The 144,179-nt window shown below is 45.6% G+C and overlaps 6 protein-coding genes, 1 long non-coding RNA gene and 1 pseudogene across 8 annotated transcripts; 4 read left to right on the top strand and 4 right to left on the bottom strand.

Annotated features, from left to right (window-relative positions):
• Positions 1–34,906: 34,906 nt before the first annotated feature.
• Positions 34,907–35,476, bottom strand: LOC147967091 (uncharacterized). The gene is made up of 2 exons (XR_015609134.1): positions 35,368–35,476; positions 34,907–35,233 (listed from the first exon to the last, which is right to left on the bottom strand). It is a non-coding gene; the product is annotated as an uncharacterized LOC147967091 (long non-coding RNA).
• A 16,382-nt stretch (positions 35,477–51,858) lies between these two features.
• LOC147967090 (uncharacterized) lies at positions 51,859–52,698 on the bottom strand. Its single transcript, XM_087531042.1, has one exon. The coding sequence runs from the start codon at positions 52,696–52,698 to the stop codon at positions 51,859–51,861; it is 840 nt and encodes a 279-aa protein (XP_087387168.1).
• Positions 52,699–55,994: 3,296 nt separating this feature from the next.
• On the bottom strand, positions 55,995–56,942 carry LOC147967089 (F-box protein At5g65850-like). Its single transcript, XM_087531041.1, has one exon. The coding sequence runs from the start codon at positions 56,940–56,942 to the stop codon at positions 55,995–55,997; it is 948 nt and encodes a 315-aa protein (XP_087387167.1).
• A 596-nt stretch (positions 56,943–57,538) lies between these two features.
• Positions 57,539–59,990, bottom strand: LOC147967088 (F-box protein At3g56470-like). Its single transcript, XM_087531040.1, has 2 exons — positions 59,808–59,990; positions 57,539–58,732 (listed from the first exon to the last, which is right to left on the bottom strand). Exons 1-2 carry the CDS (start codon positions 59,988–59,990, stop codon positions 57,539–57,541), a joined length of 1,377 nt encoding a protein of 458 aa, XP_087387166.1.
• A 3,229-nt stretch (positions 59,991–63,219) lies between these two features.
• Positions 63,220–67,535, top strand: LOC147967087 (wall-associated receptor kinase 1-like). The gene is made up of 4 exons (XM_087529251.1): positions 63,220–63,615; positions 64,201–64,945; positions 65,019–65,204; positions 66,458–67,535. The coding sequence occupies exons 1-4, from the start codon at positions 63,307–63,309 to the stop codon at positions 67,435–67,437; spliced, it is 2,220 nt and encodes a 739-aa protein (XP_087385377.1). The 5' UTR covers positions 63,220–63,306; the 3' UTR covers positions 67,438–67,535.
• Positions 67,536–83,246: 15,711 nt separating this feature from the next.
• Positions 83,247–87,194, top strand: LOC147967086 (wall-associated receptor kinase 2-like). 2 transcript variants are annotated; one of them, XM_087529253.1, is made up of 4 exons: positions 83,247–83,740; positions 83,860–84,610; positions 84,725–84,889; positions 86,031–87,194. In XM_087529253.1, the coding sequence occupies exons 1-4, from the start codon at positions 83,429–83,431 to the stop codon at positions 86,984–86,986; spliced, it is 2,184 nt and encodes a 727-aa protein (XP_087385379.1). In that variant the 5' UTR covers positions 83,247–83,428; the 3' UTR covers positions 86,987–87,194. The 2 variants fall into 2 exon arrangements, with proteins under 2 accessions (XP_087385379.1, XP_087385378.1); XM_087529252.1 differs by having other exon boundaries at positions 86,001–87,194.
• Positions 87,195–88,438: 1,244 nt separating this feature from the next.
• Positions 88,439–89,551, top strand: LOC147967085 (uncharacterized). Its single transcript, XM_087531039.1, has 2 exons — positions 88,439–88,786; positions 88,961–89,551. The coding sequence occupies exons 1-2, from the start codon at positions 88,439–88,441 to the stop codon at positions 89,549–89,551; spliced, it is 939 nt and encodes a 312-aa protein (XP_087387165.1).
• Positions 89,552–91,206: 1,655 nt separating this feature from the next.
• LOC147967084 (wall-associated receptor kinase 1-like) lies at positions 91,207–123,217 on the top strand (annotated as a pseudogene).
• Positions 123,218–144,179: the final 20,962 nt, after the last annotated feature.

The following is a 144,179-nucleotide window of genomic DNA, read 5'->3' as shown; positions in this document are numbered from 1 at the left end:
GCCGCATAGAGAAACTCATGCACGCCCTTAATGTACTCGCGGGTGTGTCTGTCACCGGACATCCATTGTCGGTTCATGTGCGTGCATTATATATAATTAAGTGTCCAAATTAATAGAAGTTCATCATCACATTAAAACCAAAGTGCATACATAGTTCTCATCTAACAACATATAGCTCTCCAGAGCATCTAATTAATTAAACCATACATTGAAACTATGTAAAACATTTCAATGCGAAAACAAATGCGATCATAATCGCAACCAAGGTAACAATTGATCCAACGGCATAATGATAACAAGCCTCGGTATGAATGACATATTTTATAATCTTCAAGCGCATTGCATCCATCTTGATCTTGTGATCATCGACGACATCTGCAACATGCAACTCCAATATCATCTTCTCCTCCTCAATTATTTTATTTTTTCCTTCAACAAATTGTTTTCTTCTTCAACTAAATTTAACCTTTCGATAATAGGGTCGGTTGGCATTTCCGATTCACATACATCCTACATAAATAAAATCTATGTCACGTTGGTCGGCATAATTTTCATAAACAATAAATGAACCAATAGTTATAAAGATAATATATATACCACATCCGAATCATAGACAGGACGAGGGCTGACGGGGGCGGATACCAAAACCATCACACTATATAAGATGCAATTATAAAAGTAAGAAAATAATACAAGTATCTATTGAAGGAAATATGCCCTAGAGGCAATAATAAAGTTATTATTTATTTCCTTATATCATGATAAATGTTTAGTATTCATGCTATAATTGTATTAACAAGAAACATAATACATGTGTGAATACATAGACAAACAGAGTGTCACTAGTATGCCTCTACTTGACTAGCTCGTTAATCAAAGATGGTTATGTTTCCTAACCATGAACAAAGAGTTGTTATTTTATTAACGAGGTCACATCATTAGTTGAATGATCTGATTGACATGACCCACTCCATTAGCTTAGCACCCAATCGTTTAGTATGTTGCTATTGCTTTCTTCATGACTTATACATGTTCCTATAACTATGAGATTATGCAACTCCCGTTTACCGGAGGAACACTTTGGGTACTACCAAACGTCACAATGTAACTGGGTGATTATAAAGGAGTACTACAGGTGTCTCCAAAGGTACATGTTGGGTTGGCGTATTTCGAGATTAGGTTTTGTCACTCCGATTGTCGGAGAGGTATCGCTGGGGCCTCTCGGTAATGCACATCACTTAAGCCTTGCAAGCATTGCAACTAAATGAGTTAGTTATGGGACGATGTATTACGGAACGAGTAAAAGAGACTTGCCGGTAACGAGATTGAACTAGGTATTGGATACGGACGATCGAATCTCGGGCAAGTAACATACCGATGACAAAGGGAACAACATATGTTGTTATGCGGTCTGACCGATAAAGATCTTCATAGAATATGTAGGAGACAATATGGGCATCCAGGACCCGCTATTGGTTATTGGCCGGAGACGTGTCTCGGTCATGTCTACATTATTCTTGAACCCGTAGGGTCCGCACGCTTAAGGTTACGATGACAATTATATTTTGAGTTTACGGACATGACGAGGAGTCTCGAAATGGTTATCGTTATTTTCTCACCTTCACAGATGACTTAAGCAGATATGGATATATCTACTTAATGGAACATAAGTCTGAAAGATTTGAAAAGTTCAAAGAGTTTCAGAGTGAAGTTGAAAATCATCGTAACAAGAAAATAAAGTATCTACGATCTGATCGTGGAGGAGAATATTTGAGTTACGAGTTTGGTGTACATTTGAAAATTTGTGGAATAGTTTCGCAACTCACGCCACCCGGAACACCACAGCGTAATGGTGTGTCCGAACGTCGTAATCGTACTTTACTAGATATGGTGCGATCTATGATGTCTCTTACTGATTTACCGCTATCGTTTTGGGGTTATGCTTTAGAGACGGCCGCATTCACATTAAATAGGGCACCATCAAAATCCGTTGAGACGACGCCTTATGAATTATGGTTTGGCAAGAAACCAAAGTTGTCGTTTCTTAAAGTTTGGGGCTGCGATGCTTATGTGAAAAAGCTTCAACCTGATAAGCTCGATCCCAAATCGGAGAAATGTGTCTTCATAGGATACCCAAAGGAGACTGTTGGGTACACCTTCTATCACAGATCCGAAGGCAAGACATTCGTTGCTAAGAATGGATCCTTTCTAGAGAAGGAGTTTCTCTCGAAAGAAGTGAGTGGGAGGAAAGTAGAACTTGACGAGGTAACTGTACCTGCTCCCTTATTGGAAAATAGTACATCACAGAAAACTGTTTCTGCGACATCTATGCCAATTAGTGAGGAAGCTAATGATGTTGATCATGAAACTTCAGGTCAAGATACTACTGAACCTCGTAGATCGACCAGAGCGAGATCCGCACCAGAGTGGTACGGTAATCCTGTTCTGGAAGTCATGCTACTAGATCATGATGAACCTACGAACTATGAAGAAGCGATGGTGAGCCCAGATTCCGCAAAGTGGCTTGAAGCCATGAAATCTGAGATGAGATCCATGTATGAGAACAAAGTATGGACTTTGGTTGACTTGCCCGATGATCGGCAAGCAATTGAGAATAAATGGATCTTCAAGAAGAAGACTGACGCTCATGGTAATGTTACTGTCTACAAAGCTCGACTTGTCGCAAAAGGTTTTCGACAAGTTCAAGGGGTTGACTACGATGAGACCTTCTCACCCGTAGCGATGCTTAAGTCTGTCCGAATCATGTTAGCAATTGCCGCATTTTATGATTATGAAATTTGGCAGATGGATGTCAAAACTGCATTCCTGAATGGATTTCTGGAAGAAGAGTTGTATATGATGCAACCGGAAGGTTTTGTCGATCCAAAGGAAGCTAACAAAGTCTGCAAGCTCTAGCGATCCATTTATGGACTGGTGCAAGCCTCTCGGAGTTGGAATAAACATTTTGATAGTGTGATCAAAGCATTTGGTTTTATACAGACTTTCGGAGAAGCCTGTATTTACAAGAAAGTGAGTGGGAGCTCTGTAGCATTTCTGATATTATATGTGGATGACATATTGCTGATTGGAAATGATATAGAATTTCTGGATAGCATAAAGGGATACTTGAATAAGAGTTTTTCAATGAAAGACCTCGGTGAAGCTGCTTACATATTAGGCATTAAGATCTATAGAGATAGATCAAGACGCTTAATTGGACTTTCACAAAGCACATACCTTGACAAGATTTTGAAGAAGTTCAAAATGGATCAAGCAAGAAAGGGTTCTTGCCTGTGTTACAAGGTGTAAAGTTGAGTCAGACTCAATGCCCGACCACTGCAGAAGATAGAGAGAAAATGAAACATGTTCCCTATGCTTCAGCCATAGGCTCTATCATGTATGCAATGCTGTGTACCATACCTGATGTGTGCCTTGCTATAAGTTTAGCAGGGAGGTACCAAAGTAATCCAGGAGTGGATCACTGGACAGCGGTCAAGAACATCCTGAAATACCTGAAAAGGACTAAGGATATGTTTCTCGTATATGGAGGTGACAAAGAGCTCACCGTAAAAGGTTACGTTGATGCAAGATTTGACACTGATCCGGACGATTCTAAATCGCAAACCGGATACGTGTTTACATTAAATGGTGGAGCTGTCAGTTGGTGCAGTTCTAAACAAACCGTCGTAGCGGGATCTACATGTGAAGCGGAGTACATAGCTGCTTCGGAAGGAGCAAACGAAGGAGTCTGGATGAAGGAGTTCATATCCGATCTAGGTGTCATACCTAGTGCATCGGGTCCAATGAAAATCTTTTGTGACAATACTGGTGCAATTGCCTTGGCAAAGGAATCCAGATTTCACAAAAGGACCAAGCACATCAAGAGACGCTTCAATTCCATCCGGGATCTAGTCCAGGTGGGAGACATAGAGATTTGCAAGATACATACGGATCTGAATGTTGCAGACCCGTTGACTAAGCCTCTTCCACGAGCAAAACATGATCAGCACCAAAGCTCCATGGGTGTTAGAATCATTACAGTGTAATCTAGATTATTGACTCTAGTGCAAGTGGGAGACTGAAGGAAATATGCCCTAGAGGCAATAATAAAGTTATTATTTATTTCCTTATATCATGATAAATGTTTAGTATTCATGCTATAATTGTATTAACAGGAAACATAATACATGTGTGAATACATAGACAAACAGAGTGTCACTAGTATGCCTCTACTTGACTAGCTCGTTAATCAAAGATGGTTATGTTTCCTAACCATGAACAAAGAGTTGTTATTTGATTAACGAGGTCACATCATTAGTTGAATGATCTGATTGACATGACCCATTCCATTAGCTTAGCACCCGATCGTTTAGTATGTTGCTATTTCTTTCTTCATGACTTATACATGTTCCTATAACTATGAGATTATGCAACTCCCGTTTACCGGAGGAACACTTTGGGTACTACCAAACGTCACAACGTAACTGGGTGATTATAAAGGAGTACTACAGGTGTCTCCAAAGGTACATGTTGGGTTGGCGTATTTCGAGATTAGGTTTTGTCACTCCGATTGTCGGAGAGGTATCTCTGGGCCCTCTCGGTAATGCACATCACTTAAGCCTTGCAAGCATTGAAACTAAATGAGTTAGTTGCGGGATGATGTATTACGGAACGAGTAAAAGAGACTTGTCGGTAACGAGATTGAACTAGGTATTGGATACCGACGATCGAATCTCGGGCAAGTAACATACCGATGACAAAGGGAACAACATATGTTGTTATGCGGTCTGACCGATAAAGATCTTCGTAGAATATGTAGGAGCCAATATGGGCATCCAGGTTCCGCTATTGGTTATTGACCGGAGACGTGTCTCGGTCATGTCTACATTATTCTCGAACCCGTAGGGTCCGCACGCTTAAGGTTACGATGACAGTTATATTTTGAGTTTATGCATTTTGATGTACCGAAGGTTGTTCGGAGTCCCGGATGTGATCACGGACATGACGAGGAGTCTCGAAATGGTCGAGACGTAAAGATTGATATATTGGAAGCCTATGTTTGGATATCGGAAGTGTTCCGGGTGAAATCGGGATTTTACCGGAGTACCGGGAGGTTACCGGAACCCCCCGGGAGCCATATGGGCCTTAATAGGCTTTAGTGGAAAGGAGAAAGGGGCAGCCCAAGGTGGCTGCGCACCTCCCCCCTCCCCTAGTCCTATTAGGACTAGGAGAAGGTGGCCGGCCCCCCTCTCCCTCTTTCCCCCTCGGGGAATCCTAGTCCAACTAGGATTGGGGGGGGGAGTCCTACTCCCGGAAGGAGTAGGACTCCTCCTGCGCCCTCCTCCTGGCCGGCGCCCCCCTCCCCCTTGGCTCCTTTATATACTGAGGCAGAGGCACCCCAGAAACACACAAGTTGATCCACGTGATCTATTCCTTAGCCGTGTGCGGTGCCCCCAGCCACCATAGTCCTCGATAATATTGTAGCGGAGTTTAGGCGAAGCCCTGCTGCTGTAGTACATCTAGATCGTCACCACGCCATCGTGCTGACGGAACTCTTCCCCGACACTTTGCTGGATCGGAGTCCGGGGATCGTCATCGAGCTGAACGTGTGCTCGAACTCGGAGGTGCCGTAGTTTCGGTGCTTGATCGGTTGGATCGTGAAGACGTACGACTACTTCCTCTACGTTGCGTCAACGCTTCCGCAGTCGGTCTGCGTGGGTACGTAGACAACACTCTCCCCTCTCGTTGCTATGCATCACATGATCTTGCGTGTGCGAAGGCATTTTTTTGAAATTACTACAAAACCCATCAGTGGCATCCGAGCCTAGGTTATTTATGTTGATGTTATATGCACGAGTAGAACACAAGTGAGTTGTGGGCGATATAAGTCATACTGCCTACCAGCATGTCATACTTTGGTTCGGCGGTATTGTTGGACGAGACGACCCGGACCAACCTTACGCGTACGCTTACGCGAGACCGGTTCCCCCGACGTGCTTTGCACACAGGTGGCTTGCGGGCGACTGTCTCTCCAACTTTAGTTGAACCAAGTATGGCTACGCCCGGTCCTTGCGAAGGTTAAAACGGATTCTATTTGACAAACTATCGTTGTGGTTTTGATGCGTAGGTGAGATTGGTTCTTACTTAAGCCCGTAGCAGCCACGTAAAACTTGCAACAACAAAGTACAGGACGTCTAACTTGTTTTTGCAGGGCATGTTGTGATGTGATATGGTCAAGGCATGATGCTGAATTTTATTGTACGAGATGATCATGTTTTGTAACCGAGTTATCGGCAACTGGCAGGAGCCATATGGTTGTTGCTTTATTGTATGGAATGAAATCGCGATGTAATGCTTTACTTTATTACTAAGCGGTAGTGATAGTCGTGGAAGCATAAGATTGGCGAGACGACAACGATGCTACGATGGAGATCAAGGTGTCGCGCCGGTGACGATGGTGATCATAACGGTGCTTCGGAGATGGAGATCACAAGCACAAGATGATGATGGCCATATCATATCACTTATATTGATTGCATGTGATGTTTATCCTTTTATGCATCTTATCTTGCTTTGATTGACGGTAGCATTATAAGATGATCTCTCACAAAATAATCAAGATGTGTTCTCCCTGAGTACGCACCGTTGCCAAAGTTCGTCGTGCCCAGACACCACGTGATGATCGGGTGTGATAAGCTCTACGTCCATCTACAACGGGTGCAAGCCAGTTTTGCACACGCAGAATACTCAGGTTAAACTTGACGAGCCTAGGATATGCAGATATGGCCTCGGAACACGGAGACCGAAAGGTCGAGCGTGAATCATATAGTAGATATGATCAACATAACGATGTTCACCATTGAAAACTACTCCATCTCACGTGATGATCGGTTATGGTTTAGTTGATTTGGATCACGTAATCACTTAGAAGATTAGAGGGATGTCTATCTAAGTGGGAGTTCTTAAGTAATTTGATTAATTGAACTTAAACTTATCATGAACTTAGTACCTGATAGTATCTTGCTTGTTTATGTTGCTTGTAGATAGATGGCTCGTGCTGTTGTTCCATTGAATTTTAATGCGTTCCTTGAGAAAGCAAAGTTGAAAGATGATGGTAGCAATTACACGGACTGGGTCCGTAACTTGAGGATTATCCTCATTGCTGCACAGAAGAATTACGTCCTGGAAGCACCGCTGGGTGCCAGGCCTGCTGCTGGAGCAACACCAGATGTTATGAACGTCTGGCAGAGCAAAGCTGATGACTACTCGATAGTTCAGTGTGCCATGCTTTACGGCTTAGAATCGGGACTTCAACGACGTTTTGAACGTCATGGAGCATATGAGATGTTCCAGGAGTTGAAGTTAATATTTCAAGCAAATGCCCGGATTGAGAGATATGAAGTCTCGAATAAGTTCTATAGCTGCAAGATGGAGGAGAACAGTTCTGTCAGTGAGCATATACTCAAAATGTCTGGGTATAATAATCACTTGATTCAGATGGGAGTTAATCTTCCAGATGATTGCGTCATTGACAGAATTCTCCAATCACTGCCACCAAGCTACAAGAGCTTCGTGATGAACTATAATATGCAAGGGATGAACAAGACTATTCCCGAGCTCTTCGCGATGCTGAAAGCTGCGGAGGTAGAAATCAAGAAGGAGCATCAAGTGTTGATGGTTAACAAGACCACTAGTTTCAAGAAAAAGGGCAAAGGGAAGAAGAAGGGGAACTTCAAGAAGAACGGCAAACAAGTTGCTGCTCAGGAGAAGAAACCAAAGTCTGGACCTAAGCCTGAAACTGAGTGCTTCTACTGCAAGCAGACTGGTCACTGGAAGCGGAACTGCCCCAAGTATTTGGCGGATAAGAAGGATGGCAAGGTGAACAAAGGTATATATGATATACATGTTATTGATGTGTACCTTACTAGAGCTCGCAGTAGCACCTGGGTATTTGATACTGGTTCTGTTGCTAATATCTGCAACTCGAAACAGGGACTACGGAATAAGCGGGCACTGGCAAAGGACGAGGTGACGATGCGCGTGGGAAACGGTTCCAACGTCGATGTGATCGCGGTCGGCACGCTACCTCTACATCTACCTTCGGGATTAATATTAGACCTAAATAATTGTTATTTGGTGCCAGCGTTGAGCATGAACATTATATCTAGATCTTGTTTAATGCGAGACGGTTATTCATTTAAATCAGAGAATAATGGTTGTTCTATTTATATGAGTAATATCTTTTATGGTCATGCACCTTTGAAGAGTGGTCTATTTTTTGATGAATCTCGATAGTAGTGATACACATATTCATAATGTTGAAGCCAAAAGATGCAGAGTTGATAATAAAAGTGCAACTTATTTGTGGCACTGTCGTTTAGGTCATATCGGTGTAAAGCGCATGAAGAAACTCCATATTGATGGACTTTTGGAACCACTTGATTATGAATCACTTGGTACTTGCGAACCGTGCCTCATGGGCAAGATGACTAAAACACCGTTCTCCGGTACTATGGAGAGAGCAACAGATTTGTTGGAAATCATACATACCGATGTATCTGGTCCGATGAATATTGAGGCTCGTGGTGGATATTGTTATTTTCTCACCTTCACAGATGACTTAAGCAGATATGGATATATCTACTTAACGAAACATAAGTCTGAAAGATTTGAAAAGTTCAAAGAGTTTCAGAGTGAAGTTGAAAATCATCGTAACAAGAAAATAAAGTATCTACGATCTGATCGTGGAGGAGAATATTTGAGTTACGAGTTTGGTGTACATTTGAAAATTTGTGGAATAGTTTCGCAACTCACGCCACCCGGAACACCACAACGTAATGGTGTGTCCGAACGTCGTAATCGTACTTTACTAGATATGGTGCGATCTATGATGTCTCTTACTGATTTACCGCTATCGTTTTGGGGTTATGCTTTAGAGACGGCCGCATTCACATTAAATAGGGCACCATCAAAATCCGTTGAGACGACGCCTTATGAACTATGGTTTGGCAAGAAACCAAAGTTGTCGTTTCTTAAAGTTTGGGGCTGCGATGCTTATGTGAAAAAGCTTCAACCTGATAAGCTCGAACCCAAATCGGAGAAATGTGTCTTCATAGGATACCCAAAGGAGACTGTTGGGTACACCTTCTATCACAGATCCGAAGGCAAGACATTCGTTGCTAAGAATGGATCCTTTCTAGAGAAGGAGTTTCTCTCGAAAGAAGTGAGTGGGAGGAAAGTAGAACTTGACGAGGTAACTGTACCTGCTCCCTTATTGGAAAATAGTACATCACAGAAAACTGTTTCTGCGACATCTATGCCAATTAGTGAGGAAGCTAATGATGTTGATCATGAAACTTCAGGTCAAGATACTACTGAACCTCGTAGATCGACCAGAGCGAGATCCGCACCAGAGTGGTACGGTAATCCTGTTCTGGAAGTCATGCTACTAGATCATGATGAACCTACGAACTATGAAGAAGCGATGGTGAGCCCAGATTCCGCAAAGTGGCTTGAAGCCATGAAATCTGAGATGAGATCCATGTATGAGAACAAAGTATGGACTTTGGTTGACTTGCCCGATGATCGGCAAGCAATTGAGAATAAATGGATCTTCAAGAAGAAGACTGACGCTCATGGTAATGTTACTGTCTACAAAGCTCGACTTGTCGCAAAAGGTTTTCGACAAGTTCAAGGGGTTGACTACGATGAGACCTTCTCACCCGTAGCGATGCTTAAGTCTGTCCGAATCATGTTAGCAATTGCCGCATTTTATGATTATGAAATTTGGCAGATGGATGTCAAAACTGCATTCCTGAATGGATTTCTGGAAGAAGAGTTGTATATGATGCAACCGGAAGGTTTTGTCGATCCAAAGGAAGCTAACAAAGTCTGCAAGCTCTAGCGATCCATTTATGGACTGGTGCAAGCCTCTCGGAGTTGGAATAAACGTTTTGATAGTGTGATCAAAGCATTTGGTTTTATACAGACTTTCGGAGAAGCCTGTATTTACAAGAAAGTGAGTGGGAGCTCTGTAGCATTTCTGATATTATATGTGGATGACATATTGCTGATTGGAAATGATATAGAATTTCTGGATAGCATAAAGGGATACTTGAATAAGAGTTTTTCAATGAAAGACCTCGGTGAAGCTGCTTACATATTAGGCATTAAGATCTATAGAGATAGATCAAGACGCTTAATTGGACTTTCACAAAGCACATACCTTGACAAGATTTTGAAGAAGTTCAAAATGGATCAAGCAAGAAAGGGTTCTTGCCTGTGTTACAAGGTGTAAAGTTGAGTCAGACTCAATGCCCGACCACTGCAGAAGATAGAGAGAAAATGAACCATGTTCCCTATGCTTCAGCCATAGGCTCTATCATGTATGCAATGCTGTGTACCATACCTGATGTGTGCCTTGCTATAAGTTTAGCAGGGAGGTACCAAAGTAATCCAGGAGTGGATCACTGGACAGCGGTCATGAACATCCTGAAATACCTGAAAAGGACTAAGGATATGTTTCTCGTATATGGAGGTGACAAAGAGCTCACCGTAAAAGGTTACGTTGATGCAAGATTTGACACTGATCCGGACGATTCTAAATCGCAAACCGGATACGTGTTTACATTAAACGGTGGAGCTGTCAGTTGGTGCAGTTCTAAACAAACCGTCGTAGCGGGATCTACATGTGAAGCGGAGTACATAGCTGCTTCGGAAGGAGCAAACGAAGGAGTCTGGATGAAGGAGTTCATATCCGATCTAGGTGTCATACCTAGTGCATCGGGTCCAATGAAAATCTTTTGTGACAATACTGGTGCAATTACCTTGGCAAAGGAATCCAGATTTCACAAAAGGACCAAGCACATCAAGAGACGCTTCAATTCCATCCGGGATCTAGTCCAGGTGGGAGACATAGAGATTTGCAAGATACATACGGATCTGAATGTTGCAGATCCGTTGACTAAGCCTCTTCCACGAGCAAAACATGATCAGCACCAAAGCTCCATGGGTGTTAGAATCATTACAGTGTAATCTAGATTATTGACTCTAGTGCAAGTGGGAGACTGAAGGAAATATGCCCTAGAGGAAATAATAAAGTTATTATTTATTTCCTTATATCATGATAAATGTTTAGTATTCATGCTATAATTGTATTAACAGGAAACATAATACATGTGTGAATACATAGACAAACAGAGTGTCACTAGTATGCCTCTACTTGACTAGCTCGTTAATCAAAGATGGTTATGTTTCCTAACCATGAACAAAGAGTTGTTATTTGATTAACGACGTCACATCATTAGTTAAATGATCTGATTGACATGACCCATTCCATTAGCTTAGCACCCGATCGTTTAGTATGTTGCTATTGCTTTCTTCATGACTTATACATGTTCCTATAACTATGAGATTATGCAACTCCCGTTTACCGGAGGAACACTTTGGGTACTACCAAACGTCACAACGTAACTGGGTGATTATAAAGGAGTACTACAGGTGTCTCCAAAGGTACATGTTGGGTTGGCGTATTTCGAGATTAGGTTTTGTCACTCCGATTGTCGGAGAGGTATCTCTGGGCCCTCTCGGTAATGCACATCACTTAAGCCTTGCAAGCATTGAAACTAAATGAGTTAGTTGCGGGATGATGTATTACGGAACGAGTAAAAGAGACTTGTCGGTAACGAGATTGAACTAGGTATTGGATACCGACGATCGAATCTCGGGCAAGTAACATACCGATGACAAAGGGAACAACATATGTTGTTATGCGGTCTGACCGATAAAGATCTTCGTAGAATATGTAGGAGCCAATATGGGCATCCAGGTCCCGCTATTGGTTATTGACCAGAGACGTGTCTCGGTCATGTCTACATTATTCTCGAACCCGTAGGGTCCGCACGCTTAAGGTTACGATGACAGTTATATTTTGAGTTTATGCATTTTGATGTACCGAAGGTTGTTCGGAGTCCCGGATGTGATCACGGACATGACGAGGAGTCTCGAAATGGTCGAGACGTAAAGATTGATATATTGGAAGCCTATGTTTGGATATCAGAAGTGTTCCGGGTGAAATCGGGATTTTACCGGAGTACCGGGAGGTTACCGGAACCCCCCGGGAGCCATATGGGCCTTAATGGGCTTTAGTGGAAAGGAGAAAGGGGCAGCCCAAGGTGGCTGCGCACCTCCCCCCTCCCCTAGTCCTATTAGGACTAGGAGAAGGTGGCCGGCCCCCCTCTCCCTCTTTCCCCCTCGGGGAATCCTAGTCCAACTAGGATTGGGGGGGGGGAGTCCTTCTCCCGGAAGGAGTAGGACTCCTCCTGCGCCCTCCTCCTGGCCGGCGCCCCCCTCCCCCTTGGCTCCTTTATATACTGAGGCAGAGGCACCCGAGAAACACACAAGTTGATCCACGTGATCTATTCCTTAGCCGTGTGCGGTGCCCCCAGCCACCATAGTCCTCGATAATACTGTAGCGGAGTTTAGGCGAAGCCCTGCTGCTGTAGTACATCTAGATCGTCACCACGCCGTCGTGCTGACGGAACTCTTCCCCGACACTTTGCTGGATCGGAGTCCGGGGATCGTCATCGAGCTGAACGTGTGCTCGAACTCGGAGGTACCGTAGTTTCGGTGCTTGATCGGTTGGATTGTGAAGACGTACGACTACTTCCTCTACGTTGCGTCAACGCTTCCGCAGTCGGTCTGCGTGGGTACGTAGACAACACTCTCCCCTCTCGTTGCTATGCATCACATGATCTTGCGTGTGCGAAGGAAATTTTTTGAAATTACTACAAAACCCATCAGTGGCATCCGAGCCTAGGTTATTTATGTTGATGTTATATACACGAGTAGAACACAAGTGAGTTGTGGGCGATATAAGTCATACTGCCTACCAGCATGTCATACTTTGGTTCGGCGGTATTGTTGGACGAGACGACCCGGACCAACCTTACGCGTACGCTTACGCGAGACCGGTTCCCCCGACGTGCTTTGCACACAGGTGGCTTGCGGGCGACTTTCTCTCCAACTTTAGTTGAACCAAGTATGGCTACGCCCGGTCCTTGCGAAGGTTAAAACGGAGTCTATTTGACAATCTATCGTTGTGGTTTTGATGCGTAGGTGAGATTGGTTCTTACTTAAGCCCGTAGCAGCCACGTAAAACTTGCAACAACAAAGTAGAGGACGTCTAACTTGTTTTTGCAGGGCATGTTGTGATGTGATATGGTCAAGGCATGATGCTGAATTTTATTGTATGAGATGATCATGTTTTGTAACCGAGTTATCGGCAACTGGCAGGAGCCATATGGTTGTCGCTTTATTGTATGGAATGAAATCGCGATGTAATGCTTTACTTTATTACTAAGCGGTAGTGATAGTCGTGGAAGCATAAGATTGGCGAGACGACAACGATGCTACGATGGAGATCAAGGTGTCGCGCCGGTGACGATGGTGATCATAACGGTGCTTCGGAGATGGAGATCACAAGCACAAGATGATGATGGCCATATCATATCACTTATATTGATTGCATGTGATGTTTATCCTTTTATGCATCTTATCTTGCTTTGATTGACGGTAGCATTATAAGATGATCTCTCACAAAATAATCTAGATGTGTTCTCCCTGAGTATGTACCGTTGCCAAAGTTCGTCGTGCCCAGACACCACGTGATGATCGGGTGTGATAAGCTCTACGTCCATCTACAACGGGTGCAAGCCAGTTTTGCACACGCAGAATACTCAGGTTAAACTTGACGAGCCTAGGATATGCAGATATGGCCTCGGAACACGGAGACCGAAAGGTCGAGCGTGAATCATATAGTAGATATGATCAACATAACGATGTTCTCCATTGAAAACTACTCCATCTCACATGATGATCGGTTATGGTTTAGTTGATTTGGATCACGTAATCACTTAGAAGATTAGAGGGATGTCTATCTAAGTGGGAGTTCTTAAGTAATTTGATTAATTGAACTTAAACTTATCATGAACTTAGTACCTGATAGTATATTGCTTGTTTATGTTGCTTGTAGATAGATGGCTCGTGTTGTTGTTCCGTTGAATTTTAATGCGTTCCTTGAGAAAGCAAAGTTGAAAGATGATGGTAGCAATTACACTGACTGGGTCCGTAACTTGAGGATTATCCTCATTGCTGCACAGAATAATTACGTCCTGGAAGCACCGCTGGGTGCCAGGCCTGCTGCTAGAGCAACACCAGATGTTATGAACGTCTGGCAGAGCAAAGCTGATGACTACTCGATAGTTCAGTGTGCCATGCTTTACGGCTTAGAATCGGGACTTCAACGACGTTTTGAACGTCATGGAGCATATGAGATGTTCCAGGAGTTGAAGTTAATATTTCAAGCAAATGCCCGGATTGAGAGATATGAAGTCTCCAATAAGTTCTATAGCTGCAAGATGGAGGAGAACAGTTCTGTCAGTGAGCATATACTCAAAATTTCTGGGTATAATAATCACTTGATTCAGATGGGAGTTAATCTTCCAGATGATTGCGTCATTGACAGAATTCTCCAATCACTGCCACCAAGCTACAAGAGCTTCGTGATGAACTATAATATGCAAGGGATGAACAAGACTATTCCCGAGCTCTTCGCGATGCTGAAAGCTGCGGAGGTAGAAATCAAGAAGGAGCATCAAGTGTTGATGGTTAACAAGACCACTAGTTTCAAGAAAAAGGGCAAAGGGAAGAAGAAGGGGAACTTCAAGAAGAACGGCAAACAAGTTGCTGCTCAGGAGAAGAAACCCAAGTCTGGACCTAAGCCTGAAACTGAGTGCTTCTACTGCAAGCAGTCTGGTCACTGGAAGCGGAACTGCCCCAAGTATTTGGCGGATAAGAAGGATGGCAAGGTGAACAAAGGTATATATGATATACATGTTATTGATGTGTACCTTACTAGAGCTCGCAGTAGCACCTGGGTATTTGATACTGGTTCTGTTGCTAATATCTGCAACTCGAAACAGGGACTACGGAATAACCGGGCACTGGCAAAGGACGAGGTGACGATGCGCGTGGGAAACTGTTCCAAAGTCGATGTGATCGTGGTCGGCACGCTACCTCTACATCTACCTTCGGGATTAATATTAGACCTAAATAATTGTTATTTGGTGCCAGCGTTGAGCATGAACATTATATCTGGATCTTGTTTAATGCGAGACGGTTATTCATTTAAATCAGAGAATAATGGTTGTTCTATTTATATGAGTAATATCTTTTATGGTCATGCACCTTTGAAGAGTGGTCTATTTTTTGATGAATCTCGATAGTAGTGATACACATATTCATAATGTTGAAGCCAAAAGATGCAGAGTTGATAATAAAAGTGCAACTTATTTGTGGGACTGTCGTTTAGGTCATATCGATGTAAAGGGCATGAAGAAACTCCATATTGATGGACTTTTGGAACCACTTGATTATGAATCACTTGGTACTTGCGAACCGTGCCTCGTGGGCAAGATGACTGAAACACCGTTCTCCGGTACTATGGAGAGAGCAACAGATTTGTTGGAAATCATACATACCGATGTATCTGGTCCGATGAATATTGAGGCTCGTGGTGGATATCGTTATTTTCTCACCTTCACAGATGACTTAAGCAGATATGGATATATCTACTTAATGGAACATAAGTCTGAAAGATTTGAAAAGTTCAAAGAGTTTCAGAGTGAAGTTGAAAATCATCGTAACAAGAAAATAAAGTATCTACGATCTGATAGTGGAGGAGAATATTTGAGTTACGAGTTTGGTGTACATTTGAAAATTTGTGGAATAGTTTCGCAACTCACGCCACCCGGAACACCACAGCGTAATGGTGTGTCCGAACGTCGTAATCGTACTTTACTAGATATGGTGCGATCTATGATGTCTCTTACTGATTTACCGCTATCGTTTTGGGGTTATGCTTTAGAGACGGCCGCATTCACATTAAATAGGGCACCATCAAAATCCGTTGAGACGACGCCTTATGAACTATGGTTTGGCAAGAAACCAAAGTTGTCGTTTCTTAAAGTTTGGGGCTGCGATGCTTATGTGAAAAAGCTTCAACCTGATAAGCTCGAACCCAAATCGGAGAAATGTGTCTTCATAGGATACCCAAAGGAGACTGTTGGGTACACCTTCTATCACAGATCCGAAGGCAAGACATTCGTTGCTAAGAATGGATCCTTTCTAGAGAAGGAGTTTCTCTCGAAAGAAGTGAGTGGGAGGAAAGTAGAACTTGACGAGGTAACTGTACCTGCTCCCTTATTGGAAAATAGTACATCACAGAAAACTGTTTCTGCGACATCTATGCCAATTAGTGAGGAAGGTAATGATGTTGATCATGAAACTTCAGGTCAAGATACTACTGAACCTCGTAGATCGACCAGAGCGAGATCCGCACCAGAGTGGTACGGTAATCCTGTTCTGGAAGTCATGCTACTAGATCATGATGAACCTACGAACTATGAAGAAGCGATGGTGAGCCCAGATTCCGCAAAGTGGCTTGAAGCCATGAAATCTGAGATGAGATCCATGTATGAGAACAAAGTATGGACTTTGGTTGACTTGCCCGATGATCGGCAAGCAATTGAGAATAAATGGATCTTCAAGAAGAAGACTGACGCTCATGGTAATGTTACTGTCTACAAAGCTCGACTTGTCGCAAAAGGTTTTCGACAAGTTCAAGGGGTTGACTACGATGAGACCTTCTCACCCGTAGCGATGCTTAAGTCTGTCCGAATCATGTTAGCAATTGCCGCATTTTATGATTATGAAATTTGGCAGATGGATGTCAAAACTGCATTCCTGAATGGATTTCTGGAAGAAAAGTTGTATATGATGCAACCGGAAGGTTTTGTCGATCCAAAGGAAGCTAACAAAGTGTGCAAGCTCCAGCGATCCATTTATGGACTGGTGCAAGCCTCTCGGAGTTGGAATAAACGTTTTGATAGTGTGATCAAAGCATTTGGTTTTATACAGACTTTCGGAGAAGCCTGTATTTACAAGAAAGTGAGTGGGAGCTCTGTAGCATTTCTGATATTATATGTGGATGACATATTGCTGATTGGAAATGATATAGAATTTCTGGATAGCATAAAGGGATACTTGAATAAGAGTTTTTCAATGAAAGACCTCGGTGAAGCTGCTTACATATTAGGCATTAAGATCTATAGAGATAGATCAAGACGCTTAATTGGACTTCCACAAAGCACATACCTTGACAAGATTTTGAAGAAGTTCAAAATGGATCAAGCAAGAAAGGGTTCTTGCCTGTGTTACAAGGTGTAAAGTTGAGTCAGACTCAATGCCCGACCACTGCAGAAGATAGAGAGAAAATGAAACATGTTCCCTATGCTTCAGCCATAGGCTCTATCATGTATGCAATGCTGTGTACCATACCTGATGTGTGCCTTGCTATAAGTTTAGCAGGGAGGTACCAAAGTAATCCAGGAGTGGATCACTGGACAGCGGTCAAGAACATCCTGAAATACCTGAAAAGGACTAAGGATATGTTTCTCGTATATGGAGGTGACAAAGAGCTCACCGTAAAAGGTTACGTTGATGCAAGATTTGACACTGATCCGGACGATTCTAAATCGCAAACCGGATACGTGTTTACATTAAACGGTGGAGCTGTCAGTTGGTGCAGTTCTAAACAAACCGTCGTAGCGGGATCTACATGTGAAGCGGAGTACATAGCTGCTTCGGAAGGAGCAAACGAAGGAGTCTGGATGAAGGAGTTCATATCCGATCTAGGTGTCATACCTAGTGCATCGGGTCCAATGAAAATCTTTTGTGACAATACTGGTGCAATTGCCTTGGCAAAGGAATCCAGATTTCACAAAAGGACCAAGCACATCAAGAGACGCTTCAATTCCATCCGGGATCTAGTCCAGGTGGGAGACATAGAGATTTGCAAGATACATACGGATCTGAATGTTGCAGACCCGTTGACTAAGCCTCTTCCACGAGCAAAACATGATCAGCACCAAAGCTCCATGGGTGTTAGAATCATTACAGTGTAATCTAGATTATTGACTCTAGTGCAAGTGGGAGACTGAAGGAAATATGCCCTAGAGGCAATAATAAAGTTATTATTTATTTCCTTATATCATGATAAATGTTTAGTATTCATGCTATAATTGTATTAACAGGAAACATAATACATGTGTGAATACATAGACAAACAGAGTGTCACTAGTATGCCTCTACTTGACTAGCTCGTTAATCAAAGATGGTTATGTTTCCTAACCATGAACAAAGAGTTGTCACATCATTAGTTGAATGATCTGATTGACATGACCCATTCCATTAGCTTAGCACCCGATCGTTTAGTATGTTGCTATTGCTTTCTTCATGACTTATACATGTTCCTATAACTATGAGATTATGCAACTCCCGTTTACCGGAGGAACACTTTGGGTACTACCAAACGTCACAACGTAACTGGGTGATTATAAAGGAGTACTACAGGTGTCTCCAAAGGTACATGTTGGGTTGGCGTATTTCGAGATTAGGTTTTGTCACTCCGATTGTCGGAGAGGTATCTCTGGGCCCTCTCGGTAATGCACATCACTTAAGCCTTGCAAGCATTGAAACTAAATGAGTTAGTTGCGGGATGATGTATTACGGAACGAGTAAAAGAGACTTGCCGGTAACGAGATTGAACTAGGTATTGGATACCGACGATCGAATCTCGGGCAAGTAACATACCGATGACAAAGGGAACAACATATGTTGTTATGCGGTCTGACCGATAAAGATCTTCGTAGAATATGTAGGAGCCAATATGGGCATCCAGGTCCCGCTATTGGTTATTGACCGGAGACGTGTCTCGGTCATGTCTACATTATTCTCGAACCCGTAGGGTCCGCACGCTTAAGGTTACGATGACAGTTATATTTTGAGTTTATGCATTTTGATGTACCGAAGGTTGTTCGGAGTCTCGGATGTGATCACGGACATGACGAGGAGTCTCGAAATGGTCGAGACGTAAAGATTGATATATTGGAAGCCTATGTTTGGATATCGGAAGTGTTCCGGGTGAAATCGGGATTTTACCGGAGTACCGGGAGGTTACCGGAACCCCCCGGGAGCCATATGGGCCTTAATGGGCTTTAGTGGAAAGGAGAAAGGGGCAGCCCAAGGTGGCTGCGCACCTCCCCCCTCCCCTAGTCCTATTAGGACTAGGAGAAGGTGGTCGGCCCCCCTCTCCCTCTTTCCCCCTCGGGGAATCCTAGTCCAACTAGGATTGGGGGGGGAGTCCTACTCCCGGAAGGAGTAGGACTCCTCCTGCGCCCTCCTCCTGGCCGGCGCCCCCCTCCCCCTTGGCTCCTTTATATACTGAGGCAGAGGCACCCCAGAAACACACAAGTTGATCCACGTGATCTGTTCCTTAGCCGTGTGCGGTGCCCCCAGCCACCATAGTCCTCGATAATACTGTAGCGGAGTTTAGGCGAAGCCCTGCTGCTGTAGTACATCTAGATCGTCACCACGCCGTCGTGCTGACGGAACTCTTCCCCGACACTTTGCTGGATCGGAGTCCGGGGATCGTCATCGAGCTGAACGTGTGCTCGAACTCGGAGGTGCCGTAGTTTCGGTGCTTGATCGGTTGGATCGTGAAGACGTACGACTACTTCCTCTACGTTGCGTCAACGCTTCCGCAGTCGGTCTGCGTGGGTACGTAGACAACACTCTCCCCTCTCGTTGCTATGCATCACATGATCTTGCGTGTGCGAAGGAAATTTTTTGAAATTACTACAAAACCCATCAGTGGCATCCGAGCCTAGGTTATTTATGTTGATGTTATATGCACGAGTAGAACACAAGTGAGTTGTGGGCGATATAAGTCATACTGCCTACCAGCATGTCATACTTTGGTTCGGCGGTATTGTTGGACGAGACGACCCGGACCAACCTTACGCGTACGCTTACGCGAGACCGGTTCCCCCGACGTGCTTTGCACACAGGTGGCTTGCGGGCGACTGTCTCTCCAACTTTAGTTGAACCAAGTATGGCTACGCCGGGTCCTTGCGAAGGTTAAAACAGAGTCTATTTGAAAAACTATCGTTGTGGTTTTGATGCATAGGTGAGATTGGTTCTTACTTAAGCCCATAGCAGCCACGTAAAACTTGCAACAACAAAGTAGAGGACGTCTAACTTGTTTTTGCAGGGCATGTTGTGATGTGATATGGTCAAGGAATGATGCTGAATTTTATTGTATGAGATGATCATGTTTTGTAACCGAGTTAAAGGCAACTGGCAGGAGCCATATGGTTGTCGCTTTATTGTATGGAATGAAATCGCGATGTAATGCTTTACTTTATTACTAAGCGGTAGTGATAGTCATGGAAGCATAAGATTGGCGAGACGACAACGATGCTACGATGGAGATCAAGGTGTCGCGCCGGTGACGATGGTGATCATAACGGTGCTTCGGAGATGGAGATCACAAGCACAAGATGATGATGGCCATATCATATCACTTATATTGATTGCATGTGATGTTTATCCTTTTATGCATCTTATCTTGCTTTGATTGACGGTAGCATTATAAGATGATCTCTCACAAAATAATCTAGATGTGTTCTCCCTGAGTACGCACCGTTGCCAAAGTTCGTCGTGCCCAGACACCACGTGATGATCGGGTGTGATAAGCTCTACGTCCATCTACAACGGGTGCAAGCCAGTTTTGCACACGCAGAATACTCAGGTTAAACTTGACGAGCCTAGGATTTGCAGATATGGCCTCGGAACACGGAGACCGAAAGGTCGAGCGTGAATCATGTAGTAGATATGATCAACATAACGATGTTCACCATTGAAAACTACTCCATCTCACATGATGATCGGTTATGGTTTAGTTGATTTGGATCACGTAATCACTTAGAAGATTAGAGGGATGTCTATCTAAGTGGGAGTTCTTAAGTAATTTGATTAATTGAACTTAAACTTATCATGAACTTAGTACGACTACTTCCTCTACGTTGCGTCAACGCTTCCGCAGTCGGTCTGCGTGGGTACGTAGACAACACTCTCCCCTCTCGTTGCTATGCATCACATGATCTTGCGTGTGCGTAGGAAATTTTTTGAAATTACTACGAAACCCATCATCTATGTAAACATACCAGTAAGAATATTTTTCCTTTCAGAAAGAAGATAAGAACAAGAGGCTCACCACGGTGGTGCCGGCGATGAGCTCGGCGCGGGTGATCGACGGCGGTGAAGACGGGGATGGGGCGTGACGGACCGCTAAACCTAGACAAATATTATGGAAAATGGAGCTTGGAGGTCGAGCTTGGAGAGGAGAAAGCTTAAGTAGTGTGGCTCGGGCATTCCATCGAACACCTTGTGTGCATAGGAGGTGAGCTAGAGCACACCAAGCCCTCTCCCCCTCGGCCAGAGAAAAACAGAGCACTGGGGTGCTCTGCTCGCGAGCGAGGGTATATATAGGCACCTCATTGGTCCCAGTTGGTGACATGAGTCGGGACTAAAGGGGAGCCTTTGGTCCCGGTTCAAGCCACCAACCGGGACCAATGGTGGTGGGCCAGGAGCTCAGCCCATTGGTCCCGGTTCATCCCACCAATCGGGACCAAAAGGTCCAGATGAACCGGGACCAATGGCCCACGTGGCCTGGCCGGCCCCCTGGGCTCACGAGCCGGGACCAATGCCCACATTGGTCCCGGTTCTGGACTGAACCGGGACTAATGGGCTGACCCGGCCTGGACCAAAGCCCTATTTTCTACTAGTGACTACTACTACTACCACCACCACCACGACCACTACTACTACTACCACCACCACGACCACTACTACTATTACTACCACTACCACTACCACTACCACTACCACCACCACCACGACTGCTTGACTCACTCGGTCTCTCCTGCTCACTCTCGTGGGCGAAGTGGCGTGGGAGTGTGGGCTATTTTCTTTGGCACACACACACACACATAGAGAGAGAGAGAGAGAGGGAGAGAGCTACTAGAGGGAGAGCTACGAGGGGGGCAAGTGTGTGCTTTATTTCTTTCCCAATTAGCAAATGGTCTTTGTCCATCTTCAAGCCAGATTTGGTGGTGTGAGATGCACTGAATTTCTAGTGACGTGTGCTGACTGTACACGCCACCAGTAACTAGTCTAGATTTTTTTTTCCTTTTGAATAATTTGATATTGTTACTAGTGGCGTGGTAAAAAGTCCAACCCCACCACTAGGGCCAATATAGGTGGCATGACAAAAAGTTGGACGCCATCACTAACTTGCGACCGGGTTGGCTGCTGGATCCCAAATAATAGTGGCGTGGATTTTAGGCGACACGCCACGAGTAATGACATAGTGGTGGCATATGAAATATGCCAACGCCACCACTATTTTTTAAAAAAAGTGATGGCATGGATGGAAAATGAGGCGCCATCAATTAAAATTGTGGCTAGCATTTTCTGCACTAGTGAGGCCACATCCTTCTACTTCTGGATCGAAAGGGCGTCGCACCGTTGACAGCTAAAGGGGTCCCCCCAAGAACCTGTATGAACACGTGGGAACTAGGTGGCAACCAAGAGTAACAAGAGAGGGACACCATCATTGGACAAAGCACATTGAACTATCCAAGAGACCCGCCCATGTCATGGCATGACAACGCAGATGACGTGCATTACACCAAAGGAACATGAACCAAATCAACACGGCGAGAAAGGTCAACACTGCCACATCGTCGAAACTCAAGAAAAATCTGCCACGACAACCACCAACACATCCCAACACGACAAACAATCTCCCAGTCCAAGACATCTTCATGGAAGGGAAGGACGTCGTACCTCTATCCCAAGGAAGGACCAAGATTGTCACATAGATTTCTTTACTCATTGCAAAAAAATAGCTCGACAAATATTTCTTTACCCAGTGTAATTTTTTTGGCAAAGGTGATGTTTACCCAGGTCCCCAATAAAAAGATCTCGGCAAACATTTGGAACTGGGCGAAATCTCAAATTCCAGTAGTACATATCAGTTTTTGGAATCTGCATGGTCCAATATATGATAAAGGTTGACATTCATACCTTATACACTCGAAGTAAACTCAGAAGTGCCACGGTAGATTATTCTTAGTAGTCTAGAAATCAGGAGGGGGAACCCACATGCCACATGGTGGGTAACCAACTACATAAGACCCCGCTGATTTGATCTTCTGCGCTACATTGTCACCGTTTTCGTCTTCTATAGAACATACACGGTTGCCATGGCCGTCTAAGCTCATCAAGTAGATCACATCATCTACGTAGATGAAATTTCTCTGCACCCCACCACAACCAAACGCGGGCACGTAGATACACCTCCTTGGACCACATTTTCCCAAAAAACAAGGCGCAATCACCCAAACTCATTGCCTCCTCCCACTTGTGATTATAGTTTGTGTTTGATTCTTCAGCAAGCTCAAACACCTTGAAGAAAGGCTCACAGTTGTGCGATGGAAAGGTCCTCATCACCGCCACCAGCTTGTCATGTAGCTCAACAATGCAGTCCGGGAATGCGACAGAGCCTCTAGGCATCCGGATCAGCAGCTCGTCGGGCTTGCCGATGACCCTTGGCCCGCCATCTTTGCTCACCCCTATTTCAAACTTGACAAGGTCACCCAGTTGGGTGATGCCATAGAGATATCCATGGTGGAATAAAATGTCTGAAAGCCTCATCCCATCCTATTGTTTCAAGGTCCACCCACCATTTGGACAAACAATCCTACAAAGGGCGAGACCATACTGCATGGTGATGGCAGCGAGGATGCAACTACTTGTCGTGGGGGATTCTGATAAGACAACCTTGCGGATTATGTCTATCCAGTCATAGTGGACTGCCGTCATGTCCTAGAACATTGAATTCGTTGAGGGGAGTGGCACCATGACGCGCTTCTAACTTTAAAGCTCACAATCTAGCCTAGTTTTCCCACCCTCATGTGATATGTGCATTCCAGTTATTATTTCTTATGATATAGAATTCACAAATTCATGATTCTCAAAAAACAAATGGTAAAGAAATTCAAAAGGGCTCGATTCCCACATGATTTTTCAGCTAGTAGGTGGATAAATGGTTACTTACTGGTTCTTCTAGTTTTTGAAAGGTAAAACTCTGCGGCAGGTCCATGGATGGTGGGCGGTGACTTCAGCATGATCACCTCAGCTGCTGACAAGAACAATAATAGACTGAACCACCGGGTCATGAGCTGTTTTCGCCGTTTTATTGCAGACATGGAGCTCCACGACATCTACCTTGCAGGGAACAACCGTGTGCTTTGTACCCCTTCCTGGAAACGTCCCAGCAGTCCTACATGCTTTGCTGCCTCGCCTCGGCAACGTACGACCATTGCCCACTGCTCATTGATTGTGCTCCAAGATCGGAGAGGAAACGCTTCCACTTCGAGCGGTTTCGGGCAATGATGGAAGGCTACCTCGATGTGATTTGCCTGGCTTGGCATTCCGTTGTCCCAGACCCAACCCCTTCCGTAGGATCTATGAATGTTTCAAGGCCACCACAAGCTTCGCCGCTGGGGTGACATCTCTCTCGAGCTTCTGCTTGCATGCGAGATCAATGCCCGCCTGGATGAGGCGCAGGATTTCAGGTTGCTGTCCGACGATCAGGCTTGGTTGTGGCACAAACTTAAGTGGGCCTACCTGGGGCTAGCCTCCCTCGAGTGCTTTCTCATTCGGCAGCGGACGCGGTTCTCATGGCTGCGCGCTGGCAAGAGTAACTCCGCCTTCCGATAGGTCCATGTTGCACATAGGATCCAGAAAAATAAAATCCTAGAGCTGCATGTGGATTAGGCGTGATGATCTGATCTCCTGTCGTCGTCATGTCGCCAGGCACTACGAAATAGACGCGCTATGCTTCCAAAATTTCTTGCGAAATTTCGTACGATTTGTTGGAATTTTAAATTTTGTCCTTGTTTCACTAGTAGAAAAAGGGCCTTTGTCCCGGTTCTAGAAGGCCATTGGTCCCGGTTCTGGAACCGGGACTAAAGGGTCGGTACTAAAGGCCCTCCACGTGGCTACTGTCTGGAGCTTCACCTTTAGTCCCGGTTCATGTCTCAAACAGGGACTAAAGATGGGTGCGATGCCCTTTTGTCCCGGTTCGTGTCTCAAACTGGGACTAAAGGGCCCATTTAAACCGGAATTAATGCCTTTAGCCGTTCGAACCGGAACTAATGCTCACATTAGTCCCGGTTCGTAATGCAATCGGGACTAATGTGTATATTGCGCTGTGACCAAAGCCATGTTTTCTACTAGTGTTTCTAAGAAAACAAAAGCTTTCGGGTGTGGGTTGCAAAATGTCCGGGTCTTGACTGCAAGATTATATTATTTGTGGGGTTGGAAAAAGAAAAGGCTGGTTGAGCATAGATAACCACGTTCATGCAATAGATACTAGCATGTGGATCGAAAGCTCCTTGTTTTTCTTTCAATTCGATGCAAAAAAAGAGAGAGATATATATATATACACGGAGGGAAACGAATTAAAAATGAAGGAGCTCTCCACTTCATACAAGCACCAGGCAAAGAGCATGCGTGTATCAAACTAATCCACGTCGTGGTACATAATGGCATCTACTCCTTCCGTTCCGAATTACTTGTCGCAGGTATGGATGTATCTAAATGTATTTTAGTTCTAGATATATCCATTTCTATGACGAGTAATTTGGAGCGGAGGAAGTACGTATGTCAATATAAATCTGTAGCTACTAACCTATTCCCTACTAATGAAGGGAGAACATGCGGCCTGGGAAAAAAGGAAAAAATATAGGCCATGCAACTGCTCGGCGCCGGTGATGCACACGCTCCCTCGACGAGGCACTCGCCACGGCCCGGCTCTTCATGCACAAAGAACGAGGCCACCCTCCCGTTTCTCGATCGCCTTCTACATTCCACTGGGCTGGCGTGCAATGGCACTTACTCCATCGATGCCAACCACATCATCTTCTCTTGATGCACCCACATGCTAGCTGCCTGCCTCTGCTACTCTAGGAAACACCGACACTTTTTCTATCGAGATGAACCGGCGACACATATTCTACCACTGAAGGTGGTATCTGCCGACAGAAATTACATCGGTGTTTGTTGAGGTATTACCGACGGATAATGTGTCAAAAAGATGTATAACACTGATAATTCGGTATAATTTGGAATAAAAAGAGTGTCGGCGTTGTACACTTTTACCAACAGATGCATATCGCTATTGTGGTGTCGTGATGTAGTGTCTGCCGGCTCCCTAGAGCTCCTACTTTGACCTTGCTATCTTCGACTCCGTGAAAGCCTGTTGGGCCCTCGTCGCCGGTGTAATTTGGGTCTGGCCGACAGCGCCCCGCTTGTCCACCAGCAGGGAGCAACTCATCACCATCAGCCTGCAGCTCTTTTTTTTTTTGCCACTGACATGAATAAACGTCTATTAGACAGACATGAATATAGTTTTAAATAGCTGGCTATAACCCCACTATAGCTCTGATTTAGCTGTTTGAGGATGTTGCCGCTAAATAATTTTATGTACAATTTGCCATTATAGCTCCGCTATAGCCAGCTATAATTCAATTATAACTGTTTTTAAGGGTTGCCGTTAAATGCCATAGCCCGCTATTTAAAACATTGGTATTGATGTATACAACAGAAGACACCAAGTAGTATGGTCTTGTTGTGCATATTGATTCAGATGCATCCGATTAATGAATACCATTTATACGTCATCGATGCCAAATAGGAGCTCGGACAGTTCTCGTAGCATGCACTAAATTAACTAAATATTCTTTAGATCACCATAGTTCCTCTCTTTTTTGACAAAGGGAATATAATAATATTCTGAAGATACCAATTACACCCAGTCTCTGCAACAACACAATACCCTAATGGCAGTGCAGATGCACATAGCCAAAAGAAGAAGAAGCTAAAAAAGAAAAGTTTTGCTACAGTGATCTAGTCCGTGAAGCAGCAGTACAAACACCACCGAGACAATACTTGAAGTCCAAATTCTCCAAAAGCGATGCCTCCAAGAAGGAACCAGTGCACAAGCGCTTCGTCGACCGATCATAGATCATAGGTTTTCACCCTGAAGAAAGTCCACACGCTCAATACAATGCCTTCGAAAAGGCCATTGCGTGGCACAAGCAACTAAGGCCAGACCTTGGATTTTCACCCTGAAAGGTAAGACCTTGAACTTCTCCAGTGCCGTCGCCCCCACTTGCATGCCTCTGCTATGAGTCCTGAAACACCAAGCAAATTCCTCATCACCGCAAAGACCCGAACCACCATTACTAGTCATCAGATCACAGCTTCCATGACATTCTCTGCCTCTGACTTCACAATGGAACGAAAAAGACATGTCCCATGACGGCAACAAATAGCAGAGCTCCGCGCTGCTCCCTCCATAAACGGAAAAAACATGGGTGCACGACCGAATCCCATCAGATCCAGCTTTCTCCAGGCATGAGGCGTCCAAGGGAGTTCGACGGCGGAGCCTCCTGGAACTTGACACTCCGGACAGATCAAGGAGGACATGTATCAAGCAGATCTTCGTCTTGGCGCGAGAGAAACCTTAGGACCGCCGCCTTTATTAGGCAGAACAACGGCCCCATGTCGTCACCCGCCAGCTGCCAATAGCAGGCTAGAGATCTGAGTGGACACCGCTGTCACCACCCATACCACATAGAGATGAGGGGCTTAGCCGCACCAAGTCCCCTCAACCAGGCACCCATGCAGCCCTTGTGGCCACAACGGTCGCCAAGGTCACTGAAGAAGACCGGTGCCGCCGCCCCGGCGTCCGTCTCTGCCGCGTGCACCTCAACGCCTAGGGCCGCCGATCTGCAGCAGCCGAAGATCCCGCCGCGTGGAGATGAAAGGCCTACGTGGCTACCAGTCGTGCGATGAGATGAAGGCCCGCCGTCGCCGTCAGCCGCGCAGGCTTACCCAGGTGACTTCCTCCGGTGGTGGCGGGGTATGGAGGTGGAGGGGGTGGGGGCGGCGGCAGCTGAGATCTGGATGTGAAAGAGCTCAGTTCCTCTCTGAAAACTTGAAACACCACAATACACATTCCTTGAAATATGGTTGGTCAGAATAGCAAAACAATATGTTGTATGTGGCGGAACAACTGATGATTTCTTTTTTGAAAAACAATCAGGTTGAAATTGCAATCGATTAGCGGTTGACTGCAAATTCAACTACCTTAATCGGTGCATATTAAGTACTATGCCAATTCCAAGTTAATTAATTAAGAGTTGTAGGATAAGGAAGTACTGGCAGCACGGCTCTCAGCCGCTCATGTTTGATTAATAATTCTTAATCACAAATAATTAATATAATTTATACTAATTAACTTTCGGTATATCAGCATATAAATGGGGATGTAGCTCAAATGGTAGAGGATACCTCCCATCTCCAGTTCAATATTGTTCTTTTTCATCATTATATGCATTGTTTTTTTATGGTGCAAAAAATGATCAGAAAGGTCACGGTAATTCACAATGCTAACTCTGCAGGGCTGGGAAGGTGGAATCTCTGCTCGGGCCATACTGAAAAATAAACGGATTTGCTATTTTACAGTCGAGTGAATTACAATTCGCTGTCATTCAAATCGCTGGCCGCTCGATCTTGCGTGCGATTCGCGCTGAGAGCTGGGTTTTGTTGGGCGGTTTCTACTTGTCAGGCGCGGTTTTCATTTTGGGTCGGCCCGTTACCGCCCGGCCGGATTGAATTGACGCGTAGAGTGAGCGCTACACCAGCGGAGAGGAAGAGGCGATTTTGATCGTATTCCATTGCGATTCCAAGCTCCACCTCTCCTCGAGCTTGAGTCCCGCTCCGGTGCTTCACCTCCCCACCCCCCCCCCCCCCCCCCCCCCGCGTTCAATTTCATGTTTCTGTGCCCCTTCGAGATTTCCCCCGGATGTAATGCAGGCGGTCAATTCGTTGGTTCCCACTGATTGCTTCAAATGTAGCTGTGGATCCCCGTGCCCCTTTTGATATTTTACTGCTGTTCGATTTTGATATCATCCCACTACAGTGGTTGTTGATTGATCCCCATGGGCATCTAATAGTGCGCTAGATCCCCCATGCTCGTTTAATTTTTGGCTGGCCCATTTCATGTTAGATGTATGTGAAGTTTGCTCAATCTCCCGATTGATTTAGATGTCTCATGATCTCTTTTGTGGATGTAGGTGTTAGATCCTACTTGCTCTGAATTTTCTGTTTTAGTTTTGTACGGAGTTACTTTAAGGTTCCAATGTATGTGATTTGTGGTACTTTAGTTGCTTACAGTGTATTGGTTCTGTATTTTCAGTTTGGTGCTGTGTAACTAGTGTTGTTCACTGTATTTGCGGTATGACTTCATTTTTGCATCAATATTTGCTAGCTATCTTGTGCAGGGTAGGTAGGTTGTATTTTCACTGTATTTGTAGTATTTTTTGTTTAGTGCATTTGCAATATATGTCGGGTACAGTTATGTTTTGTGCAGTTCCATCCTCGTAGAAATGATGGTCAAGTCTTTTTGACCATTAGCTTAGTACCATGTTTATTTCTGTCATTCTCCTTGTGGCAAGTTCAGAAATTTGCAGTATCTTTTAAAATTGTATTACCCCAATGAGTTCCATAATTTTTCATCTGTGCAATTTCCATAGTCAAGCAGCTTAAGTTCCATAATATTCAGTTGTTTCTCTTATTTCTTTTTATGCCTAATTTTGCTTTTCCTTTTGTTTTCTAGCTCATCCAGTAAGTGTTGTTAACCTTTGTGTATCATGTTTATGTAATCTGTTTGAAACCTCAGATTCTTTAGATCAATATTTTTTGTGCCCAATGACTCTGCGGAAGATGATTCGTATCATATGTTGCCGGTAGTTTTTCTGTCTACCTTTTCTTTTCTTTTTCAGTTCTCTCTTTCAGTTTATTTAAAATTACAGTAGGATTTTTAGTGTAATTACGGTGCACATTGCAGAGTAATCCTAGTGTTGTTACAGTGTAATTTTCATGGTAATTACAGTTCAATATTCAGTGTAATTAAAGACAGATTCTGAGTGTACATTACAATGAAATTATAGTGTATTTTCATTGTAACTGAAGTTTCTTTTCCACACTGTAGCTCTTAGTGGTTTTTATTCTGGTTTGTCTATGTTAACCTTTTGTTAGGGGTTTGTCAATGGTTGGCCTGCAAGCATTGTAGAACCTTTTCTTTGGGGTTTGTCTTCTTTGTTGGGGTTGGTCTTTGTTGGGTATTATTTCATCCATTTTTAGCACCATTTTAGAACTTTATCTTATTTTTTAGTGTGTTGGCAATAAAAATACTGAAATTTCAGTGGTTGTTAATGTTTGACCTTTTGTGGAAGAAATCTGACCATGCACAGGTTTTTCTACTTGGTCAGTGTCATTAGTCAGTGCACTAGTTTTTTTAGTGTAATTACAGTTTAGTATGCCAGTGAAATCTTCATTGTAATTTACTAAGCAGTGTAATTACAGAAAATGCATCTGTAGTTACACTGAATTTCAGTGTTCTTTTGGATAGTAGTTACACTGAATTTACTGTGCTTTTTTACTGTAATTACGCTGAATTTTATAGTGTTATTACAGCGTAATTTACATGCTAGTTTACACTGGATTTTACAGTATAATTTCAGTGTAATTCACTGTAATTGCACTGAATTTTTTAGTGTTGTTACAGTGTAATTTACATGGTAATCACAGTAGATCACACTGTAATTTCAGTGCAATTTCAATTTAATTGGTGTTTTTAGCTACTGTAATTTTTTCACTGAAACAATGGAAACTGAATTTCACAAGATCACACTGTAAACTGAATATTCTAGTGTAATTTGTAATTTTAGCTAATGTAATTTCAATATTATAGGCGAGGTGTTTTTTGGTCCAAGAACCAGCTCTAGTGAAACCAATGCATTATGGGTTTTGGTTTATTTTCTATCAAGGTTTTAGACTTCACACCAGTTGTAGATTTGATTTAAAGATGTGTGTAAATTTAATCTCCTTTGCAATATATGTTCTCTTATTCTAACTTTCTCTTATAATACTCATGTTTGTTTCCTTTGCATGCGGATGATACTAACTGAAGAAGACATGTTTCCAGTAGTAGCTCATCTGCGTTGCCGTGATCCGAGTAGTTGCTTCCGGTCAAGTTTAACAGTGACGTGTTCTTCAATTAGTGGGTGTTTATGTTGTTAGGAAGATGGAGGTGCATGTCAGTTGAAATTCCTAGTGACATTTACAGTAGAATTACTTGTGAAATTAAACTGTAAGTTAATGTAATTCAACTGCAATACTACGGTATTTACACCATAAAAATGTCACTGGAACTCAACTGTAGTATTTATGGTGTAATTGTACTGTAAATCTACTGCAATCATACCGTAAAAATCTGTATTTTACATTGAAGTTCTACTGTAAAATACACTTTGATTATACTACATTTACACTGTAAAACTCTGTATTTTGCACTGAAGTTCTATCGTAAAATACAATTGTATTTAGACTGTAGTTTCACTGACATTTACAGTACAATTACTTGTAATTACACTGTAATTCAACTGCAACACTACTTTACTTACACTGTAAATCTACTGTAAAATGTCACTGGAACATGTAGAATTTACAGTGTAATTCTACTATAAATTACACTGTAAATCTACTGCAATTACACTGTAAAGCTGACTGTCATTTGCACTGTTATTCTACTGTATTTTTACAAGAAATAGCTTAAAAATAGATGCTTGTACTGTGATTTGTTCATTGTTGAATTACTGTTGTTTGTAAGCAATGCCTGAACTTTGTATTTTAAAACTACTGTTGCTGCTGTCAAACTACTGGTGTTTGACATTATACTGAAATTTCCTCTGATCAAGTGTTGAATTCCTGAATTTCTGTTTTATGTTCTGTCTACTTTCTTTCAGATGATTTCATCCACTGTTGATGTTCGTGTGTACTGTGTTTTCCAGACTCAGCCCATATGAGAAGAAGTACCGGAACAGTAATGCACGACAGTTTTTTTTTTGGTGAATGCAAAAGAGGTTAGTGAGGAGGAATTTTCGAACATGTGTCCCCTGAGGTTCATCTAGCAATTTTTCTTCCATGTGAGTGTCTCTGAACTTGGTGATTTTGACCTCCTGCTTGCTTCTCCCTTGGTGATTAGATCGATTGACATGAGATCCCTCCATCCCGCATGTTTCTGTTTTATTTAGCTTATAATCCCCTCGCAAGTTCAGGTGCTACGAGATCCCTCTAGTGTAATCGGGCCGGCTTTGGCAGATGGACAAACCCGTTATTATTTTAGTGGGGCTGGTAGGCTGGTAGCAAATTTTGCCATGGACGTACAGGTGACAGGTACAAACAGGGGCAGACAACTGTTAGGTTCCTATTGGCCTAAAAATCTGACTGAAAACCAATCGTTTTTTAGTCGACTGTCAATTAGACAGTCCCAAAATAAAACAAGTACTTCCTCCATTTCTTTATGTAAGGTGTATTATTTTCGGCAGGATGACCAAGGCATAAAATTATAGACATGTTAAGACCAAATTACCCTTGGCAAATTTGTTGGTTAGTGGCAAGTAAATTATTTAGTCTAGGAAAGTAAGAGATACATGCAATCGGCAGAGAGATATAGACAATCAGGAAATAGATACTTTCCCTTTTTCTGGAGGGCTAGCAAGGAAATTATAAGGAATTACAAGTATGCACCTTACATTGTGAAATTTTATCAAAACATAAATACACCTTATATAAAGGAACGGAGGGAGTATTTGCAAACATGTGGTCCATTCATGCAGTTTATGTTTTGCATGTTTTTTCCAGCACTGGTGATCTACCGGGAAAAAATATATTCAATGAGAAATCTAGCGAGCGAACTTTCGTTGCCCATTACGGAGCGAAGTGCTCCACTCTCACAATCAGCCCACCGCACATTAGTAATCCTTGCATGCGCTGCTGCCATGTGTATGGGGTGAACAGCGTTGCGTTCTTCGCTCTATATCCCATCCACGATGTAGGGAAGATCATATTAGAATGTTTGACTTTTTTTATAGTTGTAAAGGTTGACCTTCATACCTTATACAGTAGGAACAAAATCAAAATTTTGATTAGCAGAAGTTTAGATGCTCGTGTGTTTTTGTTGTAAATATGCCCTAAAGGTAATAATAAATTGGTTACAATCATACTTCACATTCATGATAAATATTTATTATTCATGCTGGAATTGTATTGACCGGAAACTTAAATATATGTGTGAATACATAAATTATACCGCGTCCCTAGTAAGCCTCTACTAGACTAGCTCATTGATCAAAGATGGTTATGGTTTCATAACCATAGACATGAGTGGTCATTTGATAATTAGGAGAATGAGGTGATGGACAAGACCCAACCGTAAGCTTAGCATAAGATCGTACACTTAATATATTTGCTATAGCTTTCTTCATGTCACGTATCTGTTTCTATGACCATGAGATCATGCTACTCCTGGATACCGGAGGGATGGCTTGTGTGCTATCAAATGTCACTTCGTAAATGGGTGATCATAAAGGTGCTCTACAGGTATCTCCGATGGTCTCTGTTGGGTTGCATGGATCAAGACTAGGATTTGTCACTCCGTATGACGGAGAGATATCTTTTGGCCCACTCGGTAATACAACACCACAAGAAGTTTCAGGTGACTAATGAGTTTAGTCACATCTTGTATTACGGGAATGATTAAAGAAACTTGCAAGTGACGAGATGAAATTAGGTATGGAGATACCGACAATCGAATCTCGGGCAAGTAACATATCACCGGACAAAGGGAATTGCATACAGAATTACCTGAATCCTCGACATCGTGGTTCGGCCAAGAAAGATCTTTGTTGAATATGTGGGAGCCAATATGGACATACAGGTCCCGCTATTGGTTATTGACCAGAGAGGAGTCTCAGTCAGTCTGCATGATTCTCGAACCCGTAGGGTTGCATGCTTAACGTTTGTTGAAGCAAGATAGTATTGGGATATGTACAATGGTGACCGAAGGTTGTTCGGAGTCCCAGATGAGATCCCAGACGTAGAGGAGTTCCGAAATGGTTCGGAGGTAAAGATTGATATATAGGAAGTCATTTTCAAGGCACCGAAAAAGTTTGAGGGAATACCGACATCGTACCGGGGGCCACCGAAGGGTTCCGCGGGACCACCAGTGGATCCCACCACCCCTCGAGGCCACCATGGGCTGAGGGAGGCCGCCCTGGCCTATATGGCCAAGGTGCACCAGGCCCGGAAAGTCCATGTGGCTTGGGGGAAGAGTCCCTGAAGGGAAAGGGAGGAATCTCATCTATCGCACGGGAGAGGGACTCCCTCCCTCCCTGGCCGCACCCCTCCTTGGAGGAGGGGCTAGGGCTGCAGCCCTCCCTGCCCTTACCCTTCCATATAGTGGAGGGAGAGGAGGGGAGCCGCACCCTAAACCCTGGTGCAGCCCCTCCACCTTCCTACAACCATATCTCCTCCCGGTACGGCTCAACGAAGCCTTGCCAGAGCACCACAACCACCATCTCCACCATGCCGTCGTGCTAGTTGAGATCACATCTACTTTTCCTCCTTCTCTTGCTGGATCAAGGAGGAGGAGACGTCACCGAGCCGCACATGTGCTAAACTCGGCGGTTTGGATCGTGATTGGATTGCGAAGAGTGCGACAACATCATCTGCGTTATATATGTTTCGCTTTCGGTCTACAAGGGTATGTAGACACTCCCCTCTTGTTGCTTTACATCTCCTAGATTGGATCTTGGGTGTTTCACAGGATTTTTTTGATTTTCATGCTTCGTTCCCCATAGTTCCACGTTAGCTACTTTGTATGTGGGCTGTTGCAAGCCATATCAAAAATCGACTGAAACAAAATAAAATCTAAGTTAACAGAAGAATGTTAAAAGCAAAGAACTCATAGCCCGAATAGTCCCTTCATAAATAGTATAATTCAACTATATAGCTTTGAATTTATTAAATCTTCCTCATCTATTATATCAGCGGTGACACAGATGATTAATATTCACCCTTGCAAAGCAAGAGGACATGGCTAACAACAATATATCATACTACTACTATCAATTTGGTGTCATTGCCTCCGCGTAGTGACAACAATGGCCAACATCGGTACAAATGCATCTTTGGGGATTCCAACCATGAGAGGCACATTGCCACAAGCACCCATTAACTGAGCAAGCTTTTTTCATCTTTACACACCCAAGAATAGGTCCAAGGTCCATTGTACCTACAAATCAGACACAACATCAGGACGCAGTTAGAACTGATGTACTGTTTGATTTAAACAAAATAGAAGAGGCGGACCAACAAAATAAACTAATGAATACGTAGGAGAAAATATTTATGTATGCTCCTACATACCTTCTGCATGGCAAGACAAGAAAGTGGTGGAAATGACAATAAGAGCAAGCAAGCACAATGCCCTTGTGTTCTTCATAAGATCAATCACTAGTAGTTGGCTATTATTTTGCTCCGGCTATTTCTGCAGCTATGTCTCGGTTGCTAATGTTTATAGACACGAGAAATTAATTGGGTGCATGATTAATTGGGAACTGATAAGTACATACAAAAGTATATCGTTTGGATAACTTGTTATTAATTGGTTATTAATGTTTGATATATCAGAAGTAACGAGTTTGCCAAAGTAAGACACATACCAGAGCTAAATCAAGCTACATGTTTCATGTTTCGTAAACTGCCATCCATCTTTTTTCCTAAATTGACGCCCACTTTTTTTCTACTATGACTGATTACACGTAGCCTCCAAAATATATAAAATGTATATATTACCTGATATGTTTTTACTGTGACACGCAACAAAGCTGTCTATGTCAAACTAAAAGAGCCAAACTTGATAGCATGATGATCGAAAAAAATGTATAAGATATGCAATACCCAATATGGGGAAATATTAACCTCTGCCAACTTGGCATTTAGCTCAATGCTAATTTTCGGGTATAGGCATTGTGGTTATTACACAAACAAATTAGACGATGACGACATGTTTGTGTTCCAATCACGACCAGTGTTACTACACAGATTCCACTTATATGCATGCATGTTTGAATTACACACCGATGCAATGTGAATCTTTAGGGTATATGTGTTAGTGCGCGATATATGTTTAAATGGAATCCCAAACCTAAATAACTCCTTTCTTTTTACAAAAATAGCTAGCTTAAATGGAAAAACGCGATGTCCAAACTACTAGCTAGGTTCATGAAACAATAGAAGTACATCAATAATGGATAATTGTAATTTTAGTGTGTTACGACACAACATCCCAATCATTATAGATTTAAATCATTTATTTTATTGAGGCACATACTTACCTCATAATAAACTATGACTTTATATAATGTATGTATTTCAACAATCTATACGATCCAATTTATAGGGCTGCTGCTACAAATCAACCAGATGATTGGTCTGATCTGCACGCTAGTGGCCGTTCGATCTCAGCAACGCCACAGGATTGAACATAGCACCGTTGGCATTTGGTGAAGCTCCATTTGCAGCCCTGCGGATCGCCATTGCATCGCCATCCAGGGCCGGCCCTGTGTTTCAGGAGGCCCTAGGCGAACTCAGTGACATGGGTCCCTATGTCCTAAGGAAATATATATGCATGTGTGTGTTTGATACATAAGCATTATATATATATATATATATATATATATATATATATATATAACTTATTAAGAGTAATTTTCAACCACACACCTTTAGTTTAAAATTTGACTATAATAATTCGACTGACTCCATCTACAATAATAATAACCAAATTCAAACTAACTCCATCGAAAACAATAATACTAAATAGATAGCAAAAAACTAACATGACATGATTACCTTAAGTAAGAACCAAAATTTCCGACTGACTTCATCGACAACAATAATACTTCAGTGTTTCAGAAAATGTTTCTTCAGGCGTTTCTTGATGCAAAGTCATTAATGGCACAATTAAGATCAACATTGCACAAGATATCCTTCTCAATGCAGTACATAACCACTTTCTGTCAACAAACACACCATACTTTTTGGAGTAAAAAGCATATGAAAAGTGTCTACCAATGGCGTCCTTCTCGAACTCCAGATCTGGTAGTCTAATAGGTCCCTTCTCAATTAAAATATCAGACGATTGGAATCCTAGACGCACATGGATGAGTAGTTGAATGATACTCGAATATGCACATACCAAATAATGAATAAAATATACAAATGAAATTGTTAAATTGGGGTTGGGAGCATGGATCAGGTCATCAGGAACATGGATGGATCATGGATACATACTGATTCTGTGGTGTGCTCGCGGCGTTGCAGACTTGCAGTCGGCCAAGTAGCGTACTTGCTGCCTTCCCGGATGCCGGATGGCCAGGCTGCCGGACTGCCATGCGGCCGCGGCGCGCGCAGCGACGATAGCCAGCGGCGGCAGACGAGAGGGGGAAGACGATTAGACAGATGAACCGACGAGAAGAACTGACGAAGGAAAACGAGAAGGCAGCCGTGCACTGATGGCGAGCGTGACGCTTCGCTAATCGACGATCGCTAGTTATCTCATGGAGTCATGGGGCAAGCCCATCTGGCCATCTCGTTTGGTTTCTTTTGTAAAAACAATTACCTATTTTTTGCTGGGCTATAGTATACATAAATACTACATCATGGGCCCCCCTCCGCCTGGGCCCTGGGCCGTCGCCCCATCGGCCATACCCCAGGGCCGGCCCTGTCACCATCACACCTTCCACAATCCCAATTGTGCTCATTTGCAGCACCGACGAAGCTCCATTGAATTGTCAGCGGTGCGGCAAAAGCTCCAAGGCAGCCCGACGGAGCTCCATTGCAGCGCCGACGAAGCTCCATTGTAACGCTGGAGTTGCAGCGCCATGGATATCCCGTCGCGGTCGTTGTTGTAGCATCGATGAAGCTCCATAGCAGTGACGGCGGTGCGGTAATAGCTTCGAGGCAGCCTGGCGAAGCTTCATTGCAGCACTAGAGTTGAAATGCCATGGCCGACCTGTCGCGGTCGTTGTCGCAGCACCGGCGAAGCTCCATTGCAGCGCCAGAGTTGCAAACGCCATAGCCGTCACGGTCGTCGCCGCAGTGCTAGCAATGTTGCAACACAGCACCGGCGGCGCATGTGATGCTCTATTGCAGCGCCGGCGGCCATGCTCGGATGCCCCACTGCAGCACACAGCGCTCGCCTAGCTGTCTGATCTCCATGGATGTTGCTTTCACAGAAAAATTTCGCCGTCCCCGCAAGAGCAGCATGGTTAATTTTGGGGTGGGCTGTGTGGCAACGGCGGTGGTGGTCAGCTACAGGGAGCTTGCAGTGCGATTGTTGGGAGAGGTAGCAGTCTAGTAGCAGTTGTCAGCTGTGTAACGCAGCGGTGGTCAGAAGAGGTAGCAGTAGCTGAGGAAGAGGAAGGCTTTGAGGAGAAAACATGTGGATGAGAGCCTTCGCATGAAGATAACGCTAGGTGAAGAAAGCGGTGGTTGAGCTCGTAGGGGACGTGTGTCGCTGGCTCGACGGGGCTTACAATTGCATGGGATCATCCACTTGTTTATAAACCTTTTTCCATTTATAGTAAAAGATGACCTTAATGCCTTATACACTATGAATAAAATAAAATATGCTCAACTAAAAAACAGAAAAATAAAGATGCTATGCTCTACTCTTGATAGACTAGAAATCTGGAGGAAGAACCCATATGCCACCTGGAGCGACTATATAAGATCATGTTGATTCGATTAACCACATAAAATCACAATTGCTTTCGTTTTGCACATGATAGACGTGGTCACCATGGTCACTCAAACTCGTTAAGTAGACCGGATCATCGGTGTAGATATAGCTTCTGTGCATCGTGCCACGCCTAGCTATCGGCACATACAACATCTTGGCCCATGTTTTCCCTAATAACAAGGCATAGTCACCCAAGTTTGTTACTCCCTCCTTCCATCTATATATATATATAGGGTCTAATGCTTTTTTCAAGGCCACCTTTGACTATTGACAAGATTAATAATACATGACATGCATAATATGAAAATTATATCATTGAAATCTCCTTTCACATACTAATTTGATGGCATGTTTTGTGTAAGTTGCATGCCATATATTATTACTCTAAAATTTGGTCAAAATTAACCTCGAAAAATGTATTAGGTCCTATATAGATGGAAGGAGGGAGTACCTCCTTCCAATTATGAGCGTACTCTACCATCAGTTCGCCAGGAAGCTCAATGATATTGTTCTGGTATATGGTATAGTGGATACACATTCGTATCAACAGACGGTGCGGTTTGCCATTGTTCACACCTATCTCCAATTAGATCATGTCCTCAAAGAGGGTGATGCCATACAACTGTCCATTGCAGAATACAAAGTCAACAAGGCCGGGTCACTCCATCAACTTGTGTTACCATCCATCCATTGTCTGACCAACCAATCTTGCAAAGGGCGGCTCCATATTTGGGAATGACAGCGGCAAAGATGCGGCCACTTGAGTTGGGAGGACAACCTTCAGAATTATGTAGTGCCAGCTGCCTAAGCAGAGAGTCCTCGTGTTCATTTGCAATGAGCGGCACCTCAACACTGAAGAAGAGGTTCACCATCGCAAGCTGAAAGTTATTCTCAGGTGTGATGACACGGCCGCTGTCGTGTGCTCCCACGAACTGCTTGCTGATGGCAGCCTCACTCCGCAGCTGGAGGCACAAGAACTAGCAAGCTTATCACAAAAACAACACTTCTTACATCCATTCAACATCTTTTTATTTCCTGCCCTTTCACGATTTTGATTTGGCGCACGGTTCATGTTGCATATAATTTGCCACCACCAACAAGTATCCCAAATTTGTTTAGAAACTGGTTGCTTGGTATCAACAAAATACTTAAGGGTCATATCCGTGTAGGGGTTTGTGCCTTACTTTGGGCAATTTGGAATTGCCGGAATGACTGTGTTTTTAACAGGTCTCACTCTATTAACTTTTTGCAGGTTATCTTCAGAGCCACTGCATCGATCCGTATGTGGTCATCACTTCAGCATGGGGACGCTGGGGGCCTCATGGCCTTTGGGTGCAACTGTCTGAAGATGGTTTCACAGGCGTTATTCAACCGGTTTGGTTGACATGTCACTAATAGATTATGTGGTTAAGTCGTGTAATCTTTCGTTTGTACCCACTATTTGTGGTGTTTTCTTTTATTTTTGCCGTTTTAGTTGATACTATGTACGTTTCAGACCTATTTATTTCCTTTTAATAAAAATGGCTGTGTGCATCATGATGATGCAGAGCCCGAGGTATTTCCCCTTTTTGAGAAAAACAAGAACTAGCAAGAGTTAGGAGACTACAGGATCTTTTTCTTGTCATCGTTGTTGACGCCGTGCGTAATGGGTGGAAGGTGATCTATGGTAGAGCGGGTGGTGCCGCGATTGCCGTGGCTTGCCACCAATTCCATGCTGCGGCGAGGCGGACGCTGTGGAGCAAGCCAGCAACCTTGAGTATATGGTTTCCAAAAATTTCTGCGATTTATGATTTTTAACGGATTGCCTGATAATATGCATGGGATATCTTTATACCGAAATGAGTATATGGTTTTTTATATGAAATGATGGCTCACATGTCACGGGGGATACCAATAACGATACTTCCGCACAAACAACATATCACTCAAATAGTCACTTCATAAATATAATCATACTGCATACTTTAGAAGTTTATTAAATCTATGATCGGTAGTGGCATAGATGATTGACATTCACCCTTGTAAAAGAAGAGCTCATGACAATACATTATACTATCAATTTAATGGCCTTCCATCCGCATAGTGGCAGCAACTGCCAGCATCGGCACAATAGCATCTGTGGGTATTCCAGCCAAGGTCGGAACATATCTTCGTGCACCCAACAACCGAACATTTTGTTTCCGTCTTTACACATGCAAGAATAGGTCCAAAGTCCATTGTATCTGCAAGATCAGTCACAACATCCACAAGCAATCAGCATATGGTACACGTTAAATTGCTTGGTCGATCTAGAAGAACAAATCATGCATTGTAAGACTAAATGAAATAAAAGAGATACATATCAATATAAAAATATTAATGAATAAAGAGGGGAAAATGTTTACGTGTGCTCATCGCAGCAGCATGGCAGGACAAGGAAGTGATGGACATGAGAATAATAGCTATCCAACACAGCACCCTGGTGTCATTCATAAGCCCCATCATTTGTAGCTGGCTATTATTCTGCTCCTGCTTTCTTGCTGCTTCGTCCTTTTTGCTAGTGTTTATATAGTGAGATGAGTCTGTAACAAATTAAAAGGATAGTTGTTAATGCATACAAAAGTCTATCATTCGGATATCTTTCTAATAATTGGTTCTTATTATTTGGTATGTTGGAAGTTTTTTTTTTTGAGGCGACGGTATATTGGAAGTAATTGGTTTATACTAAATTAGGGCTTATATCATAGCTAAATTTAGTTATATGTTATTTATAGCAGGTTATTGACGATTCATAAGTAAAAAATAACTGCGTTACTTTCGGCCCAACTAATGTGACTATGCTTTTCTTTAGGGGTAACCCATATGAGTATGTGAGGCTGGTCCGGCGTGCCCACCCCAGGGCGGCCTTCAACTTGCCGGCCCAGTAGGGATATTTTGTGTTATGTCCCTTTTTTATGAGCCTTGTGTTTTTTTTCTATTTTTCCATTTATATTTCAAAATATTCTAAATACATATACTTTGAAATTTAATATATTAATATTTCAAAAAGTGCAGTGCTACACGTCTGTCGGGTGATAAAACGATTAGATCATCCGCCTGGGCAACCGTCAGATGCCACCCGAAATAGTCGTCTGATCTACCGTCCCAGCCAACTGAGGACCTTTGCAACAGCTAGTTTGTTGTGATCCGGGGCTTTGCAACAAGGACCTTGCTGGAAAGGTCCACCGAGACAGCACCGCTGCCCCGCCATGGCCTGAGTGAGGCCATGGAGTGCTGCCGCCTGCCGGAGTTGCCGCGCCTCCTCCAACCCAGCACGCTGAGCAGCTGTGTCTACTCCAGCACGACGACAACGAGCTCTCAAACCGGGCATGCACTTCCTGGCGATTTTATGCAACTGGAGCCATGTTTATGAAACATGTGTTGTGTTGCAATGCTTGGCCTCATATACTCTAACACCGGGCGGACCTACGACGCTTTCTGCAACCGGGTATATGCTTGTGAAACAAGAGCCCTGTTGCAGAAGAAAAAATCTTCATCGTCGAACCATTTTTTTCTTTCTAAAACAAAGCCTCTACAACAAAAGCTTTCTGAAACTACAACCTGTTGCTAAAAGAAACTTCATCATCGAATCATCGAACCAGTTTTTTTTCTGAAATAATAGGCTTGTCATAGAAAAAATGTTTGCACGGGGCTGGTGGCCAGCGTGACTGCTCGATCAAAATCAATTTGACGGCTACACAGACGGCAGACACTACGCGTGCATCAGCCGGCTTAAGGATAGCGTTTTCCTTTTAAAAATGTGCACTGTGCATTTAAGAAGTGTTAATGCAATTTAACATTGTTTTTGTGCTACTTTTCTAGAGATGTTCGTATCATTTAAAAAATGTTTGTGGCATTTAAAAAAAAATCACATGTTTAAAAAATGTTCATGATATTCTTAAAAACTGTATATACAATGTAAAAGAGATGTTTTCGTCATTTGCGAAAAATTTCGAGGCATTGAAAATAATTGTTGTATGTAAGGAAATGTTTATGTATTTAATAAATATGTTCATGACATTTCAAAATATGTAAAAAATGGTCACGTAATTACAATTTTGTTTCATACCATTCAGAAATAATTTTCTTGATATTTATAAAAACGTTCACATATTTCAAAAATATGTTAGTGAGCTTTTTAGAAATATTAATACGACGTAAAAAGATGTGCACAAATTTTTTAAAAATCATACCACTAAAATATTGAAACACGTATTTGAAAAATGTGTAACGTCCATTCAATTTTGAGACATGTACTTGAAAATGTTTTCATCACCTGGTCGATAAATGTTGAACATGTTTCGACGAAATGTTCCACGTGTATACGACAAATTTACAAAGTGTATTATAAAAGGTTGACATGTATTTGGAAAAAATAAAATAGAAGTAAAATTTAAATTTTAAGACTAAAAAAGAAAAATGCAAAAATCGAAGGAAACTGATAAAAAATACGTACAAACAAAGAAGAAGAAAACATGCATGAAAGCTTCTAAAACCAGTCCGAACTGATCCACAGAAGCTTCCGAAAACAGCTCTAAGTTGCTATGGTATGGGCCGGCCTAGTTGCCTCGTGCCAGAGGTGACACGGAGCATTGTCTTCAGTGGGCGAGTTATAACCCCCGCCGTGCGATGCTCCCCTATTCCTCGCCTACTCATTTGTCCATACATCTAGATGCAATATCCGGCTTTCACTTGTCAAATATTTTTTCCCCGTGTCCAGGTAAGATAGTGCCTAAACTGCTCTTGCTTAGCTAGAAATATGGAGGGGAGTATCCACCTGCTACATCGAGGACAATATGCTATGCAGAGAACTGCCAAATTTGGTTCCATCGCCCACACTTTCTAACGACATAGGTAGAAGCATTAAGCCACGAATCCAAGATAAGAATGAATGATTTATCAATTTTACTTTATGAAAAAATATTCCAACCATTCTACATAATGGCAGTGACTTTTTTTTACAAGGCATATATACTTTACAATAGATATTTCTACAATCTAAGTGGTCCCACTTATGGTAAAGATTGACCTTAGTATTTACAATAATAGACAAAAGAATTAAGGTGGCATGTTAGAGTATTCTTGATTGGCTAGAAATCCGGAGGGAGAACAAGCACGTGCCACTTGTAGCATAAGTTGCCATGTAAATTCTTGCTGATTTGATCATCAAAATGTCTGGCCATGGCTTTCCTATTGCATAGGATAGATACGTTAACCATGGTTGTCCAAACTCATCAAGTAAGTCGCATTGTCGGCATAGATTTAGCATTTTTGCACCCCACCATGCCCATACGTCCGCATGTACACTGCCTTGGACCACCTTTTCATAAAATAGGGCAAGTTCACTTGCATACCTCATTCCACTTGTGAGCGTACTCTGTCTCTTTTACAACGGGAGGCTCAAAGACATCCTGGATGAAGGCTCGCAGCCGATGTCGTGCCAGTTACTTCCACCATCAGTCCATCACCAACTTCCTGTGCAGCTCCACGATGTAGGGCAGGTATACGTGTTGATTGCGTTGAGTTCAGATCTGCAACTGGCAGGGTGCAACGGTGAGCACATGCTTGCCGTCTTTGTTCACGAATAGTTCGAACTTGACCAAGTGATCCAAGATGGTAATGTCATAGAGTTGTCCATTGTAGAATATAATGTCTAAGAGGAATTATGGAATAGTATTTCCTTAACGCCGGGTTGAGTTTGCTTGAAGGGCGAGCGGTGGTGGTTGTTGTTGGCTTGGCCTGACCATTACCCAAGGTTCGGTATGACCGCTCTTGACGAAAGCTTTGTGGTCATCGAGGGTCTATGTTAGGACGACCGGCGCACACGAGATCGTCTCCCTTATTCAAGGCATTTTCAAAAACCTCCCCTCAATTTATCTCGATAGTGTTTGAGTTAGGTTGTGGTTGGCTGTTTGGTTCAGTGTCTATGTTGAGTTACCCAAGGTTTTCGGCCAAGTTTCCCTTATAAACCTTGCCATTTTTTATTTTTATTTTACTTTCTTTCCATCTATATGAGTGTGCATTAATACTCTACCCTTTCACAAGGTTTGTGTCGAAAAAGAATATAGTGTCCAGAGCATCGGTTCATTAAAAAGTTTTACCATACACCTGTTGTCCGTGCAGCCAATCCCACAAAGTGAATGCCGTGTAGATCGATCATGGAGGCAAGGATGCAACCGCTTGAGGTGGGGGATTGTGTGAAGAAAACCTTCCACGTTACGAAGCAACTACAAACGCTGCAACTGGGTATCACATCAATGCGTCGCCCATACGTCCGCATGTACACTGCCTTGGACCATCTTTTTCATAAAACAGGGCAAGTTCACTTGCATACCTCATTCCACTTGTGAGCGTACTCTGTCTCTTTTACAATGGGGGGCTCAAAGACACCCTGGATGAAGGCTCGCAGCCGATGTCGTGCCAGTTACGTCCATCATCACGAACTTCCCATGCAGCTCCATGATGTAGGGTAGGTACACTTGTTGATCGCGTTGCATTCAGATCTGCAACTGGCAGGGTGCAATCGTGAGCACATGCTTGCCGCCTTTGTTCACGAATATTTCGAACTTGACCAAGTGCTCCAAGATGGTAATGTCATAGAGTTATCCATTGTAGAATATAATGTCTAAGAGGAATTACCGAATAGTATTTCCTTAACACCGCGTTGTGTCTGCTTGAAGGGCAAGCGGTGGTGGTTGTTGTTGGCTTGGCCTGACCATTACTCAAGGTTTGGTATGACCGGTCTTGACGAAAGCTTTGTGGTCATCGAGGGTCTATGTTAGGACGACCGGCGCACACGAGATCGTCTCTTATTCAAGGCGTTTTCAAAAACCTTCCCTCAATTTATCTCGATGGTGTTTGAGTTAGGTTGTGGTTGGCTGTTTGGCTCAGTGTCTATGTTGAGTTACCCAAGGTTTTCGGCCAAGTTTCCCTTATGTCCTAGCCATTTTTTTATTTTTATTTTACTTTCTTTCCATCTATATGAGTGTGCATTAACACTCTACCCTTTCACGAGGTTTGTGTCGAAAAAGAATACAGTGTCCGGAGCATCGGTTCATGAAAAAGTTTTACCATACACCTGTTGTCCGTGCAACCAATCCCACAGAGCGAACGTCGTGTAGATCGATCATGGAGGCAAGGATGCAACCGCTTGAGGTGGGGGATTGTGTGGAGACAACCTTCCACGTTACGAAGCAACTACAAACGCTGCAAGTGGGTATCACATCCATGCGTCGCCGGACTATTATGAACTGAATGCCAAGGCTATTTGTGGCCGCCTTCCAAAAAAAATAACTTTCTAAGAAACCTTAGAGTGCCAAATTAAAATGCAGGTTTCTCAGTAACTATCTGGCGCCCCACAGGATTGTTCACTATCACCGAAAGGGCAGACGATCTTATTCTAGTCCCCCGCAAGGTAGGTGCAGGTAAAGTTTCTGATAGGACAAGCAGGAGCAGTAAGACGGATGTAAGATCGATCTGATCACAACAGATGGGGATGAGCTTGCTTGTAGTGTTGATGTTGGTGAAGATGTTCAGTCGGCTCATCGTGACCTGGACGTCGTCAAAGTGCTGGCCTGTTCATGAATTAGTTGCTTCGGGATTATACAAATCTGTGTAATGTGATATACTGAACCCATGCCACCAGCTCACCCGACTTCGCCACTTGCCTATCAATTATCAAACATTCTTTTGGCTGAACACTCGAATGGAACGCCGAGGTTACACTAGCAAATACACTTGAGATGCTTCATCCGTTCATGCGATGAACAGTTATATACTACTATAGCGATCATGTTAATTTTGATACTAACTGACTTTGTGAATACAATATTTGTCGGTCTGAATATACAATGAATGCCCAAACAGACTAGCACAAGAAGGAAAACATAATGTTGAAACACATAGCTATAAACACAGAATCAAGTAATCAGGAATGAATAAGTAGTAATTCTAGTATGTTACCACACATATCCCAAAACCAACCAGTACAGTTTTGCAGTGACTATTTTAAGAAGGCATCAACATCTCATAGATAAATGCAACATTGTATCCTTAGCAGCTTCTACAATCTAGTACTCCCTCCGTTCCAAAATAGACAACTCAACTTTGTACTTATATGTTACTCCCTCCATTTCAAAGTTGGGTCATCTATTTTGGAACGGAGCGAGTATAAGGTAAAATTTAACTGTAACGGTGACCTTAATACCAGTACACTAGACATAAAGTTAAACTCCCACGCTAGGCTACTCTTGGTTGGCTAGATATCAGGAGGGAGTACCCACATGCCAGTTGGAGAACCGGCAGCTACATAAGATCCTGCTGATTTGATCCGTCGTAGGACGTTGTAAATACTTTCGTCTTGCATAGGGTCTACACGGCTACCATGGCCATCCAAGCTCGTCAAGTACGTCATATCATCTGCGTAAATGTGGCCTCTCTCCACCCCGCCGCGTCCAACCGTTGGCACGTCAACCGCCTTGGACATTTTCCCCCAAAACAAGGCGCAGTCATCCAAGCTCGTTACCTCCTCCCACTTATAAGTGTATGATGTTGTAATTGCATGATGTATTGCTCTTCGTGCTTAGGCACGTATATATGATGTACAGAGATGGGTCACGGACCTCAACTATACAAGAAACTAGGAGGTGGGCCCAATACACAATATGCACATAACACATATACTCAACAACCCCCCCCCCCCCCCCCCCCCCCCCCCCCGCAGTCGAAGCGGCACCGCGACTGACGCAAAGACTGGACCGGAACTCCTCAAATGACGCCGTAGGCAAACCCTTGGTCATGATATCGGCAAATTGTTGGGAAGTAGGGACGTGTAAAACACGAATATGACCAAGGGCCACCTGTTCCCGAACAAAATGAATATCCAACTCAATATGCTTGGTCTGTCGATGATGCACCGGGTGAGCGGAGAGGTAGACCGCCGAGACGTTGTCGCAGTAGACCACAGTGGCACGGTCAACAGGACAAGAGAGCTCCTGAAGCAGCTGGCGAAGCCACGAACACTCGGCGACTGCGTTGGCCACCGCATGATACTCAGCCTCAGCACTGGAACGAGAGACCGTCGGCTGCCGCTTGGACGACTACGAGATGAGTGAGGGTCCAAGATAGACACAATAGCCCGAAGTGGAGCGACGAGTGTCAGGGCAGCCCGCCCAGTCTGCATCGGAGTAGGCGGTGAGGGCGGTGTCGGCGGAGGCGTGAAGCGTGATGCCAAGATCCATAGTGCCACAGATATAGCGGAGAATCCGCTTGACGGCAGCCCAGTGAACGTCTTGAGGAGCATACATATGAAGACACACCTGCTGCACGACATACTGGATCTCCGGTCGAGTCAGAGTGAGGTACTGGAGAGCACCAACGATAGACCGATAGAAAGCAGCATCCGAAGCAGGAGAACCATCCGTGGCAGAAAGCTTGGCCTTCGTATCAACAGGCGTAGCAGCGGGCTTGCAGTTAAGCATGCCGGCGCGCTCGAGGAGCTCGTGAGCGTACTTCCGTTGATGAAGGAAGAAGCCATCCGAACGACGCAGCACCTCGACACCGAGGAAGTAGTGCAAAGGACCCAAGTCCTTGATGGCGAACTCAGCGCGAAGACGAGCCGTGAGCTGACCAAGGAGACCAGTCGTACATGCCGTCATGATGATGTCGTCGACATAGAGCAGCAAGTAGGCCGTGTCAGAGCCCTGATGATAGACGAAGAGCGAGGCGTCCGAGCGGGTGGAGCGGAACCCAAGCTGGTGGAGAAACGCAGCGATGCGCTGGTACCAAGCGCGCGGAGCTTACTTGAGTCCGTACAAGGACCGCGAAAGTAAGCACACGTGGTCGGGAAGCGCCGGGTCAACAAACCTGGTGGGCTGCTGGCAGAAGACCTGCTCCTCGAGGTGACCATGAAGGAAGGCGTTGGAGACGTCCATCTGCTGCACCGGCCAAGCACGGGAGACCGCAAGGTGGAGAACCGTGCGTATCGTGCCGGGCTTGACAACCGGAGCGAAGGTGTCGGTGAAGTCGATGCCAGCACGCTGTAGGAAGTCACGAACGACCCAGCGCGCTTTGTAGCGATCAAGGGTACCATCAGGACGGAGCTTGTGTTTAAAGACCCACTTCCCGGTAATCACGTTGCCGTGCCGGGGACGAGGAACAAGCTGCCACGTCCGGTTGCGCAACAGGGCGTCAAACTCCTCTTGCATTGCGGCCATCCAGAGCGGGTCACGAAGAGCGGCTCGAACGGAGGACGGCAACGGCGACGGCTCAGAGGTGGATGCCGCATGGACGTAGTCATCCGAGGCGTAGCGCGAGCTCGGGCGAAAAACGCCCGTACGGGCGCGGGTGACCGGACCGGCCACAAGCGCCAAGGGGGCCGGGGGCACCGTGGGCGCCGGGGGCCCCGCGGGGGCCGCCGGCACCGTGGGCGCTGAGGGGGCCACGGGGGCCGTCGGCACCAGGGGCGCCGGGGGGGCCGCGAGCGCCGAGGAGGGCGCGGGCGCCAACGTCGGGGGCGCCGGGGGGGACGCGGGCGCCAGAGGAGCCGCGGGGGCCGCGGGCGCCAACGTCGTGGGAGCCGGGGGCGCCAGCGCCGCGGGTGTAGGAGGCGCCGCATGCGGGGGGCGCGCCTCAAAGCCAGGGGAGGGCCAAGAGGGGCGCGCGAGCGCCCTGGGAGAGGCGTCGAGGAGCCCGCGTTACCAGTGGCGGGAGGAACATCTGGGGGTACCTGGTGAAACGGAAACACATGCTCATCAAAGTAAACATGCCGGGAAGTGAACACACGATGGGAGACGGGATCGTAGCACCGATATCCCTTGGAGTTGGAGGGGTAGCCGATGAAGATGCAAGCAAGAGATCGAGGTGCAAGCTTGTGAGGAGCAGTGTCAGCAATGCTGGGATAGCAAAGGCACCCAAAAATACGCAAGTCGTCATAAGACGGGGGCGTACCAAAGAGAAGATGGTGAGGTGCGTAGTTTCACCGTGGGCGGCAGGGTCTAATGTTAAGAAGAAGTGATGCAGTGGCGAGTGCGTCCGGCCAGAAACAAGGCGGCACGTTGGCATGAAACAGGAGCGTGCGAACGCACTCATTCAGAGTGCGAAGGACGCGTTCGGCTCGACCGTTCTGCTGTGAAGTGTACGGGCATGTGAGCCGGAAAACTGTGTCGTGATGCGACAAAAAGGTGCGGAAAGCGAGGTTGTCGAACTCTTTTCCATTGTCCGTCTGAAGCGCAAGGATGGGACGCCCAAACTGCGTGTGGACATAGGAGTAAAAGGCCGTCAAGTTAGAGAATGCATCTGACTTTCTGCGCAAAGGAAAAGTCCACACATAATGAAAATAATCATCAAGAATGACCAGATAATATAAATAGCCCGAGTTACTGGGAACCAGAGAAGTCCACACATCGCTATGAATCAACTAAAAAGGAAAAGAAGCAATGGTAGTGGAGTTATTAAACGGGAGGCGAACATGTTTGCCGACACGACAGGCATAACAGGTGTGGTCCTCGATCTTATTGCAATTGAAACTGAAACTTCTAAGAATATGACGAAGTGTGGCGGGGTTGGGATGACCCAAGCGAGCGTGCCAGAGATCGACGCCAGCGGAGAGAGCAACCGGTGCGGCGGTGGTGGTGGATGAAGGCGAGTGCACCGGATAGAGCTCGTCGAGGCTATCACAGCGGTGAAGTACCATCCTGATTCGAGCGTCTTTGACACAAAAACCAAGTTCGTCAAATTCAACGGTAACAGAATTTTCACGAGTTAAACGACGAACAGAAATGAGGTTCTTAATAAGATGAGGTGACACATGTATGTTAGACAAAGTAATAGGCATGGAATTAGAAGGAAAAGAAGTGTGTCCAACATGTGTGATAGGGAGTGTGGAACCGTCGCCGACAATGATGCGCCAGTCGGTGATGACGGGAGTGAAGGAGGCAAGATTATCAGGATGAGGAAACATGTGAGCCGTAGCCCCGGTATCCATGTACCAATCATCACCTCCGGTGTAGTTGTTCGGCGTAGGAGTGACATGCAGTGCGGGAAGGAGCACCGGGTCCCAGGGCCGGCGACAGGGCCGACGAGGGGGGCAGAGACGCCACAGGGAGTCCGTAGCCACCACTCGGCAGCGGCGGTGGGTATTCTCCGGACGGTATGGGAAGCAGCCCCGGCTGCGACTGTGGTGTCGGATAGGCCGGATGGCGCGCCGGAAAAACCTGCTGGCCTGCTGACGACCCTCACCAATGCGCGGGAGCTCCGTACACGGCGCATCGAACGCCCCGCGTAACAGCAAGGGGTCGACGGGCAGAGTCGGCGCCGGCGACGCGGCGACGACGGACTGGCCGGAGAGCGCCGGCGATGGGGCGGCGATGTACGCCAGCGGGGGCAGCGGAGCCGAGCCGTGCAGCAAGTCGGGATGGGCTGGCGGGACCGCGCCGTAGGGCGCCGGCGGCGGGACGGCAGAGGCGGCGGCAAATAGGCCGGAGGACGCCATCGTTGATCCGACGGCGGCGGTCGGCGGCACAGAAGATGTGCGCGGCGACGGCTGCTGGAGATGACGCGATGCAGCAGTGGGTATAAGAATCGAAGGAAAACAAATCTGATCAAACTAGTACGCAACAGTAATAGAAGATGACGTGAAGTAGTATTTGATGATGGAATTTGTCTTCGCGTGAAGTAGAACACGGGACTTGCAGCAGCCCGGCACAAGAGAAAGAGCGGAGCGGCGGGCGGCTAGCAAGTTGGGCAGCTAGCGGGAAAGCGACGTGCGGCAGCGGGAAAGCAAGCGCGCGGCTAGCAGCTTGGCGCGATGCGGGGGCTAGCGAGCTGGCGAGGAAGAGAGGAGCGGCGGCTGGCGCGAGACACGCACGGTCAGCGGCGGCGGCGGCGCGTGAGGAAGCGCGCGGCGGTGGCGGCGGTAGCGCAAGACGAGGATTAAAACCTAAAAACTAATACCATGTATGATGTTGTAATTGCATGATGTATTGCTCTTCGTGCATAGGCACGTATATATGATGTACAGAGATGGGTCACAGGCCTCAACTATACAAGAAATTAGAAGGTGGGCCTAATACACAATATACACATAACACATATACTTAACAATGAGTGTACTTTGTCATTGATTCATCAGGCACGAAAACCTTGAAGAAAGGCTCACACTTGGTGCCATATGATGGATTTATCCTCAAAACCAACGCCAGCCTACCATGCAGCTCAACAATGCTTTTATGGCATAAGAAAGAAGGTTGGGAACCAATCCGGATATGCAGCTCGACATCAATGATGGCCACCGGTCTGCCGTGTTTGTTCAAGCCTATGTTGAATTTGATCAGGTTGTAGGAGCGGGTGAGGCCATAGAGTTTTCCATTGTAGAATATAATGTCCGCAAGCATGGGCCCGCTAAATATTTTTGCCGTCCATTTGTCGGCTCGACAACCAATCTTGCATAGGGCGACGCTTCTTCGGGGGGTGATGGTGGCGAGGATGCACTCACTTGACTTGGGGGATTCCGAGAAGACAATCTTCGCGCCCGTGTAGACCTTCCTCATGTTCTTTGCGTGAAGTGGCACCTCAACACCGGAGAAGAGGTTCACAACCACAAGTTGCATGTCATCCCCAAGCGCGGCGACCCAGCCGCTGTCGTGTGCTCCGACTAGCCGCTTGCCGATGAGCGCCTCGTTTTTGGGCCGGATGTGCAGGACCCCTCCGTCCTCGGGGCAGTATAGGCGCATTGTCTTGCCATCGTCACCGTGTAAGGAGGAGAAGAGCAGCCATGGCAGGGTGGGCGGCACGGCGTGCTTCGATGCGATCGCAGCGGGTCGCCATGACCTAGATACCGCAGCAAAGCGTAGGCGGTGGAGCAAGCCGCCGACCTTGAGGTAGACGACGTGGAGGAGATCATCAGGAAGATCGGTCCACTGCACCAATGTCGCCATCGACGTCATGCTCCGTGTGATGCTAGGTACTGCGCCGCCGCCGCTGGTCATCGATCCACCAAATCGTTGTGGGACAGTTATTTAAGTTCGCCCTAACGCACCCAAAACGTATATGCTTTAGTTTCCTGGCTGGTGTATTTTTCTTTTCCGGATGATTGTCTGGCTGGAGTCCTACTCGTATAACTACTGAAAGTCTGAAACCGACTTATTTAATATAGGCGTAGCTCTCTTCCATACATATCAAGACTAATTGTATTGTACGTTGACGATCGATCAATTTAAAAGGTCCCTACAGTCATTTTTTCGATATAAAAGGGTGGATTTTATTGACTTAAAATGAAGCATTAAGAAGATACAAATACAAAGAGCACACACCAGGCCTCTGCATAGTTAGGATGCAGACACCTAATACCAACGCACTCGCACCAAAAATACGCCGGTAAGAAGCAAAGTCATACAAGACCAAAGCTATGTCTAAGTGAGTAAAAAAAATCTATGATCAAAACAGCGACCGACAAACTACATCGACGGCCATATCCGCCCCAATCATCTCTTGACACCACAAGGACAACGGAAAAGTTCTTCAACAACAACGCCTTCAACAACGGAACGATGCTCAAACACCGCCGTCACCGGATCCAACCACAAATGATCAGAATCTAGGTTTTCACCCCGAAGAAGCAAGTCCGAGCATATCCATGCAGTGCCTTCAACAAGGTAACGATGCGAAAACATCGCCATTGCCAGGTAAAACCAACTTGGGTTAGACCTAGGATTTTTATCCCGGAGCTCGAGACCAGGTACTAGAAACACCACCAAATCGTAGTCAATCATGTGTTATCGCCGCCACTTTCCATGATCCCAGCAGCTACATGCACCGGACTAGAGTACACCATGCCACTGCGCAACCATACCCTCTGCGTCAAATCGCCGTCTGTAGCTGCCCGACCATCCACCAATGGTGGCATGCCTTCCGCAGGCCGTCGAGCGGATCAGAGCTGCACTCAGCCAACCACCACCATATCGACAACCACCGAAAGTCCGAAGAACTGTCATCTAGCATCAGATCAGTCCTGATCCATGCCGGCATCATGCGTGTCTGCAGCGGTATCAAACAGGCCAGATCAGATTGCCCGTGCACACCACAGCCGCCGCAACAATCCATACGCTGAGAGTCTCCTGCCAGGCCGTCAACCGAGCCGCTTGGAGCAGGCCCGCGTCAGGCTGTGGTAGATCCGGGTCGACACACACAGGACGCCATATGCGCGCCGTCGGGCGGGACGGGACGTACACAGCCACCGAACACGAGCACATAGCTAACCTCCATAGTGACAAACCGCCCTACAGCAGCTCCCATACGTGTGCGGCATCTCCGGGAAGGACGAGCGTGTGGCTGCAGCGCAGCGCCGCCGGGCTCCAAGATCGAGGGTCATGGGAAGAAGGGACTGGGCATGGGTGGAGACGGAAGAGGCCTAGCAGCCCGCCGCCGCCGACCAGCAAGCCGGCCGCTGGTGGCGGCGGTGGGGAGGGAATGGTGGAGAGGTCCCTACAGTCATGGCTCATGGCTATATATCAACACAAACGACAGATAACCTCACGGGTGTGCCAAAAAAAATATCATTTCCCTTTTTCTTTTGGGTTGGACAAACTGTGTATGTAGAGAAAAAGCTCTGAATGCAAAGAGTTAAGAAGCTACAAGGTGCAAAAAAAAAAAAGCTAAATGCTCCCAATTAAGCAGCCGAGAAGGTTTGTCACGTAACTGGTGCTTGAAGTTTCAGGCTTTAGGTTATCAGTTTCTTATCATGAATGGAGAAATCCAACAGCAGACAAATAACCAAGGCCCTTTGCTAGCTTTCCTATAGTCTATACGTCTCTGTACCACCGCTCAGGTTCGCATCGCATGGGTGGAGGAGGCACCATGCTGTCCTCCCACAGCGCCACCGCAACGAACTTGCCGGCGGGCTCACCATGCCGCCACTTGAGTGAGTACACCGTGTGCATCGTTTGCTCCCTCGAATCATACAGCCCCACCTCCCTCCCCGTGTCCAGCAAGATCTGCCCATCCCCCACGGCATCGATCTCTACCGGAACAATCAGCCCTGCCGCTGTCTTCGGGGAAAACTCCGGCCAACGCCAGAGCTCTATCACATGCTCCCTTGTCCATCCTTCCTCCCATCCCTCGTCACTGCATTTGTTGTCGACTAGCTCCCGTTTGTTGTTCTTGCTCCATATGATCATGCTCTCTGTGTGGGCACATGGGTGCGCCACGCAGAGCCGCCCGGCAAGCTCCACCACAAGCATCCTGCAGCTGTCATCAACGTGTGGCACCGACAACACCTCGAAAGACTCGGTGTGGATGTCAAGGGCCATGATCATGCCATGCCAACTGTCGGTTCTCTGGTTGTCCTGATCCGATGGCTCGCCCATCCAGTACATCTTGCCATTGACGTAGATCGGCGGCAATTCAAGCCGCACACGGATCGACAATGGTGATGGCACTATTCTCCTCACGTCTTCCTTGAGCCGCCACAGGTGGCATTCCATTGCCGCGTTGGATCCATGGCTAGCATTGACCATAGTGACCAGGACATGCTCCTCCGTCACCTCGTCATACCCCATGCCGGTCCTACTGCCGGAAGGGAAGTCCAAGATTATCTCTTCGTCAATCACCGGGTTAAGCACGCGAACATGTTTGGGATTTTTGGATGATGTGACGAGGAGTAGGCCATGGCAGGGCTTGCAGCTCACTACCCTCCGCTCTAGCAGCTTCGGTGACGCGTGCAACAAAGACTCCGTCCTCCTGTCCTCTGTGCTAGCGTCTGGGAAGAAGACGCGTAGGGGAGAGCTCCTTCTCATCCTGGCGTAGTGGTTGTGCAGCTTGACAAAAGCGGCCAGACTCGATCATGGCGCGCCATGTCCGACAGACTAGCTTGAGCTGCCCGAGGATGGCCGCTGGCAAACGTTGCAGGGCTACACACAGGGCGCGTGTTGACGCCGACGAGAAGAGGATGTCCTCGTGTGGCCGCCCCGTGGACACCAGGCTCTCCTCGTACACCAGTGCCCTCGTTGTTGCATGGCCATTCTCGCTGGGCCGGGCGACCAAGCACCCGTCGGCGAGGAGCTCCTCAATGGCGCCGGTGGCAGGGGTGTATGTGCAGAGCTGGTGGACGGGCTTGGAGTCCTTCGTGGATTGGACCCCCGGCCTGAACATGATGCGGCGGCCACCATCGATGAATGCGAGCGGCCTGACCCGGCAAGCCATGAACCGCCTCACCGCCGGTGTCGCCGAGGCCAGGTCAATGCGGCAGCGCCAGGTCCCATGCCTCGTTGTCGCGTAGCAGCCAGATGTCGTAGTATTTCTGCTCCACGTCGGAGATGGAGGAGAAGAGGCATGCACGCCCCTCAAGCTCCGTGAGGCTGTAATCTCTGTAGCGGGGCGCAAAGATCACCTCGAATTTCTCATCGGAGAGGGAGAAGGAGATGACATGCTTCTCCTTGAACATGCCCTCTGCCTCAGACATCCAATAAAGGTGACCCTGAGCGGACACGCTCGCCTCGTACGAACTTATGTACCCAGCCTCCTCCGGTAGCTCGGCATCGCCCGCCGCTGGTCGCCAACAGAACGCATCGTCGACCACGTAGACGTCGCAATCCGCATTGAGATACTCGTTGTAGCGGCAGACGCGAACCACCTTGAACCTGCCGCTCACCTCGTCGTAGCCAATCCCGAGGTTGTCGTAGCACTTGGGATCCCTGGCCGCATACCCGCCGGGCTGCAGCGGCAACGGCCGGCCCTCCGGGAGCACCGTCATATGGCCAGTGGACGGGTTGCAGACGTAGTAAACGGCGCCGTCACCCGCCCTGGCTGGTGGATACTTCTCTTCCATGACCACAAGGCCCCGACAGGGACGGGTGCCGGCGTTGCGCATGGGGCGGCGCGGGAAGGCCATGAGCGTTGCGCCGTGCGGCTGGTCGGGCGACCAGGCATGCACAGAGGTGACGGCCGCGGAGGGGACTGGGAGGACGAAGAAGCTGGGGCGGCGGTTGGCGGCGCGGAAGTGGCGGTCGGTGAAGTCGTCCGAGGGGGCGAGCGCGGCGGCCCAGGCGCGGGAAAGGCAGCGGCACCGGCCGATGGACCTCGCCGGCAAGCGCACGAAGATGTCCAGCAGGATGTCGTCGGGGATCGCTTCACCTACTGCGCATGGCATTGGACTCACGGCTGCTTGCTCGCATGGATAAGCCATGGCCGCCGGAGGAAAAAGGGTTACGAAGAGGAGCAGGAGGATGAGGAGGAACAAGGCGCTCCTATAGGTCAACGTGATTGATGTAGTTTGCAGATGAATTCGATCTGAATCCGTATATGACTCCGTGTCCGTTTATATAACTATACAATCTGAATTTGCACTACTTGGAGGTATTGGCGTGTCTAACCAGATCAAGAAATCCGCGCTCTCGCAGACGTACGTCTGTCGTCTTGTGTATGTATATGCACGAAACGCTAGCTAGTTCTTTTTCCACATGAATAAGTTTATTTATTATAGGTTTCCATCCAAACAATAAAAAAATAACATGGCGTCACAAGCACATATAGAGGTTCCGTCAAAGTACAAGGCGTATGAGTAGGATTCATTCCAGCCAAGCTACCAAAACCATAAAGGAAAACCTTGATTTGTTTTATTTGCTAACGACGGTTCATCCTGTTCACAAATCTTTTTTTTGGAAAAAAACTTTCAATCTATTTCTATTCAATCATACTAGTATGACGAACACTACAAATGATAAAAATTACATACAGATCCGTAAAGACGACTATATGATACCCTAGACCACTCTTGGTCAGCTAGAAATCAGGAGGGAGAACCCACATGCCACATGGAACGTAACCACTATAAGGTCCTACAAATTTGATCCTCTGTGTGGCGTTGTCACTGCTTTCGTCTTCCATAGGAAATACACAATCACCATGGCCGTCGAAACTCGTCAAGTACGTCACATCGTCGGCGTAGATGGAACCTCTCTGCACCCCACCGCACCCAGCCGCCGGCACACACAACGCCTTGGTCCACATTCTCCCAAAAAACAAGGCGCAATCACCCAAGGTTGTTACCTCCTCCCACTCGAGAGTGTTCTCTTTCGTCGACTTGTCAACAAGCACAGAAACATGGAAAAAGAAGCGCTTGCGGTAGGTGTTGTCGAAATAACATTGTTTCCCCACCATAGCCAGTTTGCCATGCAGCTCAACAATGTTAGTTGCCCACGTTGAAGGTCGGCTACCAATTTGCATATGCAGCTCGAAAGTTACCACCGGCCGACCATCTTTGTTTACACCTATTTTGAATTTGATCAGGTCCTCCAAGTCGGTGAGGGCATAGAGTTTTCCATTGTGGAATACAATGTCGACAAGCCTCGGCCCATTAAATATTTTTGCCGTCCATCTTTTGGCCGGACACCCAATCCTGCAGAGGGCGACACTAGCTCGGGTGGTGATGGTGGCGAGGATGCAGCCACTTGAGGTGGGGGACTCTGAGAATATAACCTTCTTGTACGCGTAGAATGTCGTCATGTCCTTTGCATGGAGAGGCACCTCGGCGCCGGAGAAGAGGTTCACGATCGCAAGATGTTTGTCATCGCCAAGCGCAGCGACCCAGCCGCCGTCGTGCGCTCCCGCAAAGCTCTTGCCGATGAGCGCCTTGGGCAGCGGGAAGTGTAGGAATACGTCGTCCTCGGGGCAGTATACCCTCCTCATGTTGCAGTACTTGTCGTCCCGGCCATAGTTGAAGATGAGCCACGGCAGGGTGGGCAGCCCGGCGTGCCTCGCGGCGATCGCGGCGGCCCGCCATGGCTTGCAAACCGCGGCAAAGCGGACGCGGTGGAGCAAGCCTCCGACCCTAAGAAAGAGCACGTGGAGGAGATCGTTAGGGAGATCTGTCCACTGCACCGACGTCGCCACTGTCCACTGCACCGACGTGCTCCGTGTGAAGGTACGGCGCCGCCGCTGGCCATCCGCGTAGGGTTCCGTGGGTTTAGCTATCAACTGCAGCCGTACGTGCTTGGGCTAGCTACAATATATAGTCTTTCGTTGCATCGGTGGAGTCGGACACACGAAACTGATTTTCTGTACGTATGACCGAGGCCGTTACGTTAAAAAAACGATCTTTTCTCCTCCTCAAGAAAAGTCTAGGTTCCCTCATCTCCGGTGGTCTTAACCATTGCGGCGCGGTGGATCTCAGCCCTTGTCGCCCTTGTCAGCAGGATGGCTTTGTTTTTAGTTGTTTCATCATTTTTATTAAGGCTTATATCATGCTCAAGAAGACAAGACGACGACGACTTCCAGAAGATGAAACAAGGTTCTCCCTGCCTACCCCCTATTCAGATGGTGTGTCTAGCTTTATCAGTGGGCGTGTAGAGGTGTGTCTCTGACGGGTCTATCCTTGATGGATTTTCTCGGATCTAGTCATAATTAATCTACGTCCATGTGTTTTCAGGTTGGATCCTTATGATCTACGCTACTCTTCATCGACGGCGGTTGCTATTCTATTATGCTTGTCCTATGGGGGCTTAGCACGATAACTTCCCAACTGTGTAATACAACAAGTTTTTGCCTGACTCCAGTAATGAAGAGGCAACGACGGCGGCGTCCCTTCGACTCGCTTCAGTGTTCGTAGTTGTCACTATGTGGTTTACGGATTTGGATTAAATTTTTATTATTTCTCATGTTTGTTGTACCATGATTGAAAATGAATAAATCGAAATTCTCTTGAAAAAATTATAGTATATAGTTGGTCGTTGAGGGGTGATCCGTCGTACATACCTAGGCCTACCTAGCCAGGCGTACGCGTGTGGAATCCACATGAGTCGTGTCAACATCTTGCTGGCGACAGAAACGAAAAACCAGTCTGTATTATTGGATTGTCTAACGTAGAAAATTGAGAATGAAGGCAACAACTGAGAATGACAAGGTTGAGATACAAACTGAGAATGACAAGACAAAAAGACTGAAGAAAGGGAGCAAGAAATGAAGGAAGAAAGTGAACAAAGAGAGACTGAAGAAAGAGGGAAACAGGGAAGAAATGGAGAAAGAAAGAGCAAAGATCCAAGAAGATCGCAACTGCCCCCGCGTCGCTCGCTTGGGCGACACGGGCGGCCGCCCAACCTCGCCACCTCAGGCTCCTCCTCTCGTTCCTCCCCTCCTCACCGTCGCCGGTCGGCTGCGCCAGTGGCGGCGGGACATCTTCTCGCTCTTCCATTCCTCTCGGCGGCAGATCCATCCTGTGATGGTTGGAGGCATCCATGCGGGATGCAGCCGGTTCTCTGGCTACCTTCTCCATAGGATCCTCTCGCTCAGATCCGGCAATGGAGGGCTGTCAGCGTGAGGCCCTGAGGTGGTTGTCGTCTGCTTCTCCTCACCTTCCAACGCCATGGTGGTGTCAGCAGGCTAAGGGTCTTGCGTAGTCAGGGTCCGGCAAACATGTCCAGCAACGCTTCCTGGAAACGATGGCGTCGCCTACCTAGCGGTAGATGCAGTGACCAGTGCATATTCCATGTTGGCCCCTTGTCCTTGTTGACCACTCCGGTCTGTGTTGTCGACCTCACTACAGGATTGCGGTGGCCACCGAAAGATCTTAGTGGAGTTCCTCCCTTTAGATCCGGTGGTGACATCATGGCAAGATGCAAACTACGTATGACGGCTTGACGGGGAGGGATGGTGGTGCAGTGGCTGCGGTCATACGTCGCATGCAATAGCTGATCGCGGAAAAGTGGTGGTCACAACGCATGACTGACTTCTGTCTCGAGCTCCGGGGTGAAAACATAGGTTAGACACTAGTTGGTTATATATACCTGCCAATGCGATGCTTTTACATCGTTACCTTGTTGAAGGCATTGCTCCGATATGCTCGGACTGGTTCTTCAGGGTGAAAACCTAGAAACTAGCCTTGAGTGGATGGATCCGATGACAGAGGCGCTTGAGTGCCGCTCCCTTCGTGAAGGTGTTGTTGTTGAAGAACATCATCGTTCGTGTGATGTCATGAGATGATTGGTGCGGATATGGTCATTGTTATAGTTTGCCGATCGCGGATCTAATCAATTCGAGTTTTTTTCTCACCTACACATACCTTTGGTCTTATGTGACTTTCCTATTTTGCTGGCGTATCTCTCTGTGTGAGTGTGTGTGTGTGTGTTCGTGTTGGCTTTGTGTATCCTAACTATGCAAAGGTCGGATGTGTGCTCATTGTGTTATGTATCCTCTAGATGCTTCATTTTGAGTAAATAAAATCCACCCTCTTTCGAAAAAGAGATCCATTTTGAGCAAATAAAATCCACCCTCTTTCGAAAAAGAGATCAAAGAATGAGATAACTGATTGAAGAAAAAGACACTGATAATAAAAAATGACGACTGATAAAAGAAAAGGTTGAAGAGCTGATTAGTGAATGCCGAGACTCACAAACTGAAGGAAATTAGGGATGAGCTAACAAAAAATGATAATAGACCGAAGGAAAATTCAATGACTAAACTACATATATGAATATCATCTGATGTCTCAAATCTAAAAAATGATTTCAAATCAAAGTAAGTTACAGTAAGAAATGTTACACGTTATAAAGGTGGTTGTCCTGCAAGCTAACTGAAAATTGCCTGAAGGAGAGAAATAGGGAAGAACTATGACTGAAGATCACGAGAACACTAGCAGTCTGAGCAAAGCAGAGGTCCAACTGTGCAGCGCTGAAATCAAGCATATGTGCCTACAAAACTGCTAGATAGACAAAGTAACTGAAAGATTTGACAGGTAACTGAAAGAAACTGAAAGATTTGAAAGATTTGACAAAGTAACTGAAAGAAACTGAAAGATTTGACAAAGTAACTGAAAGAAACTGACAGGTAACTGAAAGATTTGAAAACTCTCTAAAACAAGTAACTGAAAGAAAAAAAAAACTGAGTTGAAATGCAACAGAGAAAACACAGCTAGATGGACAAAGTAAAAAGGACAGACTATTCATGGTAGCTCTCATCGCTTAAGAAGTACATGGACATAGAGCCTAAGATTTGACAGGATATTGCTCGCACTGGTTTCATCACATAATTGCTAACACAGTCATTGTAGGATCCATCTACATTATTTGATTTGTTTTCTAAGATGTACAGTGTTTAGAGATAGCTGGGTTGTAGTTTACTCAGAAGTTTTGGTTATTGTTTTTCAAAATGCTTTTTGCATACAACATGGTGGTGGGGGTCGATTTTTTTGCGTCGGTTAGGTAGCGCTGTGGTTCCGATTTCTACTAGGACAAAGCGACTTTTTGTGCGCTCATTGATGAGACTGAAGCCAGAAGTTTACAAGTTTTGTTGAGGAATAGCTTCAACTTGTTATGTCGCATATGGTGGGAAAACAAAAACATGCAGAAATTGTGATATTAGTGTGGCATGCCCCCCCAAAAAAAGTTTCCCCCCACCGAAACAATGTCAAGCATAGCAGAGTAGAATAGAAAGCCATGGGCCACTCGAACTAACGTATCATTCTGGGCAGTCTCTGGGGTCGCCTTGTTTTCATTCCTTGGCTGCAATTTTTTTGTGGGTCATATGTGTTATCACCCCAAGAGCTCAACCCTCTTCTTTTTTTATATAGTCGTCTTCATTGGCATTCTCGTCCTTTCATGTGTTTTTGGTCCTCCTTTCTTTTCAGCAACCTCTTTGTCTCGGAACTATGTAATAAACGATGTAAATAAGTTAGGTTGTATTCATCATATGATGTAGAGACTGTGACTAGCAAAAGCTTACATTATGTATATACATAATAAACGTCAGTAACTTATGTTGACTCCATATTGTATGAATACCAAATTATGGAGGACAGACCTAACATTGTATGAACACCATATCACGGAGGACAGACCCAAGATTTTCTTTCCACATTCACTCTTTGGGGCCTAGAGCAAATACCGTCGTGCTTAGCTCCTGCATAACCTATATGCCACCATCGTCACCACATGGTAGCTTGATATCAAAATCCAAAAGGGCGGAGAGGCCTCTATTATGATCATGGCCCACCTCTTAGAAAACAAAAAGAAGGCCATGCAACCTTTCTTATCTTATTGGAGCGAGCCATGATCTAATCATTGCTGCTTGACTAGTTAGCACTTAGCAGAAATGTGTGGAGCAAGCTAGCAGATAAAAAACAGTTCTCCTCAATCGATCACATGTGTTCCTCGATCAGATGGTGGCGGACAGAACCAAATCATACGAAGATGCATTTCTGAAGCAGAGAATCAGAGCCCTTTTAGAAAGAGAAGGCGGCAATTTCATTGCAATGGTACGTGTTCGAGCTTTTCTTTTAGCAAAGGTGTCACATTTCTTTCTCGACCAGTTAAGTGCATTCTTTTGTTGCTTGTGGAACGGCCACTTCAAATAAACAAGCGTCTTATAGTAAAAAGAGAGGAGAAGATGAAGATTAGTACTAGTACTAGCAGAGAATGACGCAGAGGGTATAGTAGAACCGCCGGCGCTACCAATATATAAGTCTAGACGACTCACTAAGCCTGGACGGAGCTTAATTAGCTTTGCGTCCGTATCATAGACCAAGTTAGCTTACAAGAGAGCGCAAAACATACACCAGCATGACCACGCCCTCGCAATTCCATTCCCAGCCACTCCCAGTAATCCTACTCCTCCTCCTTTCAGCGGCGACTCACTTGATCCTGGAGGCTGCTGCTGCTGAACAAGATGAGCAGCAGCGGATCACACGTGCGGGTTGCGCCGACAGGTGCGGCAACATAAGCATCCCGTACCCATTTGGCATGGAGCCAGGCTGCTTCCGTGAGGGCTTCCAGGTCACCTGCAATGACTCCTCGAATCCCCATCGCGCCTACCTTGCCAACAACGGAGTATACCAGCGGATCATTGAGTATTATGACAGAATTGTCGAGGTAGGCTTTTTCTCTTCTTGAAGATAAAGAAAAATTGAGGTAGATGATAGATACAGCATGCCAGTGCCTGCCTGTATAGTTTGTTGGCTCTAAGGCTGAAGCTACACACACACGCGATCACCTCGAACACCACACGGAAAATAACTTATTAGATTTTTGTGTCGAGTAACAGCTTACGGCTTTTCTTTCTCTCCTCTCTTATCAATCCTTGGGAGCCAAGCTCACAGTTACATGCATAACTAACCCACCTACCGAAGCTCGGTCTGATCGTGCAATCCCACGATCTGAGTCTGGCAAGTGACCAAAACAACGAGCAAGAAAAGATGGCTCGACCATGAACTGGCACGTCTCATGCTACATGCAAACAGACCTCAAAGATAAACATGCATGCATGACTCTACTGAAGTACTATGACCCAACAAACACAACACCATGTGCATGACAAGACTAAACAAACCATGGACTATACCTGCAACAAGATTAGAAGTACTCTAACATGGTGTATGTGGTAATTAATTAATTAATGAGCTTTATGTAATTACTTAATGCTGTATTTAGTATTGGACCCTGAATTAATTAGTGCAGGAAGGGTGGTACCATCAAGATTGGCATAAAGAAGGCAATAACACGCCCTTGGAGCTCATCGATATATCAGTTGCAAAGGCTGAGGCGCGCGCATACGGCGCGGTCTCATCTGTGTGCAACCCAAATGAAAGCGACTACTACTCCAAGTGTCAACAGGTGTGGTTGGGCCCGTTTCTCCTGTCGGTGACGCGCAACGTCCTCATGGGCGTCGGCTGGAGAATCGAGCCTATGGTCACCAGCAACCTGTGGTCACCCTTGAGAGGAGGCGTCTCGTCGAATGAATTCACTCTCACCTGCATTTCCGACATGATGGGCCTGCCGCAATTCCTCAAGTTCGCAGCCAACGGGTCGTGCACGGGGCGGGGCTGTTGCGAGGCCGAATTGCCGGAAGCATTTCCCGTCCCCGAGTTTGGCCTATGGTTCCGTTCTGGAAGAAACAACACCATGTTTGAGACCACTCCCTGCTCCTACGCTATGGTGGTGGAGAAGTCACGGTACAACTTTACCACGCCGGACCTGTACGGCTATGTTGTGCTGCCCAAGAGATTTCCAAGGGGCGTCCCATTTGTCCTTGATTTCTTCATAACGAACGGATCATGTCCGCTGGAAGGCCAGCAGCCACCTCCAGACTACGCCTGCGTCAGCGGCAACAGCTACTGTGAGAATGCGACTAGTGGCAAGGGCTATGTCTGCAAGTGTTTGAAGTTTTACGATGGCAATCCTTACATCCCTGATGGATGCCAAGGTGGAGTAGTGTTAACTAAAGTTTTCTTTTAACTCCGACAGACAAACTGTCTTTTAATTTTACCCTTTTACAGACATCGACGAGTGCAAGCTCCGAGAGCTAAATCCTGAGCTCCGTGACTCGTATCCATGCTCTAGTGACGGGATATGCAAAAACACGTTGGAAGGCTATGACTGTCCATGCAAGCCAGGAATGAAAGGCGACGGCATGAAAGGAACCTGCATGGATAAATTCCCACTACCAGCAAAGGTGATTGTGGGTAACCACAATTTAAGCTACTGCACCACCCAATTACTTAGTTTTATTTACTTAATCTACTACAGCCATGCATCTACGTACTAGTATTACATGATCCCAATCTACCTGAAAAAAATATTATTTTTGTTTTGTTTTATCTTTTTATTACGTACATAATTCATCATACACAAGTAATGTAACATAATCAACACGTGTTTTTCATAATGGGTAGTAATACTAATGTCATGCGTACAACACTAGTCTAAGTTACTACCTTTGTAGTGCAAAGTGTCATAGACTAGTCACAGTGGGAGTAACTTCAGCAGTAACATCGAGCCCAACTCAACAAATTTGCTTATATGGCGATGAATTAATGAAGAGAGAGGTAGTTTGAGTAACTTAGCTAGTTACTGTAACATCACATGTCCCTGACACCACACTTATGTTACTACCCATTATGAACGTAGTAACATAATCTGGGGATGATCCTAAAAAAAACATAGTCTAGGGATATGTGTATGTCTAGTGTATGTTACTCTCTGTAGCTAGTCATAGTAGACTTTATTTATTAGCTTGTAGGCTCATTTTCTTTTGGGAAGCGCAATGTGATGGTAACATAATATGTTTCCACACCATTTATTTCCTTATTTAATAGTATTTCATGTCACTAATATGCTTAGTTGACATTACATGAGTATGCATGTTACTACCTATGTTACTCCTATGTGACTAGTGTTAGATATATTCTCCAGTATAACAAACATATCTGGGTAGGTACTATCTGGTGGTAGTAGTGGTGTTTGGGGTTTGAGGTGGACGTGCAGGAGACTATTAAAAATGCTAATGATAGATGTTTACTGCTTTTGCTTTTATCAGTAGAAAACAAATATTTATGGTTACCAATAGTTGGACCCCATGTTACCAATCGTTACTTCTTTGTAGAGAATATTCCAGTCAAAATATTAAGTGTGTGTTACATGTAGGCAAGCATTGTTCAAGTCAGCCTAGTTTCCCATGCTGGCGACTCTAAAGAAGACACATATGTTCATATGTGGCAGTAATGAGGAATTGATATTAATCACCAACTCAAAAATGAATTGATATTAATCAGCATATAGGCTGATTTTGCACGCGGGTGTTCTGTATAGATCACTATAGTGAAAAAAATCAGAATAAATTATTAAAATAACTGCTTTCTTTATGTATTTTGTTTTGTAGAAAGATTAGTTATTGGAAAGTTAGTGATTGAAATCATTTTTTCTTGTGTCCCTCTAGGTGGAATAGGGGATATTTCTTTAATGGCAATCCTATCATTCCTTATTCTTCTTCGCAAAGAGAAAAGGAAAACGAGAGAATTTTATAAGAAGAATGGTGGGCATGTACTAGAGAAGGCAAAATTCATAAAACTTTTTGAAAAGGAGAAGCTCAAGCCAATTTTGAAGAGTAGCAATTTTATTGGAAAAGGTGGATTTGGAAAAGTTTATATGGGCCTTCTTAATAATGAACAAGTCGCACTGAAGGAGCCAATTAGTGGAACTATCCTAGAGAATGAACAATTTGCAAATGAAGTCATCATTCAGTCTCAAGTCATTCACAAGAATATCGTTAGGCTCATAGGTTGTTGCCTAGAAGTCGATGCCCCGATTCTCGTGTATGAGTTTCTCCCCAATGGTAGCCTGGACGACATCCTTCATGGTGATGGCAAGGAACCTCTCAACTTAGGCCTGCGCTTAAGTATTGCTGCAGAATCAGCAGATGGCTTGGTTTATCTGCACACAAAAACCAATACCAAGATCCTACATGGTGACGTGAAACCAGCAAATATACTTTTGGATGATAAGTCCATGCCAAAGATCTCAGATTTTGGCATATCAAGATTGATTGCGAGAGACAAACAACACACGGGATCTATCATTGGTGACATGAGTTATATGGATCCGGTGTATCTACAAACAGGCCTACTAACCGAAAAAAGTGATGTCTACAGTTTTGGAGTTGTTATCTTGGAGCTTATTAGTTGGATGAAAGCTACACATTCTGACGGTGGTAGCTTAGTGACCAATTTCCTTGAAGCATACAAAAAGGAGAAGAAAGCAACTCAGTTATTTGACAAGAATATTGCAGTAGCCGAAGATTTGGAGGTTCTTGATAGTTTGGCAGGGATCGCTGTTGAATGTCTTAGCCTTGATGTGGATCAAAGACCATCGATGACAAACATAGCAAAGCGCCTTCTCAATTTGACTGAATACCGTTAGTCGCAACCTGTTTGTGTATTCTTGTTTAAACAACCTGTATGTATATATGTTCCGTCAAATAAGATATGTAACTATGGATGGGCCAAAACTTATGTTTATATTGCCGTTGTTAACAAAATCTTCCACATAGAAGCTCGGGAGGTCTCCCTTGGTTCCAAGAAATTATGTTATTTAACTCATTTAGTAACCTTCTATTTTAAGTCGCAAATGTCTGTATTACTTCATTAAATCCCCTTGTCACTAATACGAGGTTCTACCCTTATTCCTGAATCCTGAAGAACGACCATTTTTATTATAAAGCACATGCATCTACATTATGGCTAGTAATAATATTAACATTATACCAAAAAAGGCTTTCACCCCGCTTTATAAGCAACGATCCAGTTACAACAAACCTCATACAACTCCACACCAACACACACATGGCAAGATTCAAGAATGTTGAGAACAACTACACCACCCCACACAACTCCAAGCTATCTATAGTACGGAAGAGAGAGCCCCGCTTGAAGTTGCCGGAGGCTTAATCCGTGAACAAATCACAGCGTAGAGTCGGAGCTGTGCATGACGAACTGTGAATAAAATTTCCTTTCGCGGCAAAACCCAAAATTTCTCTATAATGCAAGGGTAAACCAACATAAAAATTGCGAATTATAATTTTCAAAACTCCCTTTACGGAGCAAATATGATAGGATTCCATTAGCCTATACCAAGCATCTTTAAGATTTTCCCCTTGTTTTTATTTGAAGTAGAGTACTTCAAAATCTAGTGACAAAGGGGGAGTAATGGCGTTCACCATAATGTCAAGAAGGCAATGAGAAAACAATGAAAAGAGAGAGGCAAATAAAAAAGGCAAATGGTTGTGAAGTGGGGGAGTGAAAAACGAGAGGCAAATGGCAAATAAAGTAAATGCAAAGATAAAGGTTGATAGTGTAGGTACTTGGTAATGTTGATGATGTCTCCCCGGAACGGTGCCAAAAATTCTTCCTGCTACTTGTAGACTGCATTGGATTTTTATCCCCGAAGATGAGAGGATGATGCAGCACAGTAGAGTAAGTATTTCCCTCATTTAAGAAACCAAAGTTATCAGTCCAGTAGGAGAACAAAGCAACGCCGCGTAAACAGCACCTGCACACACAATGCAAACCTTCGCACCCAACGCAAACAAGAGGTTATCAATCTCTCGGCGGTGAAGTAACGAGATTAAAAGGTATATCATAGATTGATAGACTGATAAATAAATAAAAGATAAAATAATGCAGTGGCGCCAGAGATTGGCAAGTTGATGGGAGATGATAGATCTTACACTAAAAGTAGATCCGGAGACCGCAGGATTCACTAGTGGCATCTCTCTCAAGAAAATAGCATGCGGTGGGTAAACAAATTACTGTTGAGCAATTGATAGAAAAGCAAATAATTATGACGCTATCCAAGGCAATGATCATGATATATATAGGCATCATATCCAAATCAAGTAGACCGACTTCTGCCTGCATATATGTACTACTATTACTTCACACATCAACTGCTATCTAGCATGCATCTAGTGTATTAAGTTCATAAGAACGAAGTAATGCATTAAGAACGATGACATGATGTAGTCAAGACAAAAGCATATAGGAATTCATCCGAACTTGTTATCCTTGATGGCAACAATACACGCGTATCAATTCCCCTTCGTCACTAGGACTGAACACCGCAAGATCAAACCCATTACCAAGCACCTCTTCCCATTGCAAGAAGATCTAATCTTGTTGGCCAAACCATATCAAAACTTCGGAGAAGAAATACAGGGCTATACTAAATCATGCATAAAAGAGATAAGCAAAGAACTCAAATAAAACAAGGATAGATCTGATCATGAACTCATAATTCATCGGATCTCAACAAACACACCTCACAAAGTCATTACATTGGATGGATCTCCATAAAGATCATGGAGACCATTGTATTGAGAGAGAGAGAGAGAGAGCTATCTAGCTACTACCTACGAACCCTTAGGTCTGTGAAAAACTACTCACGCATCTTCGAAGAGGTGGCAAGGATGATGTAGAGCCCCTCCATGATGAGTTCCCCCTCCGGCGGAGTACCAGAGAAGGCCTCCAGATGGGATATAGCGAGAACAGAGACTTGCGGCGGCGAAAAAAGTATTTCGTGGACTCCCTATAGGGTTTTGAAATATTTGAGAATTTATAGAGATGAAAGTATTTCGTGATTCAAAGCTGATGCGAGACAAGAGCGCGGGAGGCGAGAGCTGGAGCTCCTCCTTCACGCGAGGTCTACAGTCTAGCTACACACAAAGACCAGCTAGGTCTGCTCACGATAGGAAGTCGTCGTCGTCGTCCTTTTCTACCGCGTGGTGTGACGAATGTGTAATGTGCTGGCCGGTCTGCCGCGATGCACTGCAACGCATGTGGAGTACGTACTTGAGCCAAGCATTCATGATCGATGCATGCAACCAACGGCAACCCAGCTACGCCTGCAGCCTGCACGGTTCGCTTCACTCGTGCATTGGTTCTGTCCAAGCAGCGAGCTATGGTGGGAGTGGGAGGGAGTGCTGTAATAAATCAGTCGAGTCCCCTGGCTGCACCAACATCTTCCATTCAATTCAAACGTGTGGGCTGGCCGGTGCCAGTCACCTCCTCCCCAGTACCCACTCACACTTTCGATCGCCTCCCTCTGCTCTAGACCGCCCCGACGTCTTGCTCGCCTCCTTTCTCCACACACATAGCTACTACCTGCTGATCCATCCGTTCCCCTCTCTAATTCCACTCACCAGATCTGCACCCCCTTCGTCTACATTGGTGATCGATGGCGTCGAGCACCGGGGAGGCAGCTCCCAGTCCTAGCTCTCCCGCTGTAGCAAATGCTGCTCCTCCGCCGGCGACCACCATGGAGGTCAGGATGGGTGCCCGGCTGCTGGCAACGACCCTTCTTGACAGGCAAGCAGCCGCCCAGGGCAACGGCACCGTCGTAGACATGGCAATGCTGCCAGCTTCTCCTCCCGGCGACGAAGAAGCATTTCTTCGAGAGTCGCTCATGTATGCGGTCACCGCCGGACCAAATGGACAAAATGCACTGCATGCTGCTGTTCTCCGAGGCAAAGGTACATGCTCACTTCATTTTCAACCATAAATGTCGTTTCAACTGTCGACACATTTTTGTGAGATATTTACAATTTTTTTTTGGAAAAGGGGTGAGTCCCCGGCCTCTGCATCAGAAGAAGATGCATACGGCCATCTTATTAACCAAATAAAGTAGTGCCAATATGGTTTCAAAGGTCTCCAAGAATAATAAAAAAACACAGAAAGCTCACACAGAGCTAAAAAGGGCTAGAAACACCAATTAGCCAAAAAGAGACGCCACAACCGGCCGGCTAAAACTAGATAGGGATACTAAATGCCTATCCTATTACATGACGCCATCCAAACCGGTTGAAGATATCCTGAGCTACCATCTCCCATCGGAAAGACCCAATAACCAAATGTTACCTGGCCTCCGTCTGGGTGAGTAGCGACCACGAACGGATCAATGCCGTAGTTCGGAATAAGACCTGCAAAAATTTTATACATGATATTCTGTTAAAAACCAGATCATTTCTGCAAGTCCAGATAGTCCACAACAAAGCACAAACTCCAACCCGAATATGTCTCGCTAAATCAGGCTCAATCCCATTAAGCCATGTCCCAAATAACGCATTAACAGAATTCGGTGGATTGATATTAAAAGCAATGTGGACCGTCTGCAGAAGCTACACCTAGTAAGTCCTGTCCAATTACGCTTTATCAAGTTGTCCTTAGTTAAAATAATTTGTTTATGGACAAACCACATAAACACTTTTATTTTCAAAGGAACTTTGACATCCCAAACATGCTTGGACGTAGGAATGGAGGTCGAATTAATAACATCAATATACATTGATTTAACCGTGAATACTCCAGACTTAGTCAATTTCCAGCGTAATTCATCGGGTTGTTGTGAAAGCTGGACATCCATCAGTCTCCTAACTAGACGGAGCCAATCTTCCCAATGATTGCCCGCTAGCTTTCGTCGGACCTGAATATTAAGGGGGGTAGATTGAAAGACCGTTGCGACGAAAACCTCACGTCGTTGAACAATGCGGTAGAAAGACGGGTATTGGATGGCCAAGGGTGTCTCGCCAAGCCAAGTATCCTCCCAGAAACGTGTACTCGTGCCGTTTCCAGCAACAAACTTCGTCCTATTAAACAAGGCTTGTTTGACTTTCATCAGGCCTTTCCAGAAGGGCGAATCGGTCGGCCTGACTGTAACCTGGGACAAAGTTTTTGTCTGGAGGTACTTGCTGCGAAGGATTTGAGCCCACATAGCATCATTCTTCGATGAGAGCTTCCACAACCACTTGCTAAGAAGACATTTATTCTTCACTTCTAGATTCTCAATACCTAGACCCCCTTGGTCTTTTGGTCTACAGATAATATCCCATTTAGCAAGCCGATATTTCCTTTTAAGCTCATCTCCCTGCCAAAAGAAACGCGATCGATAGAAGTCCAGTCTGTTCCTAACACCAACTGGGACTTCAAAGAACGATAGGAGAAACATTGGCATACTCGTGAGCACCGAATTAATCAGGATTAATCGGCCTCCGTATGACATGAGCTTACCCTTCCAGCAACTCATTTTCTTCTCAAATCGGTCCTCGATGCACTTCCATTCTCTGTTTGTCAGCCTACGATGGTGGATGGGAATCCCCAAGTAAGAGAATGGTAACTCTCCCAACTCACACCCAAACAATTGCCTATAAGCATCCTGTTCATCTTTGGCCCTACCAAAACAAAACAGCTCGCTCTTATGAAAGTTAATCTTTAACCCGGTCAATTGTTCAAATAGGCATAACACAAGCTTCATATTTCTCGCCTTGGCCAAGTCATGCTCCATAAAGATGATTGTATCATCAGCGTACTGAAGGATGGATATACCTCCATCAATAAGATGAGGTACCAACACTAATAGAAAAAGGGTCAAACGTGAAGCACATTAGTGCCGGTTTGAATTAGAGCCGGCACTAATGTGTACATTAGTGCCGGTTCGTGGCGGCGATCAATAGTACCGGTTCGTGGCGAACCTTTAGTACCGGTTCATGCCACGAACCGGTACTAACGAGGCTGCATCAGCCTGCGGTCAGGCTATGGCCCCACCGTCACCATTTAGTGCCGGTTCTTACCACGAATCGGTACTAATGAGGTTATGGCAAACTGTTTTTAGTCCCACCTCTCCAAGAGAGAGGCAGTATGAGCGGTTTATAAGCCGTGAGTGCACAAACAATGATGAAGAGTTGCAATGCTCACCTACATGTTGATTAGCTTCAAGCCTTGCGGAATAGCATAGATTGCACTGAGCTATGTGCAGTGCAGTCTACACTATTCCGAATGGCTTGAAGCAAATTAACCAGCATTGCACATCTTTTTTATTTTTAATAACTTATTTAAACTCCGGACTTCTTTTGTGTTCAGTATGCAGCATTTAAAGCGACGTCATCAATTTCCAACATGTTCTGACATCATTTGTTGTTTTTCGGTCATTTACCTAATTGTTTAGAGAGCTAAATGACCGTGAAATTGAAAATCACTACAAAATGAATCCTGAAAATGTTGAAACTTGGTATGGTATCATCATATCACTCGCATAGCATGCGCGAAAGAGTAGAGAGGGTCACGGCAAAAACTGGACGCACTTCGTGTACAAACTGGACAAACTCTTTCCGAGTATCAGGGTTTCGGAGTCCGGAGTGGGTACTAATGTGCATCCCACCAATCAGGAAGAATCACACGGATCGTGTGTTTCTTTCTAGCTCTTGCGAGTCGTTGGATCAAGGGTGTGTTTCTTCCTAGCTCATGTGAGTCGTTGGATCGGAACTACCACAATCACTTTGTGAGCCAGACGACCCTATATATAGCTAGCCCACCTCTCGCCTTCCCTGCATAAGTCTTTCAGTTCATCGACTACATACATCTACCAGTTCATCGACTGCATACATCTACCAGTTCATCGACTGAATACAAATCATTCGGATTCGCCATCATACGTCCAACCGTGCATTTGATATGCATATATATGCATCACGAGCCACGGTTGGGCTGTATGATGGCGATACCGATTGGTTTGTTCTAGATCCGACATAAAAGGTTTGATACAATTTCTTTTTTGTGACATAAAAGCTATCTCTCCTCCTACCTATTTTAGTTACACAACTACCTATTTGTGCCAAATTTTCACTTTTTCTATTGCTCTTGCATCATAAGCATCCATGTTAACTGGACTTACAAGTAATGCAATTTAACCAAACTATCTTGTGATCTTCGCCAAGAGAGAGGCAGTATGAGCAGTTTATAAGCCGTGAGTGCACAGACAATGACGAAGAGTTGCAATGCTCACCTACATGTTGATTAGCTTCAAGCCTTGCGGAATAGCATAGATTGCACTGAGCTATGTGCAGTGCAGTCTACACTATTCCGAATGGCTTGAAGCAAATTAACCAGCATTGCACCTTTTTTTTATTTTTAATAACTTATTTAAACTCCGGACTTCTTTTGTGTTCAGTATGCAGCATTTAAAGCGGGGTCATCAATTTCGAACATGTTCTGACATCATTTGTTGTTTTTCGGTCATTTACCTAATTGTTTAGAGAGCTAAATGACCGTGAAATTGAAAATCACTACAAAATGAATCCTGAAAATGTTGAAACTTGGCATGGTATCATCATATCACCCGCATAGCATGCGAAAGAGTAGAGAGGGTCACGGCAAAAACTGGACGCACTTCGTGTACAAATTGGACAAACTCTTTCCGAGTATTAGGGTTTCGGACTATACAAAATAAATAATGCAGAAAATAAAAAAACCATACAAAAAAATTACTCAAAAATAAATAGAAGAAAATAAATAATGCAGAAAATAAAAAACTATATAAAAACTACTCAAGAATAAATAAAAGAAAATAAGTAATGCAGAAAAGAAAAAACTATATAGCAAATTTGTTGGCACACTGCCCTGTGGGTCTACCAGACCTAGAGTGTGCAAATGCAGGCCCAGAAGGGCCAGCAGACCCACAGGGCAGCGTGCCCTAATTAATTAGGCCCAGAAGCCTGCTAAATAGAGGAGTTCAAGAAGGTAGCCGCGGTTGGGTTTATAAACCAGTGCGGCTGCCCTTCGCCGGGTGAGGTGGGACTAAACTTTGGGATGGCAGCGCAAGGCCTTTACTACCTGTTGGTGGCTCCAACCGGTACTAAAGGCCCCCCCTTTAGTACCTGTTGGTGGCTCCAACCGGTACTAAAGGCCCCCCCTTTAGTACCGGTTGGAACCACCAACCGATACTAAAGGCCTACTCTTCCCGCCTCTTTGCCTGGCCAAAGTAGGCCTTTAGTACCGGTTGGTGGCTCCAACCGGTACTAAAGGCTCACCCTATATATACAGCACTTACGAAATTTCAGTTACATCTCCCTACTTCTTTCGTCAACCTCTCGCGCGCCGCTCCCGTCGTCGCCGCCCGTCGCCCGTCGTTGTCGTTGTCGTCCCCGCCGCCGCCCCGAACGCCGCGCGCCGCCGTCCGTTGTCGTCCCGTGCCGCCGTCCGTACGTATCTCGCTCTCTCCTCGCGCGTACCCGGCCGCCGCGCCGCGCGCCGTCCGCCCCGAACGCCGCGCGCCGCCGCCCGTCCCCGCCGCCGCCCCGTACGCCGCCGCCCCCGCCCCGTACGCCGCCGCCCCCGCCCCGTACGCCGCCGCCCCTGCCCCGTACGCCGGCGCCCCCGCTCGTACGTACGGGGCGGCGCGCATGCACACACACACATGCATATATCACACACGCATACACACACATACACACATACGTACACACATATACGTATACACACACATACACACACATTTTTTTTCTTATTTTCTGTTTTTCAGAAAAGTTAATTAGATGATTGAATGTTAGATTAATGTCGAATGTTAGATGAATTAGCTAGATAGAAAAATTGTCGAACTAGAGATTAGAACTAGTTGAATAATTAATATAACTAGTTTATTTTTAGTAAGAAAATTTAGGTATATGAGATTTGAACTAGTCAATAATTAATATAACTAGTTTATTTTTAGTAAGAAAATTTTGGTATACGAGATTTGAACTAGTTCAATAATTAATATAACTAGTTTATTTTTAGTAAGAAAATTTAGGTATATGAGATTTGAACTAGTTCAATAATTAATATAACTAGTTTATTTTTAGTAAGAAAAATTTAGGTATATGAGATTTGAACTAGTTCAATAATTAATATAACTAGTTTATTTTTAGTAAGAAAAATTTAGGTATATGAGATTTGAACTAGTTCAATAATTAATATAACTAGTTTATTTTTAGTAAGAAAAATTTAGGTATCTGAGATTTGATGATCTAATTAAAATATTATTTGTTAATGAGTTTTTCTGTATATTTAATTTTTTATATATTTTGAGTTTATATAAATGTTAGATTAATGTCGAATGTTAGATGAATTAGATAGAAAAGTTAAATATATAGTAATGTCAATTGAATATATAGTTAGATATATTAATGTCAAATGTTAGATGAATATATATTTGGCTAGATATAGGTGTTTAATGTTTCATCTATATGAACATAGGAAATGTCATCTGACGACGAAAAAGATTTTATTTTGTGCGAACACTGTGAAGACCAGCGCGGCCTGTGCGACCAAAATTTCCTTGTTGATGGTAGGCGCTTCAGCATCAAGCTGGATGAGACATTCGAAGTTGATACAGTAAGTCACTTTGTCAATTATTATTTGAATGCAAAACTTATGCTTCATTTGCTTCAACTTATAATTTTAAATTTTCACTATTCTACTATAGCGCATCCCCTGCCATGCAAGAATTTTTGTCTTGGATAAGATAGGTTTTAGTGCTATAGATGATATGGAGGTAAAGAGAGTTTACTTGAAGACGGAGCATGGGTATACTTTCAACATCAAATTATATAATGGAGACACATACACCCATTTTGAATGCAAAACTTGGCAAGCACTATGCAAGGCTTATGCATTTGAGCCTGATATGGTTATCACCTTGATATTCGTCCGGAAGATGATATTGAAGGTAATATAGACATCTGGGTCGATGTGCAAACGCCTCCAGTTCTACCATTTGGTGAGTTTTTCTCAACCATGCATGCATATGTTTATGTCTTTCATACAGTTTATTCAAAAATAGTTGATAACTAATTTGTATTGTCAGCTTATTTCGGTTCAAGCAAACATGTCCGGCGCTTGGTAGACAGGACCTACTACTGCCCCGGGGCTCAACTAAACTGCGAGGAGATAAGTCATTATGTTTCATGGCTTGAGGATCTTAATACTGTCAAGACAATTTTTTTTCCTACACTTAGAAATGTTAGTACTCAAAACGTGCGACCAATGGTGATCGTATTGAACTACGGTCACATCTATAATCAAAAGATGGTAAAATTTTAAATATTTGTCCTTAATTAGTGCATCTTTTGCATACATTATTTTTGAAGCTAAACTTTCATTGCTTAGTATATTAACTATACGATGTTGTTCAACAGGGACTTCCGATGACAGTTGTGCCTCAGTGGATCGAGACAAAAGGTCGCATGTCAATGGTTAGCTTACGACCAAGATTTCCTACATTGCACATGAGTGCATTCAGGATTTCTGAAAGCGAAGAATGCTTAATAGTGAAAGATTGGAGCAAAATTGTTAACGATCGCAGAGAAGTACTAGGGGGCAGTAAGGTGAAGCGCAACCCAAGATTAGGAGACAGATTCATCTGCATGCTCCAGTATGATGAATCAGGAGAGCTATACATGTTCTATGCTATTCTACCTGAGAGGGAGCAGCAGGATCAGTAGCTACTAGTTCATGCTCTTAATTAGTACTTGTCTCATGTCCGTGTCCTGAACTTCGATCTTGGTGACGATTATGTTGAACTTGATGATATCTTTGCTTCTGTTACAAAGTGAATGTTTCCTCTTTAAGCTAGCCAGCGTTGATGATGATTAGATAGCTAGCGCGGTAATGACTATGATGATTAAATAGTGGTAATTAGACGACTACGATGATTTTTAGCTAGCTAGAGTTTATTTATTTATTAATATGCGATGATGATGATGATGACGACGACTACAATTCATTATAACGTAAAACAATCCTAAATTAAATTGATAACACAAATTTAATTGAAAAATACAAAATAAAACAAAAACCCACAACCATTTAGTACCGGTTGGTGTTACCAACCGGTACTAAAGGGCTCCCGGCCCCCGGAGCTGGCTCGTGCCACGTGGTTCCCCTTTAGCACCGGTTCGTGCTGAACCGGTACTAAAAGGGGGGGCCTTTAGTGCCGAAAGGTTAGTGCCGGTTCCATAACCGCACTAAAGGGACTTACGAACCGGTGCTAATGGCCCGTTTTCTACTAGTGCAATCCACCTACTTGACCATTTTCCTTAGCCCTTCCTATCAAAATTGCTAACATATCCACCACAATGTTAAACAAAATAGGGGACATCGGATCTCCTTGTCTTAGGCCTTTATGTGTCTGGAAGTAATGACCTATGTCATCATTAACCTTAATTCCCACACTACCTTTTTGCGTAAATGATTCAACCTGACGGCGCCAGGCTTCATCAAAACCTTTCATACGCAATGACTGCTGGAGGAATGGCCATTTGACCTTATCATACGCTTTCTCGAAATCCACCTTAAAAATTACTCCATCTAATTTTTTGGAATGAATTTCATGGAGTGTTTCATGCAGGACGACCACCCCTTCAAGGATATCTCTGTCCGGCATGAAAGCAGTTTGGGACTGTTGCACCACAGAATGCGCAATCTGTGTAAGTTTGTTAGTCCCGACCTTGGTGAAAATTTTGAAATATTTACAATTTAGCATAAATTTGGATTAGAATAGTTAGTGTTTTGTTCTATTCAAAATATTTTATTAGTGGGACTTGCATGAAGAATAACAACCAAGGTCGGAACATATCTTGGTGCACCCAACAACCGAACAGGCCTTTACCATCTTTACGCACCCAAGAATAGGTCCAAAGTCCGTAGTATCTGTGCAAGATCAGTCACAACATCCACAACCAATCAGCATGGTACACGTTAAAGTACTTGGTCGATCGAGAAGAACGGATTATATATTGTTAGACTAGATAAAACATAAGAGATAAATACCAATACCAAAATATTAATGAATGAACAGGGGAAAAAGTTTACCTTTGCTCCTCCCAGCAGCATGGCAGGACAAGAAAGTGATGGACATGAGAATAATAGCTATCCAGCACAACACCCCAGTGTTCTTCATAAGCGCCATCATTTGTAGCTGGCTATTGTTCTGCTCCTGCTTTCTTGCAGCTTCATCCCTTTTACTATTGTTTATATAGTGGGACGAGTGTGTAACAAATTAAAATGAAAGTTGTTAATGCATACAAAAGTATATCATTTGGATATCTTTTTAATAATTGGTTCTTAATATTTGGTATATTGGAAGTAATTGGTTTACTAAATTATCATAGCTAAGTTTATTTATATGTTATTTATAGCATGTTATAGACGATTCATAGGTAAAAAAACTGCACTATTTTTGGCCGAGCTGATGTGACTATGCTGTTCTTTAGGGGTAGCCCGTGTGAGTATATGAGGCTGGTTACGTCTTTGTGGCACTATGCTATTCTTTAGGTATATCTTTTTAGTTATATGTTTTTGCGCTACTTTTCAAGAAAATGTCCGTACCATTAGAAAAATGTTCTGGCATTTAAAAAAAATTACTTGTTTCAAAAAAATTCGTAATATTTTTATGAAGTGTACATACAAACTAAAAATGATGTTGGCGTAATTTAAGAAAACATTTGGGGGCATTTAAAATAACTTTGGTATTTAATAAAACGTGCATGCATTTTAAAAATATGTTCATTACATTTAAAAAATTGTAAAATATAAAAATGTGCATGTAATTAGAGAAATTTTTCTAAACATTTAATACTAATTTTATTGACATTAATAAATATTTTCACACATTTCAAAAATACGTTCATGAGATTTTCAGAAAATATTTAGACAATGTAAAAAGATGTTCATGCAATCAAGAAATGTTCCGTAGGAGTAAAAAAATTAAACATGTATTAATGTTTAACATCTATTCAATTTTCTAAGACATGTATTTGAAAATATGTACATCATCTGGTCCGTAAATGTTCAACGTGTTTCAGAAATATGTTCCGTGTGTATACAGCAATCTACAATGTGTATTATAAAAAGTTGACATGTATTTGAAAAATAATAAATAAATAAAATTAAAATTAAAATTGTAAAACCAAAAAAAGGGAACGACAAGAAAAGCTGAAGGAAACCGATGAAAAAACATATAGAAGCAAAAAGAAGAAAACATGCAAGAAATCTTCTAAAAACGATCCGAACTGATCCATAGAAGCTTCCTAAAACCGCCGCAAGTTTCTACATTATTAGGCTGGCCCGGTTGCCTCGTGCCACAGCCGAGACGGAGTATCGTCTTGCCGCAGGCGAGATATAGCCCCCGCAGTGCGACACTCCCCTATTCCTCGCCTACTCAATTGTCCATCCATCTGCATGCAATATCAGACGTTCGGCTGTCAATTTTGTTTCTGACGTCCAGGCAAGATATAAAAGATATTGCTTATGGTACTCTTGGTTGGCTACAAATCTGGAGGGGAGTATCCACCTGCTACCTCGAGGGCAACATGCTACATAGAGAACTGCCGAATTTGGTTCCATCGTCCACGCTTTCGAACCACATAGCTTGAAACATTAAGCCACGAATCCAATGCAAGAATGAATGAATTATCAATTTTACTTTAAGACAAAATATTCCAACGATTCTACATATTGGCAGTGTCTATTCTAGGTTTCATCATATGCTTGCTCGCACATTCATTGTAGGATCCATGCATATTGTTTATTTCTTTTCTGAGGAGTTCAATGTTTAGAGATAGCTGGGTTGTAGCTTACTCAGAAGCTCCATTTATTGTTTTTCAAAATGCTTTCGATTGAGCCTCGAAGCTGGCACTTCTCATTTCCCCTCCTCCCTCCCTCGCTTCCGCGGGGGACGAGGGGAACCCTACCCGCCAGTCGCGCCCCCATCTCCCCTTCTGTACCCTCCCCCTCCCCCCCCCCCCCCCCCGCCCCCCCGCCGGCGGCGGTGTCTCCCCGTGCATGGAGCTTGGTGAGGGCCAAGATCGGTGGCCGAGACTCCACTCTTGGGTGTGGCGCGACGGATCTCCACCCGGCGACGGCGACCTGCGGGTTCTGTGGCGTGGTGAGCTGCTTTGGAGGGGCGCACCTCCTGGAGCTATGATGTGGTGCTAGAGACTAAGATCTGGCAGTTTGGTTCAAGGTGGCGCCGCGGGCCGGCTGCCGACGTAGCTCCTGTGGCAATGGTGGCCGATGGAGGTAGGCCAGCGACCTTGGGTGTGGCTGCGAGGTGCTGGCATCCGACGGTGGAGTAGGCATTGCGGCTCTCTGCGAGTGCGTGGATGAGGTTAGCAGGCTTGATGGCGGCCCATGGTTGGTTATGGTGGGGGCTAGCATGGGCATGGAGACGTGGAGATGGCTGTGGCTGGTGCATCCTAGGTTGCCCGATGTTCGGAGCTGCCAGTGCCGGGCGGCTCCCTGTCGTGATCTGGAAGATCGGACAGGGCACTAGCTGCTGCCGCTCTCTCAAGGTGTTGCTGGCAGGTGGCAGAAGATGTGGCCCCGGATGCGGGGTGCGATCCCCTGCCTAGTCCGGGCTCTCCACAGTACTGCGGCCTAGTGCGTAGTCGCTGGGCAGCTGCGGCGGCGGTGCTGCCCGGCTATGGCCCCGCGCCGGGCGGCTGCGTGGTGGGACCTTGTCGGTTGGTGGGGAGGTGGTTGCCTCCCGGCCTATTGGTGGTGTTTGCGTGTTGTGTTATCAGGGAGTTGTTCGGAGAGGGATGCCGAGGCGGCGGCCCCGGGTGGTGGGCTACTTGATGGGCTCTCCGGCGGGTCACCGGGTAGCAGTGGTGGTTGCGTTTCTCGGTCACGCGGACGGCGAGGAATGCGGCATAGGGAGGGTCTGGCGTTTTCTCCGTCGTGGCTGAGGAGGTTCCCAGTTCTGGTTCTGGAGATCCTGGCTACACCACGATGACCGGCTTGACGCATGTTTGGCTTGTGGATGCAACTGCGCGAAAGCTCTGTACTTCGGCCTAACGACACCCGTGTGTGCCGCTCTCCTCTTGAGGACGCCGTCGCAGTTGCATCCCCTGTCAGTGTTCCAGGTGAAAACGTTGTTCCGTTTCGTTGGACGCGGTGATTGCGACGCGTTGCCGAGGGGACCCATGAGTTGGTGGTCGTCGCCGTGTCCCAACCGATGTTTGTTGTCCGTTATTTTCTAAGTTCTGCGTTCTTTGAGGGCTTCCTCTTCATCATTGTATCGTTCGGCTGTGTACTCGTGGTTGGTGCTTTATATATAAAGCGGGGCGTAAAGCCTTTTTTTGCAAAACGGGGCATAAAGCCTTTTTTGGTAATGCTTTCGGTTGCTGCATACTATAGCATGGTGGTGGGGGTCGATTTTTTTTGTGTCAATTAGCTAGCGCTGTGGTTATGATTTCTACAAGGACAAAGCGACTTTTAGTGCGCCCTACTAAGTTCATTGATGAGAGTCAAGCAGGGTGTAGATTTGTTCAGTCAAGTGTTTACTAGTTCCAGCAGTTTAGAAGTTTTGTTGAGGATTAACTTCAACTTGTTATATATATCACACATGGGGGGAACACAAACAAAACACGCTGAAATTGCGATATTAATGTGGCATAACCCTGACTGAAAAATGTCAAGCGTAGCAGAGTAGAATACAGAGCAATGGGCCACTCAAACTAACATATCGTTCTAGGCAGTCAGGGGCGTTGCCTCGTATTCATTCCTTGGCAGCACGTTTTGGTGTGTGTGTGTTATCACCCCAAGAGCTCAATCTTCTCTTCCTTTTTTTATACTCGTCTTGGTTGTCATGCTCGTTCTAGTACTTTAATTTCATGTGTTTTTTATTCTTCTTTCCTTTGGGCAACATCTTTGTTTGGCAACTATGTAATACATGATGTAAATAAGTTAGGTTGTATGCATCTTATGATGCAGAGACTGTGGGTAGTAAAAGCTTCCAGTATATATAAAAAACGAAACATCAGTAACTTATGTTGACTGCATTGTACGAACACCAAATCATGGAGGACAGACCCAACATTGTATGAACACCGTATCATGGAGGACAGACCCCATACGTTTTTTCCCATTCATCTTTGGGGCCTAGGAGCAAACGACATCATGCTCGCCTCCTAAATAACCTATATGCATGCCACCATCATTACCACATGGTTTCTTAATATCACATTCCAAAAGGGTGAAGAGGCCTCTATTATGATCATGGCTCACCTCTTAGAAAAGAGAACGATCTTATCTTATTGGAGCGAGTCACGGTGCAATCATCGTTGCTTGACTAGTTAGCACTTAGCAGAACTGTGTGTAGCAAGTTGGCAGTAAAAAAAAATTATCCTCAATCTCGATCGCGTGTGTTCCTCGATCAAATGGTGCCGGACAGAATGAAATCGTACGAAGATGCATTCCTAAAGCAGAGAATCTGAGCCCTTTTAGAAAAGCCAACAATGTCCTTGCAATGGTACGTGTTCCAACATTTTCTTTTAGGAAAGGTGTCACCATTCTCGAGTAGTTAAGTGCATTCTTTTGAATGGGAACTGCCACTTCAAATAAACAAGCGTGTTATAGTAAAAAGAGAGAGAAGATGAAGATTAGTACTATTACTAGGAAACCATGACGATGAGGGTGTAGTAGAACCATCGACGCTACCAATATATAAGTTTAGATGACTGAGTATGCCCGACCGGAGCTTAATTAGCTTGCGTCCATATCATCCACCAAGTTAGCTTGCAAGAGAGCGCAAAACATACACCAGCATGACCACGCCCTCGCAATCCCTGTCCCAGCCGCTGCCAATAATCCTACTCCTCTTCCTCCTCCTTCCAGCAGCGACTCATTTGATCCTGGAGGCTGCTGCTGCTGAGCAAGATGAGCAGCAGCCAATCACACTTCCAGGTTGCCCCAATAGGTGTGGCAACATAAGCATCCCCTACCCATTCGGCATGAAGCCCAGCTGCTTCCGCGAGGGCTTCCAGGTCACCTGCAATGACTCCTTCAATCCCCATCGCGCCTACCTTGCCATCAGCGGAGTAAACCAGCATATAAACGAGGTGTACTTCAGGGTGGAGGTATGCTGTTTTAGTAGCTAAAACTATGGTATATAAGAGTACTAGTAGTATAGTATTTATGGTTTATTATGTGGTAATTAATTAATGTTGTGTTTCGTATTGGATTGTAAATTATGCAGACAGAGTGGAGTAAAGTTTGGAATAGGTCAGTGGATAAAACGGCCTTCGAGCTCATCGATATATCCGTTGCAAAGGGTGAGGCACGCGCATACACCGCGGTTTCATCTATTTGCAGCCAAAATCAAACCGATTACCTATCCAAGAATCAACATATGGAGTTGGGCAAGAAGATGAGTCCATTCCTCCTGTCGGTGGTGCGCAATATTCTCATCGGCGTAGGCTGGAATGTTCAGACTATTGTCTATACCTACCCGTGGTCGCCGCCGGTGGATGGCAACTCACGGGAGAAATTCATTCTCTCCTGCCTTTCAGACCTCGGGGCCCGGCAGTTCCTCAAGTATACAACCAACGGGTCGTGCAAGGGGCGGGCCTGCTGTGAAGCTGCCCTGCCGGAAGCATTTCCCATCACTGAGCTTGCACTGACGTTCAATTTGGGCCCAACAAACACCTTGTTTGAGACCAATCCGTGCTCCTATGCCATGGTGGTGGAGAGGTCATGGTACAACTTCTCCACACCGGACATGTACGGCAACGAGGTGCTGCCCAAGAGATTCCCAAGCGGTGTCCCCTTTGTTATCGATTTTTCCATCCCGAATGGTTCATGTCCCACGAAAGGCCAGCAGCCACCACGGGACTATGCCTGTGTCAGCGGCAACAGCTCATGTGTCAATGCGATTAGTGGTCATGGCTATGTCTGCAAGTGTTGGGAACATTACGATGGCAACCCTTATATCGCCAATGGATGCCAAGGTTGAATTAAAGTTTTTAATTTGCACATCCAGACTCTCTTTTAATTTTACACCACATTAGCTTATATAATAACTCCCATCTTAATTTCATACATTTATATTCCATATTTTTTAGACATCGATGAGTGCAAGCTCCGCAATTTGTATCCTTGCTCCAGTGACGGGATCTGCAAAAACACCTTGAGAGGCTATGACTGTCCATGTAAGCCTGGGATGAAAGGCGACGGCATAAAAGGAACCTGCACGGATAAATTCTCCGCAGCAGCACGGGTGATTTTGGGTAAGCACAAATTTAGGCTACAACTGTTTCTGTTGTTAGATACTCGTATCTAGCTATTAGTACACGATCTGAATCTATCCTTTCTTCCTCTGTTTGTAGTTCGTGCATAATTATGTTGTTATATCTACTTAATGTTTCTTAATCAGCATGCGTCCCCTCAGACATATTCCTGGATAACTAGCAGAACATGGTAGGTATCGTAAAAGGTCAAAAAACGAACAAAATTGTTGCCGTGGCAGGAATGCAACATAATGTTTATCTTCACTTTATATTTTCTTCTTATTATACCTAGTACCCTCTACTAAGCCTGACCTACTAAGATATGACAATCTGGAACAGTGGTAAAGCTAAACAGATGGTTAACTGGTGCCAACAATTTTGGAGGCCCAGAACTCAGTCTTAGAGTCCAAATTTGAAGGTCCCGATATACCCAGAACTAAACTCATAGGTGTTTTCTAGATCTCTACATCGGTACATACAATTTAAGTACTTCTGAATTGTATGTTCCCTCAAAAAGAAAGTACTTCTGAGTTATACAAGCGTGGCAATGGTTTTAGTAGGCGCTGCATGGATAGGGTTGGTTTTTTATTTGTGAGGCAGAAGGGGGTAGGGATGGGTGTTTATTGTGGCGAGGGTACAACAAGTATGAGTCAGAATGGTGGACAGAGAACAACAAACTCCTAGATGTAAGCCTCGGATGTTCTAAGATTTGGGTTCTACTCAGCTATCACAGACGGTTCCTCACACAAAGTCATATGTGATAGTCTTGTATTATTAGTGACCAATAAAGCCAGACGGTTCACAAAATCGTCAGTGATAATATTCTGTTTCTCACGGGGATGTCTTTGAAAAAAGACTTATGTTCATATGTGACACTAATGACAAATCAATGAATTAATCAGCGTGATGGCAAATCCCCACATCGGAACTCGGCACAAACCCCTATTTACTATTGGATAGTGTGTCTTGGCGTGTAGCCACGTAACCCCGAGGTGGAAAAAACAAAGCAAGTTATCAGAAGTGTTGCTCCCTTTTTATATTTTCTTCTGCACACAGAAAAGTTATAAGAAATTCAGTTATATGAAATATTTTTATTTATGTGTCCATGTAGGTGGAATAGGTGGTGTTTTTGTCATGGCAGCCATATCATTCCTTATTCTTCTTCGCAAAGAGAAAAAGAAATCTAGGGAATTCTATGAGAAGAACGGTGGGCGTACATTAGAGAATGCAAAATTCATAAAACTGTTTGAGAAGGAGAAACTCAAGCCAATTTTGAACAGCAGCAATTTTATTGGAAAAGGTGGCTTCGGCGAAGTTTACAAGGGCATTCTTGATAATGAACTAGTCGCTGTGAAGAAGCCGATTAGTGGTAGTGTGCTAGAAAATGAACAGTTTGCAAATAAAGTCATCATTCAATCTCAAGTCATCCACAAGAACATCGTTAGGCTCATAGGTTGTTGCCTAGAAGTTGATGCCCCGATTCTAGTATATGAGTTTCTCTGCAACGGTAGCCTCGATGACATTCTTCATGGCAACAACAAGGTGCCCCTCAACTTGGGTGTGCGTTTAAGTATTGCTGCAGAATCAGCAGATGGTCTGGTTTATATGCACTCGAAAACCAATACCAAGATTCTACATGGCGATGTTAAACCAGCAAATATACTTTTGGATGATAAGTATGCGCCGAAGATCTCAGACTTCGGAATATCAAGGTTGATTGCAAGAGACAAACAACACACAGGATCTATAATTGGTGACATGAGTTATATGGATCCGGTATATCTACAAACAGGGCTACTAACAGAAAAAAGTGATGTCTACAGTTTTGGAGTTGTCATCTTGGAGCTTATTAGTAGGAAGAAAGCTACACATTGCGACAGTGGTAATTTAGTAAACAATTTCCTTGAAGCTTACAAGAAAGAGAAGAAAGCAACTCCATTATTTGACGAGGAAATTGCGGTAACAGAAGATTTCGAGATTCTTGATAGTTTGGCATGTATTGCTGTGGAATGTCTTAACCTTGATGTGGATCAAAGACCATGGATGACAGACGTCGCAGAGCGTCTTCTCATAATGGATCGATCCCGCAAGTCGTAATTTGGGTTGCATGTTCCAGTTTGAACAACATGTGTATATGTATGGGGTCGGAAAAAAAAGGCGACTATGAATGGGACAACGTCTATCTTGTTGCTGTTGTGAACTAAATCATTGAATTAGAACCAAGGGAGGTCTCCCTTGGTTGCAAGAAAATTTGTAATGTATCTCTTTGTGTAACAGCGTGTTTTTACCAAATGTATCAGCTCGTTCATTTAATTGGTCGTATTTCTAAGGAATCGTCATCATTTATTATCAGCAACTGAAACTGAATGCACCCCGTACATCAACTGCATCCTAACATCCTGGTATAGATGGTCTCGAGTGAAAGTATCAAATCCGTTGACTTCCTGGAACACTTAGTTGCACTTACTCCTTTGGTTTCTCCCGGTCGGTGTCACGCTGCCCAAGACTTTACTGCTGTATCATTCTGCACCTGCTTGCTTCTCATGGACCAATACGCATTTCCAACTCCATTTTGCGCAACGACATTGTCGATTTTTCTCAATAGATCCAATACGAAACTCCCCATCATTTTTTAGAAAAGAAGGATTCCCCCGGCCTCTGCATCTGAGCGATGCATGCTGTCATTTTATTAATTATTCTCAGAAACCTTACAAAGCATTATATCAGTAAGCCTGAAGCCACCATCTCGGCGACACCTGTCGCTACTCCTATCCCCTTGATGCAGGGGTGCCGAATGTCCGAGCCTAATATCAAACAGACATCGCACCAAAACCTAACATCTAATGCTGGATGCCCCATCCCAGCCACATACCGGGAATGGGTCACACACCGGTCCGGCGCACTCACCGAGACTACCGCCGCCGTCATCCACCTAACCATCTTCAGAGCAAGTACCAACGCAAAGACCTTGCCGGGTCAGCTGTCGACGCCAGCATGGTGCCAAACAGTGCCACCGTCCTGCGCTCGTCCATCCAGCCGCATCTGTCGTTGATATCCAGCTGCATCATGCCGCCAATACTCGTCGTCATCGACGCGGTAGAAACAACGCCGCGCCTCTTGGCAACCTCCAGACCGTCACTGCTGCTGGAGCTACGCGGAGTCACTCACAACATCTCTCTGCCGAACAGCAGAACCTCCCAAGACGGCGCCTCCATGGAGGGTACGACGCGAAAGACGCCACCGCCGCGCAATCCAGACTGAATTTTGGACTTTCGTCCGGGAGGAGTTCGGAGGTGGATAGGAGAGACCTCGACATCGCCTCCACGGAGGGTAACAGCGTGAGAGACACCGCCGATGCCGGATCGAGCAAGCCGATCAAAGTTTCCTCGGGTCCCCATCCTATACCACCAAACCTCCGTTGACTCCGGATCCGGCAACGGACCACGGACCGAAACCTGCAGAGATGCAAGAGCCATGGGGCTCAACCCACCATGGAGGATCGAGAAGTATCCATCGTAGATCTCCAGGTGCCGAATCCAGCGATCCAGCATGGTCAGCGACGACCACCACCACCCTGCGGCGGCCACCGGCATTCAAGCCCAAGACCCAGATGGACCCGATCTGAACCCGGCAGCGCCCGCGACCACCGATCTTGCCCAGCATGCAGCCGTCACCACGCCACGAGCAGGCCACCACCGCTGCCGCGCAGCACACAACGTCGCCAAGAAACCAGCCCACCGCGCCACCCGACCCCACGCTAGCCCGGTGCCCCGCGCCAACTGCGATGGACAAGGGGAAGAGAGGCCCCGCCGCCGCCCAGCCGGCCAAGATTTTCCCGGCGGCGCAGCGGGCGGCGGCGAGGATAGGTGGAGGCAGAGGAGGGCCGAGAGGACAGCGGCTAGGGATCCCCCTGGGTTGACCACGGGGGCGACACGAGGGGGACGAGGGAGACGGCGGCGCGACGTATAGGTAACTTGGATTCACGAAACTCCCCATCATCCATCCTCGAAAGCAACATTGGTCAACAGGCTATTAGCCGCCGCATCCTCCTTCCTCCACAAAAAAAGTTAGGGTTTCTGCCTCCCGCCGTCGCCACCGCAGGTCCGCCTCCTCTCTGGTGGCCCTAGGGCCATGGGGGCGCGGTGGATCTCGGCAAGGGCCGGCGGGAGGGCTCCGTTTTTAGTTGTTTCTTTCAGTTTTGCTAGGGTTTGTGTCCTGCTCAGGAAGACGAGACGGCGGCGGCTCCCTGAAGATGGAATACAGGTCTCCCCGCCTAGTCCCCGTTCCGGCGGCGCGTCTAGCACCGTTGGTGGGCGTGTGGAGGTGTGTCTCCGGCGGATCTATCTTTGGTGGATTTGCTCGGATCTCGTCGTTGTTCGTCTATGTTCACGTGTCTTCGGATTGGATCTTTCTGATCTACGTTATTCTTCATCTGCGGCGGTTGCTGTTCTGGTGCGCTGGTCCTACGGGGCCTTAGCACGACGACTTCCTGACTGTCTACTACAACAAGTTGTGCCCGACTCCGGCGATGGAGGGGCGATGACGGCGGCGCGCCTTCGGCTCGCTTCAGTGCTGGTAGTCGTCGCTAGGTGGTCTATGGATCTGGATGTAATTTTTATTATTTCTGGTATTCGTTGTACTGCCATGATTGAAGATGAATAGATCGGAAATTTTCTCGCAAAAAAAAAGCAACATTGGTCTATTGCGACAATACTAGTGTCACGTACTTGTCCACAAACTCGGTGCAATATCAACGTAATAAGCATGTTGAAACTGATCTTCACTCTTTTTGCGGACGGGCTGCTCTAGATGAAGCTCGCATACTTCATGCGCCATGCGCTTCACAATTTGCAGACATCTTCATGAAGGGGCTGCCATTCGTGGTGTTCCAAGACTTCAAATCCAGCCTCAGCAACCTGCCAGGTAATGTTCTGGCTGAAAGGGGTGTTAAGACCTTAGTTTGTGATTAGGCATTCGTTTGTTCAAGAGTTAATGTACTTGTAGCAGATTAAACAGTGATCGATCCGGGAATCAGTTTTGGTAAAGAAAAGTGCATTGCTATACTGCCAACGCTTTGGACACGATACTCAGCCGACGTTTCCATCAGGCCATTTGGAAAGTTCATGCTAGGCTATCTCACGGTGTGGACTTGCTTGCGGCCACTGGCGCGGCAGCTCGCACGGCTCCCAATGCCCACTATCTCCCTGTTTGCTGTCACTACCCAGTCTAGTGATGATTAACGAAAGAGATAGAAGATCTACTAGTATCATTTTCTGCTACCACGCTCAGTCAGGCGATGATTAAAGAAAGAGAGAGAAGATGAAAGGTAGTACTGGAGTACGTAGCAAAGAATGACGATGGGTATAGTAGAACCGTCTACGCTACCAATATGTAAGTTTAGCGTGTTGCAGTCAAGGCTGGGCCAAGTGATGATTAAAGACATGGAGGGAGAAGATGAAAGATGGGTGTACCAATAAGTTTAGCTAACAATGTGTACACCACTCAGTATGCCCGGACAGTGTAATAAACGATGTTTGGGGACCTTGTAGTAAGTGATGTCGTAAGTTTTTTCTTGTGTGGGAAAAGTGATGTAGTAATAAGTTAGGTTGTATGCATCTTATGATCGATATAGAGATCGGGTTAGTAAAAGCTTCCATTATCTAAAAGAAAGACCAAAGCATCTGCAAATTATCTTGACTGCATTGTATGAAAACCAAATCATGGAGGACAGACCCAACATTATTATTTCCTGTTCGTCATTCAGGGCCGAGCCAACATTGTCATGCTCAGCTCCTAGATACCCTATGCGGCTATCATCATCACCACATGGTAACTTACATATCAAAATCCAAAAGGGCGAAGATGCCTCTATTATGATCCTGGCTCACCTCTTCGAAAAAAAAGAAGTCCGTGCAACCTTTGTTATCTTATTGGGGCGAGTCACGGTCCAATCATCACTGCTTGACTAGTTAGCACTTAGCAGAAATGTGTGCATCAAAGCTAGCAGATAGCCAATAATTCTCCTGAATCGATCACGTGTGTTACTCGATCAGATGATGGCCGACAGAATCAAATTGTACGAAGATGCATTACTAAAGCAGAGATTCGGAGTCTTTTTAGAAAAGGTGGCAATTACCTTGGAATTGTACATGTTCAAGCCTTTTCTTTTAGGAAAGGCGTCACCACTTTTTCTTTTCTAGTTAAGTGCATTCTCTTGTGGAACCGACACTTCAGATAAACAAGCGTCTTATAGTAAAAAAGAGAGAAGATGAAGATTAGTACTCGCACTAGCAAAGAATGGCAATGGGGGAATAGTAAAACCATCGATGCTGGGACATGGAATATGTGAGCTTATATATTGTGGAACCAGTATATAAGTTTAGACGACTCAGTAAGCCCGAAAGGAGCTTATTAGCTTTTCGTCCGTATCATAAACCAAGTTAGCTTGCAAGAGAGAGCAAAACATACGCCATCATGACCATGCCCTTGCAATCCCATTCCCAGCCACTGCCAATAGTCCAACTCCTCGTCCTCCTCCTTTCAGCGGCGACTCATGTCATCCTGGACGCTGCTGCTGCTGAGCAAGATGAGCAGCAGCCGATCACACTTCCGGGTTGCCCCGACAAGTGCGGCAACATAAGCATTCCCTACCCGTTTGGCATGAAGCATGGATGTTTTCGCGAGGGCTTCCAGGTCACCTACAACAACTCCTTCAATCCCCATCGTGCCTACCTTCCCTACGACGGAGTATTCCAGCGGATAGTGGAGATTGGCGACAGGTTGGAGGTACGTAGGTTTTGTTATAAATATTAGCACTTTTCCGACTAATCTAATCCATGAGTAAACAGTTAACATGGCTAATACGGTATGCAACTTATACCGATACTTAAGCATGTGAGCACGTACAGTACATAGAACCGAAACATCTATGAACAACATATATACGGCTAGCACATGAACGAGCAAATAGGGGATGAACGAGTCATACCCTCCGGTTGGCCAGGCCAATGCGGCGGTGGTAGCAGCAGCCTCGGCATCAGCCAAGGCCTTCTTCTTGGCGACTTCGTCATCAGCCATGGGGTCGATGCAGGGGAAGTAGTGGAAGCAGAGGCGGACGGAGACGGGGACGGATCGGGAGCAGTCGCGTCGAGACGCTCCCCAACAACCTTATTGCCATTCTCCCGGGCAGGATTTCGAACGACAGGGTTCCGGAGGCACCTGCTCTCCCGACCAACCATGCACGCGGTCGTCGGGATGGGATCGCCGGAAGCACTACAGAGAGAGGAACAGTAGATGACGCCTAGGGTTGTACGAGAGGAAGTGAGTGAATTGAGTTAGGGTTCACTCCACTGGCCAGCGCCTTCTTATATAGGCCGTCAGGTAGATGGGCCTGGGCCAGGCCCACGACCGAGTCCGCGGACAACCCACAGTCCAACGTCTCGGACAGTGGCACTTCCGTAAGCGACTCGTTAATTAATTAATAATTAATTAACCATTCCTGAGCGGCAAAAAATAAGCTTCGGCTCGGCTCATTCCCGCAATCCGCGGCGCGCGCGCGTCGTGATGAGACGAGGCGAGGCGAGGCGAGGTGGGCGGCGGAGGAGGAGGAGCGCGTGTACAACTCCTATTCCCAAGATCCCAATAGCAAGTAGTAGAGCAGCCCTTATAAAGAGGTCTCACTCTTCTTACTGTAGAAGTATGGGACTAAACTTCCCACACTTCCCACCACTTGCCGTGCACATGCATGGGCCTTAGAGATTAACTAGGGATAATTGTTTTATATGGGCCTAGGCCCATCCATAATCCATCAATCCCCCACCAGATCTCGAGGCACATAACTTTGTCAACTGTTCCAAACAATGTTTGATATAACAGAATTTTCCGTGGAGACTGTTAAGTTGTACTTCCACCTAGAGCAATAGGATTAGACTTCTTCACAACTGAACAATGGACTATGCCTTAAATTGTCAGTTTGGCGTGTAGAAGTTTCACCTATTGTCAGTTGATACGTGGCCGCCGAATGCTAAACCCCACGGATGGAGCTTATTAATCATACTCCGTACCTTCTCATGAGCTTCCTAGAGATCACCCAATCTCATAGACTGTGACCAGCAGTCGGGCTCATACTACTAGAAAAAGGACTATAGATGGGATGGACACTAATGGCGCACCTGTCATGTGGTGCGCCATTAGTATATACTAATGGCGCACCATGTTTTGGTACGCCATTAGTGTGGAAGACACTAATGGCGCACCAAGAACACGGTGCGCCACTAGTAACAATTTTTTTTAATTTTTCCGAACATACTAATGGCACATCATATCTCGGTGCGCCATTACTAGTGTCCACACAATGCGCCACTACTGTTGTTTATTTTTTTTTCTTTTTTGCAAAACTACTAATGGCGCACTGTGCCACGGTGCACCATTAGAATATATACTTTTTTTTTATTTTTTTGCAAAACTTCTAATGGCGCACAGGAAGCAGGTACGCCATTAGTAACCAGGGTCAACCCCCGCTCCACCGGCCGCCGCCGCCGACCCCCCGCACCCTCCCCCACTCCGCCGCCGCCGACGACCCACCGCACCCTCCCCCGCTCCACCGGCCGCCGCCGCCGACCCCCGGCCCGCACCCTCCCCCACTCCACCGCCGCCGACGACCACCCGCACCCTCCCCGACCCGCTCCACCGTCATAAATTAATGCAACTAAAATTGCAAAAAAACAAATTTGATTATATTTTCAAATAACAAATTTGATGATATTTTCAAATAATAAATATGATGATATTTTTTTATATTCATAAATATTTTCAAATAACAAATTTGATGATATTTTTTAAAAAAGTATTACTGTTTTTATAAAAATATTACTCTTATGATTTAAACAAGTTTGAACATATTTAAACACAAATAAATATCAAACAACATTTTAAATGCATAAGACGACCCCCGCACCCTCCCCCACTCCACCGCCGCCGATGACCCACCGCACCCTCCCCCGCTCCACCGGCCGCCGCCGCCGACCCCCGGCCCGCACCCTCCCCCACTCCACTGCCGCCGACGACCACCCGCACCCTCTCCCCCGCACCCTCCCCGGCCCGCTCCACCGTCACAAATGAATGCAACTAAAATTGCAAAAAAAAACAAATTTGATTATATTTTCAAATAACAAATTTGATGATATTTTCAAATAATAAATTTGAAGATATTTTTTCATATTCATAAATATTTTCAAATAACAAATTTGATGATATTTTTAAAAAAATTATTACTGTTTTTATAAAAAACTATTACTGTTATGATTTAAACAAGTTTGAACATATTTAAACACAAATTGGGGAGCCTGGGAATCAAACCCAGGACCTCCTGGTGTGTGCTGTGTGCTGACCAGTCGGGCTAGTGGGTGTGTTTTGATGGAGTGGGGGTTAGGTGGAATATAACCTGACCAGTCGGGCAAGTAAATAAAACAAAATTCTAATGGCGCAACAGGGCGAGGTGCGCCATTAGAATCGTCGTACTTATGACGCACTAGGGGGAGGTGCGCCATTAGAACCATCCCCCCACTCCACCTATTCCCCTCGCACTGTGGCCTCCCTCCCTCCCTCGCCAGATCCACTCGACCCCAACCGTACGCCGCCGCCCCCTTGCTCCGCCCCCTCCATCCGCCGCGCCTGCCCACCGTCGGCGACGCCGCCGCCGCTATGGTCTTGCGCTGCCCCGACGCCGCCGCCCCGACCCCCGCGGGACTCCACCCCCGCCGCCCCCGCGCCCCCCGAACGGGATCGGCCGAGCACGCGCCGCCCGCTCCTCTCCTCTCCTCCTCCCTCCGACGAGCGAGGGCCTCCTCCGGCCCCTGCAACAGCCGGCGAGCGCGGCCCCGACGCGCCCACCCCGCCTGCCCCTACCGTCCTCCGCCACCGGCCCCTGCTCTCCTTCGACCGCGGCGAGCGAGGACCCGGACGAGCTCGGACCCCGACCCCGACCCCTTCGCCGACCCCGACCCCGACCCCTCCGGCGACCAGGTACCTCTCCTCCTTCCTCCTTCCTCCCTCTCTCCACCATTCCCCATTCCCTCCCTCCCTCCCCTCGACCGTGGCACTGTAGGTCATCTGAATAAAAACCAAAGCCAATTCTTCAGTTCAAAGCCAAATAGAGATACGAGGCAGATCCCCTAAATCCCCAAAATCTACTTACTTTTGTCTTACCATTGTCAAATTTTATTTGTCTGCTCGCTGTAAACAAGTTATGACTTGAGTGATGTGTGCCTTTTAGGCTGGGTTTGTGGTTTCTGAACTGTATTGAAACTGACTGCTCTGAACTTGTTTAGTAAGATGATCATGTTTTTGCTGCTGTTTGGTTCTGAAGATGAGTAGCAAGTATAGTAGGAAGATGATGCATAGTAGTTTTATGTTGTTGTAGTAGTTGTAGTTGTAGATACAGTAGCAGTATCATGTGCTACTGTTGTAGATACAGTAGTTGTAGGAACATTAGATACAGTAACAATTGTCATGTTGTTGTATTAGATACAGTAGCAGTATCATGTGCTGCTGAAGATGAGTAGTTGTAGGAAGATAATGCCCTAATGGAAGTGACATGAGTATTTGGCCTGCCTTTTTTTTCTTGTAGAATTTTTTTATTGACGGTATAAACGAATCAAAGACTCACTAGGTAGGTTCTCCTAATTAATTAGAAATGATGCATCTTGCAATTAGGGGGAATATTGCAACCTGCTGCTAAACTAGATCATGAATATGTAATTGCTTTTCAGTGAGCTCCTAAGTGTACTATTATTCATTTATGATAGTTTGTGAGATACAGAAATAGATAAATTTAAGTTTGTAATGGCTAACAGCCAGACATGTGAATCTGTTCTTGATACACCTTTTACCTTTTCTTAGAATCATCATATACAAATTAGAACCTTTCTAACATCTGCATATTTCAGGTTTCCAAGGAGGTAAAGGAAGTGAAGTTCAGACAGTGCAGCAGCAGCAACACCTCCAAGGTGAGAAATATGTTCCTATTTATCTTTTTTTGCTCAAGTTCTTCAGTACATCATATAATATAGAGAAGTGCAGATCAAGTGGTGCAATAATATACATCTGGCCACTTAAGTCATCCTTCCCTTTAAGCAGAGTGATGCCTTTCGATGTCACACAATAATGTTTGTTGCAAGAACATTCTGCTCTTAGTGTTCGTTTGTTTACAAACATCCTGCTTATATATATTGATGATGAGTCTTGTTGAAACCTTACATATGTTGGTTCCTGCTTATTTGCTCCAATGGCACAAACTTGAGCTGCTAGCATAAAAAGTGTTGCAGGCGACAGACAGTGAGGAGCTACTGTCAAAAACTTGAGCTACTGTCAAAAAATTCAGTTAGGTACAGTTAGCATCATGTAAGAAAATGGCCATAATGTGCCCTGATAATGATGTATTTTGTCATAAAAATATATAGTGGACTGCCATGATAATGACATGGTCCTGTGTTTGCAAGCTATCATAATCTTCAGTTTACTTGACTTTTGAGCCTGCTAGTAGTTTACTTCCATGAGTTGTTTTCTTGACATGGCACATTTGCAATGGAGTTTTATATATCTTTAGCCACTGTTCATTAACAGCAAGTCAGTTTTGCTGCTCTTATGCCTGTATTCACTGCTACTGCTGCTGTACTTGTGATGATGTTGTACTTGTGATGATGCTACTTTCTTCTTAAATGACCCATTGGCGACTTCATTACGCGGGGATAATGATTTTGCAGGTACCCCGAGAGGCCCTTGAGTTTGCCGGAATGTCGATTAACTTCCGTTCCGGCAAATTCGGGTACTCCATATGTCCTATTTTCAGCAAAGGTCATGCTGAAATTTTCCGTGAATTTTAGCATGACTTTGCTAAAAATCGGACATATGGGGTACTTGCTACTAATGCATGGGCCGGGGTATCTTAGTACTTAGTTCAGTAGGATCAACTGCCCCTTTATTCTTGCTGCATTAAACCATAGGTGGCAATAGAGCCAAGTGATTAGTGCCAAGTGATTAGGCCCAACCTAGGGTGCCTCGGCATCGACAAACCCTAAATGATGAAAACTTAACTTAGCATTTAGCTTTTAGGATGCCTCGGCGTCGACAAACCCTAAGTGATAAAAGCTTAGCTTCTAGGATGCCTCGGTGTCGACAAACCCTAAATGATGAGACCATGATCTTGTTCCTTGACAACAACCAACTTTTTGACCAAACTTTTTTTCCTATTTAGAGCGAAACATGGCCCACAACGATGAGGCCGGCGGTTCGGGTGGCAAGCAATTCTGGGAGCTGTCCCAGGAGATGGAGGAACAACCTCACCGCTATGAGGACGCCGCGGAAGACACCGATCCTGACTACACAACCACTAGTGGCGTCGGGGATGACACCACTGATGGTGCCGCCGAGGATGCCACCACTGATGGTGCCGCCGAGGATTCCATCACTGATGATGGCGGCGCACGCACAGATGGCAGCCAACCAAAGAAGCAACGGAAGGACCGGCGCCCGAACGCGCTCCGCACCGTCAAGGAGGAATTTACTCAAGTGGACTCCGACGGGCATCCAACGGAGCCCAAACATATAGTCAAGGGGTACTCGGTTCAGCTCGGGTGCATTCTCCGGAGCACCCTCTCGATCAACACTGAGAACCTTAGGCATAAGGACCGAGGGAATTTGCGCAACCTCCTCTTCACGAAGCTGCACGAACGATACAAGTTCCCCGCTGAATTTGAAAACACACGCCTCTCAGGGAATAAAGTGAACAGTGCCACCCTCACGAGGATGAGCACGGCCCTGTCTACTTGGAGAAGCGCGGTGAAGAGAATGATTGAGAAAGGTGATAGTTATGAGAAGATCAAGGCGAAAAATCCTTCGATCAGCGAAGAGGACTACAAGGAGTTCAAGATCTAGTGCGAGAGCAGTGCAACCTCCAAATCAAGTCAGTGGGGGAAAGAAATGCGGGAGTTGAACTTAGGGGAACACAAACTCGGTCCCGGCGGTTACAGAGTGGCGGAGCCTATATGGGACAAGGAGGACGCGGAGCGTGCCGAGCAAGGCCTACCGCCCCGCTTCAAGAAATACAGCAGTGACAAGCAGACCAGGAACTATGTCAGGGCCCGGTACGTGGAGGACCCGATAACAAGGGAGCTTACCACGGATCCGAAGACCAAGGCGCTTGAGCTTGTTCTAGCGAAGGAGACTGAAAGCAGTAGCGCGGGGTCGTCTCAGAGCACCCCTGCTTGGGACAGCACTCTAAATAGGGCGTTGAACGTAATGAAAAACAAGGATAAGCTCAGTAAGCCGTCGTCAGTTGGTCGTGTGGCCGGCAAAGGCTTGTCCACAAAATGGTCGTCATACTATACCGCTGGTGGGTGAAAGGAGAAAAAGACCAGCTCGGAAAGCCAGTCGCACGAGGTTCAAGAACTCAAGGCACAAGTGGCGCGGATTCTGGAGATTGTCCAAGAGCAAGTGCACCAACAACTGGGATCGACGCTCACTGGCATTATGCCTACCTTGATTCATGGGCCGACGACGTGGATTGCGGGTGGCCAACAGGGGCCGCCCCCGATTCCCAGCTTCACGGCCAGCAACTCGCACAACGCACAGGCGACGCCATTGGTGTCTCCGGCGGCGGCGGTATTGGTGTCTCCGATGCCGGCACGGCCGGCATTGGAGCTTAATGCACCCGGGTGTACGTCGGCCGGCACCTCGCCAGCAAGCGGCCCCTCCGTTAGTTGCACGCCCGCCGTTGGCGGTGCCACGACATTAGCCGAGCTCGACGCCATCATCACGGTAACTAATTAAGCCTCTCGGCCGAGGACTTCATCTCCTTTTGCCTTTGACTGGGCATCCCTGACGCCCTACATGTTTTCGCAGGGCGCCGCCGACATTCTGTGCACTCTCCTGCACTTTGTGAACGACGAGTTGGTCGATGTCGCCAAGGGCAAAATCATTCAACCGGGCAACCCCGTGTTCCACGGTAAACCGATGCCACCCACCGTGTATAGGGTTCAACTGGTTCGGGTGCTGCCAGGCTGCGACGAGTTGTTACCTCCGTTTCGACCCGCCGGGGCCGACGAAGATGATCTGATGACCCTCAGCGCCTGCCTAAGCCGGCCCCTGCTTTGGCCAAAGAGCCAGATTCGTTTGGGGGCGGGGGACACCACCCTAAAGACAACACCGCCAGTCGTGCCAGCGCCAAGCCATGGCAAGAACGCCGCAACGCTACCGGACATGCCGGACATCCCTATGGCACAGGATCCGAACATGCATATGGCACAGGATCTAGACGACAACGGCCGTACATTTAGCAACGTCGATAAGTACTTTGCCGAACATGGGTACGATGACGAATTCTGCGGGCCTCTTTCTCAAGAACCCAACCAAGACGTCCGCGGTCTAGCTGGTTTGGCGGAGAAACCCAGTTGCAACAGGCGTCGTCTGGCGTTCAGTTCTCAGGAGAAGTCCTCCAGCTGCCGACTTCACCGAGCCTCAGATAGCCGAGGTGCCAAATATTATCAGCCCCAACACACTCAAGAAGGCGGTCTGTGAGCAGAACTCGGTCCCATTACAACAGAAGATCAAGAAGGGACGGAAAAGAAAGAGTAACAAGGGTGCGAGCCAGCCGGCAAAGAGTACGATCCGTGCTCAGGACGGGCCACCTTCACCTAAGGATATCTCGAGGAGGGTGCATGTGGCGGGTAGGGCGATGCTACCGACAAATATGCTCAATGCTGCAACCGGTGCTATGCGGAGTCTGCATGACAGTGTTCTTTCTTTGGAGAAGCGGCGTCTCAGAGAGAATGATGTGGCATACCCAGTTTTCGTGGCCAAGGTGCCAGAGGGCAAGGTCTTTGTGGATGGCGCCATCGGGGGTACGATCGTCCTGCGGTTTGATGACATCTTTGCTATGTTTAACCTTCATCCGCTGCACTACACCTTCGTTCGGCTATTTTCGCTGAGTATGGAGATGCGGATCATTAGAGACAAGACCCCGGACATCGTGATAGTCGACCCCTTCTATATGCGTGCCAAGATCTTGGGCAGCGCTGGGGACCGGCAAGTCGTGAGTTCTTACCTCGAAGGCGTCATTCTGGCAAACCCAGATAAGGATAACTTTCTCGTGCCTTACTTTCCCAAGTAAGTTCTCCCCTCACCGCCCCGTAACATATGATTTCTTAGATTTCGATCGTTCTTTTTTTTCTAACATTCCGTGTTCTGTGCAGTGACACACATTGCACACTCATCCTCTTAAGCCCGAAATATTCCATGGCCACGTATTTCGAACCGGACCGTGATTCCAAGATAGACTACACAAATATCAAGAAAGTTCTTGATGATGTTCTCCCCGGCTACGCCAAATCTGGAGGCACCTTCGCCAAGCCAGCTCGTAGGCCGTACGGCACGCACATGTTTGCCCACAATACAAAGTTCTCCTGCGTCAAGCAGCCGCCTGGCGGTCAGAAGGATGCCTACTACGCCCTCCATCACATGCGGGCGATCGTACGGGACCATCATCACCTTCTGCTACCAGATAATCTCAAAGATTGGGCCACGAGCTTGTCGACTATCCAGGATGCGGACATCAGACAAGAATTCTTTCGCATCCAGTCAGAGTTTGCGGAAATTATCCATCAAGATGTCCTTCGTACCTCGGGGCAGTTCTACCTCAGACATCAACCGTCCAACAGTGAGATAGACACAACGCTACAAATGCAGGCTTATAACGCCCGCGATTTCATGACCATCACGACAGATGGCGGCTTCATCCACGCTCCAGTCCCATGAGTCGAGTCGACAGTAGTGATGCTATGTGTAGTTCTGAAACATTGACTGGCTCATGTTGTAATTAAAATTTAATGAACTTGTATGTCTCTTTGGGTTGGACAGTCGTTCAACTTAGATGTAATGGATGCTATTAATGTCTTGCTTTTCTCTTCCGATCCTTTTGTTGTATACATATATATTGCTTATGTATTGTCTGTTGTTTGGCTTGTGCATAGAGATGCCGTCGTATGTCGTGTACAAGGGTAAGGTTCCCGAAGTCTACGACGACTGGGAGGAGTGTCGGAGACAGGTTCACCGTTTCAGCGGTAACAGTTACAAAGGGTACACCACTAGGGCGGAGGCAGAATCTAGATACGCCCGCTATCTAGCGGGAGAGAGGAGGGAGCATTGGAGGAACCGGATGAAGACCAGTTTTATCGCGATGATGCTCACCGTGATGACCACAACTCTCTTCTATGTGATGGTAGTTTAGATGATCGATATCGACTTGTAATGTGAAGACAAACTCGCTACTCGCGGTCTCGAGACTTGTAATGTTCTATCTTTGTTCGGTCTTTTGAATTCGGAGACTAATATGACGAATTGTATTCGGAGACTAATCTTCTATTGTATTCGATGAATCTGCTGTTGCTGTGTGCTGTTGTCTAAATTCTGTCCAATAATATATTTTGTAACTTGTGAAAATATCAGAAAAGAAAAAAAAATAATCCCTAATATTCATACTAGTGGCGCACCACACAAGACACTAATTGCGCACTGTGATAATCACACTAATGGCGCATCAGCCACAAGTGCGCCATTAGTATGCCAAAGCACATGGGTACATATGGCCCCCTGGGAGGCATACTAATGGCGCACTCTTAGCTATACTAATGGCGCACCAGGTGGTGCGCCATTAGAACACCAGATACTAATGGCGCACCAGTGGTGCGCCATTAGAATTTAATTCTAATGGCGTGATGCTAGTGGCGCACCAGTGGTGCGCCATTAGTAGGCAAAACTGGTGTGCCACTAGCATGCCTTTTCCTAGTAGTGTCACATAGGTGTATTCCTCCAAAAGAATGCTCTGTAGGTTAGCATCTTGCATACATAAGCTTTTGAATACATTAAGACAAAAGTCAGCCTTCCTTACAGAATCACTATACCCCTCAAGTACCGTCGGGTACCCAGAATAGTGAATCCCATAGTTCACAGTACCTTGCAAGTAGCGCATTACTCGCTCAACAGCATGCCAATGCACATCTCCCCGATTGAAAACAAACCGGCTCAGTTTGCACACAGTAAATGAGATGCCAGGGCGAGTAGCACAAGCTAGGTATATGAGTGAACCAACCACTTGAGAATATCTCAATTGATCTATAGCCGTGCCATCGAACTTTTGAATCCGCACGCTAGGATCATATGGTGTTGCAGAAGGTTTGCTGTCCGAATATCCAAAGCGGCTCAAAATCTTCTCAACATAGTGGGATTGCAAAAGTGTAATTCCACCCTCAGTATTTCTCAGTAGCTTGATGTTCAAGATAACATCAGCCACACCCAGGTCTTTCATCTCAAAGTTATGAGATAGAAAAGCCTTGACCTCCTCAATTACCTTGAGGTGGGTCCCAAATATTAGTATGTCATCAACATACAGACAGAGTATAACTCCTTCACCCCCACCATAGCGATAGTATACACATTTGTCAGCTTCATTAACAACAAAGCCAGCAGATGTCAAAGTTGTATTAAACTTCTCATGCCATTGCTTAGGCGCTTGTTTCAGGCCATACAAAGATTTCACTAAATTACACACCTTTCTTTCCTGACCATTTACTACAAAGCCATCTGGCTGTTGCATGTAAATTTTCTCGTCTAGCTCTCCGTTAAGGAAAGGCATCTTAACGTCCATCTGATAAACGAGAAGACCATGTGTGGCAGCCAAAGCGAGTAACACTCAAATGGTTGTCAGCCTAGCTATGGCGAGTAAGTATCGAAGAAATCCTCTTCTTCCTTTTGGGTATAACCCTTGGCGACAAGCCTAGCCTTGTACTTCTCAACAGTACCATCGGGCCTAAGCTTCTTCTTGAACACCCACTTACATCCCAATGGTTGGCAACCATAAGGATGATCGGTGATCTCCCGTGTCCCATTAGCTATGATGAAATCCATCTCTCTATGGACCGCGTCCTCCAGTAGTCAGCATCCGGAGATGCATAAGCTTCTGAAATGGAACTGGGAGTGTCATCATCCACGAGGTACACGAGGAAATCATCACCAAAAGACTTTGCAGTCCTTTGTCTCTTGCTCCTAACAAGAGCTTCCTCGTCATCCTCTGATGAACTTTCATCACTTCTGTGTTCATAATATTCCATCGGAATGGCAGGTTCAGGAGTCTCATCAGATTCCAGTCTAGAACTGCTTTGCATATCTCTCATGGGGAAGATATCCTCAAAGAATGTAGCATCCTTAGACTCTATAATTGTACCGACCTTCTGGTCAGGTACCTCAGATTTCACTACTATAAATCTATAGCCAACGCTATTCTTAGTGTAGCCCAAATTAACACAGTCCACGGTCTTTGGTCCAAGCTTACGCTTTTTGGGGATCGGCACGTTGACTTTTGCCAAACAGCCCCAAGTGCGCAAGTAAGAGAGTGTAGTTCTTTTCTTTTCCCATTGCTCATATGGAGTAGTCTCATTATCCTTCATGGGAACTTTATTCAGGACATGACATGATGTCAATACAGCCTCCCCCCACCATGCCTTGGATAAACCCGATGTATCTAACATGGCGTTAGCCAAATCTGTTAGAGTACGGTTTTTCCGTTCGGCAACCCCGTTTGACTAGGGTGAATAGGGAGGCGTCCTTTCATGAATAATACCATGTTCCACACAGAATAAATCAAACTCGCTAGAAAAGTACTCTCCACCACGATCAGACCGGACTCGTTTATTTTCTTCTCAAGTTGATTCACAACTTCAGCCTTATAGATTTTAAAGTAGTGTAGAGCCTCATCCTTTGTATTAAACAAATACACATAACAGAATCTAGTGGAATCATCAATCAAAGTCATGAAGTATTTCTTTCCAGCTTTAGTCACTAGTAGAAAAGGGGGCAATGGCCCAGGCCAGTTCAGCCCATTAGTCCCGTTCTGCTACGAACCGGGACCAATGGAGGTATTTGTCCTGGTTCATGAGCCCAGGGGGCCGGCCGGGCCACATGGGCCATTGGTCCCGGTTCGTCTGGCCCTTTTGATCTAGGTTGGTGGGACGAACCGGGACCAATGGGCCTCGCTCCTGGCCCACCACCATTGGTCCCGGTTGGTGGCTTGAACCGGGACCAAAGGTTGCCCTTTAGTCCCGGTTCATGCCACCAACCGGGACCAATGATGCGCCTATATATACCCCCCGCGTAAGAGCAGAGCACACTGCTCTGTTTTTTGTCTTAGCCGAGGGGAGAGGGCTTGGTGGTGCTCTAGCTCACCTCCTATGCACACAAGGTGTTTGATGGAATGCCCGAGCCACACTACTTAAGCTTTCTCCTCTCCAAGCTCGACCTCCAAGCTCCATTTTCCTCAATATTTGTCTAGGTTTAGCAGTCCGTCACGCTCCATCCCCGTCTTCACCGCCGTCGATCACCCGCGCCGATTTCATCGCCGGCACCACCGTGGTGAGCCTCTTGTTCTTATCTTCTTTCTGAAAGGAAAAATATTCTTACTTGTATGTTTAGATAGATACTTGTATTATTTTCTTACTTTTATTATTGCATCTTATATAGTGCGATGGTTTTGGTATCCGCCCCCGTCGGCCCTCGTCCTGCCTATGATTCGGATGTGGTATATATTATCTTTTGATAACTATTAATTCATTTATTGTTTATGAAAATTATGCCGACCAACATGACATAGATTTTATTTATCTAGGAGGTTGTTGAACCGGAAATTCCAACCGACCCTATTGTCAAGAGGTTAAATTTAGTTGAAGAAGAAAACAATTTCTTGAAGGAAAAAATAAAAAACTTGAGGAGGAGAAGATGATATTGGAGTTGCATGTTGCGGATGTCGTCTATGATCACAAGATCAAGATGGATGCAATGCGCTTGAAGATTAGAAAGATTAGAAAATATGCCATTCATACCGAGGCTTGGTATCATTATGCCGTTGGATCAGTTGTTACCTTGGTTGCGATTATGATCGCATTTGTTTTCGCATTGAAATGTTTTACATAGTTTCAATGTATGGTTTAATTAATTTAGGTGCTCTGCAGAGATTTATGTTTTTAGATGAGAACTATGTATGTACTTTGGTTTTTATGTGATGATGAACTTCTATTAATTTGGTCACTTAATTATCTATTCATGATGTTCTGTAATGATTTTTGACACACTTAATTATATATAATGCACGCAGATGAACCGGCAATGGATGTACGGTGATAGACACACCTCCGAGTACACTAAGGGCGTGCATGATTTTCTCGAAGTGGCTGAGGCAAACAAGCAGAATGGTTTTATGTGTTGTCCATGCCCTATATGTGGGAATACGAAGTCTTTCTCTGACCGGAAAATCCTTCACACCCACCTACTTTACAAGGGTTTCATGCCACACTATAATGTTTGGACGAGGCACGGAGAAATAGGAGTTATGATGGAAGACGGCGAAGAAGAAGAGTATGATGACAACTATGTGCCCCCTGAATACGGTGATGGTACTGAACATCAAGAGGAACCAGACGATGTGCACGATGGTGCTGCAACGGGCGAAGCTGCTGAAGATCAAGAGGAACCAGACGATGTGCCCGATGACGATGATCTCCGCCGGGTCATTGTCGATGCAAGGACACAATGCGAAAGTCAAAAGGAGAAGCTGAAGTTCGATCGCATGTTAGAGGATCACAAAAAAGGGTTGTACCCGAATTGCGACGATGGCAACACAAAGTTCGGTACCGTACTGGAATTGCTGCAGTGGAAGGCAGAAAATGCTGTGCCTGATAAAGGATTTGAGAAGCTACTGAAAATAATGAAGAAGAAGCTTCCAAAGGATAATGAATTGCCCGACAGTACATACGCAACAAAGAAGGTCGTATGCCCTCTAGGATTGGAGGTGGAGAAGATACATGCATGCCCTAATGGCTGCATCCTCTACCGCGGTGCATACAAGGATCTGAACGCATGCCCGGTATGCGGTGCATTGCGGTATAAGATCAGACGAGATGACCCTGGTGATGTTGACGGCGAGCCTCCCAGAAAGAGGGTTCCTGCGAAGGTGATGTGGTATGCTCCTATAATACCACGGTTGAAACGTCTGTTCAGAAACGGAGAGCATGCCAAGTTGATGCGATGGCATAGTGAGGACCGTAAGAAAGTCGGGAAGTTGAGAGCACCCGCTGATGGGTCGCAGTGGAGAAAAATCGAGTGAAAGTACTGGGATGAGTTTGCAAAGGACCAAAGGAACGTATGGTTTTCTTTAAGCGCGGATGGCATTAATCCTTTCGGGGAGCAGAGCAGCAATCACAGCACCTGGCCCGTGACTCTATGTATGTATAACCTTCCTCCTTGGATGTGCATGAAGCGGAAGTTCATTATGATGCCAGTTCTCATCCAAGGCCCTAGGCAACCCGGCAACGACATTGATGTGTACCTAAGGCCATTAGTTGAAGAACTTTTACAGCTGTGGAATGGAAACGGTGTACGTACATGGATGAGCACAAAAAGGAGGAATTTGACCTAAAGGCGTTGCTATTCATGACCATCAACGATTGGCCCGCTCTCGGTAACCTTTCAGGACAGACAAACAAGGGATACCACGCATGAATGCACTGTTTACTTGACACCGATAGTATATACCTGGGAAGCTGCAGGAAGAATGTGTACCTGGGCCATCGTCGATTTATTCTGACCAACCATCAATGTCGAAAGAAAGGCAAGCATTTCAAAGGCGAGGCAGATCACCGGAAGAAGCTCGCCATGCATACCGGTGATCACGTACTTGCTATGGTAAATGATTTAAACGTAATCTTTGGAAAGGGTCCCGGCAGACTAGCTGTTTCGAATGATGCTGAGAATCACGCACCCATGTGGAAGAAGAAATCTATATTTTGGGACCTACCCTACTGGAAAGACCTAGAGGTCTGCTCTTCGATCGACGTGATGCACGTGATGAAGAACCTTTGCGTGAACCTTCTAGGCTTCTTGGGCGTGTATGGGAAGACAAAAGATACACCTGAGGCACGGGAGGACCTACAACGCTTGCACGAAAAAGAGGGCATGCCTCCGAAGCAGTATGAAGGTCCTGCCAGCTACGCTCTTACGAAAGAAGAGAAAGAAATCTTCTTTGAATGCCTGCTTAGTATGAAGGTCCCGACTGGCTTCTCGTCGAATATAAAGGGAATAATAAATATGCCACAGAAAAAGTTCCAGAACCTAAAGTCTCATGACTGCCACATGATTATGACGCAACTGCTTCCGGTTGCATTGAGGGGGCTTCTACCGGAAAACGTCCGATTAGCCATTGTGAAGCTATGTGCATTTCTCAATGCAATATCACAGAAGGTGATCGATCCAGAAATCATACCAACGCTAAGGAGTGATGTGGTGCAATGTCTTGTCAGTTTCGAGCTGGTGTTCCCACCATCCTTCTTCAATATCATGACGCACATCCTAGTTCACCTAGTCGACGAGATTGTCATTCTGGGGCCCGTATTTCTGCACAATATGTTCCCCTTTGAGAGGTTCATGGGAGTCCTAAAGAAATATGTCCGTAACCGCGCTAGGCCAGAAGGAAGCATCTCCATGGGCCATCAAACAGAGCATGTCATCGGGTTTTGTGTTGACTTCATTCCTGGACTTAAGAAGATAGGTCTCCCTAAATCACGGTATGAGGGGAGACTGACTGAAAAAGGCACGCTTGGAAGGGACTCAATAATATGCAGGGACGGATATTCTCGGTCTCAAGCACACTACACAGTTCTACAGAACTCTACCTTGGTGACCCCGTATGTCGATGAACACAAGAACAGTCTGCGCTCCAAACACCCGGAGCAGTGCGACGACTGGATTACATGTGAACACATCAGGACTTTCAGCAGTTGGTTGGAAACACGTCTCAGAGGTGACATCACTATTTGTGATGAGTTGTACTTGTTGTCCAGGGGACCATCTTCGACTGTAATGATTTGGAAAGGATACGAGATAAATGGGAATACATTTTACACGATTGACCAAGATCAAAAGAGCACCAACCAAAACAACGGTGTCTACTTTGATGCAGCAACCGACAGGGAAAAGGACACATATTATGGTTACATAGTGGACATATGGGAACTTGACTACGGAGTAGATTTTAAGGTCCCTTTGTTTAAGTGTAAATGGGTCAATCTATCAGGAGGCGGGGTACAGGTAGACCCACAGTACGGAATGACAACAGTGGATCTGAAAAATCTTGGGTACACTGACGAACCATTCGTCCTAGCCAATGATGTGGCACAGGTTATCTATGTGAAGGACATGTCTACCAGACCGAGGAAAAGAAAAGATAAGGAAGCGAATACATCATACGATGAGCCAAAGCGCCACATAGTTCTTTCAGGAAAAAGGGACATCCTGCGAGTGGAGGGCAGGACAGACATGTCTGAAGAGTATGAAAAGTTTCATGAAATTCCTCCCTTCAAAGTCAAGGCTGACCCAAGCATCCTGATAAACGATGAAGATTATCCATGGTTACGGTGCAATAAGCAAATGACACAAGCGAAGAAAAAGTGAAGACTTTCTCCCGCAACTATTATGATGATACCATGCCAACTTTGTAACAGACGAGTATGATACCATTGTCCGTTTTGTACATGCACATGCTATGCCAACTTTTTCAGAGTTCATTTGAAAACTATGAATTTAGGTCGAATTTTCAAAGCATTCAAATTTTAACTATTCAAATTTGAAAACTAATGGCACAAACAGAAAGTTTATAATTTTTCTAAAACTAATGGCACTAACAGAAAGTTTATAATTTTGCTGACCTAAAAGCAAAAAGAATTAAAAAATAAAGCAAAAAAACCAAAAGAAAATAAATAATGCAGAAAACAAAACAGAAAAACTGGAAAAAAAATAAAAATGGCAACAATAAGTATTTTGTTGTAAGTAGAAACAAAATAAAATAAATAAAACAACAAAGAAAACAAAAAAGTGTTTTCAATTTTTAAAACTAATGGCACTAATAGAAAGTTTATAAATTTTCTAAAACTAAAAGCAAAAAGAATTAAAAAATAAAGTAAAAAACAAAAGAAAATAAATAATGCACAAAACAAAACAAAAAAACTGAAAAATAAATAAATATAGCAACAATAAGTATTTTGTTGAAAGTAGAAACAAAATAAACTAAATAAAGCAACAAAGATAACAAAAAAAGTTCCACCTACTGGGCCCCCACGGCCTGAATACGACTAGAAACCCTACCATGGGCCAGGATTCAGGCCCGCGGGAGGCCCAGTAGGCCCACAGGCACACATTGCACGGTTAGCCCCGAAAGCCTGCTTTAGAGAGGAGCTCGAGAGGGAAGGCGCACCGCACCTTATAAACAGGTGCGGCTCCCTCTCAACTAGCAAGGTGGGACTAAACATTTGGGCGTGGGGCAGTACAAGGCCTTTGGTCCCGGTTGGTGGCACCAACCGGGACTAAAGGGGGGCATTGGTCCCGGTTGGTGCCACGAACCGGGACCAATGCCCCCCTTTAGTCCCGGTTGGTGCCTCCAACCGGGACCAAAGGCCGCCGCTTCCCGCCCTTTGGGCTACTGAAAAGAGGCCTTTGGTCCCGGTTGGTGGCACCAACCGGGACTAAAGGGGGGCATTGGTCCCGGTTCATGGCACCAACCGGGACCAATGGCTTTGCTATATAAGCCAGTACTTAGGAAATTTCAGATTTCCCTCGCCAGTTTCCCCCGACGACGCCGAGCACATCGACGCCGCCAGGCTGCCCCGACGCCGCCCGGCACCCCCGCCGTCGCCGTCGCCCGTCGTCGCCGTCGCCCGCTCCCTCACCGGCCGTCGCCCCCGCCGTCGCCGTCGCCCGCGCGCGTCGTCGCCGTCGCCCGCGCCCTCGCCGCCCGCCGCCCACACCGTCGCCGTTGCCCGCGCCCTCGCCGGCCGTGCCCGACGCCGTCGCCGCTCGCCGCCCCTGCCCCGCGCCAGCGCCGTCCCGGTCCGCGCCTCCCGCACTACGGTCCGGGCCGGCCGCCTCCTCATATATATATATGCATTTTTTCATATATATGTTGATGATGATATGATGATGTTCATGATATGATGATGTTGATGATATGATGATGTTTTTTTTCATATATGCATTTTTCATATATGTATTAATTTTTTTAAGTTGTTAGTAGATATCGATTTTAGGTTAGTGCATTTTATCTCTGATTTTAGGTTAGTTGATCGATTTAGTAAATTTTATGTTTGTTGCATTTTAGGTTAGTGCATTTTATGTTAGTGGAGAGGAAAAAGTAAAAAAAGGAAAAGGAAGAAAAGAGGAAGGAAGAAGAAGGAAGAAGAAGGAAAAGAAGGAGAGGAAAAAGGAAAATAAGTAGAGAAAGAAGGAGAAGAAGAAGGAGAAGACGAGGAGAGGAAGAAGAGGAAGAAGAAGAAAAAAAGTGGAGAAGAAGAAGGAATAGAGGAGCTTCTTCTCCTTTTTTTTCTCCTCTTTTCCTTCTTCTTCTTCTTCTTCTTAATTTTTATCGGGAACGAGGGTGTCGAGGATCGCCGAGGGGTCGAGGGTCGGGAACTACGGTAGAGGGTCGAGGGTCATTAAGGGGTCAAGGGTCGAGGGTTTCAGGGTCGAGGGTTCGAGGGTTCTATAGGGTAGAGGGATCGAGGGTCGAGGGTTCCAGGGTCGTCTAGGGGTTGAGGGTTCCAGGGTCATCGAGGGTTCGAGGGGTCGAGGATCGCCGAGGGGTCGAGAGAGGTTTCCTAGTGTCAAAGTATTGAAGAAATCCATGGCTTCATCATTAGCCGGAGGTAACCAGGGCATGATGGTACGAAGTCCGCCAAAGTTATTCTGGAATGGAGTCCCGGATAGGATAATTTCCCTTTTTGTACGAATTTCAGCAAAGGCCTTCCAAATAACGATATTCGGAAGGTTCTTGCTGAACTTTGTACCAAAAAGCGAATTATCCTATCTGGGACTCCATTCCAAAATAACTTTGGAGAGCTTCGTACCATCATGCACCTGTTACTTTCGCCTAATGATGAAGACATGGTTTTGTTGAATCCTTTGACACTAGGCAACCTCCCGACCCCTCGGCGATCCTCGACCCCTTGACCCTCGACCGCTCGGCGATCCACGACCCTCTACCCTACCGCGGGCGTCGATGCCCACGTCACTTGTGGGACATAGATGTAGTGTCGTCATTGTCGTTGTCGATATACCCCCTCCCGATAGCTTGATGTATTTTTAAGAAGGAAAAACAAGCATATTATTTTCCCATGTACGTATGTCGTTGTTGTTGATATACCCCCTCCCGATAGCTTCAACACGGGGGGGGGGGGGGGGGTCGACATTACCCCCTCCTTGAAGCGTTCTCGAGGCCACCCCTAACCCTTGAAGCGTTGTCGAGGCCACCCGAAACCCTAGAGAAGCAGCGTCGAGGCCACTAATTAATATGATTCCTTATTGTGATTAGCTAGCTAGTTCTACGTTTGCCACTAATATATCCATATCTGTCATGTTTGAATAATAATTGCCATGTTGTAAATATTTGTAGAAACTATGGACACCCCGCCCCGAGACGAAGCACAAGAAGCGTTGTTGAGGGACATAATCGCAGAAGGAAGTGATGTCGTCTGCTCGTTGATGTTTCTCAATGACACCGATGGTCTGGAAGGAGAGGGTGAAGAAGCAGCTGGCTATGATTATGATGGCTCCGATGACCCAATGCCGGTGCAAGAAGGAGAGGCTGAAGAAGTAAACCGTGAGGACGGCTCCGGTGATCACCGAACCGAGTCCAGCCAGTTATATATATTAGTTAAGCCTGTGCTGACTAGCTAATTGATGCATTCATTGTTTTGGTATGTACACATATTAATTAACTCTCGTCTTTGTTTCTTTTTTCTAGCCCTCCGGATCGAGCACAACTTCGGTAAAGAGACGAGGCCCGAAAAAAAAGTTGAGCTCGGATGAAAGGTTTGAGATCATAGCAATCACACGCGACGGCCAACCGATTGAACCCATCCGGACAAAGAAGGCATTTGTTGCTCAGTGCGGGGTTCTTGTTAGGGACAAGATCCCGATCAGCAGCCAGCAATGGTATAAGCCTAAGAACGAAGACCCTGAGGTGTCTTATGTCAATGATCTGCAGAAAAATGATCTTTGGACTGAGCTGAAGTCAAATTTCACCCTACCGCCAGAGGATGATCCGGAGAAGCCAGTTATACAGCCATTAATCAAGTCTTTTGCTTAGCAGACCTATTCAGGAATTTGAAGAAAGACCTGAATAAGTTTGTCGATAAAAAAGAGACACCAGAATTCAAGGGCAAATATGAAAAGATCAGAGATGACTGGCCCGCATTTGTGGCCCACGAGACATCGGAAAAGAGTAAAAAGATGTTGGCGACAAACAAGCAAAATGCTGTGAAGAAGAAGCTTCACCATCGCACGGGGTCAGGTGGCTACCTCATAGCCCGGCCTAAGTGGGCCAAGGCTGAGAATGATCTTCTTGATAAAGGGATCGAACCAGAGACCATGAACTGGCCAGACCGTTGCCGGACTTGGTTCTTCGGGGCTGACGGAACCATGGACCCTGTATCAGGGAAGTGCATTTGGATGGACGAACAATTGGACATACCAGTCAAGAGGCTTCAGCAATATATCGAAGCAGCGCAGCAAGGGACGTTCGTTCCTGACAGAGAGAACGACGAGCTCACAATGGCCCTCGGGAATCCTGAGCACCCTGGACGGACACGAGGCACGCCAGGCTCCGTTTCGTGGAAGGCTGGGTTTCCGGACGCAGGCGGTTACAAATGCCAGGAGAGGAGGAAGAAAGTGCAGCAGACCGAACTGCAGGCGCTGCATGCAAGGGTACAAGCAATAGAGGAATGAGAAGCAAATCGCAACAAACGACCTGCCGAAGCTTCCCCCGAAGCTACCCCGCCATCTCAGCGGAGAAGCAGCGTGGCTTCCACCGAGCTGCTTCAGCCGGAGCATGCCTTGACGGCTCCTGCCAGCTATCCCGTTGATGCTATCACGGAGGCTCAAAATTGCCACCTTATGGCGGAATGGATGAATTTGAAGGTCAAGGCGGCTGTTGGCTCTGTTTATCCTACTAAACCCGACGCAACTTTTCACTGCCGGCCGTTTCCAGAAGGATATACTAGGGTGATGGTGGATGAAATAACGGAGGGATTTGAGGACCTCCGGCTTGACCACCCTACCGGTGAAGGGGAGACTCGGCTAGGTTCTGCCCTGAAGACTCCATGCCTATGGCGGAAGGATCTCATCAACCTTCCGAACTGGACGCCTCCGCCTCCTCCTCCTCCTCCTCCTCCGGTGAGTCAGGGCACTCCGCCTCCTCCACCGCCTCCTCCTCTGGCGAGTGATGATCTGGGCACTCGGCCGGCTCCTTCTCCAGCGCGTGGCGGCACTCCGCCTCCATCTCCGCCTGCACCGGCGCGCCCGAGCAACCAGCCTCCTCCTTCTCCGCCTTGTCAGCAAGGGCGGAAGAGACCCACCGCCGCTCCGGCTGCTCCAGCGCGTCGTAGTCCTTCTCCTCCGCCTCGTAAGCAAGGAAAAAAGACATCCGCTCCGACTGCTCTGCCGGCGTCTAGCAGTACAGCCAAAGGCGGGAGGACATACAGATTCGGTCCTTCTCTGAAGACTCCAGAGAAGTTACCGTACGAGAGGACCCCGGAGGAAAACACAAAGATCTCCCGGACTGAAGTGAAGGACTTCTTTGAAGGGTTGAAAGCAAAGAGACATCCACCTCCAGAGGAGAAGGTAGATCCGGTGAAAGCGAAGCGCACTCTGGCTGCCCTGACAAAACCACCCAAGTCTTCGCTGAAAGGCAACTTTGAGCGCATTATTGGAAAGGCATTTGCCGAAGCAGAGAGGTCGGGAAGTACTAAAAGTGATCAAAGGATGAAAGAACGACGCGCTGGGAAACAAATTGCCCAGCTCGGCGAACAAGCAAAGCAATCGTGCCCCCCGCTCAAGGTGCCTGCTAGCGACATCGTCGATCCGAGGATGGTGCCCGGTTATAGCAATCCTGCAGATTACCTGCCCGACGATGTACATTATGATTTCTTGGAGGTGCAGATACAAAGATACGAGTACGGGAAGCCTCTCGTCAAAGATGAAAGATCTCTATCAACGATGATGCGAAGATTGCATGATTGGTACATGAAAACCTGCAGAGAGTCTGAGGGGAGGGGTACTTTGTATGTGAGAGTTAAAAAGGAGCATGACCTCGTTGGAATTGAACTGTTGCCTATTCCATTTGAGGAGTTTTATCAGTTTTTCAATCAATTGGCCCTCGATAAAGCAACGGTCACCTGCTACTGTCTGTAAGTAGTACTACTTCTGTCATTAAGTCTCTCTATATAACTCAGCTCTTTCATTGCATGTATTTATAATTATCCTCACTATATTATGCAGATTGAAGATCGCCGAATTGAAGAAAAGACAAGTGGGTGATATTGGGTTCATTAACACATATCTCATAGATGCAACTGAGGTTGAATTTCATGCCGAAAATACCGAGGCCAACTTGCTACAATCGTTGGTAATAAATGAATACAAAGATATAATACTCTTTCCTTACAACTTCAAGTGAGTGTTACTGTCTTGTGGCATATTCGGTTTCCCTTTATTAGTCCAGGTTATAGTAATGTAATATTGATGAGTTATGCATGCGTGTGCAGCTTCCACTATATTCTCCAAGAGATTAACCTTGAGCAGGGAGGAGTAACTGTCTTAGACTCGAGACGAAAAGATCCCAAGGAGTATGCGGACATGACTGAAATGCTCGAGAAGTAAGTTAAATCGATCATTATCCACCATATCAGCAACTTTGTTCATTTCTGATATCAAGTAATTGTTTTTTTGTATGGTAGGGTTTGGAGAAAATTCACCAAAAAAGCTCCGGGACTGCCGAAGAAGCTGCAATTTAGACACCCGAAAGTAAGTACTATAGTAGCATATTCCACGCATCTCCTAGTGATTCAAGCGCTAGTTTCATCAATACCATTTAGCATGCTTGCTAATTATCAGTTTGATTGACCTCTATTTCTTGTAAAGTGGTTGTGGCAGGAACAAGGGAATGATTTCTGTGGATACTACATTTGCGAGTCCATTCGCCACACGACCTGTGAGCGGGGCTACTCTGACAAACAATATGAAGTGCGTAAATAACAATATTCACAATTTTATTTTATTACCATCATTTGTGTTGAGTTTCATTCATTCATATATATATGTATTGACCCCCTTCTTAAAATTAGATGTTCAGATGCGGGATGAAGTCCTAGCACCAGATCGCATGCGAGCAATTCAAGAGGAATTGGCGGCATTCTTTCTTGACCACGTGATCGCTGAAGACGGAGAATACTATGTGGACCACGCGTCCGTATGTTAGGAGATTATATTTGTAAAACATAATTATTGTATATATGTAGCCGGTAGTGTCGGATAGATATACGAGAACTTGTTGTTCGACCAATCTCTCTGTATGCATATATGTTCATGACGATCTTCTATTTCCTTCGTTTGCTTACTAGCTAGCTAGCGTGTCTAGCTAGTCCTCTCTATACGTATGTATAGTACGTAGCGTCGACCAAGCACGGACAAAAGAGAGGACACTTCTCTCTATTAATTAGCTAGCTAACACAATATATGAAACACCTAAATTAACCCCCCAAAACCCCCAACCCCCCACTTTTCAAAAAAAAGCAAAAACCCAAGCCACAGAAATGCTGACGCGTGGATGCCTATTGGTCCCAGTTGGTGCCACCAACTGGGACCAAAGGCCCTCCTGCCTGGGCTCAGCGCACAGGCCACGTGGAGGCCCATTTGTCCCGGTTCTGGATTGAACCGGGACTAAAGGGTCAGGGCATTAGTACCGACCCTTTAGTCCCGGTTCAGGAACCGGGACTAAAGGCCCTTACCAACCGGGACAATAGGCCCTTTTTCTACTAGTGAGTCAACACACCATTCATCTCACAGAGATCTGAATGTATGAGCTCTAGTGGTGCCAGGTGTCTCTCCTTCGCAGGCTGGTGAGGCTTACGAGGTTGCTTTGCTTGCACACACGCATAGCACTTAGAGCCTTTGACTAAAGTGAAACTCGGAATTTGATTCATCTTAGCTAGCAGCATTAGAATGAATTTGGTTCACAACTTTATTACAGAAATCCTCCAGGGAAAGGTGGAACAAACCACCACAATCATATCCTTTTCCAACAAATAGCCCATACCGAGATACGACTACTTTGTTAGACTCAAATACTAACTTAAACCCTTCTTTACATAAAAGGGAGCCACTAACGAGATTCTTCTTGATGGCGGGGACATGCTGCACGTTCTTCAGTTGCACGATCTTTCCCGAAGTAAACTTCAGATCTACCGTGCCAACACCATGAACAGAAGCATGCGAGCCATTCCCCATCAGGACGGAGCAATCTCATGCGACCTGGTAAGAAGAAAACAAAGACACATCAACACACACATGAATATTGGCCCCGGTGTCAACCCACCAATCGGTGGATTGACAAATTGAAAGTATGGTAAACAGATTACCATACCCAGATGCCGCATCATTGTTGCTCAGAGTGACATTCACAGACTTGGAGTCCTGTACTGGCTTCTTATACTTGTTTGGGCACTTGTTTGCCCAATGTTCCTCTGAACCACAATTAAAGCAGCCATCTCTCTTTTTGTCTTTCTTCTTACCCTTCTTCTTAAAGGTAATATTCTGCTGGACAACGTTCTTTCCCTTGAACTTGTGGAAGTTCTTCTGCACCACATTGGCGCTAGAAGAACCCTCTGCCCCTTTCACGTGTAAGTCCTTTGCTCTCGAGTTCTGCTCAACACTTAGATGACCGATGACATCCTCAATAGAGAATTCACGTCTCAAGTGCTTGAGAGAAGTAGCAAAGTTCCTCCATCCAGGAGGGAGTTTTGCAATAATGCAACCCGCGACAAACTTGTCCGGTAACTCACACTTCAGGAGCTCCAGCTCCTTAGTGATGCATTGTATCTCATGGGCCTGGTCCAATACAGAACGGTTATCAACCATTTTGTAATCATGAAAATGCTCCATAGCATACAACACGCTTCCAGCATCGGTTGCGCCGAACTTAGCTTTGAGCGCATCCCACAAATTCTTAGCAACGCGCATATGGGGATATGCGTCGACTAGCTTGTTTTCGATCACAGTAAGAACGGCTCCCACGAAGATGGTGGTTGCCTTCCTAAACGCATTCTTCTATTCAGGAGCAATCGTTACCATGGGAGACACACCACCAACCCAGAACACGTTCATTGTTGTGAGCCACAAGGTAGTCCTCGTCTGCCAACGCTTAAAATGCGTTCAAGTAAACTTTTCCGGTTTCAGCGCGAAGCCATGAGTCGAAAAGTGCCTAAAATAAGGTTTTGAATTGTTGGAAATATTAGCACTTTTCCAACTAAGCTAATCCACGAGTAAACAGTAAGCATGGCAAATACGGTATGCATCTCATACTGATACCTAAGCATGTGAGCACGTACAGTACATAGAACCGAAACATCTATGAACAGCATATATATGGCTAGCACATGAACGAGCAAATAGGGGATGAACGAGTCATACTCTCCGGTTGGCCAGGCCAACGCGGCAGCGATAGCAGCAGCCTCGGCATCATTCTTCTTGGCGACTTCGTTGTCAGCCATGGGATCGATGCAGGGGGAGTAGTGGAAGCAGAGGTGGACGGAGACGGGGACGGATCGGGAGCAGTCGCGTCGAGACGCTCCCCAAAAATGCTTCGGCTCGGCTCATTCCCGCGGCCGCGGCGTGGCACGGCGCGGCCACAGCGGAGGAGTGCGCGTGTACAACTCCTATTCCCAAGCTCCCAATAGCAAGTGGTAGAGCAGCCCTTATAAAAACATCTCACTCTTCTTATTGTAGCAGTATGGGACTAAACTTCCCACACTTCCCATCACTTGCCGTACACATGCATGGGCCTTAAAGATTAACTAGGGATTATTGTCTTATATAGGCCTAAGCCCATCCATAATCCATCAGGTTTTTGGCACAGCTATAGGTAGTACTAGCAGGAGTATGTGCTAATTAATTGAATTTTTTCTTTTGTGAAGGTAATTAAATAATTTTGTCTTTTGGTATTGGGTCGTAAATTAATGCAGGCAGGATTGTACCATCGTGTTTGGAATAAAACACAGGATAACATGGCCTTCGAGCTCATCGATTTATCAGTTGCAAAGGGTGAGGCGCACGCCTACACCGCAGTCTCATCTCGCTGCAGTACAAATCATACCAACTCCTTAACCAAGTCTCTACAGATGCGATTGGGCGAAAGATGAGTCCATTCCTCCTCTCGGTTAGGCACAATGATCTCATCGGCGTCGGCTGGATAGCCGAGCCTAAGATGAATAGCTACCTGTGGTTGGCGTAGGCTTCAGATTTGGCTTTGGCGCGTAGCAATGAATCGAATGAATTCACTCTCTCCTGCCTATCAGACCTCATGAACATGCCACAGTTCCTCAAGTTCGCAACCAACGGGACGTGCTCAGGGCGGGGCTGCTGTCAGGCCACCCTACCAGAAGCGGTTCCGCTTACTAAGTTTGCACTGTGGTTTGGTTTGAGCACACCAAACACCTTGTTTGAAACCAATCCGCGCTCCTACGCCATGGTGGTGGAGAAGTCATGGTACAACTTCTCCACACCGGACATGTACGGCTACGAGGTGCTACCCAAGAGATACCCGAGGGGTGTCCCTTTCGTGATCGATTTCTCCATCCCGAATGGTTCATGTCCGGCGAAAGGCCAGCAGCCACCTCAGGACTACGCCTGCGTCAGCGGCAACAGCTCCTGTGCCAACGCGACTAGTGGCCAGGGGTATGTTTGCAAGTGCTGGGACCATTACGATGGCAACCCTTACATCGCCAATGGATGCCAAGGTGGAATTAAGGAATTTAATTTCCACATCCAGACGCTCTCTTTCAAATTTAAACCATACTAATTTCATAAATTTATATTCCGTTTACAGGAACTCCATATTAATTTCATACATTTATATACCGGTTTTCCAGACATTGATGAGTGCAAGCGCCGTGATTTGTATCCTTGCACCACTGACGGGATCTGCAAAAACACCTTGGGAGGCTATGACTGTCCATGTAAGCCAGGAATGAAAGGTGACGGCATAAAAGGAATCTGCACAGATAAATTCCCCGCAGCAGCACGGGTTATTTTAGGTAAGCAGAAATTTAGGCTATGACTATTTTTATTGCTAGATACTCCTATCTAGCTAATAGTACACCATCTGAATCTACCCCTTTCTTCCTCTGTTTGTAGTTTGTGGTTCATGCATAATTGTGTTGTTATCTACTTAATGTTGCTTAATCAGCATGCGTCCCCTCAGACACATTCCCGACAAAAACTAGAAGAACGTGGTAGGTCTATCCGGCGGTGGTACTGGGGGTTTCTACTAGTTTGTCCAAAAAAGGTCCAAAAAGGAACGAAATTGTTGCCGTGTCAGGAATGCGACATAATGTTTATTTTCACTTTATATTTTCTTCTGATACCTTGTACTCCCTACTATATATGCCTGACCTACTAAGATATGACATGTTGTTGGCACGGGCTGCCGCACGCAACGGTGATCACCGGTGACACGCTCAAAGTGGTGGAGGAAGAACACAGAGAGTTTGCCGGTACGTAGTACTCCCCCCCCCCCCCCCCCCCCCCCGCCGCATGTACGGGTTTTTTTTTTCTGTTTTTCACCTCGAGCTCGAACTCGACTACCTCAACGATTACACAGGGTTGGTGTGGATATTATATCCGCGAGCTCCGACATGCCGGGCCGCGCTCGAACGCTCCCACCTGCCACTCGCCATGTCCCCGCGCGCTGCGATCACGCACATACGCGGTCGCCACGGCCACGCCGCGCCCGACGCGGTCCACTCCCCCTGATCCCTCGCTAGCTACCCAGCACACACACGCACGCACACACACCTACACTTGGGCACGCACGCACGCACCCAAGCTCGCCCTGGCCCGAGTCCGACGCGTCCAAATGCACACGCGCGCACCACACACCGGGCTTGCCACGGCTTATTCCCAACACACTCCCCCTAAGCCGTGGCCTAGAGGAGTCCGTCGTCCTCGACTCCGGCGTCCGCCAGCAGCGCCCGCTCCACCCCGGCGCCTTCCGCAGCTCCGGGCAATCGCGCTTGAAGTGGACGCGCTCGCCGCACTTGTAGCAGCGGCCACGCATGTTGCCGCCATCCCGCGTCGCCAGGCTGCGTGTGTGGTCGTCGTCGTCCCGAGCTCCCCTTTGACCCCGCTCCCGCGCTCGCCACCGCGCCGCCGTGTACAGAAGCTACCCGTCCGCCCGCTCGCCGCTGCTCTGACCGCGGTGCCGCACCCGCTCGTCGAAAGTGCGCAGCCGCCCGAGCGCCTCGTCGTACGTCAGCTCCTCGAGGACGCAGAACTGCTCGATGCCGGCGACGACGGGGGACAGCCGGTCCGGCACCATGTCCAGGAGCTTCTTCACCAGTTCCGTGTCGCCTAGCGTCTCGGCCAGGCCCGCGAACCACGCCGCCATGCCCGCAAGCCTTCCGGCGTACGCGTCCAGGGACTCGCCTTCCTCCATCTTCAGCCGATCCAGCTTGCCGCGCAGCGTCGCCCTCCTTGCCGCGCGCACCCGCTCGGCGCTGACGAAACGCACCTTCAGAGAGTCCCATACCTATCTAGCGGTGGGCTTCGTCTCCACCGAGAGCAGCACGTCCTCCGGCAGCCCCGACAGGATCAGCGCCCTCGCCGTCTTGCACTTCTTCCCGTTGACCGCCGCGTCGTTCGCCGGCGCCACCGCCTCCCACTGCGTGTGGGCATCAAGGATCGCTTGCGCCTTGATCGCCCACACGGTGTAGTTTTCTGGCGAGAGCATCAACATGTTCATGGACAACGATCCGCCTGCGCCACCACCACTGTGTGGAACCAGCGCCATGGACTCCGGCGAGCTCCTTCACCATGCTTGGCCACCTTGCTCTGATACTAAATGTTGTTGCCACAGGCTGCGGCACACAACGGTGATCACAGGAGACACGCTCAAAGTGGTGGAGGAAGAACACATAGAGTTTGCCGGCGCACAAACGCCCACCCCCCCCCCCCCCCCCCGGACGTACGGGTTTTTCTGTTTTTCACCTCGAGCTCGAACTCGACTACCTCAACGATTACACAGGGTTGGTGTGGATCTTAGAACCGCGAGCTCCGACATGCCGGGCCGCGCTCGAACGCTCCCACCTGCCACTCGCCACGTCCCCGCGCGCTGCGATCGCGCACGTACGCGGTCGCCGCGGCCACGCCGCGCCCGACGCGGTCCACTCCCCCTTATCCCTTGCTAGCTACCCAGTGCACACACACGCTGACACACGCATGCACACACACCTACACTTGGGCACGCATGCACGCACCCAAGCTCGCCCTGGCCCGAGTCCGACACGTCCAAACGCACACACGCGCGCACCACACGCCGGGCTCGCCACGGCTTATTCCCAACATGACAATCTGGAACAGTGGTAAAGCTAAACAGATAGTCAACTGGTGCCAACAATTTTGGAGGCCCAGAACTCGGTCTTAGAGTCCAAATATGAAGGTCTTAATACACCCAGAACTAAACTCATGGGTGTTGTCTAGATCTCCTCGTTGGTACATATAAGCGTGGTGATGGTTTTACTGGGTGCTGCGTGAATATGATTGGTTTTTTATTTATGAGGCGGAAGGGGGTAGGGATGGGTCAGAATGGTGGAAAGAGAAGAACAAACTCCTGGATGTAAGACTCGGATGTTCTCAGATTTGGGGTCTACTCAGCTATTACACACGGTTCCTCACACAAAGCCATATGTGATAGTCTTGTATTATTAGTGACCAATAAAGTCAGACGTTTCACAAAATAATCTGTGATAATGTTTTGTTTCCCACACGGATGTCTTTGAAAAGGGCTCATGCTCATGTCTGACACTAATGACAAATCAATGATATTAATCAGCGTGTGGGGCACAAATCCGTACCATTGGATAGTCAATATTGGGTCTTGGGGTGTGGCCACGTACCCCTGAGCTAGAAAATACATGCTATCGTGGAAAAAAGCTAAGCAAGTTAACAGAAGAGTTGTCCCCTTCTTATATTTTCTTCTGCACGCAGAATACTTATTAGAAATTCAGTTATATGAAATCTTTTTTATTTATGTGTCCATGTAGGTGGAGTAGGTGCTGCTTTTTCATTGCAGCAATATCATTGCTTATTCTTCTTCACAAAGAGAAAAAGGAAACTAGAGAATTTTATGAGAAGAATGGTGGGCGTACATTAGAGAAGGCAAATTTCATAAAACTGTTTGAGAAGGAGAAGCTCAAGCCAATTCTGAAGAGGAGCAATTTTCTTGGAAAAGGTGGCTTCCGTGAAGTTTACAAGGGCATTCTTGATAATGAACCAGTCGCAGTGAAGAAGCCGATTAGTGGTAGTGTGCTAGAGAATGAACAGTTCACAAATGAAGTCATCATTCAATCTCAAGTCATCCACAAGAACATTGTTAGGCTCATAGGTTGTTGCCTAGAAGTTGATGCCCCGATTCTTGTCTATGAGTTTCTCTGCAATGGTAGCCTCAATGACATTCTTCATGGCAACAACAAGGTGCCCCTCAACTTAGGTCTGCGTTTAAGTATTGCTGCAGAATCAGCAGATGGTCTGGTTTATATGCACTCGAAAACCAATACCAAGATTCTACATGGCGATGTTAAACCAGCAAATATACTTTTGGATGATAAATATGCGCCAAAGATCTCAGACTTCGGCATATCAAGGTTGATTGCAAGAAACAAACAACACACGGGATCTATCATTGGTGACATGAGTTATATGGATCCAGTATATTTGCAAACAGGGCTACTAACAGAAAAAAAAAGCAATGTCTACGGTTTTGGAGTTGTCATCTTGGAGCTTATTAGTAGGAAGAAAGCCACACATTCCGATGGTGGTACTTTAGTAAATAATTTCCTTGAAGCTTACAAGAAAGAGAAGAAAGCAACTCCATTATTTGACGAGGAAATTGCGGTAACAGAAGATGTGGAGATTCTTGATAGTTTGGCATGTATAGTTGTGGAATGTCTTAACCTTCATGTGGATCAAAGACCATGGATGATAGACGTAGCAGAGCGTCTTCTCATAATGGATCGATCCCGCAAGTCGCAATTTGCGCTGCATGTTCCAGTTTTAACAACATGTGTATATGTATGGGGTTGCAAAAAAAAGGCGACTATGAATGGGGCAACGTCTATCTTATTGCTGTTGTGAACTAAATCATTGAAGTAGATCCAAGGTATGTCTCCCTTGGTTGCAATAAAATTGGTAATGTATCTCTTTGTGTAAGCGTGTTTTTACCAAATGTATCAGCTCGTTAACTTAATTGGTCGTATATCTGAGGAATCGTCATCATTTATTATCAGCAACTGAAACTGAATGCACCCCATACATCAACTGCATCCTAACATCCTGGTATAGATGGTCTCGAGTGAAAGTAACAAATCTGTTGAGTTCCTGGAACACTTCGTTGCACTTACTCCTTTGGTTTCTCCTGGGTGGTGTCACGCTGCCCAAGACTTCACTGTTGTATCATTCCCCACCTGCTTGCTTCTCATGGATCAATAGGCATTTCCAGCTTCAGTTTGCGCAACGACATTGGCGATTTTTCTCACTAGATCCAATACGAAACTCCCCATCATCCATACTCGAAAGCAACATTGGTCTATTGCGACAATACTAGTGTCACGTACTTGTCCACAAACTCGGTGCAATATCAACGTACTAATTAAGCATGTTGAAATTGATCTCCACTCTTTGCGGACGGGCTGCTCTAGATGAAGCTCGCATACTTCATGCGCCATGCGCTTCACAATTTGCGGACATCTTCACGAATGGGCTGCCATTTGTGGTATTTCAAGACTTCAAATCCAGCCTCAGGAACCTGCCAGGTAATGTTGCGGCTGAAGGGGGTGTTAAGACCTTAGTTTGTGGTTAGGCATTCGTTTGTTCAAGAGTTAATGTATTTTTTTCGGGAAATCTTCCGATCTATTCATCTTCCAAATAATACAACGAATACCAGAAATAATAAAAATTACATCCAGATCACTTGTAGCAGATTAAGCAATGATCGATGCATTTGCTTGCAACTGCATTCTGTCTGTCCGGATAATATTTATGACTCGTCTAAGATAATTGAAGGAGCTATGTTACTTTCTGTTACGAACTGGTCTTTCTAACAACATTTTGAAAATAGACGTCTTTGTACTATTTGGTCATGCCAGCTCGATCCACAAACATATTTTGGTTGATTTTCTTCAGAATACAAGGGCACAGTTTTGAGTAAACTCATGTAGAACAGAGTTGTCTGTATTATTCAGAGCCCTCCTAGTTTTGTACGGAATGATACTCCATGGACCCGGCACTGCACTGGGCGGTTTCTGAAATGCGCCCTGCACAACACACGGAGTAGATGGATAGTGGTCACGTCACGGAGTAGTAAAGAAAAGAGCATTGCTATACTGCCGACGCTTTTGATACGATAATCAGCCGACATTTCCATCAGGCAGTTTGCAAAGTTGATGCTAGGCTATCTCACCAGAGCACTGCTATGCTATACACACAACACAATCCAGACGATTCATGCGCGATGGTCAAATCCAGCCGGACATGCACAAGATTGAGAAAGGCACTGGCCGCTGGATTAGCACGTTGTGCAGAGATCGTGCAACACTATGGCCCTGTTTGGATCATGGGGTTAGAGCTAGTTTGGGTTAGTTGAAGGCTCAAATAATCCAAAAGTATCCAAACAGAGAGGGTTAGAGTGGGTTGGTTCTATCTAACCCAACTATCCTGATGGAGAGGTACTTATTTGGATTAGAGTGGGTTAGAAAATAACTCTTACTCTAACTGTGTTAGAGTATCCAAACACCTATAGTGTGGGTAGCAGTTTCGATCTCACGTGTGGACTTGCTTGCGGCCACTGGCGCAGCAGCTCGCACGGCTCCCACTGCCCACTATCTCCCTGTTTGCTGTCACTACCCAGTCTAAGTGATGATTAAAGAAAGAGATAGAAGATCTACTAGTATCATTGTCTGCTACCACGCTCAGTCAGGCGATGACTAAAGAAAGAGAGAGAAGATGAAAGGTAGTACTGGAGTACGTAGCAAAGAATGACGATGGGTATAGTAGAACCGACTCCGCTACCAATAAGTAAGTTTAGCGTGTTGCATTCAAGGCTGGGTCAAGTGATGATTAAAGACAGAGAGAGGGAGAAGATGAAAGATCGGTGTACCAATAAGTTTAACTAACAATGTGTACACCACTCAGTATGCCCGGACAGTGTAATAAACGATGTTTGGGTAGCTGGACTTGACACATACACGAGGACTTGTTGTACAAGAGCAGAACTCCAAAACTAAACCGATCAGAACCCGTACTTTCCTTGATTCGGTTACCATGTATACCACTTTACGTTTTAAATCGGCCAGCTAACCTTGCCGATACCATATTGGCCCTATTTGGATACTCTAACTTAGCTAAAGGTTAGACTTAGATTCTAATCTTGAACTAACCCTAAACTAACTCTAACCAAAGAAGTGTTTAGACGGTAGGGTTAGATTGAGAAAAAAAATGTTTTTTAGGGGTCCCAAGGAAACTAACCCAAATATGCACCTCTTGGGTGGGTTAGATGCATCTAACCACTAGTAGAAAAAACAGGGCTTTCGTCCACAGCAGGAAAGCCCATTAGTCCCGATTCACTCACGAACCGGGACCAATGGGGGCATCTGTCCCGGTTCGTGAGGCCAGGGGGCCAGCCGGGCCTTGGGAGGCATTGGTTCCGGTTCGTTTGGGCTCTATGGTCCCGGTTTCAGACACGAACAGGGACCAATGGGCCTCGCTCCTGGCCCACAGCCATTGGTCTCGGTTCGTGGCTAGAACCGGGAACAAATGGACCAATGAGTTGCCTATATATACCCCTCGCCGGCGAGCAGAGCACTCCACTGCTTTGTTTTTTTGGCCGGCGTTGGGAGAGCTTTGTGGTGCTCTAGCTCACTTCCTATGCACATGAGGTGTTCGATGAAATGCCTGAGCCACACTATTTAAGTTTTCTCCAATCGAAGCTCCTTCTCCAAGCTCCATTTTCCTCAAGTTTTGTCTAGGTTTGTCGGTCCGTCCTGTCCCATCCCCGTCCTCACCGTCGTCGATCACCCGCGCCGATCTCGTCGCTGGCACCACCACGGTGAGCCTCTTGATCTTATCTTCTTTCTAAAAGAAAAAACAATCTTACTTGTATGGTTTAAATAGATACTTGTATAATTTTCTTACTTTTATTATTATTTGTTATTATATAGTGCGATGGTTTTGGTATCCGCCTCTGTCGGCCCTCCTCTTGTCTATGATTCGGATGTGGTATATTATCTTCTATAATTATTTGTTTCATTTAGTGTTTATGCCAATTATGCCCATCAATGTGACATAGATGTTTTTATCTAGGAGGTATGTGAACCGGAAATTCGAACCGACATAGAACTTCTTGTCGAGAAGTTAAATTTGGTTGAAAAAGAAAATGAGTATTTGAAAGAAAAACTGAAAAGAAATGAAGAAGAGAAGATGAAACTGGAGTTGTATGTTGCCGATGTAGTCCATGATCACAAGATCAAGATGGATGCAATGCGCTTGAAGATTAGAAAGATTAGAAAATATGCCATTGATAATGAGGCTTGGTATCATTATGCTGTTGGATCAATTGTTACCTTAGTTGCGATATTTTCAATGTATGTTTTAATTAGATGCTCTAGCTAGAGAGCAATATGTTGTTCTATGAGAACTATGTATGAACTTTATGTATTTTTTTCAGTAATAACATTTGATCGCTACAGTACTTTGGTTTTAATGTCATGATGAACTTCCATTAATTTGGTCACTTCTCTATTCATGATGTTCTATAATGGTTTTTGACACACATAATTATATGTAATGCACGCAGATGAACCGGCAATGGATGTACGGTAACAGACGCACCTCCGAATACATGGACGGTGTTCTTAATTTTCTCGAAGTGGCTAGGGCAAACAAGCAGAATGCTTTTATGTGTTGTCCATGCCCAATCCGTGGCAATACAAAGTATTACTCTTCATCAAAAACCCTTCGCGTCCACCTGTTTGAGAAGGGTTTCATGCCACACTATATCGTTTGGACCAAGCACGGAGAAAGAGGTGTTATGATGGAAGACAACGAAGAAGAAGAGTATGATGACAACTATGTGCCCCCTGAATACGGTGATGCTGCAATGGGGGAAGCTGAAGATCAAGAGGAACCAGAGGCTGTGCCTGATGATGATATTCGCCGGGTCATTGTTGATGCACAGAGAGAATGTGAGACTGAAAAAGAGAAGTTGATGTTCGATCGCATGTTAGAGGATCACAAAAAACCGTTGTACCCAAATTGTGAAGATAGAAACACAAAGCTCGGTATCACACTGGAAATGCTGGAATGGAGGGCCGAGAATGGTGTGTCTGACAAGGGATTTGAGCGGCTACTGAAAATAATGAAGAAGAAGCTTCCAAACGATAACGAATTGCCTAAAAGTACGTATGAAGCAAAGAAGGTTCTCTACCTTCTAGGATTAGAGGTGCAGAAGATACATGCTTTCCCTAATGACTGCATCCTGTGTTGGGGAACGTAGTAATTTCAAAATTTTCCTACGCACACGCAAGATCATGGTGATGCATAGCAACGAGAGGAGAGTGTGATCTACGTACCCTTTGTGGATCGACAACGGAAGCGTTTGGTTGAGGTAGTCGTACGTCTTCACGGCCCGACCGATCAAGCACCGAAACTACGGCACCTCCGAGTTTTAGCACACGTTCAGCTCGATGACGATCCCCGGACTCCGATCCAGCAAAGTGTCGGGGAAGAGTTCCGTCAGCACGACGGCGTGGAGACGATCTTGATGTACTACTGCTGTAGGGCTTCGCCTAAGCACCGCTACAATATTATCGAGGACTATGGTGGCTGGGGGCGCCGCACACGGCTACGAATAAGATCATGTGGATCAACTTGTGTTCATGGGGTGCCCCTTCCCTTAGTATATAAAGGATGGAGGAGGAGGAGGCCGGCCAAGGCTAGGTGCGGCCAGGATGTGGAGTCCTACTAGGACTCCAAGTCCTACTAGGACTCCAAGTCCTAGTAGGAGTCCACCAAGAGGGGAGAAAGGGAGAAGGAAGTGGAGGAGAAGGAGAGGTGGCCGGCCCCCTTTTCCCTAGTCCAATTTGGACTAGAGGGGAGGGGGGGGGGCGCAGCAGCCCCTTGGCCCTTTCTCCTCTTCCCACTAAAGCCCATCAAGGCCCATTGCTTCTCCCGTAACTACCCGGTACTCCGAAAAATACCCGAATCACTCGGAACCTTTCCGATGTCCGAATATAGTCGTCCAATATATCAATCTTTACGTCTCGACCATTTCGAGACTCCTCGTCATGTCCCCGATCTCATCCGGGACTCCGAACTCCTTCGGTACATCAAAACTCATAAACTCATAATATAACTGTCATCAAAAGCTTAAGCGTGCGGACCCTACGGGTTCGAGAACAATGTAGACATGACCGAGACACGTCTCCGGTCAATAACCAATAGCGGGACCTGGATGCCCATATTGGCTCCTACATATTCTACGAAGATCTTTATCGGTCAGACCGCATAACAACATACGTTGTTCCCTTTGTCATCGGTATGTTACTTGCCCGAGATTCGATCGTCGGTATCTTAATACCTAGTTCAATCTCGTTACCGGCAAGTCTCTTTACTCGTTCCGTAATACATCATCTCACAACTAACTCATTAGTTGCAATGCTTGCAAGGCTTATGTGATGTGCATTACCGAGAGGGCCCAGAGATACCTCTCCGACAATCGGAGTGACAAATCCTAATTTCGAAATACGCCAACCCAACATGTACCTTTGGAGACACCTGTAGAGCTCCTTTATAATCATCCAGTTACGTTGTGACATTTGGTAGCACACAAAGTGTTCCTCCGGCAAACGGGAGTTGCATAATCTCATAGTCATAGGAACATGTATAAGTCATGAAGAAAGCAATAGCAACATACTAAACGATCGGGTGCTAAGCTAATGGAATGGGTCATGTCAATCACATCATTCTCCTAATGATGTGATCCCGTTAATCAAATAACAACTCTTTTGTTTATGGTTAGGAAACATAACCATCTTCGATTAACGAGCTAGTCAAGTAGAGGCATACTAGTGACACTTTGTTTGTCTATGTATTCACACAAGTATTATGTTTCCGGTTAATACAATTCTAGCATGAATAATAAACATTTATCATGATATAAGGAAATAAATAATAACTTTATTATTGCCACTAGGGCATATTTCCTTCAGTCTCCCACTTGCACTAGAGTCAATAATCTAGTTCACATCGCCATGTGATTTAACATCAATAGTTCACATCACCATGTGATTAACACCCATAGTTCACATCGATATGTGATCAACACCCAAAAGGGTTTACTAGAGTCAGTAATCTAGTTCACATCGCTATGTGATTAACACCCAAAGAGTACTAAGGTGTGATCATGTTTTGCTTGTGAGATATATAATTTTAGTCAACGGGTCTGCCACATTCAGATCCGTAAGTATTTTGCGAATTTCTATGTCAACAATGCTCTGCACGGAGCTACTCTAGCTTATTGCTCCCACTTTCAATATGTATCTAGATCGAGACTTAGAGTCATCCAGATCTGTGTCAAAACTTGCATCGATGTAACTTTTTACGACGAACCTTTTTGTCACCTCCATAATTGAGAAATATTTCCTTATTCCACTAAGGATAATTTTGACCGCTGTCCAGTGATCTACTCCTAGATCACTATTGTACTCCCTTGCCAAATCAGTGCAGGGTATACAATAGATCTGGTACACAGCATGACATACTTTATAGAACCTATGGCCAAGGCATAGGGAATGACTTTCATTCTCTTTCTATCTTCTGCCGTGGTCGGGCTTTGAGTCTTACTCAACTTCACACCTTGTAATACAGGCAAGAACTCTTTCTTTGACTGCTCCATTTTGAACTACTTCAAAATCTTGTCAAGGTATGTACTCATTGAAAAAACTTATCAAGCGTCTTGATCTATCTCTATAGATCTTGAAGCTCAATATGTAATCAGCTTTACCGAAGTCTTTCTTTGAAAAACTCCTTTCAAACACTCCTTTATGCTTTGCAGAATAATTCTACATTATTTCCGATCAACAATATGTCATACACATATACTTATCAGAAATGATGTAGTGCTCCCACTCACTTTCTTGTAAATACAGGCTTCACCGCAAGTCTGTATAAAACTATATGCTTTGATCAACTTATCAAAGCGTATATTCCAACTCCGAGATTCTTGCACCAGTCCATAGATGGATCGCTGGAGCTTGCATATTTAGTTAACACCTTTAGGATCGACAAAACCTTCTAGTTGCATCGTATACAACTCTTCTTTAGTAAATCCATTAAGGAATGCAGTTTTGTTTATCCATTTGCCAGATTTCATAAAATGCGGCAATTGCTAACATGATTCGGACAGACTTAAGCATAGATACGAGTGAGAAAATCTCATCGTAGTCAACACCTTGAACTTGTCGAAAACCTTTTGCGACAATTCTAGCTTTGTAGATAGTAACACTACTATCAGCGTCCGTCTTCCTCTTGAAGATCCATTTATTTTCTATGGCTTGCCGATCATCGGGCAAGTCAACCAAAGTCTATACTTTGTTCTCATACATGGATCCCATCTCAGATTTCATGGCCTCAAGCCATTTTGCGGAATCTGGGCTCATCATCGCTTCCTCATAGTTCGCAAGTTCGTCATGGTCTAGTAACATGACTTCCAGAACAGGATTACCATACCACTCTGGTGCGGATCTCACTCTGGTTTACCTGCGAGATTCGGTAGTAACTTGATCTGAAGTTACATGATCATCATCATTAGCTTCCTCACTAATTGGTGTAGTAGTCACAGGGACAGATTTCTGTGATGAACTACTTTCCAATAAGGGAGAAGGTACAATTACCTTATCAAGTTTTTTACTTTCCTCCCACTCACTCTTTCGAGAGAAACTCCTTCTCTAGAAAGTTTCCGAATTTAGCAACAAAAGTCTTGCCTTCGGATCTGTGATCGAAGGTGTATCCAATAGTTTCCTTTGGATATCCTATGAAGATTTACTTCTCCGATTTGGGTTCGAGCTTATCATGTTGAAACTTTTTCACATAAGCATCGCAGTCCCAAACTTTAAGAAACGACAACTTTGGTTTCTTGCCAAACCACAGTTCAGATTGTGTCGTCTCAACGGACTTAGATGGTGGCCTATTTAACGTGAATGCAGCTGTCTCTAATGCATAACCCCAAAAGGATAGTGGTAGATCGGTAAGAGACATCATAGATTGCACTATATCCAATAAAGTACGGTTATGACGTTCGGACACACCATTATGCTGTGGTGTTCCATGTGGCATGAGTTTGTGAAACTATTCCACATTGTTTTAATTGAAGACCAAACTCGTAACTCAAATATTTGTCTCCGCGATCAGATCGTAGAAACTTTATTTTCTTGTCACGATGATTTTCCACTTCACTCTGAAATTCTTTGAACTTTTCAAATGTTTCAGACTTATGTTTCATCAAGTAGATATACCCATATCTGCTCAAATCATCTGTGAAGTTCAGAAAATAACAATACTTGCCGTGAGCCTTAACACTCATCGGACCGCATACATCAGTATGTATTATTTCCAATAAGTCAGTTGCTCGCTCCGGAGAACGGAGTCTTAGTCATCTTGCCCATGAGGCATTGTTCGCAAGCATCAAGTGATTCATAATCAAGTGATTCCAAAATCCCATCAGCATGGAGTTTCTTCATGCGCTTTACACCAATATGACCTAAACGGCAGTGCTACAAATAAGTTGCACTATCATTATTAACTTTGCATCTTTTGGTTTCAGTATTATGATTATGTGTATCACTACGATCGAGATCCAATGAACTATTTTCATTGGGTGTGTAACCATATAAGGTTTTATTCATGTAAACAGAACAACAATTTATTCTCTTACTTAAATGAATAACCGTATTACAATAAACATGATCAAATCATATTCATGCTTAACGCAAACACCAAATAACACTTATTCAGGTTCAACACTAATCCCGAAAGTATAGGGAGTGTGCGATGATGATCATATCAATCTTGGAACCACTTCCAACACACATCGTCACTTCACCCTTAACTAGTCTCTGCTTATTCTGCAACTCCCGTTTCGAGTTACTAATCTTAGCAACTGAACTAGTATCAAATACTGAGGGGTTTCTATAAACACTAGTAAAGTACACATCAATAACATGTATATCAAATATACTTATGTTCACTTTGCCATCCTTCTTTTCTGCCAATCACTTGGGGTAGTTCCGCTTTCAGTGACCAGTCCCTTTGCAGTAGAAACACTTAGTCTCAGGCTTAGGACCAGACTTGGGCTTCTTCACTTGAGCAGCAACTTGCTTGCTGTTCTCCTTGAAGTTCCCCTTCTTCCCTCTGCCCTTTTCTTGAAACTAGTGGTCTTGTCTACCATCAACACTTGATGTTTTTCTCAATTTCTACCTTCGTCAATTTCCGCATTACGAAGAGCTTGGGAATCGTTTCCGTTATCCCTTGCATATCATAGTTCATCACGAAGTTCTACTAACTTGGTGATGGCGACTAGAGAATTCTGTCAATCACTATCTTATCTGGAAGATTAACTCCCACTTGATTCAAGCGATTGTTGTACTCAGACAATCTGGGCACATGCTCACTAGTTGAGTGATTCTCCTTCATCTTTTAGCTATAGAACTTGTTGGAGACTTTCATATCTGTCAACTCGGGTATTTGCTTGAAATATTAACTTCAACTCCTGGAACATCTCATATGCTCCATGACGTTCAAAACGTCTTTGAAGTCCCGATTCTAAGCCATTAAGCATGGTGCACTAAACTATCAAGTAGTCATCATATTGAGCTAGCCAAACGTTCATAACGTCTGCATCTGCTCCTGCAATAGGTCCGTCACCTAGCGGTGCATCAAGGACATAATTCTTCTGTGCAGCAATGAGGATAAACCTCAGATCACGGATCCAATCCGCATCATTGCTACTAACATCTTTAAACACAATTTTCTCTAGGAACATATCAAAATAAACATAGGGAAGCAACAACGCGAGCTATTGATCTATAACATAATTTGCAAAATACTACCAGGACTAAGTTCATAATAAATTTAAGTTCAATTAATCATATTACTTAAGAACTCCCACTTAGATAGACATCCCTCTAATCCTCTAAGTGATCACGTGATCCAAATCAACTAAACCATGTCCGATCATCACGTGAGATGGAGCTGTTTCATTGGTGAACATCACTATGTTGATCATATCTACTATATGATTCACGCTCGACCTTTCGGTCTCCGTGTTCCGAGGCCATATCTGTATATTCTTGGCTCGTCAAGTATAACCTGAGTATTCCGCGTGTGCAACTGTTTTGCACCCGTTGTATTTGAACGTAGAGCCTATCACACCCGATCATCACGTGGTGTCTCAGCACGAAGAACTTTCGCAACGGTGCATACTCAGGGAGAACACTTCTTGATAATTAGCGAGAGATCATCTTAAAATGCTACCGTCAAACTAAGCAAAATAAGATGTATAAAAGATAAACATCATATGCAATCAAAATATGTGACATGATATGGCCATCATCATCTTGCGCCTTTGATTTCCATCTCCAAAGTACAGTTATGATCTCTATCGTCACCGGCATGACACCATGATCTCCATCATCTTGATCTATATCAATGTGTCGTCACGTGGTCGTCTCGCCAACAATTGCTCTTGCAACTATTGCTATCGCATAGCGATAAAGTAAAGCAGTTATTGGGCGCTTGCATCTTATGCAATAGAGAGACAACCATAAGGATTTTGCCAGTTGCCGATAACTTCAACAAAACATGATCATCTCATACAACAACTTATATCTCATCACGTCTTGACCATATCACATCACAACATGCCCTGCAAAAACAAGTTAGACGTCCTCTACTTTGTTGTTGCAAGTTTTACGTGGCTGCTACGGGCTTAAGCAAGAACCAATCTTACCTACGCATCAAAACCACAACGATAGTTTGTCAAGTTGGTGCTGTTTTAACCTTCGCAAGGACCGGGCGTAGCCACACTTGGTTCAACTAAACTTGGAGAAACTGTCACCCTCTAGCCACCTTTGTGCAAAGCACGTCGGGAGAACCGGTCTCGCGTAAGTGTACGCGTAATGTGGGTCCGGGCCGCTTCATCCAACAATACCGCCGAACCAAAGTATGACATGCTGTTAGCACTATGACTTATATCGCCCACAACTCACTTGTGTTCTACTCGTGCATATCACATCAACATATAAAACCTAGGCTCGGATGCCACTATTGGGGAACGTAGTAATTTCAAAATTTTCCTACGCACACGCAAGATCATGGTGATGCATAGCAACGAGAGGAGAGTGTGATCTACGTACCCTTTGTAGATCGACAACGGAAGCGTTTGGTTGATGTAGTCGTACGTCTTCACGGCACGACCGATCAAGCACCGAAACTACGGCACCTCCGAGTTTTAGCACACGTTCAGCTCGATGACAATCCCCGGACTCCGATCCAGCAAAGTGTCGGGGAAGAGTTCCGTTAGCACGACGGCGTGGTGACGATCTCGATGTACTACTGCTGCAGGGCTTCGCCTAAGCACCGCTACAATATTATCGAGGACTATGGTGGTTGGGGGCGCCGCACACGGCTAAGAATAAGATCACGTGGATCAACTTGTGTTCATGGGGTGCCCCTTGCCTCAGTATATAAAGCATGGAGGAGGAGGAGGCCGGCCAAGGCTAGGTGCGGCCAGGATGTGGAGTCCTACTAGGACTCCAAGTCCTAGAAGGAGTCCACCAAGAGGGGAGGAAGGGAGAAGGAAGTGGAGGAGAAGGAGAGGTGGCCGGCCCCCTTTTCCCTAGTCCAATTAGGACTAGAGGGGAGGGGGGGGGCGCAGCAGCCCCTTGGCCCTTTCTCCTCTTCCCACTAAAGCCCATCAAGGCCCATTGCTTCTCCCGTAACTACCCGGTACTCCAAAAAATACCCGAATCACTCGGAACCTTTCCGATGTCCGAATATAGTCGTCCAATATATCAATCTTTACGTCTCGACCATTTCGAGACTCCTCGTCATGTCCCCGATCTCATCCGGGACTCCGAACTCCTTCGGTACATCAAAATTCATAAACTCATAATATAACTGTCATCGAAACCTTAAGCGTGCGGACCCTACGGGTTCGAGAACAATGTAGACATGACCGAGACACGTCTCCGGTCAATAACCAATAGCGGGACCTGGATGCCCATATTGGCTCCTACATATTCTATGAAGATCTTTATCGGTCAGACCGCATAACAACATACGTTGTTCCCTTTGTCATCCGTATGTTACTTGCCCGAGATTCGATCGTCGGTATCTTAATACCTAGTTCAATCTCGTTACCGGCAAGTCTCTTTACTCATTCCATAATACATCATCTCACAAATAACCCATTAGTTGCAATGCTTGCAAGGCTTATGTGATGTGCATTACCGAGAGGGCCCAGAGATACCTCTCCGACAATCGGAGTGGCAAATCCTAATCTCGAAATACGCCAACCCAACATGTACCTTTGGAGACACCTGTAGAGCTCCTTTATAATCATCCAGTTATGTTGTGACGTTTGGTAGCACACAAAGTGTTCCTCCGGCAAACGGGAGTTGCATAATCTCATAGTCATAGGAACATGTATAAGTCATGAAGAAAGCAATAGCAACATACTAAACGATCGGGTGCTAAGCTAATGGAATGGGTCATGTCAATCACATCATTCTCCTAATAATGCGATCCCGTTAATCAAATAACAACTCTTTTGTTTATGGTTAGGAAACATAACCATCTTCGATTAACGAGCTAGTCAAGTAGAGGCATACTAGTGACACTTTGTTTGTCTATGTATTCACACAAGTATTATGTTTCCCATTAATACAATTCTAGCATGAATAATAAACATTTATCATGATATAAGGAAATAAATAATAACTTTATTATTGCCTCTAGGGCATATTTCTTTCATCCTGTACCACGATGAGTATGAGAAATTGAACGCATGCCCGGTATGCGGTGCATTGCGGTATATGATCAGACGAGATGACCTTGGTGATGTTGAGGGCGAGCGCACCAGGAAGAGGGTTCCTGCCAAGGTGATGTGGTACGCTCCTATAATGTAACACCCTCGATGCGACTATAGCTCCCACGTGTCGAGGCACGACTTAGAGACATAATCGCATTGAAGGCATATGTCGCAAGTGAGGTAATCTTCACACAACCCATGTAATACATAAGGGAAAGAGATACATAGTTGGCTTACAATCGCCACTTCACACAATTACATGAATAAACATTACATCAATCAAATACACTCATGGTCCGACTATGGAACCAAAATAAAAGAAGAACCCCAAATGCGACAAAGGTCCCCGATCGACCCCAACTGGGCTCCACTACTGATCAACTAGAATGAAACCACACAAAGGACAAGATCTTCATCGAGCCCCTCCTGAGCTTGGTTGCGTCATCTGCACGGACTCATCGGCACCTGCAAGCTGGTTTTGGAAGTATCTGTGAGCCACGGGGACTCAGCAATCTCGCACCCTCGCGATCAAGACTATTTAAGCTTATGGGTGAATTAAAGGTATGGGGTGGAGCTGCAGCAAGCGACTAGCATATATGGTGACTAACATACGCAAATGAGAGCGAGAAGAGAAGGCAAATCACGGTCGATAAAAGTATGATCAAGAAGTGATCCTGGACTACCTACGTCAAGCATAACTCCAACAACCGTGTTCACTTCCCGGACACCGCCGGAAAGAGACCATCACGGTTACACATGCGGTTGATTTATTTTAATTAAGGTCAAGTTCAGGTTTTCTACAACCGAACGTTAACAAATTCCCATCTGCCCATAACCGCGGGCACGGCTTTCAAAAGTTCAAATCCCTGCAGGGTGTCCCAACTTAGCCCATGACAAGCTCTCACGGTCAATGAAGGAATAGACCTCCTCCCGAGACGTTCCGATCAGACTCGGTATCCCGGTACAACAAGACATTTCGACAGGGTAAAACTAAACCAGCAACACCGCCAGAATGTGCCGACAAATCCCGATAGGAGCTGCACATATCTCTTTCTCAGGGCACACCGGATTGTCTAAACTTCCGGTAGGCCAGCCCAGAGTTCCCCCTGGTAGCCACTGGCGGCTGACAAGTTGGACCAACACTCAGAGGAGCACTGGCCCGGGGGGGGGGGTAAAATAATGATGACCCTCCAGAGCACGACTCCCAAGGGAAAAGAAAAGGCTAGATGGAAAATGGTAAAACCAATGTTGGGCATTGCTGGAAGAGCTTTACTTAAGGCGAACTGTCAAGGGGTTCCCATTATAGCCCAACCGCGTAAGGGACGCAAAATCCGGGAACATAACACCGATATGACGGAAACTAGGGCGGCAAGAGTGGAACAAAACACCAGGCATAAGGCCGAGCCTTCCACCCTTTACCAAGTATATAGATGCATTAATTAAATAAGATATAAAGTGATATCCCAACAAGTAAAACAATGTTCCAACAAGGAACGACTCCAATCTTCACCTGCAACCAACAATGCTATAAGAGGGGCTGAGCAAAGCGGTAACATAGCCAATCAACGGTTTGCTAGGACATGGTGGGTTAGAGGTTTGACATGGCAATTTGGGAGGCTGACAAGCAAATGGTAGGCATCGTAGCATTGGCATAGCAAAGAGCGAGCAAACTAGCATAGCAAAGATAGTAGTGATTTCGAGGGTATGATCATCTTGCCTGAAATCCCGCAAGGAAGAAGAACGAGTCCATGAAGAAGACAAACGGACGTAGACGTACGGGTCCTCACAAACTCGACGTTAACGGAACCAACCCGAAGAAGCAACACCGGAAAGAAGCAAACAATCATGGTAAACAACCATCACACGATCATGGCATGATGCACAACAAGTATGATGCATCACCAGTTTAATGAAGCAAGGCATGGCAAAGTGCACAAACAAACCTACAAATTTAAGTGGAGCACAATATGCATCGGGATGCATATTGACAAAACACCACATCAATTATTTAGTTCTCTCTCGTTTATGTACCCCAACAATATTAAATGTTGTTAGCATGGCAAGAAGTGAAACCTGATGAAACTATCTAATCTAGGCAAGTTTAAATGAGGCCGGAAACAACGAACAACAAGTTCGGAAAAATCCCCATGGCATATTTTAGATTTGGTACTGTTTTTCCCTAAACAATATTTTAGAGTTGTTAAACATGAAAGATGAGGCCACCATGTTAAACTAGGCATTTTTCTACCCCATTTACATATAAAGATTATTAAAATCCGAGTTACGGTTATTTAGTTGTGAATTAAATCATTTTAGCATGGCATAGGAGAAAATTTAATCCAACAACATTTTTAACATTTCAAACATAGATGAAAGTTGGATATTATCAATCTACACAAAATTCTGAGCAAGTTTCATATATAAAACATTTTAATCCGATGCACGGTTCATGAGTTATTAAATGCATGAACATGAGGGTCTAATCTGCAAAACTGCAATCTCTCGATAAATGGGAAAATCCCAGGCGCTGAAAAAAAACACATGCGGGCCGAAACAGGAACTGGCCCAACAGTAGGAAGGAAAAAAAACAGAGGCGCTGGGGAGGCCTCACCCAGTGGGCTTCGGCCCAGGTTGGAGGAGGAGGCAGGCCGAGGCGGGGGCTGCGTTGGGCCGGCGAGGACGATTGGGCCGGCCCACGCGGGCGCGGTCAGCGGAGGGAGCAGATCGGGGCTCTCCCGATCCCGATCGGGACGAAGCAGGGGGGGCGGCCATGGCCGGCGTCAGAGGTGGCCGGGACCGGTCGGAAGGCCGCCGGCGGGAGCGAGATGGGGTGGATCCGGCCGGGGAGGCGCAGATCCGGCCTGCCGGTGTCGGATCCGGGCGCCGGCTAGCCGGACGAAGCTCGGGCAGGGCGCTGCATGGGGAGGCGGCGACGGTGGCGCTTGGTGGCAGCGGCGACTAGAAGGCGGCGGTGTGAGACGGGGCACTCCGGCGAGGGTGGTCATCGAGGCGGCCGGCGAAGGTCCGGCGAAGGAGCGGCGAAGGAGCGGCGTGGGCACGCGCCCGTGGGCGGCGGCGGCGGCGACCAGGCCCGTGCGGGCGCGCAATGGGCTCCGCGGGCCGTCGCGGTGGGAGGCGGCGCGCGGGACACATGGCGGCGCGCGGTTGGACGAGGCGGCGGCGGAGCTGATGTGGCAAGCACGGAATGGCTGCGGCGGGCGGCGCGATTTGTCCGGCTTGGGCAGACATTGTCCGGCGGGCGAGAGGGGAAGAGGATTAGGGTTTCATCCGCGAATTGATCCGAAATTTCGGGGAGGGGTGCTCTTTTATAGGTAGAGGGAGCTAGGAGAGTCCAAATGAGGTGCGGTTTGCGGCCACGCGATCGTGATCGAATGACCGAGATGATGGAGCAGAGTTAGGTGGGTTTTTGGGCCAAAATGGAAGGGTGTTGGGCTGCAACACACACGAGGCCTTCTCGGTCCCTCGGTTAACCGTTGGAGTATCAAACGAAGTCCAAATGGTACGAAACTTTACAGGCGGTCTACCGGTAGTAAACCAAGGCCGCTTGCCAAGACTCGGTCCAATCCGGAAATGTTTAATCCCCACACATGAAAGAAGGTAAGAAAAGACCACCGGAGAAGAACGAAGCGCTGGAATGCAAAACGGACAACGGGGAAAAAGCTCGGATGCATGAGACGAACATGTATGCAAATGAAATGCGCATGATGACATGATATGCAATGCTTGACATGCAAGCAATGACATGGCAACAATAGCGAATAACTGAACGACACCTGGCACATCGGTCTCGGGGCGTTACAACACTCCACCACTACGAGAGGATCTCGTCCCGAGATCTAGAATGGCACCAGAGGGAAAACGAAAGAGAAAGAGAAGCGGTAAAACTAAGTTGCTTCTTTGATGAATGAGTGAAACCAAAGAACCTTGCGAGGTTGAACAAATTCGAGACAGAATACAACGAAGGTGAACAAGGTCAAAAACACTCCTTTAGAAAAGAGGAACAAAGAACATTGCGAAAAAACCTAGAGGTTGAAGGGCAAGATAAATATTGAAACCACTCGGGTTAAAACAAGATAGAAAAGGATTAATAATGATATAATTTGGACAACACTCCGACTGAAAAGAAAAGGAATTGAATAAGAACTTGATAAGACGAGAAGATACTTGGTGAAATCAACAACACACTGCCTCCGGAACTATTGAAAGAATGGCACAAGGGGGTAAGAACGATTTTAGACAGCACTCCGGTTGAGAAAGGATGTAAAACTTGATAAGATGAGAGAACTGGCATGAAAACACAACACTCCGGTCGAATGGATAAGCAAAGGAAAGAACATGATCCTGACGAAACAAGAAGATGAGTTGAAGAGAGCAACATCACAATGCCTCCGGAAGAAAGAAATAGATGATAGATAAATGAAAAAGAAGGAATTGAGAAGAAAATGACAACTTCTGCCACCAATGATCTTGGAAGGCACCCTTCCAAGAAGGTTAAAACGTAGTTGTTGGGAAAGACCAACAACAAAACGAATAAGTTTGTAGCGGGCTTATGGGAAAACATCTCAAAACTATGAGGTGAAATTTTTGCCACTAACGGAACCAATAGATTGGATTGATATCGGCAAGGAGACGAGAAACTATATCGCACCGGAAAGGATAAATGAAGAAATTGGATCATTGATAAACACCATGAGAGCGACAATCCTTAAGGGAAAGCTTTAGGTGAAATATAACCCAAGATAATTCCAATGACGAGATTGATGGATTTAAAATATCTCATTCATGACAACATGTGAATCATGAAACATGAATTCAAATTATCAAGAATGACATAATACCACCTCGAATGGAACGGTTAAAGAATTGCACTCCAGATTGCACGATGAAGAATGCTTGAGCTTCTTAAAAGAATCTCGATGAAAACTTTGAGAAGGAATTAAATCCTTGATGAACCAACATGTAGAACCTTGATGAAGAACTCCGTTAAACAAAAGGAATGAAAGAAAGAGAAATTGAAAACACAAGGTGAATCCTTGAAATGCTTTAGATGGACCTCCGTGGAGATGTAATTGCAAAAGCTTGGAACTCTTGGGAAGAAAAGATAAAGCATCTCGAACCAAGAATGTGATATGATGCACCTCTGGAATAAGGAATTAATCATTTGGATGAAACAAGAATAAGAATTATGTCATGTGTATCCTTCAACAATTTAAATTGATGACAATCAACGGATTTGGCATATCGCTTATTCTCGTAAAAAGGATTAAAAGAGATATAACAAAACTTGAGAAGGTCTTCAATGAACCACCGGTAGGATTGGAACAACAAATGAATTGATATGATAAGAAAGAAGAAAAAATCTTGAACGAACCACCGTACGAATTGAAAATGAATTAAGAGAAGACAAAGAAACACCGGGAAGAATTAGCAAATGAACGGAGATACACAAGAGATTTTAGATACAAGTGAATGAAGGGATCACGAACTGATTAGAGAATATTGAATGATGCACCGGTAAGATTTAGAGAAAGAGATCTGAAAGCTGAAATGATTAATTCTTCTGAAATGATGGGCTCCGGGGAAAAGAAAAGAGAAAACAACTCATGAATGCTCCAGATGGATGAAAAGAATTCTCATGATCAAAACAATTATGAGAGGATGGCAACAAGCTAGCACCATGAATCTTTGAGAGAATAGATAAGATATGGAGGGAAAACTCTTCTTCGGTCTTCAAAATCTGAGAATGACGATGAGAAACACCACCATGAATTATTTAGACGCTTCGGAAGAATCAAAAGCTAAGCGATTTAGCCAACGATGAAAAGAATTTGGAAGATCTTAGATAAATACATAAGACTGATAATAAATCATTCTTACGTCAAACTTGGAAAATAATTTGAGGATAGCTCCGGGAAAATAAGAAGAGTCAGGTAAGATCCTGGAAAAAGACCTGTGGGTTAGGGCCCACTCAAAGAAAACATCGTAGAACGATTCAAAAGAGAGAAAGCACCGGTTGAATTAAAAGGCTTGAATGAGATAACAACCTCGAAAGATCTTGAATGAATGCAGAGTGGAAAACACGAATCTTCGAGATATCTTGAGCACTCCGGAACACTTGAATAGCGAGAGGTGAATGATTAAGAATTGCACCAGCATGAGAAAACATTGAAACGAGGAAAATGATATGATCAACAAAGCTTGACTTGAAACCACCGGCGAAGAAAACGAGTGACGAACTTGAAACTCCATAAGCATCTTCATGACAATCATCGGATACGAACATGAAGGAAAAGAATGGGGAGACTTCACATGAATAAAAGGATACTTGAATAAGAAATATGGTTCCTCAAAGAAACAAGGGTGGGAGGGAGGGAAAAACAAAGGCAGCTTGGGGACGAATGAAACAGACACCGTTGAGAAGAAGTGGTAATTGATCTTGCGGGAGTTGAAATGATCGGATCCACTTGAAGAGAAACACGCCGGTTTAAAAGAAATTGAAATGAGAAACTCGATGATCGAGAAGGACTAGTATTCACATCGGAGTATGAGAACACCATTTGGGAAAGGTATGGAATCAACACTTGACACTGAAGCAACTCGAATACCACAATTCAAAAACAAAACAAAGGATTGGCTTGCGGAATAAGCCGGAACAAATATATGATAGAGATTTCGTCCGAAGTTTTCGTGGTGGGGCCTACACGGGCTCGATCGTACAACACCATCATGTACAAGGCAGTGCACATGACATACGAAGCGTCCCCGAGTCGGCATAGCCAAGGACTCTTTAAGACACAACGAGACCACTGTAAAACCGACCGTGAATAGGCGGACCACTAGACGTCGAACCCCAATTTCATATCATACATCTTTCGGAAAGATATCCTAAGAGCTACTTGAATTCCCACCTATGAAACTCCCAAAATTTTCCGGTTATGCAATCAGGTGTTGGGGATACAGGGGAAGCATAATATCTCACCCAAATCTAGCAAATCCTACATCCAGCTGTATCCATCCTTCAACACATAACCAAGAAACCTTCGGAAATCATCTACCTCAACCTTCGAAAAGCATCCGTTATACAAGTTATGGAAATACTCCCGAACTCCCGCCCCAGTACTGGGTGGCGTCGAGGTTATCTCACCAACTAACTGCATAAAAGAGATTTTCGATGTCGGCGTGCTAAACTCAGGTATTCCAGAACTGCAACGATAAAATTATGACGACAACACCTCAGAGCTCAACTCCCCGGGACACTTCCACTAAACCCCTGACAGGAGAAACCAAGACAATGTTCTCATCATAAAACCATCGGAACGATTCCAAGATACCCGCGTGATCCTAAATTTTTTTTAGTGAAATTTGAGAAGAGAAGTGTCAAAACTCTACGTCAGAATGCCTTACCAGAGCGATGAGGAGACTGGGAAGTAAAAAGAATTCCTAAACTCTCCGATATATAATTCCTAAATACTCAAAACATTTTTTTCTAGACTCAAACTCGGCCGCTAAAAACAATCAAGCAATGGGGCTCCTAAGGTCGGGGAAGGCTCTGATACCAACTTGTAACACCCTCGATGCGACTATAGCTCCCACGTGTCGAGGCACGACTTAGAGACATAATCGCATTGAAGGCATATGTCGCAAGTGAGGTAATCTTCACACAACCCATGTAATACATAAGGGAAAGAGATACATAGTTGGCTTACAATCGCCACTTTACACAATTACATGAATAAACATTACATCAATCAAATACACTCATGGTCCGACTACGGAACCAAAATAAAAGAAGAACCCCAAATGCGACAAAGGTCCCCGATCGACCCCAACTGGGCTCCACTACTGATCAACTAGAACGAAACCACACAAAGGACAAGATCTTCATCGAGCCCCTCCTGAGCTTGGTTGCATCATCTGCATGGACTCATCGGCACC

This window comes from Triticum urartu, chromosome 6A (assembly GCF_056163025.1).
Source record: "Triticum urartu cultivar PI428250 chromosome 6A, HENAU_Tu73, whole genome shotgun sequence".
In the NCBI taxonomy this organism is placed as follows: Eukaryota; Viridiplantae; Streptophyta; class Magnoliopsida; order Poales; family Poaceae; genus Triticum; species Triticum urartu.
The sequence above is the reverse complement of the archived record's forward strand: the minus strand, read 5'-3'. Positions and strand labels throughout refer to the sequence as shown.

Excerpts from the sequence above, each read along its gene's own strand:
- LOC147967090 (XM_087531042.1), bottom strand. The coding sequence starts at position 52,698 with ATGGCGACATTGGTGCAGTGGACCGATCTTCCTGATGATCTCCTCCAC.
- LOC147967089 (XM_087531041.1), bottom strand. The coding sequence starts at position 56,942 with ATGGCTTATCCATGCGAGCAAGCAGCCGTGAGTCCAATGCCATGCGCA.
- LOC147967088 (XM_087531040.1), bottom strand. The coding sequence starts at position 59,990 with ATGGATGCCTCCAACCATCACAGGATGGATCTGCCGCCGAGAGGAATG. Across the intron at positions 58,733-59,807 it reads AAGCGAGCGACGCGGGGGCA|TTGATAGCTAAACCCACGGA; the intron begins GTTGCGATCTTC and ends GTACGGCTGCAG.
- LOC147967087 (XM_087529251.1), top strand. The coding sequence starts at position 63,307 with ATGACCACGCCCTCGCAATTCCATTCCCAGCCACTCCCAGTAATCCTA. Across the intron at positions 63,616-64,200 it reads ATTATGACAGAATTGTCGAG|GAAGGGTGGTACCATCAAGA; the intron begins GTAGGCTTTTTC and ends TAATTAGTGCAG. Across the intron at positions 64,946-65,018 it reads CATCCCTGATGGATGCCAAG|ACATCGACGAGTGCAAGCTC; the intron begins GTGGAGTAGTGT and ends ACCCTTTTACAG.
- LOC147967086 (XM_087529252.1), top strand. The coding sequence starts at position 83,429 with ATGACCACGCCCTCGCAATCCCTGTCCCAGCCGCTGCCAATAATCCTA. Across the intron at positions 83,741-83,859 it reads AGGTGTACTTCAGGGTGGAG|ACAGAGTGGAGTAAAGTTTG; the intron begins GTATGCTGTTTT and ends TAAATTATGCAG. Across the intron at positions 84,611-84,724 it reads TATCGCCAATGGATGCCAAG|ACATCGATGAGTGCAAGCTC; the intron begins GTTGAATTAAAG and ends CATATTTTTTAG.
- LOC147967085 (XM_087531039.1), top strand. The coding sequence starts at position 88,439 with ATGGTCAGCGACGACCACCACCACCCTGCGGCGGCCACCGGCATTCAA. Across the intron at positions 88,787-88,960 it reads GGAGGGCCGAGAGGACAGCG|GGTTTCTGCCTCCCGCCGTC; the intron begins GCTAGGGATCCC and ends AAAAAAAGTTAG.